The 144,179-nt window shown below is 35.6% G+C and overlaps 1 protein-coding gene across 4 annotated transcripts; it reads left to right on the top strand.

Moving 5' to 3' along the window:
* The first annotated feature begins 43,224 nt into the window (after window positions 1-43,224).
* Window positions 43,225-122,715, top strand: LOC149576603 (uncharacterized). Of its 4 annotated transcripts, none has more exons than XM_089818158.1 (16): window positions 43,226-43,416; window positions 43,570-43,839; window positions 44,573-46,128; window positions 46,287-46,364; window positions 46,792-46,872; window positions 47,125-47,186; window positions 47,356-47,443; window positions 47,575-47,721; window positions 84,875-84,943; window positions 86,629-86,817; window positions 87,036-87,115; window positions 87,249-87,324; window positions 87,404-87,505; window positions 121,836-121,941; window positions 122,197-122,284; window positions 122,367-122,715. In XM_089818158.1, exons 1-16 carry the CDS (start codon window positions 43,272-43,274, stop codon window positions 122,551-122,553), a joined length of 3,324 nt encoding a protein of 1,107 aa, XP_089674284.1. In that variant the 5' UTR covers window positions 43,226-43,271; the 3' UTR covers window positions 122,554-122,715. The 4 variants fall into 4 exon arrangements, with proteins under 4 accessions (XP_089674289.1, XP_089674284.1, XP_089674275.1 ...); XM_089818149.1 differs by having other exon boundaries at window positions 47,542-47,721; window positions 87,051-87,115; XM_089818143.1 differs by having other exon boundaries at window positions 47,542-47,721.
* Window positions 122,716-144,179: the final 21,464 nt, after the last annotated feature.

Here is a 144,179-nt window from a genome sequence, read left to right as displayed (position 1 = left end):
CCACGAGCCACATCTACAAGGAAAAAATCATGCCCTTCCATGGAACTCGTGGCTACAATAGAGATGAACAACAAAGTCACCACTCCCAGCAAGGAAGAAATCGCAGGTCTAAGCTTCATGGCAGCTAGGGTTTCCAAATAACCCTGCCATGTTTTATCTTTGCTCTCTCATGCATCCAAAATGACCAATTTCGCCCTTGACTTCCTTTTTATCAAATCCTAAGTTGCATTTGATGGAATTTTGGGTCCATGCATGTATGGAGTCATTTTCTTTGCAAATTTGGCACCCATTTTTAGGTTTTATGTTTTAAACATAGTTTTTCACCTTTTCTCAATACCTTGGTTATTTTATTTGCAATTATAATTTTTTAATTCTTATCAAAAGGTTTATTAAATACTTTTCTTTGAAAAGATAATAATTTATTATAGTGTAATTTATTCTTTGTTTTAATCAATACTAATTATTCTAATAAAATATTGAGTGATTAAATGATATCACTCAATATTTTATATAAAATGATTAATACTTACTAAAACAAAAGAACAGACTATATCACAATAAATTACTATTCAATAAATATTAAATGCCTTATATTTGGTTATGGAATATAAATAATTTAATAGTTATTATTGTGCAGAGAAATAAGTATTTAATTTTCTTCTAGGGGGTTAAAAGTTGTTATTTTAGCAAATCATTATGACTAAATATTGAGTCATGAGCTGATGGGACTTGGAGGCTGGAGGAGTTATTGCATTCTTGAGACTTTTTAGGGGGTCTACAGGAGTTTTGGGGCTACATTTATGAGGGTCAGTTGGTGATATTATTAGACCATGCCTTTTGGGCTTTTTGGTACACCTTTTTGAAGTCTTGTCAAGGACTCAAGTTGGCCTTTGGGGTTGAATCTGACCCAGCATTTATGACTCTCTAAATGCAGTTGGGTATTTTTGTGCATAAGTATGAGTTGAAGGCTCATTTGTAAGGGTTCTGATTTGTGTGGATGGAAGTTTTGCAGCTATTCTCTGAGTCCTGGACTTCATTCTATAGAGTTTTTAATTCATTTCTGGAGATATAAAATAGGTTGCAACAGTGTGATTATGCTTGGTGAAGTTATCAATGAGCCCTTTTCCTTTCTACAATTTCTGTGTGCATTTTAAATGATTGGATAGGTTAACTTGTGAATGTTTCATTATTCCTTGTTTTTATGTCTCATTTCAGCACCTTTGTGTAGAACAATAAGTTTGTTTGCAAGTTATAACATGTGTTTTTAGGTGAAATTGGTCAAAGGGAGGTATTAGTTTATCTTTCTCTTTGTGGTTTCAGTGGAAAACCTTATTATAAATCATTTGTGCAAGCCTTTACAGGAAATTGTGATTCATCTGTGTTTCATAAAGCTATATTATCCTCTCTGTTACATGTGGGTTACATTTCCATATCCCTCTTTGGTGTATCACTTCCTTAGTTTAGACTTAAGGTTTAGGTTTTGGTTTTCAGTAACTTCTTCCCCTTTTCCCTCAAGTTTTCTTTAAGTTTTAAGAGGTTATCACTGAGAGATTCAATAGGAGCCGGCCTAGAATCCAGAGGTTTCATCTCACTGTCTAGTCCCATATAGTGAAGTGAATCCAATGATAAGTAAGGGTTACTGAATGTTTTCCAGTTTAGTAAAGGGTGCAAATCCTGAAACTTAACAGAAGCTATGCAGGTGGATACTAAGATTTAGTGGGAGTCTGCAATGAAAGATGAAATGGACTCTTTGCTGAAGAATAAGACATTGGATTTGTGCAAGTTGCCTACAGGTAAAAAGGCTTTATAGAATAAGTGGGTTTACAGGTTAAAAGAAGAAGGAGGTAAGAAAAGATTTAAAGCCAGGTTAGTTGTAAAAGAATTTGCATAGAAAAAGGGAATTGATTTTAATGAGATATTTTCTCCTATTGTTAAAATGTCTTCTATCCGTACTGTTTTAAGTCTAGTGGCTACTGAAGATTTGCATTTAGAGTAGTTGGATGTTAAAATAGCCTTCCTTCATGGTGATTTGGATGAAGTGATATATATGGCTCAGCCACAGGTATTTTTGGTCAAGGGTAAGGAGAACTTAGTGTGCAAATTAAAGAAAAATTTATATGGCTTGAAGCAAGCACCTTGGCAATGGTATTTGAAATTTGACAGTTTTATGCATGAGCATGGTTATAGCAGTTGTCATTCAGATCATTGTGTCTACTTTAAGAGGTTGGATGATGATAGTTACATTATTTTATGTTTATATGTTGATGATATGCTTGTAGTTGGGTCTAACATGGATCACATTAAGGGGTTAAAAAGCCAATTAGCACATGCATTTTCTATGAAGGATTTGGGGGCAGAAAAACAAATCCTTGGTATGAAGATTTGCAAAGATAGGAAAAATAGAACATTGATGTTATCTCAGGTTGATTATGTTGAGAAGGTGTTGCAACATTTCTCTATGGAGAATGCTAAAGTTGCCAGCACACCTTTACGTAGTCATTTGAAATTGAATAAGGAGATGTGTCCCAAGACATAAGAAGAGGAGGATAAGATGTCCAAGGTACCCTATACTTCAGCTATAGGAAGCTTGATGTATGATATGGTATGTACTAGGCTAGATATTGCACATGCAGTGGGAATTGTTAGTAGGTATATGAGTCATCCAAGAATTGAGCATTGGATGTAATCAAATGGATTCTTAGATATTTGAGAGGAACATTCAATAAGTGTCTACACTTTGGGGGCTCTACTACTAATTTACAGGGCTATGTTGACTCAGATTTGGCAAGGGATATTGATACTAGACAAAGTATTACAAGTTACATCTTTACTGTTGGTGGGGCAGCCGTGAGCTGGGTTTTTAGGTTACAAAAAGTTAATGCTTTATCCACTACAGAAGCAAAGTATGTAGCTGCTATAGAGGTAGCCAAGGAGATGATATGGCTTCAATTCTTCTTGCAATAATTGGGACATCCTTAGAAGGATAATTATTTGTTCACAAATAGCCAGAGTGTCATTCATCTTGCAAAGAATTTAGCTCTGCATTCAAAGACCAAACACATACAGTTGCAGTACCATTTCATTCGATCAGTTTTGGAGGATGGACAGCTAAAGCTGGAGAAGATATATATAAATGACAATCCCATAAATATGTTAACAAAGATAGTAACAAAGGAGAAGTTGCACTCCTCTTCAGCTTCGATTGGTCTTCTAGACTAAACATGCATACAAGAACAACAAAGCCCAAGGTGGTTTGATCTACTGGGAGCCTCATGGAGTAGCAGCATAGCTATAGGATTAGTCTCCAAGAGGGAGATTATTGTTTAGTGTGGAGTTGGATCAGTCCCCAAGTGGAAGATTGTTAGATTGTGGTGACAGATCAGGAAAGTATTGTACATACTTCATAAATTCTTTGGGCCAAATTTTTTTTTGGACCATATTTTATCAAGATTTTGGGCTAATGTGTAATTATTAATTATAACTTTAAAGTGGTTAAAATAATTGTATAAAAGGGCTTAGGGTTAGGGATTGTTTCATAAGGTGTGATGTGAAATTGGTTCTTGCGGTGGTATTGAGCTGAAAGGGATTACAGATTGTAATCAGGTTGTAAGCATTGGATCATAAAAATATTGGACTTGTTGTTTTCTAGACGTAGCCCAAGGATTGGGTGAACCACGTTAAATCTTGGTGCCTTTTGTTCTTTTCTGTGTGATCTTTTTTTTTTTTTAATTGGTTATATTTGCATGTATTTGTTATTTATGTCTGTGGTTTACTCCTAACATGTGGTTGGTTGATTGTTCATGACATAGCCTGAGCAAGACAAAAAAGGATGTCAAAGGAAAACAAAACCATAGACCCTGAAAATTCATATGAATGAATGAAAGATGAAGAGAAACTTTATATTGTCTTGTTTATTTCATGTGATTTCCCTCAAGTATTGCAATGAAACAAAAAAAAAAAAAACATTATGATGAATGGGATCCTTTTCACTTTCACCTGGAATTGTATATGAGCAATGTTAGTATGCTAATAGAAACCAAATTTAAATAAAGCTTCTACAAACTAAACAAAATTCATAAACTTCAAGATAGACTAAGATGAGCTCTCAATTGAGAATATGAGCCATTAATTGACTCTCTCAATGAGAAGCTCTCTTGTTGAGTGGCTTTGTCTAAATAGATAGGATGTATGCTCAAGCTTATGCTTCAAAAATGGCTTCAAATGGAGTTGGAATTTGGGTGTGAGTGTATGGTTTTGATGTAAAATGGCTTCTTAAAATGGCATTATGACTTTACTTCATGGATTGTGTTGTTTTGCAAAGGGGAAGGATCCAATTTATAGGCAAGAAGCTTGAGGGATTGAGGGCTAAGATGCAAAGATGGAAAAAAGCTCATGGAGGGCTCAGATTGCATGAGAGGAGAGCACATAGATTGTGCTTCCTTACAGCCAATCAAGGAGTGACACATGTCACAGGGTGAGAGGATGGAAGAAAGGGGAAGGATGAGTCAACAAAGGAGGCTCAAGGGATAAAATCTTTATAAAGACCCTCATAATGGCTTGTAAGAGCAATAAAAGGGCTTGGAAGAGTCATTTATGGCCTAGTGGGCTTCATAAAGTTTTATGGTTGAGATATTTTGAGGGAGATGAGAGCAATTTCGACTTGGGCTTGATTAGGAGGGTTTTAAGCTTTCTTAGGGTTGTGCAAATGATTAGAGGATGGATTAGGATGGTTTAGGATTAGCTTAGGGATAGGCAAGTGGATGGCATTTAATGAGGGTGGGTGAAGGAGGAGATATTTGTTAACTTTGGCTTGGGTTAGTAAGTCTTAATCCATGTTTAGAGAATGTGACAAGGTTAGGTGGGGATTAGGATTAGGTTTAAAGACATCTTCTAGAAGAGTCTAGACTTTGGATGAGGATAAAGACTTTCTAGAATAGTCTAGAACTTCCTAGGATGAGGATGAAGACTTTCTAGAAGAGTCTAGAACTTCTTAGGATGAGGATAAATTAGATTTTTAGGAAATAAATAAAGTTTTATTTATTTCAAGGGTTTGGGTTGAGGAGATATTTATTAAAACTTTTTTAATAAACATGAGAATTAATATTTAATCTTAATTAAATATTTTGAGTTGGGATTAGGGGTAGGAAATGATGGGTTTAGCCTTTAATCAAAATTAAAGAAGGATTAGAAGATTTTGGAAGAGGTTACTAGTCTTAAGGAAATTGGCCAAGTTTTGAGCAAAAAATAAATTTTTATTTATTTTGGGTTTTTTGGTCAATTTATTAATTAAATAATTAATAAATAAGGAAATAATGTTTAAATAAGATTTAAACATTTTTGGGAGGGATTCCTTAATTAAATATTTTTAATTAAGATAAAGGGATTTAATGGCATAAAAATTAATTAATTAATAAATGATGATGTCATCAGGACTTTTTCAGAAAATAAAAAATACTTTATTTTCTAAAGGTTTTTAGGTGTCTACAAGAATATGAATGCCAACTCTTCAAATATCGACTATCATTCTATTCTTGTTTATGTGCAAGTCTTACACTCTTGTTTTGAATTGAAGTCTATCCATTTCATTTGTACCAAGTCTATAATTGGACATTAGATGTGAAGAGTAGATGTAGAAAACAAAAAGATGATTACAAAAATCAAGTGATTAAATTATGTGTTAGAGCCTTTTCCCTGCTCTATTTCCTCATCCATTCATGTTGAATGCACATTTGAAAGGGGAAAGGGTCCACATTTTGCCTTAAATGTAAATGGTTCATTCCAAACTTCAAATCTTTCCCAACAAAATATTGAGTGCTCAAGGCAGCTACAAAGGAATAGATATCCTTCCAAATTAAAGTTGTGAGAAGGCTTGGAAGCTCATGTGGGACTCGGAGTGGCACACAGAGTAGGTACTAGTTATGAAGAATTTAGGAGGATCAGGATGTAAAAAAACACTCTGAGGAATGTTTGCAGTTACTACCAGAATGAGAGAGCTCCCTTTTATTTTGTCTTCCCAAACCTATCATGCTTCGAAGGGAGCATTGAGACCAAACAATATTAGATATTTTCTTCAGCATTCATAATTCTGAGAGTTTGATATACTCACATCTAATGAAAGCATCAAGTTGTAATCTCTATATATAGTATTCATAATAGATTAGAAGTGGTCTTGATGCTTGACAAATTAGAACCATGAGAGTCAATTTGAGAGTTAAGACCAAATGGAGAGTATATTGATGTAGTGAAGTTTTCCAAGCTGGATTATGAATTGAGAAGATTGTAGGTGCTCTCCAACAAGTACTCAGCCTTCTATATGTGGGTAAATGTCCCTCCATTTGCATTTTCCTACCTCAGCTAATCAATGGATTTGAATCATTTGATTTGCCTCTTAGCGTGCACTAGAAGGAGTCAACAATGGTCTTGAAATATAGAAAATTAAGTGCACAGGCCGGAAGCTATGGTAGTGGAAGAAAAAATCTACACCCATTTTTAAAATTGAACAAGGTTTCTGGAGGAGTTACAGTTAAATTGTATGCCAAGTGGATCAGAGCTTCAGATTTGTAGGGGAAGTGTAAACCATAGACATGCAAAGGTATGATGCAAATAAATCGATGGAGGAGGGGTGTGTCAAGTGCTGTCAGTTTTGGTTTTGCAAAGGGGGGCATTTGGAATGTTTAGTCTCATATGCACAAGGTAGGGGAGCACTTATATCATTAAATATGTAAACACACAAATTGCTTAGTGTCTAAAAGACATGAGCTTTTTGAAAGTTGTTGCCTCATGTTGAGGACCCCACCCATACTTGAATTTCCAACTAGCATGAAGACCAAAGTTTTGACTGAAACCACAAGTAGAGTAAAGATAGTGATGATATCATCTAGAAAATAGATGACCAAAAATCATGATGTCATTGTGGAAACTGTGTAATCAGAATGAAACCACATAACAGTACAATTAAGGTGGGGACGCATTCGTGGTGGTTAGAGTGCAGTTTGGAGATAATGAGACAATAATGCGAAATGGTTAAGATAGTCGAATTGCAACTTTGCCAGCATTAAATGTTAAAATGAAAAAGTGATGTGATGGTGCAAAAATGCTTATTTTGCAACCTCGCAATTGTTAACCATGGTTAGTTCGGATAGATTCTAAAGTTATAAATTCATGTTGATCTCTAGTTCACAAGGGTTAAGGTCAAGTTGAAGTTAAGAGGTACAATGGTGCAAAATCATGACATGTGGCAGGACGCTCTAGGGCAGTGATGAAGTGGTGATGATTGTGCAGAAGGTCTGACCAATGAGGAGCTAAACATGGTGATCAACCAAGAGGGTTGACTTGGATTCAAAAAAGAGGGCTAAAATATGAAACTGAGAAAAATGGTTTATTATTATTTTTTCTATCAAATTTTCACGTGCAAACCTTTAGACTAAAAAATTTAAATGATTTATAATTATTCTATAGTTTTTACTATATGAAATTTTCAATTTTTCATTTTAATGTTCTAAGATGAAGTAGGACCTAAAACTTCCAACTCATGCCAGAGGGGCATTTTTTATTAGAAATATGCAGTGCAACATGTTGTCAGAACCAAGAGAAGATGAGCTTTTTGATTATGGAATTAGAAAATGCATAGGTGTTCACCAGTGTAGGTTATAAGCAGTTTTGTGGTTTCCAAGGCATTGTCAATAGAATGGGAAAAATTCATGATTGAGCATCATTTTCAATTAGAGATCAGTCACTGAAGTTTGTTGTCACCAAATTCATAGGAAAATGATTCTGAATGTTTTTTTTTTACCTCTAGAAATCATTTAATAGGTGTTTTTGCCCTTGTTGTAAAATCAGATCTGGCATCTTAATCAATTACATCTTCTCAATAATTCTGAAGATATTTTCATGCATTCTTTAATATCAAGGAAAAGGATTTGATTTTTAGTTACAAAAAGAAGGTAGAGAGAGGTTTTTCATTTGCAAGTGGAGGAGTTTCAAGTGGACAAATGACAGCATCTAATCTAATCTAGGAACTCTCCTATCATTATATTCTCTTCTCTTCTCTTTATTTAGGGTTGGTTCTCAATTTCTTTGAGTAGGATCAACAAGGTTTCCACCATTTTGTCAGTAGCTCTCTCATGTAATGAACAAGAAGTAGTGAGAATATGGATATTTCTAATCTATTTAGCAGTTTTATGATTCATTTTCATGCACCTTATTGTATTTGTTTCAAGGAAATGAATAAATGCAACAGCAAGTTAATCTTCAGTCTAAATCTTGTCTCATGTTCATGTTATTTGTGATCTTCTACGATATATTTACAAGATGCATATTTTCCAATTGCAATATATTTTAGATCATATGTGTTGATATGCTTTGCTTTTGATTCAAGGAGTCATGTAAATGCTTGGTTTGTCATCATAGGATTGCAGCTTTCATGAAAGCATAGGTTTATTATGAGATGCACAATTGATGTAGATGTCTTATTCACAAGATGAATTTATAGATTAGGAAGTCTAGATACATTAAGTGTCTCAATAATTTCCAAGGATGTATGTCAGCGATTTCTAGGATTGGCATTGATTAGCTAGAGGATCAAAGTGTTATGTTGTTTATGTTAAGGTTATGTTGAAATCAATATTATAGTCAAATCATTTTCCCTTTTTGTTTAAGAGCTAAAAAGTGTTGCCCTCACTTAACTTGTTAGATTCATATGTCATAATTTTAGCTATTTCATGTCTATGTTATTTGCATATGTGTTAGAAGATTAAGGGTATTATTTGCTTTGTTAGATTCAAGTGTATGCTTTAACACTAGTACCATATAAATGAATCTGAGGTATACTCACCTAGGTTTTGTAGAGCCTAAAGTAGAAGAAGGGTCTCGCCTTAAAGTTGGCCCTGGTGTTTGAATGGGTATGTTGTAGATGGGAAATAGCTGCCCCTAGATGTATTCTTTTCTCATCATTGGGTCTTCATTAAAATGATGTTTTGAAACACCAACAAACTACTCCCTCTACTTATATTGCATTCAACAGTACTACATCCTTCACTTCCACTTTATATGCATCTACTAGTGCTATAGTTTATCCCTCTCAGTAGCATAGCTAGTCAACATCTCATCATACCACAAGAATGCCATATTTATGGTCTAGCAATCCACTTTCATCCCACCCACTATAGATAGTAACTCATTTTCTACCATTCATAACACTACCACCTCGTTTCCATTAGGCCCTTGGAATTTCACACAATCACAAGGTCTAGCTACCAATCTTTTCACTAGTAACCCATTCATGTCTAATTTCCAATTGCTGCCACCATTTTCCATCACACCTACACCTACCATCACGAATTATTTTTCTATGCCACCTCTAGGAAGTAACCAAACCATACCACACTAGTCAGTACTAGTACTAGGTACACTTCCTTACACTAACTATTTGGCTCCATACAACTCCCTATTGCCACCTCAACCAAGCACTCAATCCTAAACTGCAGCACCACTCTATCCACCACCTCCACTCTTCCAAAAAATTCCACTACAATCATTGCATGTTCAAACTTCCATACAACATCCTCTAGCTGGGCAATAATCCCATGCCTATCCTTTGCTACAACAACTGCTCTATCAAAGCTACATCCAACAAACACCACAGTATGTCCAACCACCATTCCAACAACCCATCACTCTCATCCCAGTAGTAGTGCAATCCATATTTAATTTACCACAATATATGAACCAAAGACACCTACCTTCACCTACACAATTAGATATGTACCCTCTACCGGGGGCACTTGTCATAACTCCTATCAACCTTGAATTAGAAGAGATGAAGAGTGCATTAAAAGAAATCAAGGATGGAATAGAGTCCAAGACCTTCAAATTTGAAGATGATTATTTGTACCCATTTGACAAGACTATAACAATGATGTCTTTTCCAAAAAACTTTGAAATCCCAAAATTTGATAAATTTAGGGGGAAAGGCAATATGGTCACCCATGTCAAAGAGTTTTATATGTATTTCCAATAGGTGGCTTACAATGACATCTTCCTCATGCATATTTTCCCAAAAAGTCTAGGAGGCCCCGCTCTTGAATGATTTTGTCACATACCCCAAGGTACAATTAACACCTTTTTTGATATGTTGGAAGCCTTTGTGGCCCAATATGCTCATTTATTCAAGATCGAGTTATATGTAGTGAATCAAGTTCATACCAAAAAAAGGAGGGGAAAGCCTCAGATTACTTACAACAATGGAAAACTCTCATAACTTGGATATCATGCACCATATCTAAACATCATCTTCTCAAGATGTTCATTAACAACTCAAATCCTAGTCTTGCACACCACATGGTTATGAACTGCTTGTAAACATACAAAGACATCAAAGAAAAGGGAATGGGTCTAGAGTAAGGTCTCATTAAGGATGATTTCATCAAAATTTATGAAGAAAACACCTAAGACTGAGGGTAATACAATGACAAACCATGATATTGGAACAAAAATAAAAACATGGTCACCGATGGTACCACCGATACTCAAAAAGTTCATATTGTAGGGGCAACACCTAGTGCATCTAATCCCCCTTATCTATAATTTCCACCAACAATAACCCACTTATCAATAGAGTACATACCAACAAACATATCAATAGCCCCCATCACAACACAATCCACAAGAACAAAGTCTCCTAAATCAGATGAATTTCATTACTATCACGGCTAGCTCTAGGCCTTGCATATAGAGGAAACTGAGAGTATACACCCCTTTGGGGAAACCACTTGATGCCATCTTTGAAAATTTGGCTAAAAATAATCTCATTCGACACCCACAGACTCAACCATTAGAAAACAATTAGTCAAGGGCATCTTGGTATAAGGAAAATGAGTTTTGCAAACTCCATCACGTTAAGGGGCATCCCACCCTCAAATTCATGCAACTCAAAGATTACGTGCAATATGTCATTGATCAAAAGGAAATCATAGTGGGGGCACAAACTTCCCCAAATGCAAGATTATTGATATATCAAAATGTATTTCCTCTACATAACAAAAACACAAGCAAAGCTCATGTGAATGATACTACCACTAACAACACCAACAAATCAAATGATGATCAAACCAAACAAGGTGATAATCACAACAAATCACAGAACTATACCTCAACCAACTTGGACTATAAAAATTTGATCAGTTGCATATCTTAGATAGAGCCTTCTATAAATGTTATTAATATCAAAGGCCCTAATAATCAATGTGCAATTACCACAAGAAGAACTTGGATCAACATAGTTGAACCATCTGTACCTACCCCATCAAGACCACCTCCATCAAGACCATCCCCATCAGGATCACATTATAACATCTTGGAACACCTTGGAAATGTGCCTACTCAAATCTCTATTTTAGATTTCTTGTGCAAAAGCCCACTTTATCATGATATCCTTGATAGTACTCTTCATGAGTCACATGTCCCTATTGATATCAATACCATAGAATTTTGTAACCTAGTAGGCCATCTATCCACATCATGTACATTGTCCTTTAAAACTTTAGACATTCCAACTGTTGAGCCGAATCCTATCCTTCCACTTCACATAGTCGTCATGGTTTCTGACTTTGTAGTCAAATGGGTCATGATACATAATGGATTGACCTTGAATCTATGTACTTTAAAGTTTAGTAAATAGGCAAGAAATATTGAGGTAGACATTCTAAATGAAGTTGTCACTATTATGGCATATGACAATCCAGAGTAGACCACTAAAGGAACTATCCTATTGCCTATCAAAGTTGTCCCTATCACTCAAGAAACAATCTTTCATGTGGTTAATCTTAACCTACCATATAACATCCTCCTTAGTCAACCATGGATTCATGACATGAAGGTTGTTCCCTCTGCATATCATCAGTGTGTTAAACTTTTGAATAATGGTACTAAGATAACCATCCATACTAATCTTGAACCCTTTGCTTATTACAATGTGGTAGACACCTCATATAATAACCATTGCCCCAGAATTGAGATTTGAAACACCATGGCTAGCTCCTCTGGCATTTTCCATGATCTAGATACCATTCTAGCCTTAACTCTTTCCACAGTTAAGATCAACTACCAAGGTTGTAGAGAATATAGTCTTTCATATGCCTTTGTTGTTGGTGCTCTACCACTTGATCCACATACTCGGGCACACCTAACCTATCAAGGGCCAAAGCTAGACACGACTCCTTATCCCAAATAGCTCAGACCTACCACTTTTTTTGTAAATGGGATCCTAAATGGAGATGAAATCAGCCCTAATATCAGTACATGGCTATACAAAGAACCACCTCCCAAAGGTAAAGAGTTCCTTGACTACTTCAGACAAAAATACCCACACTCACATCACCTTACTATTGAATAGTAGGACTATCAAGGAGGTAGCCTAGGTCATGAAGTGTTAGGAATTAGACATCATATAGAGGCATGCAAGAAAGAGAAAAAGAAAGGTCTTGGCTATGGACTCCCTGCAACTGGAGGAACCACAAAAGATGGTCATGCCTTTTCAAACATTTAGAATAATCTCAAGGACATCAATAAGGAAGTAAAAAAGAAAGACTACAATGATATTTTCCTTGAAAAACTTATCTTAAGATCCTCTATGCTCTGTGAACTTTTCATTAACCTCATAGAATTACTACTCACTCATCCCAAACTCATTGATTGGGACCAACCAAATGTTATTTGTGTTGACAAGTTCTCCACGAAGAATGCGCTCCTAAGATTCATGGGAGTTGAAATAGCACACAAGAAACAACCTCCATAATCATCTTATGTCTACAAGTTGGATCCAAAAGGTTACTTCAGGGAGGAGGAGATATCTAGTAACAAAAATTATCAAAAGAAAGACAACAAAAGAAAAAAAGTAAAGCAAAAGTATCCCCTCGTGAAAACTCTTCTGGAGCATCCAACAATGAAAACCTTTTTGAGGCACTTGAGGATGGAGATTTCATCCTTCCCCCACAAGATCATAGGCCTGTAGTGTCATCAATCCTAACAGAGGAAACCAAACTCATCAATATTAGTCTAATAGAGACACCAAAATCACATACATTGCAGTGTCTCTACCACTAGAATAAGTGGACATTCTCGTTGAGGTGCTTTGAGAAAATATTGGTCCCTTAACATGGTCCTATCAAGATATGCCAGGGTTGGACCCTACATTAGTGGTACACCACTTGGTCATAGATCCAAAGGCTAAACTAGTCAAGCAAAAACTCCATAAAATGCATCCCAAAGTTGCCCTACTATTCAAAGTAGAGTTAGAAAAACTACTGGATGTGAAGATCATTCACCCAATTGACTACTCAGATTTGATATCTAACATGGTACCTATCACAAAGCCTTCTAGTGATATCAAGATTTGTACAGACTTCAGAGACCTCAATAAGGCTCGTCCAAAGAATAATTTTCCATTGCCAAACATAGACATGATTATTGATCTCACATTAGGCCATGAGCTCTTATCACTCATGGATAGTTTCTCAAGATACAATTAGATTCAAATAATAAAAGTAGATTAGCATAAGATAGCATTTACTACTCCTTGGGGAACATTTTGTTATAACAGGATGCTAATTGGGTTGAAAAACGTTGGGGCAACCTATCAACAAGCCATGATGGTCATCTTCCATGACCTCATCCACAAAACTCTTAAGGATTATGTGGATGATATTTTAGTCAAATCTCTTAATGCCCTTGATCACTTATCTCACCTTGAGGAAGTGTTCGATTGGCTAGCTAAGTTCAATATGTCTTCAATGTCACATCTAGAAAACTCCTAGGGTTCATTGTATCAAGGTATGGTATAGAGATCAACCCTAAAAAGGTCAAGGCCATCAGGGATATGTCTCCTTCCAAGACACTCAGACAACTTCACTCTCTCCAAGGGAAGTTGCAATTAGTTAGAAGATTCATCTCACAGCTTGCAGACAAGTGTCAACCATTTCCACACTTGCTCAAAGAGGATCATAATTTTAGATGGGATCCTATTTGCCAACACAAATTTGAACTAATCAAGCAATACCTAGCTAATCCACTTATCCTAGTTCTACTAGTTGTTGGATGACCATTGATATTGTACATCACAGTTACCCCAATAGCATTAAGCACACTCCTAGCACAGCTTGATGACAATGGAAAATAGAGGACTATTTACTACATCAACCACACTCTAGTTGGGTATGAGCTTAACTATATACCCATGGAAATAGCTTGCCTAGTTGTGGTTTTCACCACTCAGAAGCTCCATCACTACATGTTGAGTCACACTATGCAACTAATATCCAAGATTGTTCCTCTAAAATATATGGTATCATGCACAATACTCATGGGCCACCTAGCCAAATATGTTATTCTTCTCAAAGAATTTGACATCCAATATGTGGACAAAAAGCCATTAAAGGTCAAGCTATAGTAGTCACTTGGTCAATGTGCCCTTGGTTGTTGATTAACCCCTTATGATGGAGTACTCAAATGAACATCTATGTCTGATATAAGAATAACCCTCTTGGAAACTATACTTTAAAAGATCTTACACATCCCGTGGTTTTGGAGCTGGCATACTGTTGGTCACTCCTTAAGGGGGCTACATTCCTAAGTCTTCCAAACCCTAGTTCTAGTGCACCAACAACATCTTAGAGTATGAAGCTCTTATTACAGGGCTCAAAATGGCAATTGAGTGGAATATCATAGAGCTACAAATCTTCAGAGAATTAAGGCTGATTATCAAGCAATTCCTTAGTGAGTATCAAACCAAGAATGATAAACTTCAGTCTTACAAGGAATTGATAGATAAGTTGAAACAACACTTTACTTAGATCAAATTCACACAAGTGACTAGATTGAAAAACAAGGTTGTAGATGTCATGGCTACTATTGGTTCACTCTTGGAGATCCATCGGGAAGATACACAATATGAATTCTTAGTCGAGCAGCTACATGAGCCCACTTACGAGAATTATGAATCAACATGGGTATGTGTCTTGGTTGGTCCCCAATCTCCATGGTACCATGAAATTCATGCTTACCTACTAAATGACATCATATCTCTCCATCTTACAAGAACCCAATGCTAGAACCTTATTCATAGAGTATCCCACTACACTATCATAGTTAACACCCTATATCATCATGGTTATCATGAAACTCTCTCTCAGTGTTTAGACCAAAACTGATGAGGGCATAATCCAAGACCAAAATGAACAAAATAAGAAAAGGGGAATATTATTATCAAAATTTATATGCTATTAAATTCAGTATAATGAAAACAAACCTGATAACGAGCCCTAGGGGCTCACTATGTTGTTTGATTCTAGAGAAAAACCCTCCTCTAGTACCTTCTCCCAAACTCCACCTAAAACTGCATTTACAATGCCAGAAATGTCCTTAAGTAACCCAAATTAGGTTTAGGATTATGAATACATTTTAGAATTGGCCATTTGGCATCCACTGCCAAAATAGAAGGTTCTAGAAAACTCATTAGAAGTCGGTGTAAAATTAGAAGAATCGACAACTGGGAGGCATAACTTTTGATCTAGGACTCTGATTGACAAACTATTTACATTTATGGAAAGCTCTCCAAGTGCTCTATAGCCCTACAAATAAGATTTTCTTACCCACCATTTTTCAAACCCATAAAAGGCTATTTAGTGCCTCAAATCTAACTTTGAAGTTCTCTTAGGGGGTCCCCAAGCAACTTAAAACTGTAATAACTTTCAAACCGTAAAGCCTTTTGACCTGATTCTTTTTTTGGAGTACTTTAAATTGTAAGTATAATCATACCTCCAACTTAAACCCTCTAAATCATCATAATTATGACTCAATTACAAAATAATCTATTTTCTACATTGGCACATATCCCAAGGTGATCAAAAACTCTAACCCAAAAAGCCAATAGTGGAACTATGAGAGTTGAAATCTCCATTTGACCCAAATGGGTATCCAAAAATGAAAACACATTAAACAAAAGTTAACACTAAGCATATTTTTGGGTAATACAAGATTACCCTTACACCACTAGATGCTCCTGCATCAAACATCGAGGGTAGATTGAAAAGTGACCTTATCACTTTATAGTTGGTAGAGGAAAACACAAATGGAAAACCTCTACTGCAGATATCCAAGTTGAATCTTCTATTGGTCGTCCTTTTCATTTTACTAGGTATTCTTCATACTACCTATTTCTGGTACTCCGGCCCACATGACTTTCTAGAGTTTCTTCAATCTCTTCCTTTTCAAAAGTAGGAATTGGACATGGCTCTAGCATCAACTCCTCATCTGTACCATTATCATGATATTATGTTAAGTCTACAATATTTAAAATAGGAGATATGTGAATCCCATCTCCCAACTCTACCTCATATGCATTTCGTAAGTCATGTTTCTTCAAAATTTTGCAAGGGCCAAATTTCTTCATCTCCAGCTTGTTGTAGATACCCACTGGAAATTGTTCCTTCCTCAAGTATACCATAACCTAATCCCCAACTTGGAACTCCTTATGCCTCCTCTTTTCATCTGCTCTAGCCTTATACTATAGGTTCATCTTGTTAATATGAACATGTACCTCCTCATGTAGGTTCTTGGCATGTTCAACAAACTCTTCTATCTTAGCACTTGTCCTCCCCTTGCTCCATCTTCCTCAGCTTTGGTCCAATCCTTGGATTACTCCCATACACAATTTTGAATGGTGATATACCCGTACTCCTATTCACGGAATTGTTATAAGAAAATTCTACTTGTGGTAGAATCAAATCCCATCCCTTAGGCTTATCTCCTACTAAACACCTTAGGAAATTGCCCAAACTTCTATTTACTACTTCTATTGTCCATCAGTCTATGGATGATGTATAGAATTAAATTCAATTCTATCTTCAACTTCTTCAACAAAGTCCTTCAGAAATACCCAACAAATTTTGTATCTCTATTAGAAATAATAGTTTTTGGGAGACCATCTAGCCTCACCACCTCTTTGAAATACAAATCTACAATATGCACTACATCATGAGTCTTATGGCATGGAATGAAATGCGCCATCTTGGAGAACCTATCAACCAGCACAAATACTAAGTCATTACCCCTTTGTGTCCTTGGCAATTAAAGAACAAAATCCATACTTATGTCCTCCCAAGGCTTCGATGGAATAGGCAATGGCTGATAGAGCCCAATATTCTAACTAAATCCTTTGGCTATTTGATATACTTGATAACTTTGCACAAAATTCTTCACTTCCTGTGACAATTGAGGCCAAAAATAATGTTTTCTAATAATGACAATGGTCTTATTTGGACTAGAGTGTCCTACCATCCCTCCACTGTGCTTCTCCTTGATCAAGTTCTCCCTCATGGAACTCCTTGGAATACACAATCGACTTCCCTTGAACAACATACCATCCTAAATCATTTAATCTATCCACCTAGTCCTGTTTAGAGTAATAGGTTCTTTATAAGCCTTCTAAGCTTTTGCAAAGTCAAGATCCTTACGGTACAGATTCTTGAGTTCATCAAACCCAACCACTTCAACCTACATTACTGTCAGCAACAACTGTCTCCTACTTAATGCATTTGCAACCCTATTAGATATTTTTCTTCTATGTTTCAATACAAATGTATAGCTTTGCATGAACTCTACCCATTTCAAATGTCTTTGATTCAATTTACCTTGGCTATTTAGGTATTGCAATGCCTGGTGATTAGTATACAAAAATTCTTTTGGAAACAAATAATACCTCCATTTCTTTAAGGCCTAGACTATTGCATAGAACTCCTGATCATAAACATAATATTTCTTCTTTGCATCATTCATTTTTTTCACTAAAATAGGCAATGGGCCTACCTTCTTGGCTCAATATAGCCCCAATAGTACTGCAACTAGCATCGTAATCCACTTGGAACACTTTTTTAAAATCTAGAAGTGCCAACACAAGTTGCTCTATTACCTTTTTCTTCAGCAATTCAAAACTCCTTGCAGCTCTTGTAGTCCACTTGAACTCTTTTCTATCCCCTCCCCCCCACATTGTTTTAGTTAGGGGTGCATATATACTACAAAAATTCCTAATGAATTTCCTATAAAAATTACCCAAACCATGGAATGACCTCACGTCAGTGGTAGACCTTGGAGTAGGCCATTCTAAGATGACTTTCACCTTCTCTACATTAATTTTGAGACCCTTAGCTGATACAACAAACCCCAAATAAACTAACTCCCTTTTGACAAAGCTACACTTCTTCAAATTAATCAACAATGTCTCTTCCCTCAACCTTTCAAGGACACTACGAATGTGAAATAAATGTTCATCCAAAAACTTACTGAAAATAAAAGCATCTAGATAAACAATAACAAATTTTCTCATAAATTTCTTTAGTACCTGATTCATAAGTCGTGTGAAGGTGCTTGACGCATTGGTCAATCCAAAGGGCACGACTAACCACTCATATAGACCCTCCTTGGTCTTGAATGTAGTCTTCCACTCATCTCCCTCTTGCATCTGTATCTGGTAATAGCCACTCTTGATATCTATCTTTGTGAAGTATTGAGCCCCACTCAAGCAGTCCATAATATCATCCATCCTTAGCAAAGGAAATTGATACTTGATGGTTATTTTATTTATAGCCTAAGAGTCTGTACACATTCTTCACTCTCCATCCTTCTTTAGTGCCAGCACTGCAGGTACTGCACATGGACTCAAGCTCTCTTGAATTAAACCTTTCCTCAACAGCTCTTGAACTTGTCTATTTAGCTCCTTAGTCTTAGTAGGAGTCATCTTGTGAGCAACCTTGTTAGGCAAGCTAGCTCTAGGGACTAAATCTATTTGATGACTAATTTTCCTTATTGGTAGTAACCCTTTTGGCACATTATCACAGATGATATCTCCATACTCACTTAATAGACATGAATCTTCAAGTAGAACTTCACTACTAGCTTCCTTATCCTTTCTAGGAATTAAAGCATAACACATATGTTGATGCTTCATGCCATCCAAAAATTTTATTCCATCAACAAGACATACTCTAGCACTATTGCATACCTTTCACCCTCCTTTATCAAGTGCTTCAATTTGTGTTGAACTCTATCCTTTGTTAGAGAGTATGTATTTGCATGACCATCATGTATAACATGCCTATCAAATTTTCATAGCCTTCCCAACAATAAATGGCAGACATCTATTGGGATGATGTTACAGATAGCCTCATCATGGTAACTCCCAATCTTGAACTTTACCAAACATTACTCACTAACCAGGACCTTATGATCATCTGCACCTAAGCAATCTGATAAGATTGGGGGTGTTTCTCCCTCTTGAGCTTTAACTTTGAGACCATCTCTTCTGACACCAAGTTTTTAGTGCTTCCACCATCAACAATCACATCATAACATTTACCCTTGCACTTGCACCTGGTATGAAACAAATTCCTCCTTTGTCTAAATTTAGTCTCACCACTCAATAAGACTCTTTCATTAACTATAACCTCTCCTCTTTCTACATCCTCTAAATGTGATGACTGTGCATCATCATCCACATGAGCAACCCTTGCTTGACCATCAAATCTCCTACATGTCCTTCTTTGGCATTGAAGGCATTCATAGGCAGGATGACCTTCTTCATTATAATGAAAACATGTACCACAAAAGCCTCCTCTTCCTATACCTTGTCCGCATCCTCTACCTCTTCCTCTCTGATCTCCAAAGTTTTGATCGCAGGAGTGGTTGAAATGCTTGTACCTCTGGTTTTAGCTCGTACCCACATCTTCATTTTTCTTTTGGTTCTCATTTCGGCCTCCAAATGACCTACCACCACCCCTTCCTCCCTGGTTGTACCCTCTTTGCCTTCCATCAAACTTTTTTTTACCTTCTCCTCAACTCGTAAGGTAAATTGGTATGCCTCTTCAATGCTAGTCATTCTAACCAGACTTAACTCCTCCTGAATGCTAGGTCTTAACCCATTAAGGTAACATGGAACCTTTTCCTTGTTTGCTTCCACATGCTCCACTGTAATAAGGACTTGGTAAAATTCCTCTATGTATTCCTAGATAGATTTTCCCCCCTGCTTTAACCCTTGCATCTTCTTGAACAAATCAAGCTCGTAATCATTAGGAATGAACTACTTCTTTAGTTTATCCACCGTACGGTCCCATCTTGTGATTTTCTCCTTTCCTCTTCTATCTCTTTCCAACTAAACCTCTTGCCACCAAATGTTTGCATGGCCTTTCATTTTGGCCTTCGCAAACTTAACCCTATCAGGGTCCCTAATATCCTTATACTCAAAATATTCCTCTAGCTCATTGATCCAATCAATCAATTCACCTAGGTTTAGATTTCTTAAAAACATGTCGACATCAATTTTAGGTCTTTTTCCCAGCTTGGAAATGGCCCTAAAAAGCTTCTTCTCTATCTGGTTTAGGACTTCTCCATCTTCTTCCCCTTCCTATGTAATATTTTCTTCTTCTTCATTTTCCTCCTCACTTTTGTCACCTACAACAATATTCATCCCTCTATAGATCTCCTCTTGCAATGCCTGAACTTGTCTTTGGAGGGCTCTAACCTCAAGAGAAAAAACTCTGGCCCTTCCACCATGCTCTCTTCATTGAGGCGTCTTCTTACTATATCAAATCCCACAACCACAAAGGTGTAGTGCAAACTGCCTCATAGTCGGCACTCTGTCTACACACTTAGAAAAATCTGCTCTGATACCACTTGATTAGGGCACAATCCAAGACCAAAATGAACACAAAAGGAAAAGGGGAATATTATTATCAAAACTTATATGCTATTACATTTACTACAATGAAAAAAAACCCAATAATGAGCCCTAGGGCTTACTATTTTGTTTGAGTCTGGAGAAAAACCCTCCTCCAGTACCTTCTCCCAAACTCCACCAAAAATTGCATTGCAATGCCAAAAATGTCCTTAAGTAACTTGAATTAGGTTTAGGGTTAGGAATACATTTTAGAATATGCCATTTGGCATCCATCACCAAAATAGAAGGTTCCAAAAAACTCATTAGAAGTCAATGTAAAATTAGAAGAATCCAAAAATTAAAACACATTAAATAGATTTTTGGATGATATAGGATTGCCCTTACACCACTGGATGCTCTTGCATCACATACACACATACATACATACATCTACATATGTAATTTAATCATCTTGGAAAATTGTACATGATCTTTACTCAATCACTTAGAGATAGTATAATCTATAAGTACATATTTCTACTTACTTATATTGGTATGAATAGTTTTGATTGAATTTGTCTAAGGAGAATGAGTCTACTCATGATGACAATGGCTCTATGTATTGGGTCTTTAAAGCAGAGAGACTTACAGAAGATTAGATGTTGTTTCTAGCTCAAATTTTCCAATTTTATGTTCACAACTCAAATGGTCTCCCATGGCCTGAGCTAAAACCCTCATTTCTGCATCTAAAATTAAGGAATAAAATACAATTATGTCCCCAATAAAGAATTGAAATGCAATTTTTTTTGGATTCCATTTAGCACTATGTTGATAAATTCAAGAAATTCTACTACCATGCAAATTAATTTACACTGATTCCAAGGCTTGGGCCCTAACAATAGTCGAAAGGTAAATTGTTGTCAAAGAATGTGTTAAAAACAAACAAGAATACATATTTAGAATGACCATAGATATTGGCAACAATGAAGAAACATATAATCCTCTTATACATAATCAAAATTATGTCAGAGATGAACTGAAGAAATTGAGAAAGTGAGTAATCGAAATCTGACCTTTCAATTACCACACTCTATCCATCATTATAATTTTATCAAACTGTATAGTAGTTCCAAAGATTTATCCAAATAATAAATTATACTCATACTGTGAGAGATAGTCAAACTTATGGACTATTTGGAATTAATACTACTTTACCAGTAAGATGATACTATAATGGAGCCATAGAGGTGTACTTCTGGCTTGTGTATCATTCTTGAAGACCAACTAATATCTCCACTATCAAAATTATAATATCTCTACTCACTCAGAATCCCTACTCACTTAGAAGATAAAAGCCTGAGATGAGATTTGAATAAAATTATTGTGATGTTGTTTTGCAGATAAATTATATGGATTCATATTTAATGATCATAGGCCAAATGTATTCATGTGTATCAAACACTTTTTCATGAAAAAAACCCTAGTTACAAAAGTTACTTCTGCCACTGGAGCAAGTATTCACCCTTGATTGAGAAACTATATGCCACCTGTAAAATCCCTTCACTTATTTGGGACATAGAGCACATTCTATGTTAGTAAAATTTAGGTCTGCAGTTATTTGCATTTTTTTCAAACATATGAACAATGATTGATTAGAATTTCCTAGATTTGTTTCTAGATATTATCCTCTATCATTTCCTTCCTCTGGACATTATTGTCATCTTTAATTTCTCAAATCTATCCATACACACCTTCTTTCTGCCCCACCATAGGCAGGGATTAGAGCTACATGCAACCCTTGTTCTCTAACATGCATATGGTCAAATATAGACATGAATTACACTGGCATTATTTGTTGACCTACATACAATTTTTTATTTTATACAATCCTCCATAGGGCCTATTACAAATATACAGTCTAATTTTAAGAAAAATAATAGTCTTAAATGTATATGATTAAATAAAATAAACAAGAATACTAGTTGTAGCTGTATAATTCTAGTATTATTGATTATTTAAAACAAAATGTTCAATAAAACAAGTATGAAGTAACATAAATGGATCATCTGCTTGATCCTATTATGACTTAATGTGAATGCATATGATCATTACCTAGATGATATTATGCATGATATATTTACTCAATCACCAAGAGATAATATAATCTATAAGTACATATTTATGCATACTTAGTTTGGTATGAATAGTTTCAATTGAATGCAAGGATAATTGCTTGTGTGAATTCAAGACATGAATGATTAATTTAATTTAGCACAAGTACCATGCAAGTGTGTATGTATGCATTAAAGGCAGTTAACATAGTGAACTGATTTAAATACATATATGCACATATGCTTACAATCATCATAATCAGTTATCCTTGAATCTAACCAAAGCTATTATATATGAACAAGAGATACATGTTTAGAAGGAAAAAAGGGAACATTTACATAGGTACCTCTTCTCCCCTTGATGAAATTGCAAAGCAAGGGCACGAAGATCACAAGGGCACGACACAACAATGAAATGCAGCGATCATAAAGCAACAACAAAAAAATCCTAGATCTCCACTGATCTCCACCAACATTCAGAGCTCTCCACCCTCTTTCATGTGCAACTCTTCGCAATCAATCATAACAAAAGGTGAATGCTTAATGTCATGTTTTCTTTTCTTTCTTTTTTATAGTCCATAATCCACAATCCATAAAATCTCTCTATATATGTGTATATATACATACAAACACATACATACATATATACTTATATACATACATACATATACATACATACATACATACATACATATACATACATACATATATACATACATACATGAAAAAAACAATGCACTTTCCAAGAGTTTACAATTGTTAATGAAATTAATATTTTACAACAAAATGCACCTAAAGAACTGTTAGCTTAGAAGCAAGAACATGGTGTTGAAATAGTACAAAAACTGCTTGACATGAGAGGTCTACAAGTGAGGGTGTTGACCAATCTTGAAAACTTGAATGTTGAAATGAAAGCTATCGATAATCAAACACCTATGCTAGAGTTACAACACAATGTGAAGTTGATTTTAGATCTAGTAAAGGCAGATATTCATAAGTTTGGTTATAAAGATTTAAGGCACAAGAGCGAAGGAGAAGGAGCAGCTTTAGAGAGAGAAGGAGAAAGAGTGGCTTTAGAAAAGACTGCACAATAGAAATAACAACTAAACAACATAGAGAATATCATGGGAGCTATTAGATAGAATCCAGGAAAGTGTTGTTGTAGGTACTATGACATTGAAATCACTTGCAAGTGCCTTTGATAATTTACAATCCAAATATCTGGAGGACTAAAAATTGTGCAATTTTTCATGTATTGCATCTGCATTTTCTTATAAGAGTGTTTCAAGTATTGGTATAGTCTCCCTATGATGATCCCAAGTATCAAATAATTATAAAAGTGTTTCAAGGTTGGGAACCACTTCAACATCCTTTGCACGGTTTAGAGGTAATTTCATTGTGATAGAGGCTTCTACAAGGGAATGAGCCTCATGATTATGGCATTTATATAGAAGCAGAACTTGCTTCTTCAACTCCTTACACTCAACTCTTCATTCAATTTATTCTTCTAGCAGCAAGAATAGCTGCTAAAAATTCTTAGGAGCCAAGGAACCCTTAACCTATGCTACATTTTTTGGAGACATGGGATAAGTTACAACTGGCTTCAATACTTCATAACATTCTAGATCATATAGTGATGCCCAAATTAATAGCAGCAATAGATACTTTGGATCCTTATAGGGAGAGTGTGCCAATACATGCATGGTTACATCTTTGGTTTCATTATTGGGCTAGCATATGGAGCCTTTATATCCAACCATTCATTATAAATTAGGGAATGTGCTTCATGCCTAGCATGCAAATGATGCATCTTCATATGCAATTTTATCACCTTGGAAAATTATATTTGATCCTACTAGCTGGGAACATCTTATTTTTCATTTTATTGTACCTAATTTGATGACAATTCTGCATGAATTTGTAATCAACCCAACTAATCAACAACTAGACCCATTTAACTGGGTTATGGCTAGTTTCTTTCTAAAAATATCTACTATGATATGTTTTTGTAAAATTTCTTGCAAACTCTGCCCATTTTTCTTGGTCAACATTATTTTTGTGTAGCATCTTGAGGTAAGTCACTTAGCATGGGTTGAGTTAGTTTTATTGTTTTATTATTTGCATTCAGGAACATGTATGTAGCTAGATCAATTTTTTTGTTGTGCTAAGATGTAATAAGTACCTTAAAAAAGATTTCTAAGATATACATGTTTAGAAGGAAATATAAAGACATACTTGTTTGGAAGGAAAAGAAATGAACATTTACATAGCCCTTGAAGAAAATTGTAGAGTAAGGGCATGACAATGAAATTGTCGAGCAAGGACATGACACGACATCAAAATTGCAAAGCAAGGGCATGAAGAACACAAGTGCACAACATGGCAACAAAATCCTAGAACAAGGGCACAACAAAATCACAGAGCAAGGGCACGACAATGAAATGCAGAAATCACAACAACAAAATCGTAGAGCAAGGGCATGACAATGAAATGTAGAGATCACGGTAACAAAATTTAGTGATCATAAGGGCATGACAACATTCAGAGCTTTCCATCCTCTTTCGCACATAGCTCTCCACAATCAAAACAAATAGGGAATGATTTATGTTGTGTTTTCTTTCTTTTTTTGTTTATAATCAGGTGAACATTGTAATTCCAATGCTAATGTCAGTATTGTGATGACATCAAGGACAATTGCAAAAAAAAAAAATGAAACTCACCATAAATTACACTATCGTAGCAAATTATCGTCTTAATTTAACCCCAAATGTTGTTGTGTCAATTGGCAAACATGAATTAACCATGGTGAGCTTAGAAGGTGATAAAAGATTTGTTTGAGTAAAGTGTTAATTTTATTTCATCTATTAAGCTACCTTTACTCCCTACTTAAGATTTCCCTAAATACACATGCATTGCCATTTAATAATTAAATATTAATTATTAAATGTCATTTACCTCTTAGGGTTTCCCTTTTAGGTTTTACAATCTTCTTCTATAATAATTGATTAATTGTATATTTCATTCATTCTTTTTGGCTGATAATATAGTCTTGCATATTTTCATAACCAAACCCTTGCCTTCTCTTGTCTTTGCTTCTTTGAGACAAGTTCTTACTTGTAGGTGTTCTATTGGATCTATGGATTTGTATTGCTCAAATCCTTCATCGTATAAAAGCAAGATTTGCTGCAACTTGTTTAGAATTTTTTGAAGCTATAAGAAGAATGAAGGTTTGAGTGAATCAAATCTGTGATTTTAAGGTTTTTTATTCAAATAGGGGGATCACTAATTTTTTGTGCACTTTGAGAAAAAAATAGACCTCACAGTTGAGCTCGCAGTGCCCCAAAAACCCTATTTTCATATGAGACACGCCCAATTTAGACACAATTAGAATGTATCGCAAAAAAAAAAGCTCCCAAATTGGGTACATTTCCTGAGGCAATGATTTTAAATTTTATTTAAAATAATAATAATTAGAAAGGATTTTTAAAAAATTGTGCTTCCTTTTTTTAATAAAGGCATTACCTTTTTTTAAAAGTCATGTAAAGGTATGCTAACATCAATAGAGATCTGACATCATCGATACAACAGACATAGTGCTGATATCATCAATTTTTGGGATAAAATTTGGCAGCCTTGAAACTATCATCAATTTAATTTGTTTTATTATAAAGAGTAGTCTACTATTTTTTTACAACATCTTGAGCATACTGTATCAAAATTGGGCAAACGAGGTACTGTCTAAATGCTGATTTCAAGCCTGTCATATCCATGGAGTTTATTATAGAAATTTTTTCCATTATGGTACCTATTTTTGCAGTCAAAGCTAGATGATTGTTCTTGCATTCAGGGGGCATAACTTGCTCAATTTTGCTCCATTGTTTGATTCGAAAGAAGCACCGTAAAGGTCTCTATGATCTCTTTCCAAATTCTTTATTATTTTCATCAAAAAATATTAAAGGTACACATGATTATCATTTTAAGCTTTTCTTCTCTTCTCATTGTATAAACTTTCCTTCTATCATCCAGAGTTCAGATTTTTGCATTGTGGGGGGGGTATTTTTTATTCTTGTTTATGTAATCTACATCAGTAAACTAGAATTATATCAAAACAAAACCCCTTCTAAAAATATGGTCAAGACCTCTTCTTGTCTAGAGCTTTTAACCCCTCATAATTATCACACATGAAAATCCTTGATGATATGACTTCTACAGTCAAAAGGGCTTTGGTCTTGTTTAGACATAGTGTAGTTAGCTTTATAGAGGCCTTTTGAGGTCACACAACATAGGAACAAGATGGATGAGGCAATGGAGTTGATTTCTTTACAAGTATTAAATAGTCTACAATTTCATCTTGATGGATGCAATACCCCTCTAGCTATGTGGACCAAGCTTAACGACTTGTTTGGTATAGTGAATAAGTTCATGGAACTCCAGATTGAGGCAAAGCTTACCTCTCTTGCACCTGATTCTTTTCCTCCCATTGAGGACTTCTTGATGAAGTTAAAACAACAAAGAGCTTTATTTTAGAGTTGTGGGAAGATCAAGACGGACACTGAGTGCATTTACTTGATTCTTTCTAAACTTCATGAGAACTTTCATATTTTTGCTTCTACCTTCCATTTCACCATGGATGCTTTGGGTACTAGATTTACCATGCCATCCTTTGAGGTTTTTTGTGATTGTTTGACTCAAGAGAAAGCTAATCTCTCTTAGTTGGATTCTCTCATAGGTTCACAAATTCATGCATTAGTAGCTTAGATATCCTTTGGAAAGAAGGAGAAAAAACATAAGTCACACTCTATAGAGTTTCAGATTGATTCTAGCCCTCACCTCTCATTAGGACCACCTCCTCATAAGGGAGATAAACCAAAGTTAGATAGACCAAAGTGTGCTTATTGTAATAAGCCTAATCATGATGAGTCACATTGCTATGAGAAGAAGTTAGATGGCTATGCCAAACAAGTTTTAGATTTGATAGCTCTCCTTTAGAAGAGCAACATTGATATTCCTTCTACTTCTCATAGATCTTCTTCATCATCATCATTTCAATCAGATGGTAGAGGAATAGGACAGGGTCATGCATTATGAGCAACTACTACTCCACATTCTTCTATATAGTTCTTGTATTTAGGTGCTTCACACCATATGTCATCTTCTCAAGATTTATTCTCTTCCTTTAAGGCTTATCCTACTCCACACATTTTGATGGGAAACAACAATGTTATGACTGTATGTGGGAAAGGTTCTATTTGCATTGATGATGGTACATTTCATGATGTACTATGTTCCATCTTTGTCCTCTAAACTTCTCTCTATTTATTAGATTACACATAATAAATAGGGAAGATATTTGAGTTTGCATGAGATTCAATGTACATCATGGATAGTGAGACATGCAAAATTGTTGCTATAGGGACTTCTGATCATTCTTCCCACTTATACTCTCTCTTATTTTAGCCCACCATCTCCACTATTGGAGACTCACTCTCCTTCTTCACAAGGGACTACTAAGGTGAAGTCAGGTCACTTGAACTTATGTGTTATTCCTGAGACTAGTGTTGTGACTTCTACACCTCCACCTCATTTTCAGATTCCATTTCTTGCACAAGATTATTCTTCAACATTGACAAACATTGCAGCTCTATTCATTGAGCCACCTAGTATAGTTATTGACGATATATTAGAGGACATCCATCTCCTCTCAGATGACAAATTCAACACACCTATTATCTCACATCCATTGGAGATTCTATTTCAAGATTCTTATGCATTCTCCTTTGAGCATCAGCCAAGACTTCCAACATCACCTTACATTCAAGGAATTCATCCTCCTTGTCCATGTCCATTATTTCTTCCAAATTAGAACCACATTGGTCTATTCATCAACAATACTTTTATCATTCTAGGGGGTTGTGGAGTCTCGAGCCTCTATCATCGGGGGTTTCATTGTACTTATGGTTTTGAGTCTCTTGAGACATATAATTTATACTTTCTTTTCATCACTTTTTGAAGTAGAGTTTTTCCCATGTGGTTTGCTCTATTTCTTCGCTTTATAGAGATTTCATTGTGATTGGGTGCCTCATCAGGCCATGTTATTAGGACCCAAGTTTGCATTCAACATTGTAGTTTCCTTTTCTTGCATTGTTTGTGGCTACATTGTTTCTCATCATAAGGAGGGGTGTTAGAGTAAAGGATTAATTTAATTTAATTTATTAAATTACCTTTACTCCCTACTTAAGGTTTCCCTTTATACACATGCATTCTCATTTAACAAATTAAATATTTAATATTAAATGTCATTTACTAATTAAATTTTAATTATTAAGTGTCATTTACCTCCCAGGGTTTCCCTTTTAGGTTTTATGATCTCATTCTATAAGGATTAATCAATTGTATATTTCATTCTTTCTTTTTGTTTGATAATATAATCTTGCATATTTTTAAAGTCAAACCCTTGCCTTCTCTTGTCTTTAATTCCCTGTGATAGGTTCTTGCTTGCAGGTGTTCTATTGGATCCGTGGATTTGTATTGCTCAAATCCTTAAAGACTTTTTCATGTGCATGTATTCATGATTAGAAAGCATTTGAATTATTCTAGAAATTTTGTGAGTGCAAAGCGTATGGTATATCTTACTGGCAACAAATTGTGTCGAACGAAATTATAATTAATTATTTGAAAATGTAATATATTTGTTATAATGTGTGGGAACCATAATGTAGTGATTGTAATAATGCTTATGAAGGTGTATATGCATTAGCATGGTTCTATGTATTTAATTATTCATTGGGGAAGCTTTAACATGATGACCTAATCAATTATTTGTAAGGGTATAACCGAAATGTTGTTTCCTTAGTTGGGTAATAGTTAGTATGTGAGAGTTTTATATCTTGATACATATGATATGATATTTCATTATAGCAGAGTAAAGTTGATGTTGGTTGATTGAAGTGGACTTCAAAGAAACTATTTTGGGAAGTAAGTTGGAAGTTAGTTAGTTCATGTAATTGGATATGTTGTCCTCAAATTTTTATCTTTCACACTCATTGGAGCTTTTAGGTAGTGTGTCAATTTGTCTTCTCTTAGCCTTTAACAAGGTCAGAACCTTCTAACAAGGGTTCAAGGTCTCCTAATAAGTACTTGTCCTCTAACAAGGACAAATGTAGTAAACGAGTTGTATTTAACTCCTCATAAGGTCACATCTTTTCACAAGGAATTTATATATTAGTACATTATCTTGTGAGTGTCATCCCCATCGAGGTTTTTCCTCTGATCAAGGGTTTCCCTACTTAACAAATCATTGTGTTATGGTGTATGGTTTCTTGTTGTTGTGCATCACTATTTTAATTATCAGAGATTAGATTTAATTATATTTGTTCACAAATTATTCACATTCCCCCCTCCTTTCTCAGTTGTGTGTAGACTTTACTTCCTAACAATCATATTAGAGCATTAGGTCCTTTTTGAGAAGGAAGAGTAATAACTTGAGGATATCTACTATGGCTTACAAGAAGGGGAGACCTAAATTTAATTGCAACAGAAGAAATTATCAACATCTTATTTGAATCAAAACTTATCGAGGTAAAGGAACTTGACCTTGCATGTGATATTTGGGCTAAATTAGACAATTTATGTGAAGGTTATGATTATACAAAGATAGAAAAGTTGTAGAATTGGAAAACTAAATTAGAGAATGCTAGAATGCATGAAAATGAGACTATTAGAGCATATGTATAGAGGATTACTGAAATTGTAATAGGGATAAAGAGGACACAAGGAACTATAATAGAAGATGGAGTTGTTCAGAATATTCTCATATCATATTTAGCATACTCATCTTTCCCTAGACTATTAAGAGATTCTATGTATTATGTCAATATCATTTATTCCATTTCCCCAAGATCTTAATGAATATCACAACATTTGCAATTAGAACCTCATATGTTCTTTTTCAACCATATTTTGAATGGTGATTTATATAAAATTAATTGTTCTTGCACAACATGCAACTTGAACATAACAAAACATGAATGCATTGCTAAAAAACTCAAAGTTATTCATATATATTAGTAACTTAATTTAGGAACAATCTTACTAAATTAAGCCTTCAATTATAAATATAAATATCGTTATCAATTAATTAATGGAGGTTTTTGTTTGGCCTTCACCCTTGAATTGTGAGGGATTGTTCAAAGGACTTACATGTCTTATATATAAAAAAACTTAATTGCCACACACCAATTTATCAAAGTCTCTACCACCATGGTATACAACTTTAATGTAATCTTCTACTCCTCAACAAAGACATCATTCTTTTTGAATACCTTCTTAGTCTTCTCATATCTCCTCTTATTGTGTATCTTACATATCACACAACTATCCTTCCATGTCACTTGTTGGCCTATAGTTGCATACTCTTAGTGTTATGCCTCGTATTTCCTCTTGTTGAGGATCCTTTTCCTTAGAGCTCCTTTATATTGCTCTCCAACGTTACATGTGAACCTATTTTATATACTATCAACTAAAGTAGGACTATCACATTTAACATGTCATTTTGCAAGCTATGATGTCCTTGAGGATATTTGAACTTAACATCCAAAACTTGAACCAAGTAGGGTTGTACTTTGACCACTTTATTCTTGGCAACATAAATAAAAGTTATTACTATTTACTTTTAAAATTTGAACTCCATTAAAAAGTACTATTTTAGAATTTAATCAAGGACCTCAAGGCATTAATCTGATGCTTGACTATACATCTAAATTGAATTTCTAAATGCTAGTTATCAGTTTAATTTTTCTTGATGAATATGAATATTAATCTTCCCCTATCTAAGTCCAATACTAGAGACTCAATTATAGAATTCTAGGAAAGCAAAATGAAGAAAACTAAAGTTCAAAAACATAAAGTAAAAGCTCAAGAGTTGCTAAATGATGGAACATAGTAGACCATAAAGCTTTGCTCACTAGAAGCAAGAGGAAGTTTCTAACAAAACATTCTTTAAGCTTTGAGAGTGGATATGATCATCAAGGGTTCATCTACCCTTGTTTGAGAGGTTATGTTTTTTTTTTCACTTCTATTTGACTTATCTAAGAGTCTCTTATTTCTTGGCTAGCTTACTTTTCTTTGCTTTATGTTATTTTTTAAAAAGATATTAACTAATTGACCTTATGGCGGAGAAACTTGTACTTTTCAAAGATAGGTGTCAAGGTCATATTCTATAGGGAATATGGTATGTACACCCCATTTGTAGCAATGTAAGGCACCACTTGCAAGGAGTATGTAATAATCCCATACATTATAAGCTATCTATAAAATAGATCACCTAAAATAATAGACTATAAAAAAATGTGAATCATTATTTCTTTTTCAACATGCTCTCTCTCTCTCTCTCACACACACACACACACACGCGCGCGCGCGCACACACACACACACACACACAATTCCACACATGAGAAGAGCACTAGGTACCACCATGTATGTTTCAATTGCCATTCATGCCTTTCTTTCTAGACCCCACAATTACTAACTCTAAAGAAACACAAAAATGGTATTTAAAGCCCATCAATAAATTTCACATGTACCAATAACCACTCATCTATACCTTAGTACTTAATGTTTTTGAATGTCAAAGGAGTTGTGCAACTTTATTGAAACCCATAATACATAATTTAAAATAAAAATAAAAATGGCGAAAGTGACATAGCCACATATATATTAAAATGATATCCCAGTTCAATGACTCATGAAGGGAAGAAACCAGTAAGAAAACCTTCAATCCTAGTCCAACTACAAATATACTATGAATTACAATAAAGTTCTAATAAAAATTCATAAAACATCCCACTAATCAAGTTTAACACCAAAATTAGACAAAGCATATAACCCATAACACAAAAAATACCCCCATAATTTATCAGTTTATTATTTACAGATTCATTACATTGCTGACTTTATATATACTTTATACATAAATCATATATCATTCAAACCGACTCCATTTCATACATCATTCAAACCAACTTTATTTGCCTTGTCATACAATGCAATCTACTTTCAAGCCCTTCATGGGTACTTCCAAAATTTGCTCTGAACAAGCTACAAACAAGAGAGCTTGATTGTTGCCCACCTTCCCATTACAACACCAATAACAAGAAAAACATTAATTTAAACTTCAAAAAGGTCTATACGTTGACCATCATTGCTTCCTTAATCATGCAAAAAATTCAATGCCAATATATTATCACTGTTGGTGTTTTGAAATGCTATGGCTTCAAATTACCCCAATGAGACAAGATACATCTAGGGGCAACTAATTCCCATCTTCAACATACCCTTTCAGACATTGAGCCACCTATAAGACCAAACCCTTCTTCTACTTTAGGCTCTGCAAAACCTAGGCAGGTGTACCTCAGATTCACTTATATGTTACCAATGCTAAACATATTCTTGAATCTATTAACAACAGATGCAACCCTTATTTCTCCTGCTAACTCATGCAATAACATAGATCTGCAATAGCTAAATGTAAGAAAATGCAATTCATAAGCTGAGTGAGGGCATTCTGTTTTAGCTCTTCAAACATAAAATATAAAGATGATTTGAATTTAATTTGATTTTATGTGGATGGGGGAAAGCGGATGAAAACCAAGTATGGACAACAAACTAATGATTTTATAGTTGATCAATGCCTCATCCATTGGGCAATTCACAAATCTCTCTCATGCATTTTGGATATCTAAGACACATATCCTATGCCAAGACTCTAGATCTATCCATTTACCTTGTAAGTTGGATATCAATGTTCAATCTAAATCTCATTCTTACTTGATATCCTCCTCAATAAACCTACAACCCTGTTGATTTCTCTAAAGCATTTACATAACTCCTTGAATTATAAGCACCAATGAAACAATATATAGCCTTAAGGGACTGCAACTATGATCTAGGCTCTTTGTTCAAAGATCATAAAACATTACACATCACTGAGAAAGGAGACAAGATTTAAAAAGAAACTCAACACCTGCTATTCTGTGTATTGATTTCCTTGAAATAATACATGAAAATGCAAGAAATTGACTCACAAAATACCTAAGAAATCATACTGTACAATATACATATGCTATCATACAAGAGAGAAAATGGTAGGAATGAGAAACTGATGGGATGGGAAGGGGGTATCATAGCCATAGCATAGCTTCATGGTTTGGAACCAGCACATCCTAGATACTTTCTAATAAGAATTCATCAATTACACAAACCATTTCTGCTAAATGTTTTCATTTTAGAATTTCCAATTTTTCCAACCTCCAAAATGAAAAAGCAAAATTACATATATAGGATGAAAGAATTCAATCATCACCAATAGATATTTTCCATTTTTTATTTTCCTTCCAAAAGATCTGATTCTTTAATCATGACTCCAACTTTAATCTTGAAATTCACCATAGCTAGAAAACATAATATTCTCAAAATTGAAAATTGGAGCCAAATTATACCAGAATGGCATAATATTCTCAAAACTAACCCAATAGACATTTTACCACGTTCTTTTACTAGGCCTGTAACTGTGTTTTCAATTTTCACCAATTTCACTGAGAAGGCCCAAATTTTACATGTTTGCCTATAACTTAAACCAATGACCTCCTGTGCAAAAAAAAAAACCCCTAGAATTAGAAATTTCATCTTCTCCCAATTTCAGCGATATATAATATGCCTATATTCACTTATCAAGAACTCCCAAAATCTCAGTTTGAAAAATCAACTCTTGTTAAGGCCTCAAAACTACATTTGGACAAATATTGAAAAATTTCCTGAAGTTTGTGATGTCATATCTCAAAATTTGTGATAGGTGAGATCAAATGGATTGTACCACTTGTTGTACTCTGAAAATACTTTAAGTGTACCAATTTTCAAGGCTTGACGAATCCATCTGCACACTTTTCCAGGTCAATTCCATTTGCAAAAAAATGTTTTTATGTCATTGTTTCTAGTTTGCAAATTTGAGTAGCTCACTTTGACCATTCGCCAAATGCATCTATTTATTCATCATTAGCCCTAATCCCATATTGTTGTCCTCATGATAGTAAACAAGCACCCCAATTTTCATTTTCCCAAGTATCAGTTTGCCTTGTTTTCAGAGCCAAATCTGAACGTGTTTTATTGTTTTCTGATATGTTTTCTTGCAGGCAATTTTGAGAGGGCAACTTTGATAGCCAATATCTTTTGACTGAGAATTCATCATGAGATGAGATTCAATAGGGTAAGAGTATGCAGAACAAAGAATCAATGTGTTTGATTTCAAAATGCGATCAGGTGTTTAGATCAGTTTTTAAAGTTGATCAAAGAACCTCTTGGCACAAAGTTGACAACTTGCAGAAAGAAATGAAATGAGTTTTAAATGGTGTTTTAGTGTTCAAGTTTGATCTTAATTACTCTCAAATGTTCAATAGGCCACTCTAAGGACTCAAGTGCTTGAAAACAAATTTTTTTTAGCCGAGCCTGCTTTGAGGCCCAACTAATTGCATAAGATTGATAAAATGTGCGGATTTTAAATACTATAGCATCCACATAGTGAAAATGGTCTCATACTGGTTATTGAAATGTGACGAGGATTTTTATGCTACATGCTGCTAATTTTTAAGGCAAAGTAATATGACCAGGCATAATGGATTCAAACCTAATTGTAAAATCACTATTAGAGCCCCAATTGTACTTTTTGTACTTCCAAAGGCCTCCAAATTGAAAGATTTACATCACCTTTTGTTTTTCTATTGGTGAGAATCCAATTGAGCCTCAGATTAACTAAAAATATGATTCTCTCTACATTTTTCTTCCCATTACTTGAAACTGAAAACAAAGTGCCATCAAAATTACAAGGAAAATCTATTACCAATGGGGACATGGTGGATGATCTGCAGTTTATGTTATTATCAACACCTTGAATTTTCAATACAACTTTGGAATAAGCTAATTTACTATGTAATGGATATCTACAATAGAGGCAAAATTCGACAAAGTGATTGAAGAGCAAAAAAGAAGGCCATATGAAATAACTCTTATGGATAAAAATGCTCCAAATGAAGAAGTATGAGCAGATAAGGAGGCATGGATTTTTAAAGGAGGCACCGGCAAGAGGAAGGTGACCAGTCAAAGAAAAAAGGTGTATACTTCTATTTTGCCTAGACAACAAATACAAATGGCAGAAACTTTGACACGTGTTATTTGGAGACTCTGACTACCGTCCTCCTGTCACAGTTGGTTTGCTCCACATGGGTTTCATAGAACTTTATCGCCCAAACTGTGGACAAAATGTATGCCTCATTATAAACATCTCCCAGCCAACTTTAGGAAACATCATCAACTAGTTTAGAGTTTGAAGGCATAGTTATTATGGGAGGTGGAATTGTAAGGCTTGCCACAGTAGTAGCTCTGCACAGGTTTGGGTTGAAGAGCTTGGTTTTGGTGAAGATGTAAGGGAAGCTCCATTAAAAATCTTAGTTCATAAACTACAAAATGCCTTATCTTCTTTAGAACACTTTCCTGTTATATTAAGCCACTCTTAGATTTTACGTGGGGGGAGTACAAGTGTATTAGGACTGAGTGCATTATGACAACCTATTAAACTATGCCTATGTAGAGGAGAAGGAGAAACATCCCTTCAAGATTACTCATCAAATGTTGTACTCATTGATTCTTCAACTAATCTTGTTGCTGTTGAGGAATTCCTTTGGCGTAGAGTTCATAGAGCCGAGAGTAGACTTGTAAAGGCAGAGGAAGCCATTAAAAGGCAAGTAAATCAGATGAAAAGAAAGGCTGCGATTTCAATGGGAATTTCCATGGAATTAGGAGTTCTCCATCAGCATTTAAAGAGAGAGGAAATTGTAATTGGCAGGGAGGCATCCCACACACTGCAATAATCAAAAAATTGTGTTTTGCGTTTGGTAATATGCATGAACAGAGGCTCACACAAGTGAATAAAGAAGCCGTAGCAAGAAAAACGCCTAGCTAGAAGCTTCATGGTTGGTACAAACAATGGATTATTCGATATAGTGTTTGATATTGCTCCAATTGGTCGTACATTACGATTGCTACAATTTCCTTCCACTTTAGAGAAAGGGTTACGCAAAATGATGGCGCTTAAGAACAAATTTGGAGGTTTAATAAGCCAGGTATCTGGACTTTTTGACAAGGAGAATGTCCATGCATTTGGAAACAACAACCATGGCAAATACAGATCCTCACAATGTTGAGGAGAGACCATGCAAACAGAGAAGACGCCCACATGCAAAGAAGAACATACCAACAAGCAATAACCCAACACAAATTTTGAATAGAGTGAAGGGAATAGTTATATTGTTTTATCCCACATTCGTTGGAATATGGCTCTTTTCAATCTTTAAATCCAAAAGCGATCAAATGCATCGTGTCTATATGATCGTGGGCTTTATTGCACACACCTGGTGGGGCTCATGGTTGGCCGACTGAAGGACCTAGAATTTTGAGCCAAGGTGAAGTTTTAAACAAACCAATGCATGTGTTGACATGGCGGGCCAAAAGGCAGAGGCATAGGATTGCACCACGTGGCACATCTTGTGGTGGGTGCTTTCCCACTTGGAAAAGTTGCTTGATGGCTAAACAATGTAGGAGTGCACCCGGGTGCCACGTGGCAGTGGGCCCGAGGCACATGGTGATGTGGCAACCCCTGTCAGTAGGTGAAGGAGTAGTTGGGCAGCCAATGATAGCATGCCATGTGGCACATGTTAGGGCCCAGGTGGATTAAGAAAAATAAAATATTTTTAATTGTCATTTTAAAAATGTTTTTCAAATATATGGACGTGCAAATTTTTTTTAAAGTTCAAAAGGGCACATTTCTAAAGTTTAAAAGTTGCAGTTATAGACCCCTGGCAGAGGAATGTTTTTCAAATCGACTTTCAAGGGGTTTTCGACAAGTGAAATATGCACTCCAATATACCGTTGGAATTGGGAAGAGATGAGCTACCCATTTTTGGATTTGGTTTTTACACAAGTGGTCTCTGGTGCATACTACAAGGGGTTTTGTGTTTTCAATAAGATGCTCAATTACAGGCAATAATTTCATCATTGCAATTACAGAATTCAGTTGGGATGCATTTGATATGTTTTGTTTGCTCAATTTATTCGAAGTTTGGTGCATAATGATGTGTTTTACTTCAAGTAGTTCACAATTTGCTTTATTTTGATGGAATTCCTTAGAATTCTTTGTATTTTGCAATCAGTTATGATTTCCATCAAATATATGAGATACTTTATGCTTTTGGAAGGCAAAATGATTAAGGATTTGATTCACCAGTTGCAGAGAGAGATTAGAGAGATGTGTTTAACTTCTTGAGAAGGTTTTCCAAGTGGACAGATGTCAGACATAGAACATATCCAAGAATTCTTTCTCTCTTATATCATTCTTTCTCTCTTTCAGTGTAGGGGTTCCAGTTTTGGAGAAGCTTCTCACTACTGTGATACTAGGTTGTTGTTGGTTTTACTTCCTGTCTAATTGAGCAAAGCTCTAGCAATGAAGGCCACACATCCACTCTTGTGCATATTTCATTTTATTTCATGTATTGGTTCTGAGATAATGGTAATTGATGCTAGATCATGTGAGGTATCTTGAGTTGCATTCAATATTACCAATTTAATGTATTTGGTCTTTCCAAGGATAAATACAAAAGAGGATTTACAATGAATTATCTTGGTTTCTTATTCTGTCTCTTGATTTCTTCATATGCTATTGATTTTGTAATTGAATGAATAAGGTTCATTTGATTTAAGGCAGCTTGGATGAGTTGTATGCTAGATCTATTGTTTCTTTTGATTCAAAGAGTCAAGTAAATGCTTCAATGTTCTAATAGGGTTTCTGGGTGCATGGAGGGGATATTTTGTAAGAATATAATTTAGGGATTTCAATTGACAAATTTAATTGTAAGGCAATTAAGTTAGGTCATCATGCTTGTAATGACTCTATGTTGCAATGGATAAGGCATTGATCACTAAATTAGATGCAAGCTGATATGAAGTTCATTTGCACAGATCATTTTAATCAAATAAATTCAGTTCTTCATGTTTTGTAGTGGGCTGGAAAGAATTAACCCTCACTTAGCTTATGGGTTCATAGGTTATGATCTGTAGCTATTTCATTCCTATGTCATTGCATAAGTATTATAAGATAAAAGGGTTTCATCTGCTGTTATTAGGTTCAAATTATATGTTTGATTGCATTGGTACCATATATCAGAACCTCAAGGTTAACCCTCCTAGGTCTTGCAGAGCTTGAAGTGAAGAAGGAGTTATGCCTTATAGTTGGCCCAAGACTGCAGTTGAGTGTATACATCATAGGAATTTGCTAGCCTTAGATGCATTGGTCTGGTTTCTTGGTTATTTTCAAAACTGTTGAATCAGGAGCCAACAGAACACATAGAAGCACTGAATACAAGGTGTTAGAAACATTAAACACCTCTTAGGCCTTGCAAATATAGTCGGACACACCTGCATCAAAAAGCATTTATAGGGCTTGATTTTTTCAATGGTACTCAAAATCAGGGCTACAATTTTGAGTCCCAACAATCACAATCCTCCAAAAAACCTTCACTCATTCCTTCAACTATATGTCAAATTTTACATCTCCCAATCCATTGAAATTGGTCCCACATCATCGTCTAATTCAAGACGTTCCAGAGGCTTCACAATCTGCATAATATTCACATCTCAATCACTAGAAACAACCTGCATCTCAACGTCTCCATTAAACCCACCCACCATTACTTCTCTTTGGTCAAAGTGAGGATGATTCATCATATCTATTATGGCCAACACTTTATCTCTGATGTTTCCTGTCACATTAGGAGGAATTCCACCTTGTAGTCTCTAGATTACTTGCTCTTAGGGCTTAATGCATTCCAATTTCAGTGAAGCCCTAATCCCATTCATGACCTGTGAAAACTCCTCTACCATCCACTTCAAATTATTGCATAGAACACTCCTAATTGGAGCATTCCATGAGCTTATATCATATTGTTGAATGGATTTCTCAATTCCTACATCCAAAACCAAACTTCTACGAATTGTCATTCTCACCACTACTTCTATCTGTTGCATATTCTAAAGAAGATCTACAACATTGGATAAAAGGATGGAAACCAACCAGGATGGGAAGATAACCCTACCTTCACTTGGAAATAAAATTTGAGACCCCAAAATGCGACTAATACTCCATTTGCAAATTTTGTATTCCGCCATGAACACCTCCTTCAAAACTTGATCTAAAATCCAACCCTCCAATGGTATTTCCCATATTATTACTAGGATGTAAATCTTGAAGTTTCGTGGCATGTAATCCATTGCCCTATATAAGCTTGCTTAGCCTAACACAAACTATTCTGCTAAACAAAGCCACAATGCCTTAAATAAACTATTTACTCCATTATCAAATGATAATAAATGCAACACGAATGTAACTTCCAGGTTCACACATGTGCTGCTATAGATTTTTTCCTCTACACACTCTGCAAGAATCCACGGTATATCTACTATTGTACTTTCTGATATCTTTTTCTTTTTCCGTGGTTATCATCATTTATAGTTCATACAAATATCTAATAATCCCATCATATATTAGTAAAAAGAAATCTCAATCCTTTAATGTCGCATGTGAACTCGAATCCTTTGTCTACAAATGATTATAATCATGTACTCCCCAAACTAAAAGTGCATAACCCAAATGCTAGTAAATTCTACTTTAGTAACATTTAATAATATCATATTCTCTGTTTGTCTTGTTTGATTGCACTGAAGAGTTGAGGATATATCTCAAGTTGAAACATTCATAAATCTTCCTCTTCTTCCTTTTGATCACATCCCAGGTTTGACAAAATATCTACAACATTATTTCCTTCCCTTAGAGTATGGGAATATAATTTCACTTTAGATGAGTCTATAATTCTCCATGCTTGTTGTAAAATATATTCAAATTTCCAACTTCCCGAAGTTCTATTTATACATGCATTGATTACTACCATTGAATCTCCCTTAATATGGATGCGATTGATGTTACTTTTTTCACCATTTCTAATCCATACAATAATGCTAGAGCCTCGACTACATTATTTGTACCTGATAGATTTTTTTTAGCCAACATTGCCAATACATTCCCTTGATGGTCTCTAATACAATCTCAAATCCTTGAGGCCCTTGGGTTTCCTCTTGAACACCCATCAAAATTTAGCTTTAACATCCCAACATTAAGAGGAATCCACCTAACGTTAGACCTATTTTCTCCCACTTTAGGTCTGAAAGCTATAAATCTATAACTTGGAGAAGGCAAGTTATGCCAATTATTTGCCATCAAAATATCCCACCCTGTAACAACTAATTGCTCTGAAGCATTCCTGATATAAGCCAAGGCCACCTCTACCATTGATGATTCCATTAAAGACAACGCTACTTCTATAATTGATTTTTGGTTTCTAAAAGTCATCTTATTCCCCTCTCACCATATTGCCCAGATCACTATGGCTGGAATACATTTCCATAAACATGAATAAAAAGAATGACCACCTGAGCAAGGTCAATCTTGAAACAGATACCACAAAGTATTTGGTAATGGCATTACAATCTTAAGTCTTTGGAGAATGAATAACCAACATTGTTGTGCAACTTTACATTGAAGCAATATAGATGGTCTACTATTTCTAATTGTTCCATAAACATGACACATTGCAAATTGTATGCAATATTTAACTTTTGTAATTTATCTCTAGTCAAAATCCTTCTTTTCAGGGAAAGCCATGCAAAACAATTAGCCTTCAACATTACAACTAGATTCCAACCAAATTTGTATGCCCTTGAAATTGGTTTTTCCTCAATTAAACATCTAGCAACCTTATAACCCAAAATTTTATGGTATACCTACCATCCTGTTGGGGCACCCATATCACCTCATCCTTTTGATTTGATAAAATAACTACTCTTGAACTACACAAACTGATAAAATCTCTCTTAATTTCATCTAGGATAGATAGCTGATCTATCCTCTTCCATATGACTTGTCCTAAAACCCTATCCACAACCTCTACATAGTCAACTACACACTTACCACAATGGTCACAAAAATTCTGACTCCATTCCCTTAAGGAACTAGATAATTTTGTAGGTGGATAACCATTCAAAGAATCCTCCCAGAATAGGGACCTCTCTCCATTATTGATTTTCCCTGAGATGTATCTACTAACTAGTTTTCTTGATGCAATCATAAAGTTCCGAATTGTAGATCCTTTTGGAGGGTCCTCCACAATGAAAATTCTTGAAGATTCTAAAGTATCAAGATACTTCCTTGGCATAATTTTACACCATTTTGTCTCTGCTTTTTCATACATGAACTAGATCAACTCTTCACCAAATGCCTTATTCTTTAATGACAGATTTGGAAGATAAATACCCCCTTCTAATCTCTCAAAAGATAGGTCTTTCAAAGAGATTAACAAAATTTTACTCTCTCCCGACATTTTTCCAGTCTAGAGGAAACCTCTAATTATTTTTTCAATATGTTTAATGAAGCATCATGGTGCTAATAGGACTAAGAAGAAATAATTAGGAATTGCAGCTAGCACTGACTTAATTAAAAGAATACGTCTAGATAATGACAACCATCTAACCTTCCATGAAGCCATCCTAATTTTAATTCTATCAATAATAGTTTTCAAATATGACACTTTATTAGTTCCCATAAAGAATGGAATACCCAGATAGGTTGATGGGAGAAAATCCTGTTCAAATTCCAAGATCTTACAAATCTTATTAGCTATTACAGTATTGGTGTTGAACATAAAAATCTTGGACTTGGCTGCATTAACTTTCTGGCCTGATAGACTTGTATATTGATCCAAAACAAACTTGATGTGCTTAGCTTCCCTCACATTGGCATGTCCAAACAACATGTCATCTGCAAACAAGGAATGGGTTATTGCCAAGTCCTTCATCCCATAATTTATTCCTTTCCATAACTCTAACTTCTGAGAATGAGAAATAGCCCTACTAAAAGCTTCTCCCATAAAAAATAAAATGACATAATTACTAAAATATTTGTACATAATTATTTACAATTTTTGAAGTAGATCTTTAACTAAATATTAGATAACTTGTTAGTCCTTGATACATAACAAAGTTAGTTAGGTACAATGACTATGATATTCTCTTCGCTCATATATTTTATGTGAAGTCTCCTTTTACCTTAATTCAATCATTCAACGGTCAAATTTAGGATTCAATAAGGAAAAATCCAATTTTAAAGGAATAGAACCGTTACGCGTATGAAACGAGCTTTCTCTGCACTTTTTACCATATTCGAATAAACTTTCCCGCTCTTCAATTGTGCACTTATACTATACAAACCGTGCGAGTCCAACCAAAGGCATAGTTCGGAACAACTAGAAATGGAGGATGAAGACATCAGCAGAGAAGATAAGAGTAAACCGAGGAGCGTCAGCTTCTCGGATATCACTTCTGTCCATTTCTTCGACAGAGATGATGATTACCAAACCCCTCCAGAAAAACAATCTCCAACACCACACGAACAACGTATTACGATTGCTCATCTCAATTCTTAAGAGAGATTTTTAGTTAGATTTTTTTGTGGCTTTAATTAAATCATTGTAAATTTGGGGCTTTTTAGTTTTAAATTTTCGTCTATTGTTTTTAAAAATCCTCTTTGTGCTTCGATTTCAATGGCAGTGAAAGAATTCTTCGGGCCTGCGTCTTTGTGGCATATAGGATCCGAAAGCGCTGCGCGGTCTCCCCCAGAACATGACATAACGTTGGATTCTGCTGAATTTTCCCAGCATTTCTCGAAGCTGGCGTCGTTGGAAACGGAAAATTTCAGACAAGTGAGCAGTACACCCACGAATGAGAGCTCCCAGGAGGATTTCATGATCTTGACCAATAATTCGAAGCCGAACGCACGGCCAGGTTCCGTTCAAGGAGCCATGGATGACGATATTGCAGGTTAGGAATTTGGGATTCAGCGGAATGTATGCTTAAATTTTGTGCATTGAGGGTTTGCACTAAGTTTTTTTTCTTTTTCTCTGGAGAATTTTCTCTTTTGTCAAGTTTACCTTGGATCTGCACCGAACTTTGTTCGATGACGTGTTATATACCTTGCTGTAGTATTTTGCCATCCTGTTACTTAAATGCTGCATTTTTCTTACTTTGCTTTGTTCTTTAAAATAAGCAATGCTCCGTGAGTTGTCGAGTTTAACGAGGTATGATACCCAATTCTGCTTTACTCTTTACAATGTACACATTATCCAGACGTCGAATTGCTGTTATTCACCCACATTTGCAATTTGTTTTTGATACACCAGTTCAATGAAATGGAGAATTGGATGTCTATGTTTTACCCAATTTTGCTTCATCAAGTATGGCACACCACAGCTAGAGAGCGAGTCGAATGGTGTGTTATACAGGATTTCAACATTTGAGCATATCTCTCGGGGTTTTGGACATTGGGGTCTGTTATGAAAGCCTTGATGATTGCACCACTTGATCTCATGCCATTTCCTTCTAGTATCTTATATTTTAATCCCAGCTCCCTTCTTTCGAACTCGCACTTTGTATCTATGCTGCTGTTGTTACGATGCAAACATGGGCTTTGTTAAACTTATCTGCACTCTTGTGAAGTCTGTTTTTCCATATAAAATTTGTTACTAACGAGTGCGAACACTGTATGCATTGGCAGAGGACATGGATATTACTGGTCGAAGTTCTTCCGAGTATAATTGTGCCACAATTTCTCCCAATTTAAACTCTCTGATAGCAGAAACAATGTGTCGAGTCCAGTCCAACAAGAAGCCTGGGTATACTAAATTGGGCTTAAGGAAAATCAGTGGGGTTATGGGACAGGCCAATCTGTTTACTTCAGGTTTCATGGTCAACAAGTCAGAGAAGACGAATCACCGATACAGTATTGACTTGAGGAATGAACAATTTACAAGTCAAGGAACAAATGGTGATCACGACATGTTGAGTTCTAGTTCTTCTTCTCAGGCATTGAAGGATGTTGATACGCGCGTCTCACGAGTCTGTAATGAAATGGTGGCAAGTGGACCAGTAAAGTGTGCAATGTCTGTTTCACCGAAAATCCACGATCTTATTCTTTTACCTTCTGATCATCTCTCTCTTCAAGAGTGTCGTAATTCTGTGATTTCTAGTCGGGTGATGTGCCCTGAGAAGGGTGAAAATCAACAATTTTCAGGTGAACGGCAAGACAGAGGCACAGTAAAAAATTTGATACCACTTCCTTCTTCTTCATCTGGTTGTATGGCGATAGAGAATGGGTATTGTGACAACCCAATAGGAGACACATTGAAGGTGAAGAAGAAACATACTGAAGAATTTTTGACATCTGTTGAGCCAAGTACTGCAATCGACAAAGCTAGCTTAAATGGTGCTGATGAATTTGAAGTCAGTTGTAATTATCATTTAACCTTTTGTGATGAACTGCCCAAGTGTTTGAAGAATGAAAACACAGATCCTTTGTTTAATGTTGAGTTGAAAGATAAAGCCAAAAACACTGCACTGCACACAGAGACCTGTCCCGATTCAAATCTGAGTGTTGCTTGCAAGTCAACTGGCCGTACAAGATATGCTAGGAATTATGGCGATCTCACAGTTGCTCTATGTGCTTCGTTAGGTAATGGAAATATTTCCTTAAAACGTTCTATACTTGCTCCCATCTCATTAAATGTAGCAGAGACAAGACCTTTATGTACAACGACTGAAGCCAAGACTCCAAGGAAAGGACATGAATTGAAAGATAGAGTTCAGAAAAGGATGACAATGACTACAGATTTAATGAATAAAATGTTGGCTTTATCTCCATTAAAAGCAAACTTCAGTTGCGAGCAACAGAAACTCTCAGGGCAATTAACCCCTTGTTTGTCTAAGGAACTGATGATAATGCAACAGGGTGGACAAAACATATATCATCAAAGAGATGATGGTAAGTACATTTTAGAAACAGATTTCTCTAGACTACGACCTGATAGCAAGGGAAATTATGGTAAGCACAACTGGATTCAGACATTAGAGCTGCATGAGGGAAATCCTTCAATAAATATTTCTAAGGACGACGGCTTATCTTGTGAGAGTAACTTAAAAGAAAATAATATCATGGAGATATCCTTGGAGTGTATGAGTAAGTGCTCTGTTCATTCAGCTGAAAAGGAAACTGCGGCTGGAACAAGTATGGATGTACAGAACCATACAGAAATAGCTTCGGCAAAGTTGATTGAGGTTAATTACCATTACCAACTACGAAATGTCATGTACTATGTTTTTTGGTATTGATTTTTTCCCCTAAGTTTAAGATAAATTTTGTCATGAACATTCAAAGCAAAATCTCTTTAATTAATCTTCTGAATGAACCAAGGGGAAATTCTATATTTGTACAGGGGCTTTGCCTGCCGGTGATCACTAAACCCAAAACCCTGCAACAATGTTTGAGTTTTATATATGCAAAAAGGCCACAAGTAAGTATTATTGTTTAACCTTCAAAAATGACATAGAAGTGCTTTTCATTTGATATGAATCACTAATATCTGAAGCTGAATTTTGGCTTTTATTTAGATATTCTCTTTTGTTAGAAATCAGTGTCTTAAAGATCTGGTTTATGCCAATTATTCAATTAAAAAACAGTTTTTATCATTTTTTTTAATATGCAATTAGTAGGCAATCAAGGATGCTTTTAGTTTCCTGATTGGTTGACATTTTTCAAATCCTAAATGAAGTTGGCATATTTTAATGAATACTTAATGTTTTCCCTTCTGATGGATTGCTTATACAGATTTCTAGTAATAGAATAAATACAATTTATAGCAAAAGAACAGCTAAGGATGTTGTCGTGTTCTATAATGTCTTTTAAGCTTCAAAAGACTTGAACTGAATTTGTATGGACAGATATGCCTTTTAGAAGATACCGTGGAACAGCTTCAGAAAGATATTGCAAACATAAGGTCTCTATCCAATATGAAAAATCAGGTTTGCAATTTTCAGGTTCAAATTTAGAAATATTGATTTTTTAAGTTTAGACTAAGTTCAACCAATATATTAGCAATTTGTTGAAGAGAATGGTTAATGTATTTGACACACTCAAAACTATGGAGAAGTGGTGAAGGTTTGATTGATTGGATTACTATTTGCAAGATTGAAATATAAACTCATGCTTATGTTGGAAACAGAAACAGTTCTATACATTTGTAATTAATTTTATCTGTTGACTTATTTTGATAGCTAATCGATGAGAAGAATCCGCTTGCAGTGAAAAATAAATCCCATCTTCTGGAAAGCTTCAGGTTCATTATGCTCTAAACATTTCCTTCCTTTTTTCAATCTTATTATGAGTTAAAAACACGATCATCGTAAAACTTACTCTTTGGCCATGTTGCTTCTTAAGAAACAGGATCCTTTTTCTTGACACACGACAAGCATTAATTTTGATATACCATTTTTTGTACCTTATAGAATGGGACATATAAAATGGTTGCAGCAAGTAATTGTTTACGAGAAGTTGAAGTCCCAGTTGCTGCTGGCCAAAGAAGAAGAACTCAAGGCAAGAGTTCTATTTTAAAGTTTCTTTTTGTTTGCATTCAATCTGTGTAATTGGTTGACTTACTTTCTTCTCTACTGACAAATATTCACCATATGCAGAAAATAGTTGAAAATTTACAATTTGGGTTACAGGCAGTGGATAATTTGAAAGTGAGAGCACTTTGTTTGGATAAGAAGGCTTTGTTAGAAAAACGGACTTGTTGGTCTGTAAAGACACATGCAATTGATGATGAAAGAAATGATCTCATTCAATCAATTAAAGTAGAAATCGAGAAGCAGGTATGGTGGTGTAACACACAATCTTGATATTCGCTCTCTATCATTCTTATACATAAAACAATCAATTCTTCTCTTAAGATAGCATTTATGAAATTCTTGCTTGCATTTAGAAAGGTCGTGTCATTTGGCAGGATGATTTTTCTTAATTTTTAATGAATAAATGTTTATAAAGTGCTTATAAAATACTATTATATATATTCACAAGAAAGATGGGTTGAAGAAATTCACATTCCTAAAGTGAAGACAAGGGCTTGTTGGGATAAGATTTTGTACACCTTGCATGATGTTTATAATGTTATTTTATTATTATGCGTGTGGTGCACCTAGGGAAACCTAGATGGATGAACATTCTTCTTGAGGTTGCTAGAAGTACATGGGCTGGAAGTGTAACTGATTGGAAAAGCACATCAGGTTGTTGCTTCAGGTTGGGATCAGCTATGACCTCATGGATTAGTAGGAAACAGTCATCAGTTGCTCAAAGCTCTACAGAAGCCAAATACATTGCAGCTTCTATGGGAGCAAGAGAAGTAGTATGACTTAGGAAATTGCTTGTGGGATTAGTTGGTGAGACCTTGAATCCTACCATTATCCATTGTGACAATCAAAGTTGCATCAAGCTTTCAATGAACCTAGTGCTCCATGATAGATCAAAGCACATCAAAATTCCTTATCACTATGTTAGAGACATGGTGGAAAGGAATGTGATTTAGTTAGAATATATTGGTACAAGTGATTAGACAACAACATTCTCACCAAACCTTTGTCCAAGGTAAAAGTTGAACGCTTTCGGAAAAAAACTTGGTATGGTTGAAAATGTAAGTCAAACTTGAGATTGATTATCAAATTATTATTTATTTGTACTAATATATAAAAAGATTTTTAATGTGTAAACTCTTTTGTTGTCATGCGTGTGACTCCGTGGGCCCCTGTGGACATTAATGAAAGGTGATGACTCTTCAAATAATGAACACTTGTAATTGACATTGTAAGGTGGCGACTTTACAATGTTTTGCTTCACTATCATGATGGATATCATGTGACTTGATATCTGTGGATAGGTCATAATAATTAATATCTTTTGGACATTTTGATAGATATCATGAGACTTGATATCATTTGAAGATCATAATGATCCTTAATAGATAATCATGGTGGATATTCTATCCATGGATATACCATAGTTTATTATGGTAGACATCATGTGCACATACCATAATATGGATATTTGGGTTATGAAGAATGCCATGTGACTTGATATTCTTTAACATATTATATCTTTTGATATCACGAGTAATTTGACATTGTTGTGATCTATACTTGCTTAGATTTTATCTTCCCTAGCTAAGAGGGAGTGTTGAACATGATAGCTTTGGTGAGGTAATTATGGATGATAATCATCAACAAAATGATATAATGTATGTATATTTATCAATGTACATTATATATATAAATTCTTAACCAATATCATTGTCTTGATTATTTGTGAAACTAATTATTTGCCATTATATAGATCAAATCATCATCTATTTTGTTTCAAGTATAATACGATTTGCATATTTGTTTTTGGTAATTAACATTGTAGATTATGTTCCAAATTTAATATCGATCTACATTTGATTGATAGTGTTGAGATACACATTAGATCGAGTTTGATATCATTGCTTGTACAAATCGTCAATTGTGTTATCAACTAAATAATGAATTGCCATTGTTACTTCTTGTGTAAACCATTGATATTTATCAGTCTTGTTTAAACTAATGAACACACACCAGTACAGAGACATGTTAATGAACAAACATGTCTCCACTTTTGTGGAGATATGTCTATTCATTAGCATGTCCCCTAGAGGATGTACAAAAATCAATTAGTGCATAGCCTCTTGAAGTTCCATCACTCTCTGATAATCATATTCAGATTGGCAAAATATCTCTTCAACATTTGATGGATACCACGAACCTTGCAGAGCACTCTCTGAGAGACTGGCATAGTACTCTCCGAATTGCAAAAATTGGCCGAGTTTTCTTTCTTGACTAGTTTTTATGACTTTTACTAGTGCCAAAAACTTGAAGAATCTTTAGGAAGAACTTTTCGAGTACTTACTAATTTTTTTTTAAAAACTTGGTCGTAGTTTTATAACAACAATTAAAGGCAAGAAACGGTCCAAATTAGTTTCATTTTTCATTTCTTCTCTTGTATTATGCTGAGAGGGGATAAGTCTTCCAAACATTTGCAAATTGATTTCGATCGATTCAAAGTGGACTTGAGGCGGGTTTGAAGCACATTTGCAGTGGGTTTGGAGCAGAGTTTTTGAAGAGGATGACATCAATGGTTTGAAGAGGCAAGCTATGGAGGAAGGCGTAGATTTGCTTTCATTTTGGATGACATTGAGTTGAATGAGTAGTCACTGCAAGTGGCAGGAGAAGCTAGAGGTAGAGCTATATCTAGGGTTGGGGACAAGCCACAAAATGAGTTAGACATACCATGCAAGAAGGCAATCATGGCTAGTGCAAACTTCTAAGATTAGATCCTCTAGTTTTGCCTCTCCCTTAGATTTTATTAGAACTCAAAAGAGGAATGTAACAAATGAATTTTCTTAACTAAAAGATTAGGGCTGAAATCTGATTTCAAATAAATATGAAAGTAATATTTCAACTATACAATCGAAATAAAACATCTTTAATTCCATTTCATGGGATAATAATTGAAGTAACATTCAATTGAATAACTATTAACAGAAATAATTGCCAATTGAAATAATTGTTTCCTATCATCTTTACTAAAGCAAATTAAAACATTACCATTCATACTGTGATATTTGATATTCACAAAACAAGGTAAATGCATAGCTAAGGATAAAGGAAAGAACATACAAAGCTAATTGGAGAGTCTTGAATTGGTTGTGCAAGCCTAGACTTTCAGATAAGAGGAGAAGCATTTGCTTAGGCTTAACCTCCCAACTGCAGACCATATCCATCCTTGCACAATATTTGATATTCACAAAACAAAGTAAATGCATAGGTAAGGATAAAGGAAATAACATACAAAGCTAATTGGAGAGTCTTGAATTGGTTGTGCAAGTCTAGACTTTCAGATAAGAGGAGAAGCATTAGCTTAGGCTTAACCTCCCAATTGCAGACCATTTCCATCTCCACACAATATTTTGAAAAGAAAGGCCTTCCCCACCTCGGGGCTAGGCTTGGGGCACTGCTAGTCTAGCCATTCGAGCAATATCGGTGTTTGGAATGTCCGTACAGTTATGGAGAGACATGTCTGAATAATTGATGCTACTGACATAATGTGATCTTTAGAAGGCAAACATGCCTTTAACGACCTTGGCCAAAGTTTTTGGATGGTTTTCTAATACCTGATCACCACCCCTCGACTTGACAACAAGATTAATTAAGTGGACATGCGTGAGCTATTTAATGATTCTTTTAAAAGTAATAAATTTATTGTATCACTTCTGAATTTGTTTTCATGTTCTTGTAGATTTTTCTCTCACCTCTTCACCCTCTTTCTTGGCCATTCAATCGGGCGAGTCCTAGGTGTCAAATCTTAGAGTAATTCAACTCTTTTGCTGAACCTCAGTTGGTATAAAGAATAATATAAATTCATTATTGTCATAATACAATTCTTATGGCCTAAGAACTTCTCTTAATAATTTACAAAGAAATAGCTTGAATTTGGAATCCGACTGAATACAAGAGGCATCTTGGCATAACAAATACATTTGATTTAGACTTAACATGGAAAGATGGACTCATCGAATGTATTATTTGATATCACAGTCAAACAATGATAGATCGAAATTATTGACACAATTATTACATCTGTATTTTTGAATGCATATATAAAGCAAATATGAATTGAGAAAGCTGACCACTTGATCAAGAGAAGTACAAAGCTTGGGCTTGACTTTGTACAGTCGACTCTTTTGAAATACGTATTCCAAAATGCAAAGCTCAAATCAGATAAAAACAATGTCTTGGATTTCTCCTCAATCCAAATGCAACAAATAAGGGTGAGAAGAAATGAGGGAGTAGAGGTAAAATGCAGAACTTGAGTTTTTGGTTCTTTCGACTTGTATTTGCAAGAAGACACACAAAAGAGATATAAAGGCTCGGAAGAAGCTGCGACTCTTGCAGCATTTATAAAAAAAGAAATTGGTTTCTTGGTCCACTGATAAAAAGAGTTGCCAAGTATTCATTCTTGTCTCTTATCAAGACAAATAAATATGAGGAAGAATTTGAAGGTTACTGAATCAAAAAAGATAATTTATAAAGTTATACATGTATATATATTTGGACATGTATATATTATTTTGAATGGTGACATTATATTATTATCATTTTGTCCAAGGTTATACCTACTAAGGTATGCATATCCAAATATGTGTATTACTTGGAAGATTATTTTATCTTCATGTCTTCTCAAGGTAAACATATATTTAGGTATATGTATTTTAATAGATATGAGCTTGTATAAGACACCATATTTTTATACCTATGTGCACATACATATATACGTATTATTTGAAGTGATTAGAATGTCAATATAAACCATTAAAGGTATATACTTTGATTAAGTTAAAATGTTTAATGTTTTAATGATTGTCCAATAGCTCATGTGTGTCCAATGACTATACCTTGTTATGCAAGTCATTAGGTCTTTACCAAGATAGTTAGAGGTCATACCTGTCGATCAGAAAAATGGACTAAGGTAGTACCCCATTTTTGTAGATCCCGTTAAGCAATGATTCTCCCCTTCGTCTACTCCTGCAATCACTTGTGCAACATTTTCCATAATAATAACAAGTTCCTATGATAAATTCATATCAACAATTAACATAGGTAATAGTAAAGAAACTAGTTAATAACCATAATTTCGAAACCAAGCAATTGCTAACTACTATCATCAACATTTGACAAGTAACGGTTAATGACCATCATAATTAAACGGTTATTCATAATAATTGATAACAACCAATTTCATAGGAAACAACAATTACATATAACTACCTTTTTCACATAAACAAGAAAGAAAAATCCATTCAACTCAACGACTATAATAATTTTAACTAGGTCAAAATTTTGGGATGTAACATACCATTCCCCTTATGTTTTCATCGTCCTCGATGAATATCACAACAAAACTTAAAAGTAATATCTGTCCAAAACATTACAACTATAAAAGAAATGAAATAAAAAGATCAGGCTCTAGCCTTGGAGAAAAGATGGGCGTATATTTGAAAAATCTCATTGTAGTCTTCCCAAGTAGCATTGTCTTTTGCATACTGATCCCATTGGACCTTGCATTGAGTCACATCTTGATTTTGTAGGCGTAGCTTACGTACCTCGAGTATTCTGAGTGGTTCTATTTCCACCACCCCTGGATCTCATACCTGTAGTAGGTTCTAATCAATTATATGATCATGAGTGATGTATTTCTTAAGATATGACACACGAAAGATGTCATGCATCTTGGCAAGAGTTGGAGGTAGGGCAATTCTGTAGGCTATCAGGTTCATGATTTCGGACATTTCAAAGGGTCCCACATACCTTGGGGCTAACTTGGCATTCTTACCAAACTTGATGGTACTCTTTTGGAGTTTTACTTTTAGTGGCACCTTTTCTCCTACTGAGAACTCTCTAGGTTTCCTTTTAGCATTTGCATGACTTTTCTGTCTATCATTGGCTTCTTTCAATCTTTGACGAATTTGTATTACTTGTTCTTCCATTTCCTTGAGCATTTCGGGTCCAACAATTATTCTATCGTCTACTCGATTCCAGCTTACAGGAGTTCTACATTTGCGACCATATAATGCCTTAAAGGGGGCCATTTTAATGGTGGATTGATAGGAATTATTATAAGCAAATTCCACCAAGGGTAGATACATTTCCAACTGGTACTGCTGATCCATACAGTAAACTCTTAAAAGATCCTCCAAAACTTGGTTTACTCTTTTTGTTTGACCATCAGTCTTGGGATGATAAGCATCTGGAGGTTTGCCAAAATCTAGATGTTATCCTAGCATCCCTATCTGAGATAATTTTCTCTCGAATTCCATGAAGTCTAAAAATCTCTTTCATGAACTTGTGAGCAATTTTTGGTGCTCCATCGGTTAGGTTTCCTGGTATGAAGTGAGCAACTTTAGTTAATCTAACCACCACCATTAGGATGGTGTTGTGTTTGTTCCATGTCATAGGTAGTCCTTGTACAAAATCCATGGAAATTATCTGCCATTTCCACTCTGGTACATCGTTTGGGTATAAGAGGCCAGTTGGGTAACAATATTTTGCTTTTAATCTTTGGCATTCCAGGTATCCTACCACAAAATCTATTATCTCTCTTTTCATTCCTTTCCAAAATTATAGTGGTTTTATGTTTGACAACATTTTAGTCACTCCAAGATGTCCTGAATAAGGTGTTGAGTGGAATTCCTCTAGAATCACTCTTCAAAGTTTGGATTTGTTGGGTTTTGTTGATGTCAGTTTTGTATCACTACATAACTAGCGATTGAATACTTGACATAGAATATCAAACACTCAATCCCTCTCTTGAAAAGTAAATACTCATGAAGACATGAGAAAAACTCCAATGTTCCTTACACCTGTTGATACCAACTCAGTTATATTAATGTGATTTGCTAGTTATTCACGTAGACGGCCTTACATTGTTCATTCAAGGATTATCAAACTCTCCTTGTGATGGTGATGATGCCTGGCTTTGCAAAGTATATGAACACCAAATAATGTTCACAGTGATGATGATGGAGGGTATGTGTACTATACTACTATACTACTTGCTGACTTGCTCCTACTCCTATGAATGGAAAGATTAGCAAATGGACAGGGATCAAATTTGATGAAAGCTTACCAGTGGCTCTACCTCCATAGATGCAATGATTCAAGGAAAAAAGACTAGATTACCACGCAAGGCTTCTTAATAAGTCGCTAGGATGCTAGTGGCCTAGTTTATAGATCCCTATTAAACATCCACTAATATCACCATGTAACTATCCATCTACTCTTACTCTTACTTAACAACTTTTTTGAAATTGAATTTACTTTAACAACCATGCAATAACACCAAGTATTCTTAATCACCATGCAAGTCACAACAATGATAAAGAGAGGCAATTTTGGTATTATCTTAAGCAATAATTTTCTTCAACCTTTTACAAATGAGAGCAAATGGCCTTATATAGGGGCCAAAATTACAACCAACGGTAGAGATTAAGAGGCAAAATCAACGATCCAGATTGAATCCCAGAAACTCTAATTAGGGTTGCCACCCTATCGGCCAATGAGAAGATGCCACCTCATCAATGGACCAATGAAAAAAAGGAAAAGTAGCAACCAACCAGAAGGCACCAAAATGGTAGCCAATCAAAGTTAGACACCTATCCTACCCAAGAAGAAGGAGAAATTGCCACTTGGTCTTACATCAAATGATCTTCTAATATAATTCTACTGTTTTCTTTCATCTTTTTAGCCAAGGCAATGAACTTGGCTAGCGTGTCATTGACTTCCTTCATGGGAGGGTAAAGCGTGTGCTTAATCTTGAGCTCAGCTGAATTCATCATTTTGGTCACTGCTTGCAGTGTCTTCTCATGATCCTTCTCACATTCTTTCGCACATCTGATAAAGGCATTGAGCGAGGCAAGGGTGCCCAAATGCTTCTTCTTGATGACAACCTTCCCCAACTCATCCAATCTTGATCCAAACTCTGTCTCATTGACATTCTCCTCTTTGATATCTTCAAAATCAAGTACAGCCCCAACATGCTCATCATGGTTAAAATGGAAGTGTCAACACCTGGGCTTTGCTGTGCAACTTCATTCCGTATTTCTTCAAGTATCCTCAATCTAATGGTCAAGGCAACGAACCAAAACTCCAATGTACTCATTCCTCCTTCATCTACCAACTTGGTTTTCTCCAAATATCTCTCTGGTAGCTCAATAAATGCCTGTAGCCTGGGGAATGGCTAAGTCCTTGATTGGAAATAAATCCTTCCACTCCCCTTCAAACGTTCTGAATTTGTCTCTAATAGCCACCAATGACCTGTACATCGAGATAAAGGAAGGCAAGAAATTTTGCCCATCTTGAATTATATCACTGGTCCAATCCTTGACTTAGTGCAGCTAAGTCGATATCTCTTCTATATTGCTTCTGTTGTCTTGCGGAAGAGTTGCTTGGTGCAATTGTTGGATAGGTTGGCAATCTCTCCAATACTTGTTCTCGATCTCCAACTTTACAATCCTCTCGTTTGCCTTCCTTAACCTTTCTCTAATTGAAACCATGCCTTTCTGGATCTCCTCACATTCCATGTAATCTGTGACTCTTCCCAAGTTATGCTCTACTATCTCATACTCTTGAGCTACAATCTCGTCCATTGCCTTGCTAACCTTTGGTATAACAATCTCAACTTTTTGGTGACCATTATCATCGCTCTTAATTACCTTTGCCACCGTTTTTGCTATTTGTTTCTGTTTCTTGCTATCATCCCTTTCCACTAACCCTTGAATATCTTCAACTATTCAGACAGTCACCACCTCGCCTCTTGGCAGTAGCATTTGCCTTAACCATAGCGGTGCAGTGCATCTTCCCAAATCTGAATTTGGTTAGACTAGCAAAGCATCACCGATAGCTTCAGGCACATAGCTTACTTCCTCAATATCAATTGGCCTATCCTCTTCTTCACTAGTGACTGTCATATCATCTCCATGTTGGTTCTTCGAGAGAGGAGGGTACTCGGTACTGTCACTGTAACCACTTGATTCCGAATTAGAGCTCACCTCTACCGCGACCCCTTGTCCACTTGTATTATCCTCTTGGCCTCTAGCCTCAATTATGCTCTCCCTTGACGATGCTGCATTCCATCTCTTTGCTGGTGGTTCCTGATGTTCTTTACTTTTCTCAACCTCCAAATTTCTCTTCTTTCCCTTAACTGTTCTTTGTTGTTGGCTACTACCCCCACCTTTCTGTTCCACTAACATCGTTGGACCTTCTTCCTTCGGTTTCATCTTCTCATAAGTAAGGCGTACCTTTTGACTTTGTAATTGCCTTAACTTCTCATTGTACCATGACTCAGTGTGTAAATTAATTCTCCTTGTAATTGCCTGAAAGGAAGGATCCTGATGATCATCGTAGTCCACTGGACCCAATTCTGTTCCATCCACTATATCATAATCCTCTCTTAGCACATTTTCATCATCTTCAAGTTGATCAGGAATATTAAGGCCTCTCCATCTCATTGCCCTCATCATGCCCACTAACAATCTTGAGAAAGCTAGCTTTCTCACATGAAAGTCATCTTGTGCATTGGCCCAAAAATCTTCTATAGTATGAATTTGTTTGAATGTGTTTTTGTGAGATGCCTTGATAAGACCATTAGGATCGAATCCTCATCTTGTTTTATACCATCCTAAATGATACCATTCTAATTCTTTCTCCGCAACTGCAAAACCGATGGGATTGGGGCAAGTATCATTGCCTATTCCAAATGAGAAGGTAATCCCTGTCTCACCTTTAAGTTTCATCATCTTGTCATAATGCTCAAGTTGCCTAGCCAACTCCATCAAAACTATCTTATCGGGTGGGTACCTTGGAAGCCTCTTGGGACAAACTATACTTCCTGCCACTCTAATATATGTGAATTGCGGAAATTGGATGAACCAACTCCCATACTTCTTAACTTTTACTTATGCTTTGGTTAAGAGCCTTCTAGCAGGTGTCCCTTGTAATATCCTTATCGTCTTCAGGGCAAAGGTCTCATAAAACATCTTATAATCTTTGGTGTTGTGCAAATGAAGCTGTGGATAGCACTCATGCACAAAACATTGCCCCGACCCCTTGTCGATCACTCCTAAGGCCTTTAGTCCAGGATTTTCATATAGTCTCGCAATCAGATAGAAAAGATAAGATCCCACATAGAATTGCTTTTGATTTTGCATTGTCCTAAGTTGCAACTCTAGATTTTCACTTATGATTCTAGCCCAATCAAATTTTCTCTTTCCATTTTCAATTTCATTCAATAAAATAGTACATCTAGTTCTCGAATTGCATATCTTGAGCCACGCCCATGATTCGACTGAGAAGCACAATAAGATCATCGTACTCTGATTTGAAATCTGACTTGGTGAGCTTTGATGACTTAGTGACTCGCTTCTTGCCTTTGTGTAACCAATTTTGCTTTAGATGAATGAAGTAGGCGTCTTGGTTATTCTGAAATAACTTAGCCGCCTTATCCATCATTACCATTGTCATGCCTTTATGCTGGGGAATATTGAATACTTCTTCGACCACTTGTCCATTGATGTTAGCCAACACTCTCTTCCCTTCACCAAAAATGATGGACTTGGTCACACTATCAATCTGGGATGCACATTCCATTACCAATTCCATACAAGGCAAGGTAGGAGGGAAAGTTGCTGTGTGTACAATTTCGCTCTTGTAGATCTTCTTTGCAATGGGGGATTGTCCTTTAATTGTACCATGTTCACTGTATTGAAATTGGTATCACTTATTCGCCTCACTTTTGAGAAGAAGGTGGTCTTAGGTATCATGTCTTCCTTGTCTTTTTTGGTATTTATTCCCTTTGAGTTCTTGCTTACACTAACATCTACCATCCTAAACACGTAGGGCCCGTTTGATGAGCGAAATAGGAATATGTATTCTGGAATAGAACGTATTCCTGTTCTCCGTTTGGTTCAGCCAATATTTGATGGGAATTCGCGGACCCGAAAATTTATGTTTTCTAGAATTAAAAAAAATGGAATAGGAATACGTATTCCAATGACACCTATTTGGGTGGAATTGCAAAACCCCATTTTTGGGCCAAAATTGGAATACGTATTCCTATTTTACTTCGTATTCCAATCCCGTTTTGGTGCATCCAAACAAGGAATTCAAAATTTTTGGAATACGTATTCCTATTCCGCTCACCAAACGGGCTCTTATTTCTGCCCCTTCGTTTTAAATGATATGGACTACACTTATCAATCTCCAACCTTCTTTCTATTGATGGAATCTAGCTTATTTCCGCCTCTCCAAGTCCTATCTCTACACTTATCAATCTCCAACCTTCTTTCTTAGGGATGGGACTACCACTTATTTCTGCCTCTCCAAATGTCCTATGATGAAATCTACACTTATATCTCCCAACTTCAGCCTATCAATGGAAATGATGAAGTGGTGGATGATGAGTGCAAGAAGAAAATAAGGGAAACAAATTAAGCAAGAACAAGGAATAGAATCCGCCTTTAAAACCAATCTCCACCTCTAAAAATGAATAGAATTTTACCTGAAATCTGCCTTTACCAATAATCGGGCCCTCTTCAAGTTTGTATCAGATCTTAGAAATTTCAATCCTCCTTGCAAACAATGATGCCCTAGCAAAAAATCAGAATTTTGACTTTCTTGAAATCGCCCACACTTGCCAAAATCAGACCTTAAATCACATAGTCCTTTAACCAGATAAAATCTCCCAATTCTGGAAGAGAAATTGCAGCCAAAGATGGAGAGATTGGACTTCAAAAAAAGTCGCCCAAGCTGGAAAAAATTAGATCTACTCCAAAATTGCCCTAGGGCAAAAATTCACCCAAGCAAGAAGGAGAAAAATGCCGCTAAGAAATGGAGAAAATCTGTCCCAAAAATTGCCCAAGTCTGAAATTCGCCTCTAGAGGAAAATCGCACATCCAAGGAGGAGGAGGAAAAATGAATGAGGAAATAAGAGGGGGGAAGCCCTTCTTATACCACACTTTTTGCCTCTCCAAGTGGGCCGAATTGCCTGGAGGGAAAGCAAAATTAAATTAGTCCCTTAATTAATGGCTCAGATTTAAATGTAACATTAAAATTACTTAGCCCTATAGTGAAATTGACCCATTTAATTGCTAGTTTTGATTAAAAATTGTAAAATAGAAACAAGGTAAGCCTAAGAGATGCCAAAATTTCCATTTAATAATATTTTGACAATTAAAATATCATTAAAATCAAACCTAGCAAGCCAAAATCAATTTTCGATTCCAAATTACCAACTTCCTTTAACATTTCTAAAATCCTCTAGGCAAAATTTCAACCAAAATGAGATTCTGCAATTTAATCCAATTTCAAATTTTGCAATACACTTTCAATTTTTTTTTAGCAAAATAAATCCTTTTGCTAGCAGTCAAAATTCAAATTCCAATTTCAATTTCACTATCAAAAATTTCCTTTTTCACCAAAAAATTCAAGATTTTTTCGAAATGACTAAACCTAACAAATTCATTTTGAAAATGCTCAAGCTTATACAATTATTTCAAATTTTCAAAAATCCATCGAAGTCCAAAAATTTGCAATTTTATCCTACCAAGTATTCATTTTAACCATTGAAAAAATGTTGTTTTTTGAATTCTGTTTGGCCTATGGATAAAATTACATGTTCTGTAAAATCAAGTTTTGCACCGGGTGAAAAATAAACCAAATCAAATCCCTCCTGGCCCGAAGGCATCTAAGGTGTAAAACTTTCAAAATTTGAAACCTTTGAACGACTCCGAAAGATTTGCTAAGGCAATCGAAAAATTCCAAAAATCCACGAAAATTGCCAAGGCTTGCCCAAAAAAGGGGGTCCCTAAAGTTTTGGGGTGGTGGTGTGAAAACCTCATAATAGGTTTGTTGGATATGTAAATCCTGTCATGATATCTTAACAATCCATCTTCTTACTTTTTAATTCTGAGTACTTGGGATCTTGTGGGTCTCTGATGAGGGCTTGGCTGATCTCTGCATAAAATTCATCATGCTCTAGATGTTGTAGTACTTGGTCCTTGAATTTGAAATTTATGACGGCCATCACAGAAATATGTCTCCTTTTGCTTAAGGCATTTGCTACCTTGTTTTCCTTACGCTTAATATAGTTAATATCAAATTTGTAATCCACTAGAAATTCCAACCATCCACTCTATCTAGGATTAAGGTTGGGTTGAGTAAAGATATATTTTACACCATGGTGATCGGATCGAAGATCGAAAGGTTGTCCAATCAAATAGTGTCTCCTCATTTGGAGGGCATGCACTATAGCTGCTAGTTCTAGATCACGAGGAGTGTAATTCTGCTCATAATTCTATAACTTCCTTTACTCATATGCAATCGCCTGCTCATCTTGCATTAGCACACCTCCTATTCCTTCCCTTGATGCATCAATTATAAGTACAAATTTCTTTTGTGGGTCGGGTACTCTTAGTATAGGTGCAGTAGTTAAATTTTCTTTCAAATAATCAAAAGCTGATTGACATTTTTCAGTTCATACAAATTTCTTTCCCTTCCTCTAAAGTGAAGTGATCGAGTAAGCTATCTTGGAGAAAATTTTGACAAACTTCCTATAGAATCCTGCCAATCCCATGGAACTTCTAACTTCTGTCATATTCTTAGGTACATGCCATTCCCTAATTACTTTGATTTTTGAAGGTTCTACGGTTATTCCTTGGGCTGATATAATATGTCCACTGGATTTCCTTTTGATAAAAAGCGCATTTAGACAACTTTCTGTATACTTTTTGTTCTTTTAGCCTTTCTAGGACTTTTTCTAAATGCTCCTAATGTTCTTTTTCATTTTTTGAATAGATTAGGATATCATCTATGAAGATTAGTACAAACTTATCCAAATAATCTTGAAATATGCTGTTCATCAAATTCATAAAAGCTGTCGGAGTGTTGGTTAACCTGAAGGGTAATACTGTGAACTCATAATGCCCATATCTAGTTCTGAATGCAGTTTTGTGAATGTCTTTAGCCTTGATGCGGAGCTGATGATATCTCGACCTTAAATCAATCTTCGAAAATACTATAGCGCCTTTCATTTGATTAAAGATGTCGTCTATTCTAGGAAGTGGGTATCGGTTCTTGATGGTGACCTTATTGAATTGAAGACCAAAATGGAGACCAAATTATTTTTATCCTTGGTACAAATAATACTCGAATGAGTTGAAGAGATATGCCTAATTTCAAATTTATGGTGTAGGTTCCAATCCCTTTTACTGAGTAGTTAGAATCATCCCCAATAGTTACTCCCTCGTCATAATTTTCCACTTGAGGGTCTAGATGTTCTCTGAATCCTGTACTATGGTGTGAGGATCCACTATCAATCACCTAAGTGTTGAGTTTATTTGAAACTTGACTTGATAAGGCTGAATAGAAGATAAGTTTCTCTGAATCATTTTCTATGCTAGCCGTTCCAACTTTAGCGAAGGGGGCTTGTGGTTTTGTTCTATCAAGATAATTTATGGCATAATGTCCATATTGATCACATCTAAAACATTGTTTTTGAGATATGTCCTTCCTCTCCTTTTCAGGTATTTTTCTTCCTTTTCAAATTCTTCTTCTTTACTTTCTTATGACTTATGAGAGTTAGTGTTTAATACATGAATATCTTTATTTAAATCATTTTTGTTGTTCGCTCTAATGATCAGTCTAGATTCTTCTTGTAAGCAATCTATTTTTAACCTGTCAAACTTAGGGAGTTTTGACCATGCACTTATTCCTTGAATAAATGATTCCCATAATGCTGGGAATCCACCTAGAGCCATCAATGTTAACTCTTTATTGTCAATCTGATGACCAATTGTGAAAGTTGATTTCTTAATTCAGTCATCCTCATGAAATATGTTGACAACTTCTCCCTTATTCATCTTCACATGATGGAGTTGTCTTTTCAATGTGAGAGCTCTGCTGGTGTTGTTTATTTCAAATGTATTTTCAAGTGATTTGAACATGTGGTACGTAGTATCACATTTTGATATAATTGAAACTATATGGTCCCTAACTGCATCCACAATTAGTTTCATAGCCTTTTCATTCTTCTTGATCCATTGAGTTTTCTTAGGATCATTCTCTAGTTTATATGAGTTTCCTTTCACAAATGAATCTCTAAGTTCATTTTCTTTCAATATTAGCATAATTCTAAACTTCCAATATACAAAGTTAGATGCGCCTTCAAGACAATCCTCAAATCTGATTACACTTGTCATTATGAATAATGGAATGTGATTACTCTTTTAAGATGAAAATTATATTCTAGGTAATCTGCACTCTCAAATCTAATTGGATCTTCTTTACCAAGGCTTTGATAGCACGTTAATGTAGATTAGACCAATTACAGATTAGAATATAGATTTCGTTTAATTTTTCTTTTCTCTTGAACAATATCCTCATTGACTAATAATATTTTGAAGGTTATAATCAGAATGAAGCTGTAATTATCTTTCACAAGTATTGTAATGATTCTGAAACACTAATACTAAATTTTGATTATGCAGATCTGATTATGTAGATTGAATGCTTATGAGTTGTACTTATGGATTTAGGTACCTTTCATGATCAGATCTGCATTGGAATATTTATATTTGACAAGACATATCGGTGGATAGACATGTCTCTCCACCGATAGTTATATCCCTTCATGATTGGTGATTAGTATATGCACTGTTTCAAACAAATAACATATTCTCTCATCCCCAATAGTTATTGACAAAATTACAAGGCTTAATCAGATTCGAATCTGATTCTTAATCAATTTCATTTTTCTCTTTATCGATTAGGTATCGATACTTATAAATGGCAATGACAATGCTTAATAAAAATCGATCAAAATGCAGATTGAAAATCCAGATTATACTTGGAAATATAATGATAATTAGATCATTATGGATGATAACTAGTTTTGCAAATATGATCAATATAATGATATATGATTAAACATTTTAATATATATGTGTGCATACACACACACACACACAATGTATATTGATAAATATACATGCATATAATTATATGTCATTCTATTGATAATTATCATCCATGGTTATTTGATTGAAGCTATCATTTCAATACATATGATGATCATAGCACTTGCTAAATTAAATACAACCATAGCATAGAGATGCATGAAAAACAAACTGCAACAGCACAAAGAAGTCTGAATATGAAACACCCGATACACAGTAACAAAAAAATTGAGAATTCACGAAACAAAACATGCTCGGATAAAATAAATGAACTGGACTGAAAACAGTTTCATACATATTGTTGTAACCTACTGCTTTCTTACAATATCATTTGCATGTCATACACTGAATGGTAATAATGTTCATTCAATATTAGTAAGTAAAACTATTGCCAGAAGAGAACCCAAAGGTGAATACTTGAAGGAGACCGACACTACGCCAAGAATCTTGACATGAATTGAAACAACAGTTACAACTAATGTTGTTCAAGAATGAGAATAAACACCAACAAATAAATATAATTATGGATCAACAAAATATTCGATGGTGACAAGGGGAGGTGAAAACAATAAAAAGACAATATCAAAAGCCACGAAATCCATTCTTTGAAAACACACAAGCCATCCACCAACAAACAAGAAAACCCAATCCACATCAATATAAACATGAAGAAATATGCATTGATGGTAAAAACCAATTGCTGCCACATTACAAAATGTTTTCAGTATCAAACAAATACAATAGAAACACGACAGAGACAAAACATAATATGCAATTCACCGGATACCAATATAATCTTTTCTTATGTCTAAAATAAAACTAATAAATAAAGACTCCTGACAATAAATGCTGAACATACAATCCAAGACTAGGCAATAACAAGACTAGTTGCACAAAGAAATATAAGAACTAAACTTCTTCAATAAATGTGCTATATGCTGAACATAATATCTCATCTTTGTGTAAGACGATTGCACACTATGCTTTGAACTAAGCCTTAAAAAACTCATCAAAAACCAAAATGATAAGCGATTCATTTACATATGGCAAACAATGTAAAATTGAAGAGGCATGATTGACGAGAACAACATTTGTTCATGAAAACAAACCAAGACTAATGAACTGTCAATAATAATAAAAAATAATCACCGTTAGCAAATGAAATACCATGTAAAAGATGATAGTGTGAAGAAGACAATAAATGCCACAAAGGAATAAAACGAGAATAAAACAAAAGGAGCTTGGTAGAAAAAATGGTTGTCGAAAAAAGAATCGATGCAGAATCCTTTGACATAGGAGATATTTGTCATGAAAGAGCTTGAGAACATATATGAGCAGAAAAATCTGAATAATATACACAACATAATCACTTCAAAAGAACTATCAAATGAAATTATCCATAGATGAGTAATTGGAGCCAAAAGAGAATTAGGTGAAATTGCAACATCAGAGATAAAGATTTTTAGTGGCTACAAATTCAACACATACAAATTGCCTACAAAATACTTATTCAATTTGCAACAGATACATGAACTAGGGAACAAGAGAAACTCCCTTGCTATTATCTAACTTGGATTAGGTGCCATGTTAATGTTTTACCGAAAAATAAAGATAAAGAACAATAACCAAGATGAAGAAATAGACACACCAACTTATCCTAGGAAAATCCTCCAACTTGAGAGTAGAAGCCCAACCATAGAAAAAAAAATTCTCTTTTATTAAATAAAAGAAGTTCAAGTACAAAGCTTTCAATTAAACACAATGCTTATCACACAAAGCAATTATGCATATATTGAATTGAGAGTCTCTTCATATCATAACAGAGAGTCATTTCATTTTTCCAAATGCAAGACTCTTCATATTTCCAAATGCATGTCTCTTTTTATGTCACATATATTCATATATTAAATTGTTAGATATTTAGGATGAGACGCCTAGTACACCTTGAATGCCGCATTGTGCTCACTTGGTTATACAAAAATATTGTTATAAATCTCTTTTCTTGCAATAAAAGATCTCTATTGTAGCTATAATCTTCAACAATTTGACTATAAGAATGAGTAGGTCTACATGCATCTACATAACTTGCACATGAACATACTCAAACTTCCATTAGATACTTCGGTTTATAACAACATTTAAGTTAATAAGCTATGAGACTAAGGATTGTCCGCTTCGTAAGATATTACGCTCTAAAACTACATCATTTGTCTCAAACTATGGCAATTGGAAGATACTTCCAAGATAAATAAAAAGATCCTTAACTATAGCTTAAGAAATTTATTCTTTTAGACTAAAGAAACATACAGGGAGATGATTTTGAAAAGGGCTTCATGTAATAATTCTTTCAAGAATAGATTTGAAAAAGACTTCTAACATGAACTCGAGAACTTAGGTGCACTCTGAACTATGAAGCATACTTTTCTATTTGTGCGTGAACTCAAGAAGGAGCTTTCTTAGGCATATTACAAACACGAAGAGAAAGATTGGCTTGCTTGTAAAAAGTGGTAGAACTCAATGAAGAGGATTACATAGACTTTCTCTAGCTGCTAATGCTGCCTAGACAATCTCTCAACTTCTAGTGAGCTACAAATGAATATCAACTTATTATGGCTTCCTTTACCTCTTAGTTTGGAGCTTACACCTTTCCATCATACGTCTTTCTACAAGATTGTCATGCATGAATAAAATGAGAGTATTTCTTTCCTTGTTAACCTTGTGTGAGCCACCTTATGTCCTGATTGTATAAGAATGGAAAATTGTTTCTCAACTTTAATATATTTCCCAAAAACTCAACGTCAAGATCATTGTTCCATTTCCAATCTGTGTCGTTCGTATAGGATGACTTGGCTGTAAATTTTTGCCATCCTTCATCCTGGGTGATGAGATGGCTTTTTTGCCAGCTTTGCTTCTTGATTTATATTTATTTACACAACTTCCATGCCAAATAGTTGACATATTTTTAAAGAATTTACAAATGTTTTGTTGATAGTTAACTAGTCAATGTACTCAACAATGAAGCCATATCATAACTTTTGCAAAGTTCCTTGCCTTATAAAATTAAACTCAATCTGTCAACTTCCGGTGAGCTACAAATGAATAGCAACTTTTAATGGTTTCCTTTACTTAGTGCTGAGATTGCACCTTTCCATCATAAGTCTTTCTCCAAGACTGTCGTGCATGAATAAAATGAGAGTATTTCTTTCCTTGTTAACTTTGTGTGAGCCACCTTTAATCCTGATTGCATAAGAATGGAAAACCATTTCTCATTCCTAATATATTTCCCAAAAGCTCAACTTCAAGATCATTGTTCCATTTCCAATCTGTGTTGTTTTTATAGGATGATTTGGCTCTAAATTCTTGTCATCCTTCATCGTGGGTGTGTTTTTGCAAGTTTTGCTTCTTGATTTATATTTATTTACACAACTTGTTTGCCAACAATTTGACGGTTTTAAAAAAAATTTACAAATGTGTTCAAGGTGTTGAGAGTCAACTAGATAGTGTACTCAACAATGAAGCCATATCATAACTTTTCTAAAGTTCCCTACCTTATAATATTAACTCGATAATGATCTAAGATGGCTGGTTGAGTAAAGTTTTCATTAGATAAAATTATCAAATATTTCTAATTACAACAATGAATGATTATTACTTCAAAAAGGAGATACGAAAGTCTCATTATCCTTAACAGTATATATATAAATGTGTTCAAGGTGTTGAGAGTTAACCAATCAATGTACTCAACAATGAAGCCATATCATAATTTTTCCAAAGTTTCTTGCCTTATAAAATTAAACTTGATCATGATCTAAGATAGATGGTTAAGTCAAGTTTTCATTTGATAATGCTATCAAATGTTTCTAATTACAATAATGAATGATTATTACTTTTAAATAAAAAAGACAAAAGTATCATATATACACACACACACACACATATAGATATATATGTATATATGTGTGTATATATACATGTATATACATTTATAGATATGTGTATCTATATATAATGTTTAAACACGAAAAGGCACACTATATACATGTAATTAAATACGAGACAGTGATTTATATCTTGTGTAAAAGTTTGGCTTATCATTGTTTAGTGTAAATTCAAAGACAAGCATGATATGTCTTAACGCAACAATTTACATAATCAATTATTTGGCTATATAAAGGTAGGAATTTTTCCTTCTAAGAATTTTTCCAAGCCCTCAGAGCTAGACATACCTCATTTGGGATCAAGAGGATCAAGGAAGGTCGAGTTCTCCTTTCTGAGCTTCATGACATTCTCCTAGCTTTTGTTCTATATTATGAGTAGGTATTCACCATGTAGGGAAATTCATTTACTAGAGATCAAGCTTTGAGAGATTGCCTTGTTGTTGTCCCTTATTGGCTTGCTCTTGAACACAGGGCTTTATTTGATTAAAAGCTCACTCTGCAGGACCTTAAAGAGTTTGTTTTTTCCATGGTAGATGACAAGGTTCCAAGATGCAATGGCTTCCCTTGCAAATTTTACAAAGCTTTATGAGAATTTGTTGGTCTTGACCTCCACAAGGTTTACCTTGAAGCCTTTCATTCCCAATCCCTGTGAGAAATTGTCAACAGAGGAGTATTAAATTTATCCCTAAGGCAGGAGAGCCTGAGAATATTTACAATTGGAAATCCATAACCTTGCTAAATGTCTCTTACAAGATCATAGGCAAGGCTCTTGCTCTTAAAATTCATCATATCTTGCCTTTATTGGTTATCCTCAAGTCGATCGGTTTTATCGAATCTCACTGGATTCTGTATAATATAATTGCTGTTTAGGAAAACATGGAATGGCATAGGAAATCAAAACAATCTGCTCTCTTTCTTAAGATAGATTTTGCTAAAGCCTATGACCGCATTGAGTGGCCTTTCATCTTAGCCATGCTTTAAGCTCTTGACTTTGGCCCTACTTTCATATAGTCTGTTCAAATGCTCTCTGGAGATGCCTTTGCTTGTATTACATTCAATTGTTGGTAGTCTCGAGCTTTTTGCTGTTTTAGGTCCATCCGCTAGGGGTGTCCCTTAGCTCTTTTATTATATGTTCTTGTTGCCAAAAGGTTTGGATACTTACTTGAAAATGCCATCTTTCTTGGCAATGCTAGAGGAATTTCACTTGCTCAACTTGTCAATGGGCATTTTGCTGATGACTCATTCCTTAGACTCATTGATGATGAAGAAAATGTTAAAGTGACACTTTAGTGCCTAGACACTTTTTGCGTTGCTTTTGTGTCGAATATTCAATGACACAAGACCCTTTTCTAGTGGTTGTCCTTCCTCTCAACTCCTTAGCTTCTATAGTTCGGATAGAAATGGATCCAACATGGGGAAATCTGTCTCTTTTTTGGCATCCACTTTGTCTTTCAAGCTAATCTTGTGGACCTTTGGAATGTTGTTCTTGTAAGAATTGAAAAAAAAAAACTCGAGTACTAGATTAGCAAACCTCTTTCTCTTGCTGGTAAATTCCAAATTTATTCCAGAGTTCTTGTTGCATTGCTTCTGGGTCGACTATTTAAGGGCACAAGACCTCCCAGCTCCTTGGCTTCTACAGTTCGGATAGAAATGGATCCAACATGGGAAATATTTCTCTTTTTTGGCATTCCCTTTGCCTTCGAAGCTAATCTAGTGGAGCTTTGGAATGTTATTCCTTTTTAGAATTGAAAAAAAAAGTTGACTACTTGATTACCAAATCGCTTTCTCTTGCTGGTAAATTCTAGATTTATTCCAAAGTTCTTATTGCTATTCATGTGTATTATTCTTCTTGTTGGGCTCCTTCTAAAGCCTCTTATATGAAGTTGGAACATCTCCTTAGAGATTTCCTCTGGGCTTCTAGCGATCATCATGGGTTCCACAAAGTTGCTTGGGAGTTTTGCTACCTTCCCAAGGACTCTGGAGGTCTTGGCCTCTTGTCTGCCCAAAAGCAAGGGCTAGCTTTATGCACCAAATGGGTCATATGAGCTTTAACTAGTAATAAGGCTTGGAGAATTCTTCTTCGCCATTGTATTTCTTCAAGCTTTCTAGTCAACAGACCAGCCTAGAAGGGGATTAATTTTCAAACCTTTCTTGTTATGAAAGAGAGTTCAAATCCAAGGTACTTTTGTTGTCATAACCATTGGGTGAGCCTAGGAGGCAGCCAAGCCTTGGATTCAGTGGGTTGGTGATGGCTTTTGGGATGGGCTTTCCATGAATCAATAGAACATATGGTGGTCTCCTCTTTTTTAGGTTAAAGGCTTTCCCCTTGTCGAGCTTCAAGGCCTCAGTGCTCTTAGTTTTCACAAAAGAGGTATTTTGTCTCCTAAAGATATATTTTCTAGACCTACTATGTGTGTGCTAAAATGTTGACACACTTCTATGAGTCATTATATCTAAGATTTCTCAAGAATGAGATCTCAAATGATGACTCATAGTCTCTATTCATGGAGTGCACGGGTTTGTAATGGAGGCCCTCAATTTAGACCTAGTTTGTGCCCATGCAAAAGCATCATAAAACTAGAGATTCAAAGATCAAAATATGCATGCAAATGAAGATGCAAGCTAATCTAAATGCTAACAATGCAAAGCAATGCAAGAAAGGAAATCTAGTCTATGAAAGAAAATAACAATGCAAGATTAATCTATGAAAGCAAATATGACTCCAAGCTAATATAAAAATACAAGGATGAAGCATGATGATGGAAGCCATGGATGCATGAGAGAAGAAGACAAGAAAAGAGAAGTTGCAATGAAGCTCCAATGTCCAATCTCTAAAGCTCAAAACTCCTCCAAAATCGCTCCCCAAACCTGCAGCATAACAATAATATAGCAACTAACATCTATCCAAATGAGAAGGAGAGGGCTTCATATAAAAGAAACTGTGGAGGTGGGAGGCTTCTCACAAGAGCAATGTGGGATAAATCCCTAAAAAGATAAGTAAGAGGAAAAAGCTCACCACTTAGAGATTTTTGCAAAAGAAAGGAACCTTTATTCGATTTATTTCCTTTTTTCATCAAAGAGTGAGCTTTGAGTGGGGATTATTTATTTAATTAAAAGAGGAATTTTCTTTTAATTAAATAAGATAAGATTATTTAATTAAAAGGGAGATGTTAATTAAATAAGATAAAACTATCCAATTAAAAGAGAGATTTTCTTTTAATTAAATAAGATAAATCTATTTAATTAAAAGAGAGATTTTTTTTAATTAAATAAGATTATTTTATTTATTTAAAATGATGTTTTCTTTTAATTAAATAAGATAAGATTATTTAATAAAAAGAAAGATTTTAATTAAATAAGATAAAACTATTTAATTAAAAGAAAGATTATCTATTAATTAAATAAGATTATTTTACTTATTTAAAAGGATGTTTTCTTTTAATTAAATAAGATTATTGATGAAATGATCAAACCTTAGGAAATATTGAAATAATTAAATTAATTGCAATTTTATTAAGGAAAATGATTTGAATTGATTCAATAAAATATTGCGATGCATTGATTCAAGAAATTGATAAATTGAAGAATTGGAGCCCATAGTCTAGGTGACCATTTTAGGGTGCATACACTATGGCCCTTCGTTCCTGGGAGGATATGCAAGTCTAGTATCGTCTATCTCATCTAGATTGACAAACTTTTGACTTACTGGTCTTTGCCTTGCCACTACAGTTAATTCGCAAACTAGGTATTGCTTCCGTTAAACCTTGGTAGTGTTAATGTTTTGACTCAAAATTATAGGTAGGCAACAATCAAGGAGCATAAACAATATACAAAAGATTTATCCTGGGAAACCCTTTCCACTTGAAGGGAAAAACCCAACCGCACTAGCAAAATATGTCTTTAAATGATCAAGAAATGTTCAGAGTACAAGGCTTTCATTTGATTGCCTTACAATACACTAAGCAATCATATACATAGATTGAATTTATTCTTTTCATCGTTCTTACAAAGGTCTCTTTGAATCCCAAAAATAAGACCTTTTATATTTCCAAATATTCAATGCTTCATATACCATATGCATGCCTCTTTGCATGACGCATGACATATGTCCTTTTATATAATATTAACTTAAATATTTTCACAAATGTTTCTTTCAGTTGAAGGTGACCATAAGGATCATAACAAACATATTTCCACTTTAAAAGAGTAGATATAAAAATCTCTATTGCAGCTACAAACTTCAACACTCCCTCTTAGCAAGACAAAAATCTTTAATGAGGCAGAAATACATAGCTGCAACCAAAGATGTCAAAGATATATTCTCATCACATAGCATATGTTATCTCAGCATAACATAATTTACCATAGTTACTTCATAAGCACATAAAATAAGAGTCATGGAGTCACATGCATGACTTTCACCATGCCTATTCGCAGAGGGTGTTCCACCACACCTACTCGCAAAGGGTGGAAGGAGGGCTTTCACCTCAGTTTTCTCGGAGAGGAATGCATTTCCACCATGCCTACTTGTTTAGGATGGTCTATCGTACCTAGTCGCAGAGGGTGGAAGGAGGGCTTTCACCTTAGACTTCTTCCATGAAGAATGCATTTCCATCATGCCTGCTTGCAGAGGGTTGTCCACCGTATCTACTTGTAGATGGTATAATGAGGGCTTTCACCTCAAACTTCTCTTAGAGAAGAATGCATTAATAACTGAGATTTTCTCTTAACAGAGACTCCCTATCAGTAGGGACAACTTTAATAATTGTTTTCTTTAACAAAGACTCCGTCTTAGTAGACACAATTTTAGTCACATAAACTCCCTCTCAATAGGGACAACTTTAGTCACCACAATAGGATAGCTGGCAATATCTGCCACTATCATGTAATCTCCCTTTGAAGTTGAACAGTCTCTCTCTCTAAATATGATCTTACCCTTTTTAATAAAGTCCCACTAGTTTAGTATCAAGACTTCAAACAATATTGCATAGTCTTTCACCATCTCATTGCATTTTGCAACCAATAGATATTCATAAGAAACTTTTATCATAGAGATCAATGCAAAGATGTACACCCTATTTACAACTATATAGAAACGCCATAAAATACTTGTCTCTTTGGAAGTCTGATCTCAATACACACACACACATAAGAGATTCTGTCTTGTCCCTCTGTGAATAGCTTTCTAAAGGAACACCACATGCCTCAATATTGTGGTTTATGAAGTCATGATTAAAGATACATAAACCATATATACAGACAATCCCCAAAACAAACAAGCAACTCTTGGTATACACACATGTAGACAACTCGCAGTAGTACACCAACTTGTAAACAAAACCAAGAACACCTAATTGACATAAAATTTCTTTAGAGCAGAATAACAGATATAAATTCCTGAACATAACCCTATGATTTTGATACAGAATGACATACTTTCTTATTAAGAAAGATATTCCACAGATCACAGTCTCAATTGAATATGCATATGATAAAAGAAAAAGCCATAAAGCAAGAAGACGACTCTAAAGCGATTGTCTGACACAACAAAAAAACTCACTCTTTTTGAGGCTTATGTTTGCTCATCAATACAACAACTAGTAGTCAGTCAAGGTACTGCTATACCTTCAAAGTTTTGAAATCACACATTAATCATAATTTTAATTTCAAACTCAGAAATAATCAACCTATAAATAAGAAATGAGATTAACTTTAGCACTTGGTATAGCATTTGATGAAAGACGAGTTCACCTTAGAGAGTGGTTACCTAAGATGACAGTGCTTCCATAGCAACAACCACGGTTTCCAACTTTGGTTTTCGAGAACAAACTTTGTTTTATGAACCCATCACTTCAACAGAGAGAGCTCTTTGTCGCTGCTATACTCATGATGACAAATGACTCCGTATAGAGGAGAATGTACCTTAAGTAATTATTTAGATAACTCATGAACTCTTTGCAAATATGAATATGATGCACAAACTTTTGCAACTTGTGACAAACTCGATGCCCCACAATCACAAGATACATACACTTGGAAATCAACCTTCGACAATGTGTTTGATTTCGAGAAGGCTACTGTGAAAATCAAAGAAAAAAATTTCTGATTTCTTATTGCCATGTATATCATCGGTAAAACGAGCAGTTCTTCGAAAGACAAAAAGTCACGGTGTTACTAACTACGGGAATGTGAGGAATAAAAAATAAAAATTGAATGCCAACCAAGAACGCACAAATGACAATAGAGAAGATAATCACAAGTTGAATAGAGCGGTGACAAGAACATGAGACTATTCATGGATGAAATATATCAAGGCAAAGCAATAATATATCTCGAAGCCCGAACATACCGAATATACCATTAGAATAATCAAATCTTGAGGTGAACAAAGGATATGTTGCAAATGATATAAATCCTTCATTATCGATGACGAACGTTGAGAATTTTGGCTTACAAAACTTCTACTCCAAAGATCTGATAGACTCCCAACGCAGGTACACAACACATAATTGGGGCATTTGTGCCATCGACCTTCTCGATGAGCTCTCTTGAAATGAATTTTGATGGAGGAGAGCTCACATGAATGTTGACAAAACAAGAGTAAATGCTATCTCATACCTCTCACAATCATCTTAGCCCGATGATACTGAGCGCCCCGAATTTGCATTTTACGAATGGTATCTTAAACGAAAACTAATGTGCTTGAATGATAACTTCAAAAGACTCCCTCACTTTGCCATAGGCCCACAATATTGCATGCTTGCGCTTGGCCAAATTCATCCTATCAAAATTGATGGCGTTGACAGCAACAATCTATGCACTAACATACCGCATTTCTGATAAACCGAGAATACTCAAAGATAAATGCTTCTCGTTTAAGAGATTCATAGATTTTGTTTGAGAATTTTCTATCCAGGGATTCAATAAAGTGTTTAATCGGAGTTTCTCACTCATTCATCCTGTTTCTTTGACCACAATAAAGAATAGAAGACAATAACTGCTATCTTTAACTCAAATAGTCCTAGAGAACTAGACAAGTTTATCTCTCTCGCAATTATGTTGGTGTAAATAAGTATTTACTATTTACACTTACTTAAGTTTACTTAGTTTAATGCATTATTTTAATATTTATTTATTAGTCACCTAGGAGTATGTGCACTCTTCTGAGTTCTCATGTTGACAACATAGGAGTTCGCACCTCATTTATGCACATGGTGTCTACAACACAGGAGTAAGCACATGGTGTCTACAACATTTCCACACCTGGGACACCTTGTCATGCTTATCCTCTCATTGTTGCACATACATTCATGCACAATAGAGGATGTGTGCTTAGTTATCAAGCTTATCTCCTAGCACCTTCTAGAGACATTCTAGATGCATCTTAGAGGCCTTTATATACAAGCACTTCTAGTGTGTACAATCATCTGAACATAGTGATGTATCAGAACATGTTATGATATATTGATCATACTTTTTTTTGGTCTACAATTGTGCTTGTGTTAGAGTTCTTTGATCTTGGGTGAATTTTCCCTAAGACAAATTCTTACAAGTTATATAAATTTAACTTCCTAATTGCTGATATCTAGCTCGGCTTTGATACCATGTTAGTATTTTGACCCAGAATTATAGATAAGAAACAATCAAGAATTATAAGCAATACACACAAGATTTATCCTCGGAAAACCCTTCCACTTAAAGGGAAAAATCCAACCACACCAAGAAAATATCTCTTTTATTGATCAACAAATGTTCATAGTACAAGGCTTTCACTTGATTGCCTTACAATACACTAAGCAATCATATAAATAGATTGAATTCAGCCTCTTCATCTTTTACACAAAGGTCTCTTTGAATCCCAAAAATAAGACTCTTTATATTTCCAAATATTCAACGCTTCATATTAATAGATGCATGCCTCTTTGCATGATGTATGACATATGTCCTTTTATATAATATTAACTTAAATATTCTCACAAATGTCTCTTTCAGTTGAAGGTGACCATAACGGTCATAACAAGCATATTTCCACTTTATAAGAGCAGAGATAAAGATCTCTATTACAACTACAAACTTCAACAAGTACAAGGATTGGAAATGGTATCCGTGTACTCCTCTATCCAGTTATAGGCCCAAGTTGGGATACCATTGGTTGGTTCCTCACTTTCCTATGGTTATTATTGTCAACCAGTGTTGGCATTTGCAGTCTTATTTGAAGGCATTGCATCATAGGTTCCTTGTTGTGTGGTCTGTTACCATGAAACCTAAAATTGCTCATTTTGCCTGGTGCGTGCTCTACCAGGTTTTGTCGTTGGGATCACAACTCACACATATGGGATTTCCTGATTCTCGATGTCCTTTGTGTCGTCGATTCAAGACTTGCATGCATCTTGTTGGGTTTTGCTACTAAGCTCAACATTTCTAGAGTTGGATACATGATTTTTTAGGCCTTTAAAACCAGAATTGTTTTCTTGGCACATGGTTTTACTAGGGGATCATCTAAAGCTTCTTGACAAGTTTTACTTCGAAATGAATGTCAATATGTATAGGAAAGCATGTATTTGTAATAATTTTATGATGCAGATTCAAGTGCAAGCAAATAAAGTGGCTTTGGAGGTGGCCCACCTTTAGATGCTTTTACAACTTTGGGAAAATGCCTTGTGTATGGTGGCTTAAGCATTGCAACCTCCTTGTCTCCTGATTGCACTCCGCCCTGTGGATGCAGTTGCGGCCTAGCTTCTCTGCCCATCGTTTGCAAACCTTGAGGTCCCAGGCCCCTCGCCACTCCTTTTATAGAGGACAAGATGGGTGGCAATGTCGCTTTGCCTCTCCTCCTCGATGTGGCTCTGGTTGGTCCCCTACTGCTTCTACTGCTCCTGCTACTGGGTGGCCCTTTGCCACTCATGACATTTCCTCGCCTAGAGTTGGCCATTTCACCTTCCAGGAGGGAGCAAGATAAAAAAGATAAAAGTGATGATGGTTGGTCTCTTCTTGACCCACCACCCAACCAGTTGATGTATGGGTTCAGATGACTTCCACAATCCACCTCCCTCAACTGACATTGCCCTTGCATTTCGAGAGTTTATAGTATTTTTTAATATGTATAGTTAGTTGTTGTTTCTGGTGAAGGGAAATGGTAGCATCCCAAAAAGTCATCTGAGATCAGTATGTACATCTTGTATCCAAAGATTTCTTGAATAGCTACTAATAAGAAAATACAAGCACTTACTACTATGCCATAAAAACGGAAACAAACATAGTTGATTTCGCATAAATAAAACCTTAAAGGAAAGTGATTGCAATTTACCAATCTAACAAATTTCAGAAGCATTATGACATAGAGATTTAATATTTTACAATTGTGAAACTAGAAGAATAAAACATGATAGAAAACACAAATATATGTGGGGAAAACCTTTCCAGGTAAAAATCCCCCCTCCAAAACAAGAAGCTCATGTATTATTGAGCAACAAATTACAATTCATTTTCAGCCTTTACATGGAGGTTTGCATCTTGCTCCGTCCTAGAGAAAATTCAAAAGCATAACCCTGTATAAATAATTTGTCATCACTCACTTACATCTCTTTAGCAACTCATTTTAGTTTTAGAGTTTTCACATAAAAGGAAAGACATTCTCTAAAGAGTCTACATTCAATGTATTTACAACTTATTTAGAAACTTCCTTTGTGCACAACTCTCTCATATAAAAAATGCTAAGAGAAAAAGCCCCAAAAAAAGACTTCCTATTTTTGGTCCAAGTCTATCCTTGTGCAAGATGTGGTCTTATTTAGCATCTTCCAAAAATGCATAAATAAAAAACCAAGAAAGCATCCTAAGGTCGAGTCACCTTATCCCAAAATTTGGCCTCGGTGTCATGTGGATTCTCGCATGGTGATCCAATATCCCCCAATCTTTTTCTTTTGTGAATATGTAACTTCATATTTAAAGTAGTAGAAAAGCAACTATTCACCCAAAAAACTAATACTAAGTAGTTTACAACAACTACACAAAGATAGACAGGTTTGTTTGTGTGATTTCGCCATGGCATTGAATTGTTTGCAATTTCATTTAAGAAAAGTGTGATTTAGTTTGCAGAAGATACGATTTGTTAAGAACAATATATCATTAACAAAGTGGTGCGATTACTCAGTAGATGCTATTTGCTTTTGGAGAAAAATAAATCAAAAGGTGTAATTATGATTAAGAAGAGTTGACTGAAAGAGCAGTAATAAAATAAAAGGTAGCCACAATGGAAAGGTTATGTGTCTGTAATGTTCCCGTTATAAAATAAATAAATTATCAAACTATTGTTAATGGGCCGATTGATTTAATATATCTTGGACCCATTTAACTTTTGTTTCGGTAGTTTGTGTCATTGTCGGCTATCTTCATACACCGTTGGAAAGTTTCCTGATGAGTATTTAGGCATGGTCGGTAGGTAGTCTTTAGGTATGCATTTTATTTGAATTATTTTTGTAAATTGCAAATTTCAGTTGGGATTCTCTGTTGTTCGCCATTTTGACCATTCTGTACAACACTTCTAATAGCCTGTCTTAGTCACGGTACGGCCTCACCGTACAACCCATTCCTCTCCACTGTACGGACCATCTCTCTTCACCGTATGGTCCACTCCTCCCTGTACGGACCATCTCTTCCCAATGTACGGTAACTTCCATCTGCCTTACCTTCTGTACTCCCTTGACACATCGTACGACCACTTAGACTCCAGCGTACACCTAGCAAATACCCACCGTATGGCTTTGTATTTTGCCCTCCATTTTAGTCCATACAACCTCCCAGTCTGTGCATACTTGTCCACTTCCGTACGACCATTCTGTTTTTTGTAACTTGTTCAATTTGGAGGTAGTCGAAACATTATAGTGGTATAAGAGCACTTCGATCTTGCCAGTCTGTGAATAGTGAATGAGAGTTTATAGTTGGAAGAGACAAAGAACCCATTCCGTTGATAGAATGGCTGCTGAACCGGAACCAATAGTTGTTGAACTCGTGACATTGCTGAGAGAACTTGCAAAGAATTAGGCACAGATCATTGATACTTAGCAACTCATGGAAGAGACTCTCAAGAAGTTGGTAGACAATAAAATATTCGGAGAACAAAATGGTCACAGCGCAAACTCAGTGTCGGAAAAAACAAACCCTCATCCAGCACGTTGTCAACCTTCCATGCCGTCTTTTCAGGCACCACACAGAGGGAAACAACCAACCTTTGAAGAGATGCAAGAACAACTGAAAGAAGACTAGAAGAATGCAAATTTTGAAGATATATCCTACAAAGATTACGCGGATCTGAGAATGAGATATTTGAGAGGTGAAAACTTAGGATACTTTAATGATGATCTTAGAAGAAAGTTGAGTAAAGTAAATCTGTCTCCATTTGACGAATCCGGATCCGGATCCATATCTCCTTAAGCATGGGTAATGAAGGTAGATACTTACTTCCAACTGAATCCTATGCCAAAAGAAGAAGCAATCAAATTTGCAGCGCTACACTTGGAGGGAGTTGCGCATGAATGGTGGCATCACGACACCATTACACTGGGGCATGATCAAATAACTACTTACGCGGAATTCACTGAGAGATTGATAGAGCAATTTGATGGTAAAGATCTGAAACTCAATTTCAAAGATTTGGCACAGTTAAGACAAATTGGATCAGTTGACCACTACATTGCGGAATTTCAGAAACTCTCTATTTTGGTCACAGACATTTTTGAAAGAAGACAGATAATGCTCTTCATGGATGGATTGACATAACCACTAAAAGGTTGGGTCAAAGAGTTCAATCTTGCCACTCTGTTGGAGGCTATTAAGAAGGCATAGAGCATGGCATCATCATCGGCATCATCCTCTCAAAGTTACTCACACCCCAAATTGTCGGCGTTTCCGAGGGACAAAGATAATAAAATTTTGCCCAGGAAGCCGTCATTGGATGAAGCTACTAGATAGGAACTCCGAAGTAGGGAATTATGTTTCAAGTGCAAGGGACCGTGGGAACTTGGCCATAGATGCCTTGGGAAAGGAAAAATACACTACATTGAGGTCGTGTCTAATGATGAGGATGAAAAGGAAGAAACACTCAGCGAAGGCAACCAACATCATGGCGACACCGACATGGTTAGTCTAAACCATACATAAAGGATTGCAACTTTGATACGATGCAGAGGGTCTATTGTCCTAGCTAGTAGCCCGAGATGCACAGTTTTTCGTGTATGGGGAGCCCTTCAAAGACAAAGGGTTATGGTGATGCTTTACAACGAAGCTACTCTAAACTTCATTAACTCATCCTTGGTGAAGCGAAGAGGTCTACCAACGGAGATGCACCCAGGCTTTCAGGTTAAGGTTGCTGGAGGGATTCTTTAGCCCTGCACGCACCTTGTTCCTCAACTAAGTATCACAATGGCGAATCACACGGTGACTAAGAATTTCTTCATAGTGGATCTTGATGACATGGAGGTTATTCCAGGCATACAGTGGATAGAGACACTTGATGAATACACTCAGAGTTTCAAACGAATGGACTTCACTTTTGTTGTTGATGGAAAGAAGGTTGTTCTTTGCGGAATGGTAAATGAAGGTCCGAAAGAAGTTTTTGCACATCGGATGGAGGAAATTTTTCGGCATGATGACATTGCGTGGGTTGCACATTGTTTTATCTCGGCAGAACCTATAAAGGGGCAATGAACACCTCACCACAATGATGAACTCCAGGATATTTTGAGTAAACACGATAAAGTTTTCATTGACATTCCTTCGGGTATACCACCTCATCGAGGGTTTGAACATACTATCGAGTTGGAAGCTGGAGCCAAGTCGGTCATAACTACACCCTACCGTCATCCCAAGAAATTCAAAGATGAGATCGAAAAGACTATTCAGGAACTGTTGGAGAAAGGATGGATACGTCCCAGGTTCTAGCCCCTTCGCATCCTCAGTAGTCTTGGTCAAGAAGGACAAAATGATGCGCATGTGTGTGGACTACCATGTGTTGAACAAAAAAGAAAGAAAGAATAGATATCCCATTCCAAGGATAGATGAGTTGTTGGATGAATTGCATGGCGCAATCTATTTTTCGAAAATAGATCTTCGTTCCGGATACCATTAGATCCACATGAGGGAGGAAGATGTAGAAACGACAGCCTTTCATTGTCACTACGAGCATTATGAGTTTCTGGTCATGTCGTTCGGATTAACAAATGCACTTGCTACATTCCAATCATGCATGAATTGCATCTTCAACAAACAATTACGTAAGTACTTATTGGTATTTTTTGATGATCTTATTTATAGCAGGACATGGGAGGAGCACCTGAAGCATCTGAATGAAGTTCTGAGGATCATGGAGGAGTAGTCTTTGTTTGCCAAGCAATCCAAATGTGAATTCAGTATGACAAAAATATTGTACTTGGGGTTTGTTGTCAGTAAATACAAAGTTCAAGTTCATCAGGAGAAGATTTAGGTTATCCTTGATTGGCCTCCCCCAAAATCACTCTCAGAATTGCGAGGATTTTTCAGACTATGCAGTTACTATTGGAGGTTCATTAAAGGATTCTCTCAGCTCAGTGCACCCTTAACGGATCTGACAAGGAAGGGGTCTTTCCAGTGGAATGAAAAGGCACAACTAACTTTTGATAAGCTGAAAGAGGCAATGAGCACTTGTTTCGTACTTGCATTACCTAATTTCACTCGATTGTTCATTTTGGAGTGTGACGCCTCTGGAGAAGGCATTGGCGCGGTATTGATGAAAGATAGACACCCCATAGCTTATGAGAGTAGGAAGCTTACGTAGATAGAATGCCTATATTCCATCTATGACAAAGAGATGTTGGCCAGCGTACATGCACTAACCAAGTTCCGACAGTATCTGGTAGGTGCCAAGTTTGTCGTCCGAACGGATCACAACAATTTGAGATATTTTCTAGAGCAACGAGACTTGAATGAAAGACAACAAAAATGGGTAAGCAAGGTTTAGGCTTTTGATTTTGACATTAAATATGTGAAAGGGAGGAACAATGTAGTTGCAGATGCCTTGTTCATGAAACCCATCATCTGCTCACTAAACTAGATTTCAGTTGACTGGAAGACACATCTGTTGGTAGAATACTCTAGAAACATATTTGGCTGTGAGCTAATGGATGACAACACTCAGGATGATTGGTACAGGGTAGTGAATGACATCATCTACTATAAGAATAAGATATTTTTAGTGCCGGAATCCAAATTGAAGCAGAAAATCTTGAAAGAAATACATGACTCACCCTTGGCAGGACAACCGGGTTTTCTCAAAACTTACAGAAGTCTCCGGGAGAGTTTTTCTTGGAAAGGGCTCAAAGGGGATGTGTTGTAGTATGTAAGAGAGTGTGCGGTCTACCAGCAGAACAAATCCAAACATACTCTACCTGCCGGGTTACTACAACCTCTACAGATTCTAAAACATAAGTGGGAAAGTATCTCAATGGATTTAATAACAGGGCTTCCCAAGGTGAACAGTAAGGATTGCATTTTTGTGGTGGTTGATAGATTGACAAAGTACGCTCACTTCTTCACCATCCCTCAGATTTTCAGGCCGCACAAGTTGTCGATCTATTCTTTAGAGAAGTCTTCCGCCTATACGGGTTACCCTGAAACATTGTTAGTGATCAGGATGGGCGATTCATCAGTATCTTTTGGACAACTGTTTCGGATGGCATGGACAAAATTGTCATCAAGTACTAGTTACTACCTACAGACAGACGAACAAACAAAGATTGTGAACAAGTGGCTTGAAGGTTACCTTCGGAACTATGTTTTGGTACAACAACGGGTGTGGGTCAAAATGGATACATTTAGGAAATATTGCTACAATGCCACGTACCACATGTCCATCGAAATGACACCATTCAAAGCTTTGTACAGGTACAAACCCTTTTCCTTCATCGACATAGTTCTAGGTGACCATCGCGCACCAAGGGCGAGGGACTGGTTTCAGGAGGGATATCATACTAAGATGCTTGAAGGAAAACTTACAGCGGGCATAAAATCAATAGAAAATGTACGCTGACGGATACAGAATGAAAATGAGTTTTGAAGTAGGGGATTTGGTTTATCTCCGGCTCCAGCCATATTGAGAATCCTCATTGAAGGAAAAGGGAAAGAAAAATTGAAGCCACAATTTTATGGCCCCTATCATGTAGTTCGTCATGTTGGTGAAGTCATGTAGGAGCTAGAACTTCCGGAAGGAAGTTGTATACATAACGTTTTTCATGTTTCATGTCCGAAGAAGACTGTAGGCAGAACGTCTTGGTAGCCACAGACGTCCCACTACTCAATGAAGATGGAAAGCTCATATTGGAACCAGCCGAGATCATCAAAGTAAATGAGAAGATTCTGTGGAACTGCATGATGAAGGAATACTTAGTGTGTCGGAAACACTTACCATTGGACAACATGACGTGGGAGGGCGAGCACATTCTTCATCACTTGACATTGCATTTGCTTGAAAACAAGCAAAATTTGGGACGGGAGTACTGTAATGATCCCGTTATAAAATAAATAAATTATCAAACTATTGTTAATGGGCCGATTGATTTAATATATCTTAGACCCATTTTATTTTTGTCTCCGTAGTTTGTGTGGCCGTCGGCTATCTTTGTACACCCTTGGAAAGTTTCCCAACGGGTATTTAAGCACAGTTGGTATGTAGTCTTTAGGTATGCATTTTATTTGGATTATTTTTGTAAACTGTGAATTCCAGTTGGGATTCTTTGTTGTTCGCCATTTCAAAACTTAAAGATCTTCCCTACTTGGCTTTTCAGTTTCATTGGGATTTAACCCTTACCCTATTCCGTCTGTGTTCTACTTGGCTCGAATTTGGCAAATTGAAGAATTACTTGTATGTGGAAATATCATTACTATTTGGTGTGCATCTTTTCAGACTTTGCTTCTGCAAATTGCTTGTGTTGCATTTTGCATTCTAAAGTAGTATCACTGAATTACTTCGTACCCTCCATACACTCACCGTACGGACACCTTGGGTTTCATATAGCATCCTCCCACATTTGGTAGTACGACATCATCATACCCGTACGACCATTCTGTACAGCCCTTCCAATCGCCTGTCTTAGTCATTGTACGACCTCACCGTACAACCCATTCCTCTCCACCATATGGAACATCTCTCTTCACTTCACAACAGATTTGAGGAGGAAAATATACGAGGAAGAGATAGTAAGAGTTCAAAAGAATTGTGATCATCTTGTAGTAGACTTATGATCAATATTAGCAAAAGTATATAATAGCAGAATTTAGTGATATAATAGTGGAATTTAGTGAAGAAATTAATACTGAGGTTGTTGCCTCATTTTGGTGAAGTCAGGGCTTCATCTTTGTGGAGTTTGTGCTTCATATTCAGGGTTTGGTGCCTCTAGTTAGTGCCTACAAACATTGTAAAAGAAGATATATAAAATGATTTACTTGTCTTTGTTTTTTGTTGAGGGTTTCCCCCGTGAATTTCGTATTCTTTGGTGTTTTCATTTGCTAAATCTTGCATATATGTTGATTAAGCTTTATAACACATTGTTACTTATATCTAATCAAATTAAGAAGCTAAAGTTTTTAACCTTTTTTTTTCATATACTGATTCACCCCACTCTCTCAGTATATTTGTGTGCTCTTCAATTTAAGTTTTTCTTTGGTAACAAAATGACGGAGTTCAAGTTCTAATAGCCTGCAAGTTAAATTCAAAATATACTCTGTTCTGCCATGCTAAGGAATACAAGCAATTTCAACAGAAGAGGATCAGTAAGTCACAAATACAACCACTCTGTTACCAAAGTAATTACTCATTCGATTATTCATGTAATACACGAGTAATTAGAAAATGCCAGAATAGCAATAGGGATGGACAAGTTGTAGAATTCAGTCATATAACATTCAGCCCCTGCTTTTCTGAGTCTTCCCTGAGATTTTTAAACTCCTGTAAAACTGACTTTAGTAAACTTGAACTTCCTTAACTCTTCGACCAACTAGAGTTTTGAAGTTAATCAAAATATTATTTATTTATAGAAAAGCACTATTCATAAAAAATAAATAGAAAACATCTGAAATCTGTCAGTTAAAGACTGTTAAAAAAGAGAACTGCTGAACAGAATAATAATAATTAAATAATAGAAAAATAAATGTCATATAATGCCTGAACAGCATCTCAGCTAACTCAACGAGGGAATATAATGTTAAATTAGATGCTCCGCATCGGTTTGCATCTTCATTTAACCTGTGTTGTGTTTAAAATTTGATGTGGGTAATATTGCTTAGTTTGTTTTTTGCGAGACTATCTAGTATGTTCATTATTAAAATGTTGATAGGCCTAGAAAAATGCCACTGGATTTAATCTCAAAATTCTAATAGATATTTTTGGCTTCTCGGATTGAAATTATATCATTCTTTTGACATGTTTAACAGATAAAATCGTTTGCAAGTAAGAAGGCGGATTATGAGGAGCAACTTAAAGAAGTTCAAAAGGAGAATCTGGTATTCTTATTTTTCTCATTCACGACATTTTCAAACCCAGCATTCTTTGTAATAAGAAGAGACTGGCTCCGTATGTTTATGCTATTGCATAGTTTTTTATCGTTTAACATGACTATTAATGCGGATAATGAGTCGAAACTTAAAGGTCAAAGGGAGAAGCCGTTATGATTATTATTTTTCATTCATAACGTCTTCAAACCCAGCGTTGGCTCTCTTTATTTGTGCCATCGCATAATATTTTATCCCTCTAACATGAAGCAATAGCTCAAAACTCACAACATAAAACATACGATACAGAAACACACTGCATTCCGTACACATTTCGTAAATTCATTTCAAATGCAACTTAAAATCAGACACGAGCTTCTTAATATTAATCACAAAACGAAATCACTCATTTACGTAATTGGATTTCAACTAACAGTTGATTACAAACAAAATGTGTAAAAAAGATATTTATTCACGACCTTCATGGCCTCCAAACTTTCTATGGTTCAGTATTCCCTCTATTGTTCTTCAACTCTTCACTCATTCGTGTACTCTCTTCTTCCCGCAACCTCTCACCATCTTTCCCCCTTAACGCTCCATCCCTTTTTTCCTTTTATCCCACCTTTTCAACTTTCCGCCTACCAGCCCCACTCCCCTAATTTTGCCGTTCCATTATATGGTTCTCTCCATCATGCAAGGCAATGTACCTATACCCTGGCTCCAATAGCCTTCCGGTTAATTTGCCCATTTTGCCCATCACCTTCACTTCTCTACGTAGACTCCAGACTGGCTCCAAACATCAATGCCACTGTTCTTTTCTCTCTTTACCCAATATTGTGCCCACTGTTTTATTTCTCTCTGTTATGTGTCATTATTCACTTCTATTTTTTGGCGTGGGCAGGTAGGATGCTCCTGCATCAAATGACCGTTTTGAAACTAATACGTTTGGCTTCAGAAATTCCCATAAAATCACTAACATTGTTAGTACCAAGATAGATCGCTCTGGTCTAGCATTATACCTAATAGATTCCTCTTGTCCAGCATTATACCCAAAAGTTCTTGTGTTTTGTGTATTGAAATATGCAATAGATAAAATACAAAGCTGTAAATAGGGGTTCAATTCATAGTTCCAGTGCTGTAGACATGGAAAGATAGTCACAGAATATATGTATGCAACGCTTGTTCATCCAATGATCTAGCTAATAAAGACTCAATTTGGTGCTATGCTTTCTGATTGATGGTGGGTTTAAGACGTGGTTTTAATATTCTTGCTACACAAAAAGCTCTGATATGGATGTATTACTGAAGTACTTGCATGGCGGATAGTTTATTTTAACATGATTATGAGTTCTTGGCAAGTACAAACTGCTACAGTGTATACCTCTTATCGAATATATTATATCCCCAAAAGTTTGCATGGGAAGCTGTTGCTTACGTCAAACAATTTAAACGGGTGTCTTCATGTTTCTCCATTTGAAGAGTAGAGCACAAAGTTAATTGTAAAACAATGTATCGTCTGGAATGCTATGTGGTTGAATCTCTGTCTGTTGAGTTTGTGTATTTATTTTCCTCACAAAATTAATACATTTCATTGTGTAAATTTTCTTCCCTCTAATGGCTACCTTTATATTATTGATGTGCAATTCCCTATTTCTGTATTCTTCAAAACTAAAATAACATGCGTACTGCCTTTGCAGGTCTTGTGTGAAAAAATAATAATAATGAAGCAAGAACTTAATGTCCTTGATAGCAAGATAAGAGATCTTTGTGAATTCTATTCTACTGTTAGCTCAAAGAATCACATTCCTAAGGAAGAAATCATACGTGCCCTTGAATATGATGTCAAAAGCAAAACTAAGAATCTCCTTTTTCTGCAGGATATGCTGGTAAGCATCTTACAAAACTCCTAGAATTCAATATCCTTTTGTACATACTTTGTTCTGTATTAGATATCTTGTTAGTTTTAATGTGCCCACTGTAGCTAACTATGCTAAAATCATAAGGTTTTATGACATATTAATGTACAACTTGTTAAGGAAAATTGTGTGATGCAATGTTGTACAAACTATCTAAATTTTTGCATTTTGTGTTCATTCATCACCAGCTGTGGAAATTGAAGGATTTCAAAAGCAAATCCAAGGAGCATTTTATTGAGCTTAATTACCTCAACATTATTAGTCAAAGGTATATTGTCTTTATATATGAGGTAATACTGCACTATCCCTTGCAACAGTACATCGAGATAGTGTCCAAGACACTTGGTTTGTTGAGTTTTTTTTATGTGTGCCAGTAATTGTAAACTTGAATTCTAAAACAGGTTTTGGATCGATGGGAACGGAAACTTTTCAAAAGCATCTATTAGTTATAGCATTAGCTATGAAACTGTCGAAAGGGTATGTAACCTCTGTACATTCTGCTGTTTAGTCTTTCTAATTTGTTATCTGGATTGTTTAATCTTTTATATCTTTTCAGGGTTTTCCCTTTATGAGTGCATCTGTAGCATTTGATGCTGTTTTTGCATCAAAGCAGAGCTTGAAGTCTATAGATGTTGACGCTTTATGGCACACAGTTCAGGTGCGTGAAACTTTGGTCAAATTGCTGCAACAAAAAATTGATATGAATATCAAGTAACGTCAAGATGCAGAGAACAACTTTTGAAAGTTTCTTTTCCGAGAACACAAAAAAATTCATTGTTTTAGATTGTGTAATGTTCAAACCAACTTAGCTTTGTGGCATGATACATATAAAACATAAGAGCATAACTTCGGTAATAGTTGATAGTTTTAGTTCATTTGCCTACAATGTAGAGAGCTCATTTAATTTAGATGGAACAACACTCCTCTAGTGACAAATATTTGAACAACTTTTCCTAGGTATTATTGTTAACATTATAGTGCATGCGCAATTAAGAATTCACATTGTTGAGTGAGAGTTAACTTGTGTACTATTTCTAGCTTGGGAATAAAACTTTGTCAAGGGTTGAATAAAATAGGGTCAACAACTCTATATTTTGATGTGCAGGTCATGTATTTTGATCTACTACTTATCATGTTAACATCATCTCATTTCTAGATCAAATGAAAGAGCCCATCTTCATGCCAAGAAAGGATGACCAAAGACTCCTGGTGGCTTATCACATTAGTCTAGCCCACATCCTTTCATAGCATTGCTAACATCTTTTTGGGTAGAGAATGCCTCCTTTCTTTTGTCCAAATAGGGTTAACATAAAGGAACAAAAAGAGGGAGATTGTAGATGAGAGAAATCACTCTTTTGACTTATGACAACGGATTTCCTTTCAACCTTGTTTGATCAACATATGGTAATAACTATTTTCATTGCACTTTCTAATAATGTTAGACCCAAGTATGGAAATGTGTGAAATATCTTATTATCCAAGGAGAAAGCTTTAGCATAGGAATTGTTGAGAGCGATCAAGGACACATGGCTCAGAATTGGCGTGCCTATCTTTTTGATGGATGGGAACATTGCAAAAATAGATGACTAATTAGTGTCACTGGAATGTTTGCTAGGGGGACAAATTTGAAGGCAATATATTATGAAGGGTAAGGGAATGATCTAACTTCTATTACTAATATCGTCATTGAATACTTTGAAATGGTGGATCTTGAAAGTGTTGTTGAAGTGAGAATTGGATGCTAAAAATTGTAGGGTAGCTAGTTCTATAGTGGAGGGTATACCATCTTAAAATGGAAGCACCAATTATATAAGACCTTTTAGCTCTCGCCCTTTAGTGACTTTATGGACCATGGATGGATTTGTGCTCAATCAACTCTTTCTTCTGCTCAGTCGCGTTTCTTCCATTTTCATCTGTCTAATTTTTGAGACCTCGGGCTTACTCCATCTTGGGATAACCCTAGAATAGGTTGACCTTTTCGCGGGGACTCTGGGTCTTGGGTTTTAATATTGCCTCGGGGATTCAAACTTAAAAATCAGATGACCTTGTTTGCTTGTTTTGTTTTCACACCCGAAAACTAGTACAAAAGGGAGCCTAGGCACCTCATTTTCATATCCTCATAAACATCCACACACATGAATACAAGCACTCAAGCAAACATATTTTCTAAGGGATTTCAAGCATATGCGATTTAAGGATCGTTTGTGAGCATTTCCTCTTCAACATCTAGCATTTTATTGGCCATCAATGGAGGAGACCTACATTGTGGCTTTCATCTTCTTCTTCTTCTTTGGTGCACATTTACAGCAATGGCTCCATGATGTGGTTTTGGTAGATCCATTGCATTTGTGGATTTTCCTACACCCTTCAGAGCAAATTCAACATCTACAACATACAAGCATTGCAAAAATCCTTATTGACAAGGGTGTAAAAAATGTACATGGAGGTTATAAGGACTCAAATGTTTTGTGAGTAATCATCATATGTCACAAGGCAATCTGCAGATGTAAATAATGTTGTGCCAAAAATATACAAACCATGATGCAAATAAGAAATGAGAAGTTTCCATGCATAGACCTATGTATTCTTGATTCAAAGTTATGATTAGACAATACACTTATTTGACGATGCTAGATAATCATTCCATTTGGATTATGTTTTCAACCTTGAGCATTTAACATGAAAATTATCCTTCACATTCAATAGAAAATCAAATGAGTAACACATGCATGCTTGAATGAATGATCAATGAGAGATTGAGTCACAAGTAACCTCACAACACAGAGCCATAGCAATAATAAGACAAAGTCAAGTAAGCGATGATGCTCAACCCTCAAACAAAACTTCCTCCAAAATAACAACCAAGAATGAACTCTCTTCATCAATCACCAAGATCTTAACTTGGTGGTGGTAAAAGTAACTCCACTCTTGCCAGGGTGGCAAGAGGGAGTTGGCAAAAGGGGAGTTAATCTTGGCACTCTTGGGAAGAATTCCCCCAAAGATTTGATTACCATGATTGGCCACCCTTAGGAAGAGTTCCCCCAAGGATTTGGTTACCATTGTCGGAATCTGATCTTTGGGGGAGCTCTTCCCAAGGACGATAAGAGTAGCTCCCCTCTTGCCAACTCCCTCTTGCCACAATGGTAAGAAGGGAGTTACTTTTGCCACCACCAAGCTAAGAGTTTGGTGATCGATGAAGGGAGCTCATTCTTGCTTTCTTTTTTGGAAGAGGTTTTGTGTTGTGAGATTACTTGTGACTTAGTCTCTGATTGATCATTCATTCAAGTAGGCATGTGTGTTATTCATTTGATTTTCTCTTGAATTTAAGGATGATTTTCATGTTAAATGCTCAAGGTTGAAAACATAATCCATAAGGGATAATTATCTAACATCGTCGAATGGTTGTATTGTCCAATCATAACTTTGAATCAAGAATACATATGTTTGTGCACGAAAACTTATCATTTCTTATTTGCATCATGGTTTGTATATTTTTGCAGTGCAACATTATTTACATTTGCAGATTTCCTTGTGACATATGATGATTACTCACAAAACATTTGAGTCCTTGCAACCTCTTTGTACATTTTTTACACCCACACTATAGTTGTGTCAATCTTTTGTAGTATCAAATTTAGTTAGTTAACATAAAATGGTGTAATGCTCATATGTGCCCTCTGTTTAGGTGAAAAATGGAGGCCAAAAGATTTAATAATATAAACTAGATGAGATAAATTCATTAACTAACCATTTACATACTAAGCCATTCAATACAAGAGAAAGAGGGGATGTTACATCCCAAGTTTTGCCAAATTTAAAATTGCTCATCTAGTTGTTGAGTTTTCATGCAAAGTCAATTGATAGATAAAATTAGTTATGATCATGTGAAATGGTAAGATGGTGAATTATTATGATTTCACGTGAGGGTGACATGTTAGTTAATCATTACGATGTTACTATATTGTTATCATGAATCTTGGAAAGTTGGTTATTCATTCATAGGAAGTAAAATCGTAGTTAGTTGTTATAATGCTTTATGAACAATAACAATCACTTGTTATGGAAATAATGATTTGAGGAATATGATATTATAATGGAGAATTTCTTTCTTGCAATAACATGGCAAGGGGGGAAGCATTGCCAGAGAAGGAATTGGGCACAGGAGCACCAACTACCATTGAGCCAATAGGTATGAGTCTTGGCCACGATGGCTACGGGAAAACGACTAGGCAAGCTAGGGTATTTCGAGGGACTACCATGACCTACTGGTCAATCATTATACATTATAATAAAAAAGAGAAGATCACTAAGCAATAAATTAGAATGTGTTAGCTTGCAAAGTGAATGATCTCAGAGCTTCCTGTGATATTGTCATGCCTTAATACAATTGAACTATACTATCTGCATGTGCTCACATATATATGTACACATATATATATGTATGTATGCGTGAAATAGAATAAGACGTATGTATACACCACTTGATATAAGACGTATATGCTAGATACTTTGATAAATATATCATGCATATGTACATATGTGTGTACACACATACACAAGTATAGGTAGGAAGGATATGATATTATTATATTAAGGTATTTTCATGTGTTAATCTTATTCCTTGGCAATAGTTTTATTATTTCAACTTGAGCGGCCACCTTGCTAATGATTTTATCGACCTTATGACAATTCGGTGACCTCTTTAATTTTGATTGTGCTACATGTATTCCCCATCACCCTTCTCTTGTTCTTTCTTAAATGTGCAAAGAAACTTGTATGAGAGAATATAGGCACTTGATACTACGAAGAGTTACCAAGCATTTAATGCTCTTTGAATCGCTATCTTTCTCAACCACGATAGCCCTATTTTTTCCATCATTTCTCAATACAATACCTCTATATTTTGTAACCATTTTGATCCATGACAACTTTGTGGATTTTATTGATCACCATTGTATCATTGTGCAAGACAACTGCTATAAAGCGTATTTATTGACTGCAAGGGTTGTGAACCTCCATTGTTGAGAAAGCGTTCAAGTCTGCAAGTGCAAAGAAATTGATTGCTAGTGAAGAGGCGAAATCTATTGCCAGGTTATGCTATCCTTTTCAAATGATCTTCCATCTGAATAAGAGAGTTTTCATTTTGAATTTGGAAGAAGGAAAGGAAAATCATAAATCTGAAAGACATGTCTTTATTTTTCATAATGGTTGTGCATTAGTAGAAGTCTTGACGATCAAGTTACAACCCAAATGAGTAAGTTAAACTTTGATTCCATAACGAATATTCATATTATATCAGACTGCTAATTCATAGCAGAATACTGATTGTATATCAGAATGTTGAAGCAATAATAGAACATGGAAATCATAATGAAATACTGTTTTCATAACAGAACGCTAATCTCATATCTGAAGAATTAAAATTATATCATATTATAGACTTTATAACAGAACTGTATTTTAAAAGAATTCCATTCCAGTGCCAGCTTACGCAGGGATATCCCTTTATATGTCTTTAAGATAAGGGCAACACCCTCAAGAAGGATCAGTAATTAAGATGCAAGTAGCATAAATTTATATGTTAAGTCTTAAGCAAGATTTGGCAGATGTAAATGGCTATGGTAAAACAATGTTTAGAGCTTCACCCTAGAGATTCATCTAGGATGACTAGGAAGATCGAGATGAAGGGAGTGAATTGGTAATCATTAAAAGTGGGCTAACCCTACATGATAAAGAGAATGAAATCAGTAAACAAAAAATAAATTTAATCAATCTAGATTAATTGAGTTAGCTCATGGTAGTCCATTGTATAGATCTTGTTGCCAAGTCAAACAATGGTTTGACATTCTAACACCAGGATGCTTAGTAGTGTCCCAGGCCTAATCCTAGAGTAGGGAGGGCCTTCCACAGTACAGATTGTGTGGGGATACTTAAGGGTCCATGGTTGGAAAGTTAAACCCTTGGCAATGCTTCTCCTCTCCATTAGGTGCCAGGACTTGCATAAGACAAAGATACGATCTACATTCAAATATCTTCTAGTAATGGGTACTTTATTTTTATGAAATTGCAAATTTCAAGTTGAGGATATGTTGGATGGTTAATGTCGTTTATTCAATTACTTTCTTTCCAGTTATTCGGTTATAGCTGTTGGTTCTAAAACTGCCTTCATGTGATTATGAAAGGTACGTATCTTTATTAGCAAAAAAGGTCTCTCTTACCATTAAGTAACGGTTGGTTACGATGGCAATAATATTCATCATAGTTGTTGATTGAATACTCCTTTGGTTGTTACTTAAGAAAATTAAGTTAAACTAATTTTAACTGTTAATCTCTTTCATATGAACATGTAAAATAGTTGTTATACTGCCTTCTCATGATTATGAATATGGAAAGTAACTATGTCAATGTTATGATAGTTAGCTAAGACCTGGTAAAAGGGATATTTACAAGGGATTCTTAAAAATAACTCTTAATACAACCCAAGTTAGATTAGCATAACCCAAATAGGATGAAGGGATGCTAATACTAAACCCAGAATATGTCAAGGAGGTACACAAGCAACTCGTCTTCCAGGCAATGTTAATTAACTTTAAGATGTGCAATGTGAATGTAAAATTAAACTAACTGAGAGTAAAATAGATCTAAGCAGTAAATTTATGTAATCAACTCAATTAAGATTTGGAAATAGGTCTATGTTAAGAGAAAATAAATGATGAAGAACATACCTTGAAATGTAAAAGAGAAGATGTCTTTTTGTTTTGAAAATCACAAATATGAAATTGTGATTGTGTTTCTGACTACAAATGTGATTAGGACAAAAAACCCCAATAAACCTTGATTTTCCTAGATCTCCAAGAACAGGTCGACCTAAAAAAAAGTGTCAAGACATTTTACGGGAAGTTGGACATGTTCTAGGGCATTGTAGCAAAATCAACCTGGGTTCTCTCGAAAGCTATCAACAAATACTTTTTAGATCTGAAGTCACAATTCTAATATCCTGGTCCTGCACACAAGAAGAATTGGTTTTGTTTGTTGAGGGAGGCTTGCCTTGGTCAAGCCCTAGATTGAGGAATCAACCTTGGAATGAAATGAAATGTAAAGCATAAAAGGAAGCAAGACAAATGTAAATATTCAACTTTCTTGATAAAACCCTTGTTAATAAGGATTTTGTAATGCTTGTATGTTGTAGATGTTGAATTTGCAATGAAAGGAGTAGAAAAACTCCACAAGTGCAATGGATCTACCAAAACCACATCATGGAGCCATGGGTGTAAATGTGCACCAAAGAACAAGAAGAAGATGAATGCCATAATGTAGATTTCCTTCAATGATAGCCAACAAAATGCTAGATCTTGAAGAGGAAATGGTCACAAAGGATCCATAAATCTTGAATGCTTGAAATGCCTTAGAAAGTCTATTTTTTTTGAGTGCTTGTATTCGTGTGTGGATGTTTATGATGATATAACAATGAGGTGCCTAGGCTTCCCTTTATTCTAGTTGTTACATCCCATTTTTTGGCTCAATTTAAAAATTATCATATAGTCGTTGAGATTTTATGTGAAGTCAGTTGATAGGTAAAATTAGTTATGATTATGTGAAATGGTAGGATGGTTCATCCTTATAACTTCATATGAAGATGACATGTTAGTTAATTGTTATGATGCTATTATATTATTATCTTGAAATCTTAGAAAGTTGAAGTGATATGGTGGTTAGCCGTTGTGATGGTTATGAATACTAACTTGTTATAGTAATTGTGATTATATTGAGGAATATAATATTATTGTGGAAAATTTCTTTCCTTGCAGAAGCACATTGAAGGGGGGGAAGCAGTACTAGAAAGGAATTGGGCACGGGGCACTACCTACCATTGAGCATATAGGCAGGAGTCCTAAACCACCACAACCAAGAAAAACAATTAGGCAAGCAAGGGTATACTAGGGGACAACCATGAGCTAACCAGTCAGTTCATAACACTTAGTAATTAAAGAAAAACGTTAAGCATTTAATTAATAAGATAAGTTGTTACCATTTTATCTGAGATCATTGTGGAGCCTCCTATTATACTTCATATATTGACACTCTGATATCATGATATCTATACTTGCACATACACGTACATATGTGTGTGTGTGTGTGTATGATTAAAAGAAATAAATGATTAAATTTACATACATGTATGTATATGCATATGTACAAATAAAGGTGACATAGATACCATGTTGCCAATGTATTTTAAAATCATTTGGAGGAAGAACCTTTATAATTCAGAAATGTATTGTTCCACCATTCCCATTTGTCTAAGTTGAGTTAAATCCTTATGATGAAGTTCAGAATCCTTAGAGTCAAACTTGTCTATGAGTCTCTCAGTGAAGGTAGCATATGTTCTGATCTGATCATGACCCAATGTTGTCTGCCCATGGTGCCATCACTCATGTGCCACCCCTTCCAAATGTAAAACTGCATATTTGATTGCTTCGTCTTCCATTATAGGATTCGATTAGAAATATGTGTCAAGTTTTTGCACCCAAGCTTTAGCTATTATTTTCCTTGACCCATCAAAATAAGGAATGGACATCTTACCAATCTTTCTCTAATAATTCATTATTACAACCCTGCTGTCCTTTAGGCCTATGTTTCATCTTGATATCCAAGTGTTCTCTAAAAGTCATTGATGATCTAAATTCACCCCTTGACTATAACCAATCTTGGTATATTTCTTGTTGTAATTCTATAATAGAAGGCTCTCTTTCAGGCTATGGTTTTCTAGGTGTGCAGGTGCGCATGGAAGGCCTTGAGGTTGTATAACCCTCAGGCTGGTTATTTAATGAATGATCCTTTCGACCACCATTTCTCCTTGCATTATTCTGATTTTGATTAAGATTGTGGCCCATAAACTAGGTCATCAAATTAGTCATATGATTAACATTGTTTTCCATATCCTGTTGGCTCCTAAGCAATGTTGCTATATGATCTCTAGTATCATCTATTTCCCCCATGTTATTGTTTTGTTCAAAGATTATTTCTTTGTTTGTCTTTGTATGACTATCTTCAATATCAACCTATATGGATGAACAGGATGACTCTACTGAAGTGTTAGGCTCCCTGTTTTGTCTAACTTGGGTATCATGGAAATTATAATGTCGTTTTTGCATTTGTTTGGACCATGTTATTTTCCCACAAGCTCACAGGAAAGAAGCTCTGATACCAATGTAAAATCCCTAATTTTAAAACCTATTTTTGAAAGGAATCTCCATAATTATTCCAACATGTTTATTATTTATGAGCACATATTTAATCTAACTCCACTATAATTTTAATGTAAACACAAGAATTGACAACTTGGGATTATGTTCAATAGTTGAATCTGCATGTAGTTACAATGTTGATTTTTTCTTGACCAAAAATAATTGCATAAAATACTGAGGGTTATTAATTAAACATGCACCTATATTTCTTCAGTAATAGTATACACCAATGTTCGTTGGAATGTGTTTTGTGTAATGAACTGACGATTTAGGACTGAGGATATTTTAATGCTTTAGGCAACCAATGGTACATTTCTACGCCAACAATTGATGCCTGATAATCACTGCTTATTGGTTGATATGTGAATATGTAGCATCGTCTCAATCTAACCGACTCTGACATCTATCAAGCCTAAGGAAGATGTTAAAAAGCATGAACAAATACAAAAGAAAGTGGTCAATTTACTTAAACAGTTTCCTAGAATTGTTGCAGGAGAGATCTGAAAGCTTGCCACCAATTAGAAGCATAAGTCACCAAATAGACTTGATTCCTGGTGCTACATTGCTGAATAAGGCTGCCTACAAGTTGACACCCAAACAAAATGTAGAATTCAGTAAGCAAGTGCTAGAGCTACTTGACAAAGGACTGATAAGGAAAGGCCTCAGTCCTTGTGCAGTGCCATCAGTTTCGGCCCCTAAGAAAGATGGAAAGTGTAGGTTGTGTACAGACTCTAGGGCCATTAACAAAATCAAAATAAGATATAGGTTCTCCATGTAAGGATAGAGGACCTATCGAATTAACTAGGTGAGATTTGTTACTTCTCAAAGATTATTTACAAATTAAGTTAGCATCAGATAAGAATCAAACATCTAGATGAATGGAAGATAATATTCAAAACCAATGAAGGGTTATATGAATGGCTTGTCATTTCATTTGGGTTAAGCAATACCCCTAGCACCTTTATGAGATTGATGAAAGAAGTTTTGGTCTAGTTTATTAGGAAATTTGTCAATGTGTATCTTGATGATATTTTAGTGTTTAGCAGGTCAAAGGAGGACCACCTTGATTGATGACATCGGGGCTTGAAGAGGAGAAGCTGAAGATAAAGAGAAATGTGAGTTCTTTAAGATTGAACTTGTGTACTTGGGTTTTGTGATTTCTTAAGGTAGCTTGAAAATGGATACATCTATAGTGGATGCCATGGTAAATTGGCCAACTTTGACTTCAATAGGTGCAGTTAGGAGTTTCCATGGCCTTGCGACCTTCTATAAGTAGTTTATTAGGGAATTTATCACGATATGTGTTCCTAATCTAAATACAATCAAAGGTGGGTTAAAATGTAAGTTTCAATGGACCTAGGAAGTTGATGATAGTTTCCAGTATCTCTAGAAGAGGGTAACAAAACTACCTACTCTTGTTTTACCAATCTTTGATAAGGTGTTTGAGGTTGAGTGTGATGATAATAAGCAAGGTATTGGAGCAGTCTTGAGCCAAGAAGGGCACCCTATAGCCTTTTTCTTAGAAAATTTGAACGATGTCAACCAAAGGTATAGTACATATGACCTTGAATTGAATGCAATTGCGCAAGCATTGAGAAAGTGGAATCATTGCCTTATGCCTAAGGAATTTGTAGTGTTCACTGGTAACCGTGCTTTCAGTTTCCTTAATAGGTAGGAAAAATTGAATCATAGGCATGTCAAATGGATGTGTAACAAACGGTTTTTCATATCGAAAACAAGACAATTTAAATAAAGATTTCCCAACATTCATTGATAAATAGCTGAAAATCCTATTCATATGACATTAACTATTTTAACAGTCAACTGAAATAACGATAACCATATCAATGATCATCTGAAAATAACTAGTTTAACGACTAATTGAAGATAACTGTATTTATGATCAACTAAAATAACCAGATTAACGATCAACTGAAAATAATTGTATTTATGATCAATTGAAAATAACTGTATTTATGATCAATTGAAAATAACTAGATTAATGATCAATTATCCTTTCTACATATAAGTAGGTAAATGCTTAACAAGAAAAGAAGAAATGAACATACAAGAATCATTTGGAGGGTCTTTAGCTGGGTGTGCAAGCCTCGACTTTGGTGAGGGGAGAAGCATTGACATAGGCATAACCTCTCAACCTCAGACCATACTTATCCCCACACAATTTATTAAATTAAAAAGACCCTCCCTACCTCGGGATCGGGTTTGGGATGTTCTTAGTTCAGCCACTTGAGCATCCTGGTGTTTAGAATGTCCACACAGTTATGAAATAGACATGCTTGCATAACAGATGCCACTGACATCAAGTGATCATTAGATGGAAAACATGCCTTTAAACTACCTTGGACAAGGATTTTTGATGGGTTCAATAGCCCGATCAACACTGCTAGACTTGACAACAGGTTACGTTATTAGGGACGAGCATGAGCTATTAAGTAAGATTTATTTATTTTGTTTTAAAGTATCAAGTCTGATTTTACTTTCTTTATCCTTGCAAGATTTCATCTCACCTCTTCACCTTTCCATGGCTAAACAACCGGTGAGTCCTAGGTGTTCGGAATATCAGAGATTCGACTCTTATTGATTCATGAATATTACAATACTTTAGCATTTCACAATTTTCTTTCAAGGAGAAACTTGCATAAATATTTATCAGCCAACTTTAAAATCTATTGGCAAAATAGTTTATGAATCCATGCTTTAACACTTCAATATGCTTATTGCTAAGCAACTCTCTAGAGTTATTTAGTTATAAGTGATGATACACTATAGCTACAACTATGGAAATCGCTTGTAAAAAAAAAAATCCTTCAGTTGTTGTGGACGTATCCAAAATGTAGAGATACTTAAACCTCAATGTGATCAAAACACATATGACAGAGTTTTTATGACGCTGCTTATGAATGGACAGTACAGATTGGTGATAACAGAGAATCGACACAAGAAAATATATGAAAATGGGGTGTTATGGGGAGGCGAAAGGTATACTTGAAAATGTTGCAAAACATGATAGTCGGGTGTATGAAATATGATATCTGCCTTCTTCTCATGGCTTCCATTAAAAGGAACAAGTCGTGACTTCTTGGCTTTTGTAACATAAAAATTTATTTGCCAAATGTTTAATCGGTTGCAATCAAGAAGGAAAAAATAAATAGGATGAAAGAAAAGTTGGAAAGTTATAATTTGATTATTGTTATAATTTATATTTACATATGTTCATGTAAATATATTAATGAGCTGACATCATTTTATTAAATTATTATAATATAATGGTGCCATTTCATTTTTATATCTATATGCACGTATATACATATATATTATAATAATATGGTTATAGATCATTTAAAATCTTTTGAGGTATGTTTTATATTTTAATTAGATTATTCAATGTTTTTTAGATTATTTATTTAATAGGTCATGCGGGTCCCACAAATGTATCCTGTGTTCAAGCCGTTAGGTCCTTACCAAAGAAATTTAAAGTCATACCTGTCAATCCTGATGACTTAATTAAGCAAGCATCCCATTCCGATGATTCCGTTTAGCAACGCTTCCCCCCCTTCATCCTCTCTTACAATCACCCATGAAAACACTTCCACCATAATAACAATTCTATAGTAATTTTTGTATAAACGTTTTAAAAGACTTCAAATTATTAATCATAATTCCAAAATCAAGCAACTGCTAACATCATATAATAGTTAATGGTTAATGACCATCTTCATTAATAGTCAATACAACTGATATAAATAACTACCTACTTCACATGATCATGAAAGAAAAATCCATTAATTCCAATGGTTATGAGCAAGTTTAAAATTAGGTCAAAAATTTGGGATGTAACAGGATGAAGCAACTACAGTCCTTTGCATTTACAATTAAGCATAAGAAAGGAGCAACTAATAGGCTAGCTGATGCTTTGAGTAGGGGAGTTGGCAATTCATGAAATTCAGTTGTAGAGTGTTGGATTGGAGTAGATGAAAGGATTGTACCTAGAGGATGAGGATTTGAAGGAGGCCTATAGAGTGTTTTATGATTTTTATAACACTTTTCTTGGTGATTTCTTTGATTTATTGTTGCAGCAGGTGCTTCTTTTCAATGGAAGCATATTGTGCATTACTAAATCTTCCATGAGTGAAAACATTGTTAAAGAAAAGAATAATGGGGCTCTAGGAGGACATTTTGGAGTAGATAAAATGTTGGAGTACGTTGCAAGGTTCTATTCTTGGCCTAGTTTGCACAAAGAAGTAAGGAGGTATGTTGAATGTTACGAAATTTGTCAAAGAGACAAGGGATTATATCAACCTCTTAAAATTCCTAGTAAGCTGTGGGATAACACAATATGGATTTGTTTTTTGGACTACCTAAGACTATTGGTGGTATTGGATATGGTGATTGTGGCAGTAGATAGATTAAATAAAATTGCTCACTTTATGCTATATAGGAGCAACCATGACACTTCTCAAATTGCAAACTCATTCTTTAAGAAAGTGGTTAGGATCCATGGTTTGGCACTATCCATTGTGATTGACAGAGATATTAGTTTGTGGTCTACTTTTGGAGGACCCTATGGAAGAAATTACGTACTCAATTGACATTTTCTTCAGCCTACCATCCACAAACAGATGGCGAAACAAAAGTTGTGAATATGACACTTGAAAACTTATTGGGATGTTTAACAAAACAACATGGAGTGCCTTGAGATATGATTTTAAGTCAGGCAGAGTATGCGTATAATGATTTAGTCAATAGGTCAACTAGTAAGACTATTTGAAGTTTTATGTGGTATCCATCCTAGTAGATCTAGAGAGTTGAGGGATATTCATAATATGCAGGATAGGGTTGCAATGGGAGAAACCATTGCAGAGGCTATCAAATTTGCTCATGAAGAAATAAAGACTCAGTAAGAAAAATTAGTTTTGAAGTACAAAGAAAGGGCATATCAAACAAGAAGGAAGAAACATTTGAAGGTTGGTGACTTAGTATGGGCATATTAAAGGAAGGAGAGACTTCCTAAGGGTCATTATAGTAAGCTTCTCATGAAGAAGATAGGTCTATGCAAAATTCTTTACAAGTATGGTGATAATGCATATGAAATAGAGCTTCCACTCGATATTAGGATATCACCCAATTTCAACATAGCATATCCAACTTTGTTCAAAGGGGATAATGAGGTTAGTGATAAGAACAAGCCAGGGGACACCTCAAAAGATGTGGAATGGGTTAACCACCTAACAAACCCATGAAATTGGAGTGTATCCTTGACACTAAGGAGATTAAAAATATACGGAAAGACACCTACAATGAATATTTGGTCAAATTGTCGAGTCTTCTTGAAGTTGAGGTAGTGTGGATGTCAGAGCATGATATTATCAAACATGGAGTCACCTTGCAAGAGCTAGAACCTCGTGGGACTTGAGTTTTGCTGTCATGGGGAGTATGATGCAGGTGCATCATGTTGGATTATGTCATTTTACCCTTTAAGATTGACATTTTGGTCATTGGGTATTTGCATTTAGGTGGGATATGCATTTGCAATCATTTCTTGTTCAGTTATCTTTTGACAAGGTTTTGCTTCATTTGTGCATAGTTTGCTCTTTGGTCAATTGAAGTCAACATTGGTTAAAAAGTAGTCACGTTTTAGGGTGTTTATAGTATAATGGTGTTATTGGCATGTTTGTAAGCCATTTGGATGTATTTGAGTGGTCTTGCATATGTTTGCACATAAGTTGTCAAAAAATTGCAAAATTGCAAAAATGTTGCAAAATGTCAACTATTGCAAAATGATAGAATGTGAAGAGTCATCTTGGAATGTGGGAAGATGAGAAGTCATACCCCCCTACAATGTTTTAAGAATGTTTGTAGACATTTTGAGAGGTTAATGGATGTTTGGCAAATTTTTTGGTAGGATAATGCATGATTATGATAACTGGCGAGAGCAATTTGAATTGTAGCTTGTTATTTCCTTAAACACTATGTAGAATGGTTACAATACAGGAGAGATCAAACATGAATTGGATATTACCAATACTAATCTAAGCAATTATTACCAATGGCAACTGTACCTGATATTCACAAGAGAAATAGTATTCTTTATTTATTGCCAAGAACCAAGAATACATCATTCATGTTGCAATGTTCTTAAATAGTGCTCGGTTGGTTAGGGAGACTAACAGATGCACCCCCTCGCTTCCTAACTAGCCCAACCCAAATACTAACTATTTTTAATTACATAAATGCTTTATTATGCCCTACGTTATCCCCCCCATAAGATGTCATCTTCCAAATGACTCAACCTTTACAGCTACTCCTGGCTCAACCAATCCAATTTCCTCTAAGGTACGATGCATGGTCCTTTGTAGTCCATACGCCATACAATGGAGTCACTCCATCCTCCGATACATCATTTTCTTCATATCATATGGTCAATTCTCTTCCATCTTGTCCTGTTTTATACGGGAATTCTAATCTTGCTCTGGCCTTCTTCCGTAGTTTGAGTTTGTTCTTCACATGTGTGTATGGAACCTCTTCCATTTTGCAACATTGTGCAACTATTTCGGTAGTTTTGGTTCTATTTTTGATCCAACCTTTTGTTTTTATGTGTCCTTGTGAGATTTCTCCAATTTCTCTTTGACATGTTCTCCCCTTGAAGTACGTACTATAACACTTCTTCCACCACTTTTTGTCGTACACGAATGGACGTACACATGGCCTCTGTGCTTCCTTTTGGTACGGTTTGTACGACTTCTGCTCCTTTCTGTACAACTTGTACAACCTTTATTACTCCCTTCTGTATGGCTTGTATGGCCTCCGTGTCTCCTTCCCATACAACTTGTACGAGCATTCTGTCTGGCCTCTGTGTTTCCTTGGTGCTCGTATGGACAATCCGTACCTTCGTACGCACGTATGGACTATTCCTTTCCTCCTCATAGTTGTACATGCCCATAAGGCTCTGGTTCTTAGTGCCTTGGCTTGTGTGATTGATGGTTCCCTGTTTAATGTGTTGTTGCCTTTTATAAGTCTTAGACTTCGTTTAGTCTCGCTCTTATTCGTTTTATCTGTTTTTTCTGTTGTCATGTCCTTGTACAAAAATTCCCTACCCTTATGTGATTCACATACCTCGTTATGGCTTGTTGTCTTTTTTGCTGTTTCCTTTTGATTTCCCAAGTTAAGTCCTACCACCCTTGGCTCTTCGTACTTTATCTTGTCGCCTTCCCTAAATTGGTGTGTTGGTGTATCATCTATTTGTACCATTCCTTCTTTGTATTCCTTGTACTCCTTAGGGTAGGTGGCTTCCTCTCCCTCCACCTCAACAATTTCTAACATATTACAATTTGGTTCAAACACCTTGTACTCCATTTTCCAATCGAACAATCTATTAAGAGGACTTGTTCCATCCTCTGATCACTCTTCCAACTATAGCACAATGTTATTATCCTTCCTTTATTTTTCTTCCTCCTTCAGTGGTTCTTCCTTAGTATTGGTTCCATGTGCTATTGCCACCTTCAAATGTGGTAGGGTTACCAATAGATCTCCAATCTTTAGTGGTACAGTGGCCTCAAGGACTTGCTTCATGATATTATTTTCCCAAATTGATTTAGTGAAAGAAGATTCAAAAGTACTTAGTTTTTCCTCCTCCATGATGTCTTCGATCACCTTCCTAGCCTTGTTCGACCTCTTCTTTTACATACTCATAGTTTTTTCTGCTCTGCATTTGCATGATAGCTAATACTTCTGCTTTTGGCTCTACCACCTCAAGCATGTTCACACTTTTCTGTTTGGGGTAGTTGGCATCCTCATTGTTGCTCGGTCCGCACCACTTACAAAGCATCCCTCCAGTCTATTCACCACTCTGACAATCGTGTGCGAAGTGTCCTCATTCATGACACCTCCTACATTGTATCATAGGCCGCCCCTTGGAGTCATGCTGTATTCTGCTCTTTGGAGTGTTATTATTATTGTTGCTGTGTTTGCCTGTTTTGTTGTTTCGACATCCTCCTGGTGATGCTTTCGCGCTTGTGTTATGTAGAGGAGTGGAAGGAGGTGTGGATGGTTCTCCTTGAGTAAACAATATTTGAGCACTGCAGGCTTTCAAATTATAGGGACTGTTGTGCTGCATTTTGTCACCACAAAATGTAGGTAACAGTACGAAACTTTTTCAAATTAGTTTCGCATTTTTTTGAGTTTATTTCATTATTCAATTGGTTAGTATTGATTAATCAATCGGTACCGATTGATACAATGAATCTTTTTACTGAAGGCCTTCATCAAGTCTTTTTCGTTTTGCTTTCTGTCGAGTCTTTGCTTGATTTTTGAAGTCTTCAAAGTTCTTTATTTTTGCTTTTGAGTTTGCGTTTGTTTGTTTTTAGTCCTTTGGTTTTGCTCATGCCATGCCTTTCATTTTTCCCTTCGATTCGGTTTAACCTAGAGGTCAATCGGAGTTGTCAGTCAAGAGATATGGTCATTTTAGTGCCTCAAAAGTGGACATTTTAGGTGCAACAGCACGAATTAAAAAAATGATGTTATATTTTCATTTTGACATTCACTTTTTTGAAAATATAACATTTTATTCACTTTTTGTTATGTTTTGAAGTTACTTTTCATTTAAATTTATAACTTAAAGTGACTATAGTGCACTTTATGTTATAATTTTAAGTTGAGTTACTTTTTAATTTTTCACTTAAAGTGACTATAGAACTATATAGTTACTTTTTAAATTTTTGGTTTTTAAATCAAATACTTATATAAATGTCACTTTAACTTAATGTTTATGACTTATATTGATTAATATAATGCATAAATATAATTTTTGACCCATATTGTTGACAGTTTTTATAAAAATAAGTGAAATGCATAACTTAAAAGCCTAAAAGTGGACATTTTATGTACATATGCATGTAAAAAACTATGAAAAGTGGAAGCTTTTCATGTTAATGCATATGAAAACTCATTTTGAAGACCTTTTTCATGCCATTACATCAAATGCTTGTAAAAGTGGACCTTTTTGATGCAATGACATGAAAAGTTGAGTTTTCATGCTTGTACATTAAAAAGGTGAGATATGTTTATAAAATATGTAAGTGACTCCAAAAAGTGAGATTTTGGAGACTTGCACATTTTAAAATATGTAATGGGCTTCAAAAAGTGAGATTATATCTCATGACATATTTTAAAACATGTAATGTACTCTAAAAGGTCCTCTTTTGCCTTCCTACATGTTTTAAAATATGTAATGAACATAAAAATGTCCTATTATGTGAAGAAAATATGTTCTTGCTCCAAAAACCTCCAATTTTGCTCAAAACTTTTGATTTTCTCCATAGATTTGAATGAACTCAGTTGCATTCATCATGTTTTGGAGAGGTGATCATTTTGCCCTCATCAAAAATCAAATTATTGCACCCAAAAACGTGTTTGAAACTCTTAATCCAGGGCATGTTTTTTGCATAAAACTCCATAAATTTGCCAAGTTTGATCACATTTTTGCATGAGATAAAGTCGTTTTTACCTCATTAGGTGATTACATTGGTTGAGGATCATTATTTTGGTGTTAAATCATCAAATCGTTTTGTTTGGAAGATCACGTTTTTTGCTTGGAGAAACACGTTTTTGCTTAAATTGCTCGAAAATTTGGGGTTTTAATCCACTTTTTTGCATTTTGATCCATGTATATCCATTTGGGGAAGTCGTTTTTGCATTCACAAGTCAAAAATGACTTTGAAACATGCATTTTTTAGTCACGTTTTTGCAAAAACGGCCCAGATTTTTGAATAAAAAAGTCATATTTTTGTTCAAAAAACTCAAAAAATTGCATTTTCAGCCCATACATTTGATCAAAAGGGATTGTTTTTGAGTTTTAAATGCATGATATTGTTTTTGGAGACCATTTATTTGGCACTTTCATGTCAAATTCGACCATGGAATGTCCATTACATGCAAGTGCGGAAAAAGTCAAAAGATTGTTTGAAAATTTGGATTTAAGGGAGAATTTGTCTTAAGTCTATAAAATTTGCTATTTTAGCTCTTTCTCCTTCATTTTTGGCACATATTCATCATGTAAGTGGACCTCTTCATTCCTACATTTTAATTCATGCTTATCCTTGCTGATTTTATGCATGAAATCGTTGAATGGATGCCATTTGTAAGAATCTTTGCCTTTTAAAGTGCATTTTTCCTTTATTTTGATGTTTTTAGTTCTTCCCCAAGTTCCAAATTCAAATTTCATCTTTGGAGTGCATTGCATCTTGGCATGTTTTGAGTTGTTTTCAAAGGTATGTTTTTCTTTTGTTTTGGTTTTGTGTGCTTGCATTTCGGTTTTTTCTCCATTTGGAAGAAATTGCAAGTTCTTTCCCAAGAACTTGAGCACATTTCACTTCACTTCACTTTCCATTTCCATGTCACAACATTTCATCTCTCACTCAATGAAATGTGATTACATGTTTTTCATCCCATTCGCCATCCACACATGCATGTAATCCCATTTTCCATTTCCATTTTCATCCATCTCATTTTTCGCTTCCATTTGCACGACACGATTATACGAAATATCTTACGTGTAATTGCATCTAAAAGGTCCAATTTTGACTAAAAGTCACTTTTTGTAAAGTCAAAAAGATGTCATTTTCTCCTCTTCATATGCATTCACACCTCCATGAGCAAATACATGTTTCCGTATCTTTCCATGCTTTCCATCTTAGCCTTCATCCACATATGCATTTAAAGCGTATCTTTCACTCACATTTGCATCTCATTTCACCCTCCACCTTCTTACATGTTGCATTTACATGTAATCCATTTTCCGTGCAGTGACATCTTGAAAGCCCAAGTCACTTTTTGAAAATTGGCAATCTCCATTTACACGCATTCCCATGCGCCAAGCACTTTACTTCAAAAAAAAAGAAAAAAAAAGAGAGAGTTAAAAGTGTTGATGGAAAGTTGTTTCGAGTGTACATCTGAACATCGTCAAGAAGGTTTTCAAAGTGTCAAAAAACTCCAGTTTGTGCTGATCTACAAAGGAGAATTCACGACAACTTGAGCGAGAAAAGATGGATCACATCAAGTTTTAACATGATAATGGACAATTCATCAAAGAGAGCTAGAGGTTATCAAAAGATGCAACACTATGGTTATCAACGTGAATGCAGCAGTACAAGGTACAGGAAATCCCAATCCTGTTATCATCTAGGATTGCATCGTCAAATACAAGGCCTTTCATAATTGTTCTTTTCTCTTCCGTCTTCTTTCTTCTTCTTTCATATTTGTAGTTGGAAAAGATGCATTACATGAGAAAGTGTAATTATGTATGTAATGCGAGTTACATGTATGTAAAACGATATAATGCGAGTTACACGTGCAGTTGCATGTAACCCTTTAGTTTCTGTAGGTAGACTTGGTCAAAGTTGGTTGAGTTGCTCCCACTTTTTCCTCCCCCTTTTTCTCAACTTCTTTGCCTATATAAAGGAGTGCCCTTTCATTGTAAAAATTATCTTTTGTTGTATGCAAGAAAGCTCTGTCACATTTGTGCAAGCATAACTTTGATTGTGTAGTACGAATTTGGGAGAAAAGTGAATAAAATAAGCAATTGGATTCAAAGCTTTGACTGGAAGCAATTGTGATAGAACAAATTAGAAGCTTTGACTATAATTTGTGCCTATTGTCTTGATTCATGTTATTATTGTGTGTTCAATAAAAGAGCATAGAGAGTTAAGAAACAATTGAATCCCGAGCTTTGACCAGGAACAATTGTGAAAATCCATAGCTAGAAGCTTTGTCTGTGGCTTGTATTTTCATCTTAATTCGCAAAATAGTTAGATTGTTCTTACTTTTAGGAGTCTTTGTGCCCTAATTGTAAAACTTTTACCATATAGAAGTACAACAGGACTTAGAGCCAAACTGGTACGTTTTGGCTAGCCTTTGAGTTAGTTAAAATTTATCGGTATCACTGTTTCCAGCTCTTGATAGAAGTGTAGTTAGAGATTTACCTTGCCCATTATTCGTTCTACGAGTAAGTGGATCCTTTCTTGAAAGTTAAGAAGAAAGGATATTAGTAAACCCTGTTTAAGATCTCTCAACTTCTTGCTTACCTTGAGTTGATCCAAGGAACGGTGAGAAGGGGGAGCCTTCCCTTTAAGGTAGGAGAGACTCTATCTCACACGCTGTAGCTGGTCATCCTATTTTGCGACTGAATTTTTATCCAAAATTGTCGGTTGCAAAATATCCAACCAACAGGGACAATCTTTAATATTGTGCCCCAATACTTGACATATGTCACAGAATGCCTTTCAGGGACAATTATTCTTTATGTGTCCTTCCTTCTCACATTGTGGGCACCATTGTTCTTTTCCTTCTCTTTTCTCCTCCTTGCTTGCAATTAGTTCTTGCATCATCTTCATCATGTCCTTTCGCAAAGCTTGGATAGTTTTAAACTCATCCCCACTTCCTTCTAAACTCTTGCTTCCGCTTTCATGTCTTCTTCCTTTAGCAGTCTTTCTTTCACTCTTTCTATCCATTGCACGAGTACATGCCTTGGCAAGTGATGATGGTGGAACAATTTTCATTTTCCTCCTTAGAGAGGGAGTTAGCCCTTCAATAAACCACCTTTTCTTTAGCTCATTTGCAAGTTTGTAATCCAGTTTGCTTGCCAACTCCTTTAGCCTCTTGCTATAAGCTCTCAACGATTCATTTTTCCCTTGTCTTGTCTTGTATATCTTTGTTACAATCTCATCATCATCCCTTAGGAGTTTGAATCCTTCCTCAAAGGTTGTACGGAGATTTTTTCCGTGTGGCCTTTTTCTTGTCCTCCAAGAATGCATACCAATCAATAGTCATACCCCTTAGGGTGGCAAGAAATGACTTTAACCATTTATCGGTGTTATTCTGCCCATTTGCTTGCCATATTGTAATACAAATTTTACAATGTTGTGTTGGATCTTTGGTTCCTTCCTCGTAAATTTTGGAAGTTTTTGCTTTCCTGTAGCCATTCTATCTCTTCCACTATTTGTCTTCTGGGTTACTAGTGTTCATTAAATGCCTGCTAGTGTGCTGGCGTACTTGTAGTTAAGATTTTTTGTATGATAGGATTCTCCTATGGCAAAATTCTCTTATGACAATTTTCGTACGATAGAATTCTCGTGCGACAGAAGTCTCATACATGAGGATTCTCATACGGGACATATTCTTGTACGAAATGGATTTCTCCTTCAGGACATTCTTGTAGAGGACATATTTTCTCGTACTAGACAAATTTCTCGTATAGGACAGATGTCTTGCACACCAAGTCTCCAAGTCTCTAGCCTCTAGGTTGTTTTTCCACACAATCGTATGAGGTCAACAATACTTGAAAGCTCGTTTCGTGTCATGCTTTGAGGAATTGCTCCTTGTTAGCTTCCTCTTGCATGTATTGGCAACTGAGACTTCCCTCATTTCCACCAACCCTTATCACCTAGTTCGTCTTTTCCTTCCCTGTGGTTGTTTATGACCTGTACTTGTGATAGTGCCAATTATTCCATCCATCTATAGTAGGACCTCTAGGTTCGAACTCAGACAACGATACCAAAATATAGAATGGAAATACTACTTACATTCACAGGATAACAAGATATAGGCCTACAAAGTAATAACATAGTATGTACTTGATTACCACAATATCAGGATGGCGAGAGAATGATTTACTTTATTCATACCAAAATATCATGAGTACATTATCAATATTCCAAAGTGTTTATAAAAGGGTCGGTTGGTTGGGAAAGCCAATCGACACATTCCCTAACCACATAACTACCCAACCCACTCAAGCTTAAGAAGTGCTAAATACAATAAAACTTTATTACGGGTTGCACACTGGTATTGGTTAATGGTTGGAATGCATGGTGCATGTTGTTATACTCATTTTGCATTCATTGATTAGATAAGATTGTTTGATTGGTGTGTTTAGTGAAATTATTTGTATTTGTTGGCCTTGTTTAAGCTTGTGAGTAGGGTTTTGACCAATGTTACGAGACTCTGCGAGTTTGAGCAGGACTTTGCGAGTCCAAGGCAGAGGCGGCCTTTTTAAGGCAAATAGCCCCTGGACTTGGACTCGATCGAGTCCTGGCAGGGTTGACGTGGACTCGCCATGTCTCGAGCCTAGGGCTCTCCCAATTTTTTTCTTTTATAATTTTAATTTTTAAAAATTTTAAATTTTTTTTCTATAAAGAGATTTCTGGAAGTTGTTTTTTTCCAGTGTATATTTATGCTGAAAATGATGTTGTGGGGCTCACTGCCAATATTGGTTACCATATGGGTTCAGTAATGTTGTGTAGATATTTTCAGATTTACATATATTTGTGTTAGAATTCTATAATGATGTGTATGAGTTTTTCTTTTTTTTAAAGACTTACGTGTTCATGAATGTTAGAACTCTCTAGTGTTGTACATAAAATTATAAACTTTCAAACTTGCATGTATACGTGTTGTTGGCTATGTCCTTGATCATTTTTTTTGCAAAAATTTGTAAGCCAAGTATAATTGTTATTAAAAGACTTTTACCGTTAAAGGTTGTGTTTCATTGAGCAAATTGATAGACATACTTGAGAGCCTTGTTGTCTACAATGTGCACATAAGCTGTAACAAACATATTTCTCAATATCTGAGTCCTCCATGATTTATCTTACGCGTATTTGTAGGAGGGCATAGACTGCTATGAACTTTAGTCTTGTACACTTTAGCTAATATTTTGATATATGTTTTCAACTTTTGATTTCATGGATTTCATATATTGTAGACATTTGACAGTGACACTATGTTTAACTTTATATTATGTTATTCAGTTTTTTTCCTTTAGAAATTCGTTGTTATACTTATGTGATCTATGCAAAATTGTGTACGAGTGTTAAGTAGCTTCTATTTATCTCAATTATTAAGTATTTGATGTTAATTGACTAAATGATGCATTAAATTTTTTTAAATCTTTAAAAATCTTTGAATTTCATGGGCTTTTCGATTTTTCGAGCTCTTGCCGAGTCTTGGCCGAGTCCAAGTCAAAGTCAGATTTTGACTTTCTGAGTCATAGGCGAGCCCAAGTCACGTAACTATGGTTTTGACAATAATGACCTATTCCTCCCGATTGCGCTAGTGAAAAAATTCTAATTCTTTTCCATTCGAGCAATAGGCATGTATGTTAACATATTCTTTCATCAAATTTCTTTCCACTTGCTTTACCTTTGCAAAATCGAGGGATTTGTGGCTAAGCCTATGGATGTGACTAGTTGGGTGAATAGAACAAGCTGTAGCAACAGAGACTTATGGAGGTGTAGGAAGACTTTGGAAGGTGGAAGTGTTGGTTTGGTGAATTTGCTTCGACAGTGTTGGGTGGATATGTCGCAACTGACAATTTGTGCAAATTTAGTCGCAAAATAGGATGACTAGCCACTACATGTGAGACAAAGTCTTTGCTACCTTGAAGGAAAAGCTCCCCTTTTCACTGTTCCTATAATGTTCTTGTTATAAAATAAATTTTAATTAAGCTATTGTAATTGGGCCGATTGATTTAATATATCTCGGACACATTTTTTATTTTGTTTCCGTACTTTGTGTTGCTGTTGGTTATCTTTGTACACCTTCAGAAAGTTTTCCTCGATGGGTGTTTAAGCACAGCTTGTAGGTAGTCATTAGGTATGCATTTTGGATTACTTTTTTGTACTGTGAATTCCAGTTGGGATTCTCTGTAGTTCGCCATTTTGGAAGTGAAAGATCTTCCCTACTTGGCTATTTCTAGATTCGGTGGGATTCAACCCTCACCCTATTTCGTCACCTGTAACACTTAGCTTGGATCTGGCAAGTCAGAGCTTCATTCTTGTTGCAAGAAATTTATTATCTGATAAAATTTTTCTATTTTTTGGTTACTTCAAGTTGGCAATATTTGTGCATTGGTTTTGTCTCACTCTAGCATCACAACATCTCCGTACCTGTCTCCATCGTACGTACAACCTCCTGTCTCAATCCATGCTTCCACCCCTTCACATCTCCGGCATCTTACTTCACCAACTTCAACCTCCTAATCATCTTTCGTATGACTTGCATTGTTGAGTATACGGTCTGCATTATCCCCACCGTACAACCTCAGGGATATTCCTTACGGCTGTCAACTTGGCTGCCATTCCACACCATACGACCTCAGTTGTCCGTACCACCTTCCTTCCCCCCTCATCGTACGATGCCCTGCGTTCACTGTACCCCTCACCTCCATATCTTCTATTGTACAACATTGTGTCTGAAATATCGTATGGTGCACATATTCCCCACCATATGGAGTACACACTCCCTACCATACAACCCTATTCACTTGCTCTCCATACAAGCTTTCAGACCTCATAGAAACCCATATCATCCCTCTATACGACCATCCTATAGATCTTTCTAGCGGTCACTCATTGGTTGGGACAGGTCATTAGGCAACCCCGACGAAAGGAACATTACAGTGGTATCAAAGCTTTGATCTTGCCAACTTGTGAATAGTGAATGAGAGTTTATAGCCGAAAGAGAAGGAGAACCCATTTAGTTGATAGAATGGCGGCAGAACCGAAACCCATAGCAGAACTCGTGGCACTGCTAAGAGAACTTGCGAAGAATCAGGCACAAATCAATGGTACTCAACGACTCATGGAAGAAACTCTCAAGAAATTGGTAGACAATAAAGTATTCGGTGAACAAAATAGTAATAGTGCGGACTTTGCGTCAGGTAAAGCAAATTCTCATCCTTTATGTTCATGACCTTCCATGTCGTCTTTTCCCCCACTTACGGAGGCACCACAGGGATGGAAGCAACCAACTTTTGAGGAGGTTCTAGAACAACGGAGAGAGGATTGGAAGAATGTGAATTTTGAAGAAGATATATCTTACAAAGACTACGCAGATCTGAGAATGAGATATTATAGAGACAAAACCGACGATATTTGAACGATGATCTTAGGAGGAAGTTGAGTAAAGTAAATTTGTCTACATTTAATGGATCGAGATCCCTATCTGTGCAAGTGTGGGTAATGAAGGCCGATACTTACATCCAACTGAATCCTATGCTAGAAGAAGCAATTAAATTTGTGGCATTACACTTGGAGGGAGTTGCGCATGAATGGCGGCATCATGATACCATTACACTAGGGCATGATTGAATAAATACCTATGCAAAATTCACTGAGAGATTGATAGATCGATTTGATGGTAAAGATGCAGAACTCAATTTCAAAGATTTGTCACAGCTAAGGCAAACTTGGTTGGAGGCCATTAAGAAAGCAACGCAGTATGGCATCATCATTGGCATCATCCTCTCGGGGTTACTCACATTCCAAGCCGTTGATGTTTCCAAGGGACAAAGATAATAAACCTTCACCGAGCAAGCCATCATTGGACGAAGCTACCAGACAAGAGCTCCGAAAGAAGAAACTATGTTTCAGTTGCAAAGGACCATGGGAACCAGGGCATAGATGCCTCGGGAAAGGAAAGATCCACTATATTGAGGTCATGTCCGATGATGAGGATGATCAGGAAGATATATCCACTGAAGACAGCCAACCCCACGAGGACACGAAAATGGTTAGTTTGAACCGTACGAAAATAATTACAGCATTGGTATGGTGCGGAGGAACTATTACCTTGGCCGGTAGCTCGAGGTGCACAGTGTTTCGTGTGTGGGGAACCCTTCAAGGACAAAGGGTTATGGTGATGCTTGATAGCGGAGCTCCTATAAACTTCATAAACATAAAAATGCAATTTTAGGTCTATAATGCACTTTTCAGACTTTGTCAACACCTTGCAAACAATCTTCTATATGATTATGAGTGTGTATCATGGCTGTAACAATATTCTTAATTTTACAATTCTTAATGTAATGTTGTCAAATAGTAATCAGAGGACTCTAAATAATAAGAATTAATTACCAAACAATAATAAGCATGTTAGATTGAGCTTCGATGGAGGGGCCCACTTCATATTTATAATTGAAAGAGCTTTATAAAAGAAAAATGTGTTTTTCAAGTGTGATGTTGCCTATCTAATTGGGGACGCCCATCCGTCTTGTGGGCTTCCAAGGCATTCCCAAGGTGATCCCAACCGTTCTCGAGACATATTGGTGACCCTAATTTTTTTCCAAAGTCCCCAAGTTAACATGATGTTTTTATTGAATTTTTCAAGAAAGGGGATAGGGTGGGTATGTCCTCTGGCTGTCCCTAAATCCTTGAAACATTTCTAGCATGGGGCGAGTCTTTTAAGGTTGAGGATGTGTTCCTTGGTAATACTGGATATTTCACTTTTACATATGAATTAACTATGAGTAGTTTGCAACTAATTGTGAAATAAATGTAGATTTTGATGCTCATAATAAAGAGTAATATGAAAATTACAGTGAGTATAAGTCCTTTGGTATTGGTTCATGCTTCTTAACATCTTCCTTGGGCTTGACCACTATTGCATACCCTTGAATATTTTTGTCCTTAGTCATTCTTAAGAACTCTTTACTCCCAACCAACATCAAAGAAGATTCACCCTTCTCCATGCAATATTGTTCAAATGGTGGACCCATTTTAAATTTCTCACCATTCTTGATAATCAAAAAGGTTTTTTTCTCTCCATCATGTTGTGCCTTCACATCAAATTGTCAGGGCCTACTTATGTTTAGATGACAAGTATCCATGAGAATTATCTCACAAGGTATCCTATCCTTACAGTGAGTATAAGTCCTTTGGTATTGGTTCATGCTTCTTAACATCTTCCTTGGGCTTGACCACTATTGCATACCCTTGAATATTTTTGTCCTTAGTCATTCTTAAGAACTCTTTACTCCCAACCAACATCAAAGGAGATTCACCCTTCTCCTTGCAATATTGTTCAAATAGTGGACCCATTTTAAATTTCTCACCATTCTTGATAATCAAAAAGGTTTTTTTCTCTCCATCATGTTGTGCCTTCACATCAAATTGTCAGGGCCTACTTAAGATTAGATGACAAGTATCCATGAGAATTATCTCACAAGGTATCCTATCCTTATATTCTCCTATTTCAAACTCCATGAAAGCCTTCTCTTCAATGGTATAACTCTGATTTTTACTAAGACAAGAAGTTTTATGGGGTGAAGTATGAGGTAATCTCCTAAGCTTACACTTCTCCACCATCTCAGTAGAAACAACATTTTCATATGCCTTCCCTTGCACAATCTACAATAATTTTACACAACTTTCCATATACCTTCCCTTGTGTTCTAAACAGAGACTTCCTATGTGGTGGCTCTTGCTTCAATGAGACCTTCAAAAGTGTCCTCTTGATCATAATATTTTCACCATCAGTGATTGGTGCTACACTTTGAATTGGAGCATTCACACTACTACTATTGCCTTCATCCTCCATTAACAACTAGTTTCTCCCATCTCTACCTACAAATGATGTGGTTGGCTTGATAGGGAATTGATTCCTAGTGTTTCCATACTTAAAGCAATTATAACACTTATGATAGAAGTTTGTACTTCCTCTACCTGATCCTCCAAAGTGACCCCTACCTTTGTTGTAGGGACTTCTTTGTCCTCTAAAATTTTGTCCACCTTGCTTCCATGCTCACCTTTGAATTTGTTGATTTGGTTGCCATCAGTCCTGTTACCTTGTCCTCTACCAAAATTGCCTGTACCCCTACTGGTATTCCTAACTCCTTTGCCTCTATTGCCATGATCACTCTTCCTCTTGAGCTTCTCCTCTGCCTCCACTACCATGATCACTATTCCTCTTAAGCTTCTCCTCAGCTTGAAATTATATCTTAAACCATTCACATACCTAGCTATCGAATCTTTTTGGTCTTCATTGTGGTGTGCCTTCATGCTCAACCTAAGGAATTCCTCTGTATAGTTGACAACGTCTTGTTCCCATTATCTATGATTATGAAATTCTTGATCATTTGCACCTCAGAATCTGCAGGCATAAATTTAGCCTTCATCATGGCAATCACATGTTCCATTTGGGGATGGCCTTCTTACCATTCCTCTCTTTCATTTTGAGTGTACTTCCACCATATAAGGGAAGAACCTTTAAGTTTGGTACTTCCATACTTAACATTTTCTCTTCTTCCACATCATTTAGATCAAAGTATTTGTCCATAACTATCTAATCAGTCAAGTCTTAACCATCCATCTTGCTACTAAAAGAAGGTACCTGCACCTTGAAAACCTCTTTCTTTGACTCCTTTATTGCATCAAGAGAGGCGTGTTTGGCCTCGTTTTCAGCAACAACCCTTGGATCAAAAGGTACTTGCACCTGCTCTTCTGCCGCTCCTTGCTCATCTTCACTATTTGATTCACTATCCTTCTTGCCTTCATCTTGGCCAACATGCTTTTCCATCTCTCTTTCTACTTGTCCTTGATTCTCTTCTCCATCTGTTGAACTCGAGCTGTAGAGTTTTAGATGTTCATGATAGAGTTATCCCAAAGAACACCCATGGTTCCATCTGTGTAAATTGAAGCATCACTATGACAACGAAAATACAATTAGGATCAATGTTTATCATAGCCACTATTCCAATCTCAGTGGATGAAAGTTTTAGCTTGCCTGCATGGTTAGGAAACATTACCATGTAAGGAGAAAGATCAAGCCCCCCCAAACAATCTCCCTGGAAAGAAAAACACGTCTAAGCTTCCAAAGGCAAAGGTTGTGTCAAGAATCTTAGTTGATTGTGAGAAGATCAACTATGTTGAGATTGTAGAGCCTCTGATGGATAAACCAGCTGAAGAGCTTAATTGCCATGATTACAAGTTTAGCAAAATTAAAGTTGGGAAACAAGCATGGTTGGGGTGTCAACAAGATGCCCAATATGTGCTCTAAACTTTGTTAAAGAGGCATACCAAGCTCTGGGAGAAGAAAACTCAATTGAAGTTGGAGAATGCTTGTCTTCACGAGATCATTCACAAACAATCGTCATAGCGTGTAGCCATCACATCACAAACAACTTAGATGAATCAGATGGTTGAGGCAGCTAAGGCTTGGTTCGAGGACATTATGACAGAACAAGTGCAGTTAATTAAGGATGCACTCAAAGTTTTGAGGTGTTGAAGAAAGGCTTCCTGATATGATTGCCTCTTTCAATCAAGAGACCAAAGCCCTGAAAGAAGATTTAGGCACTTGGGATCAAATGACAAGGGGTTATTTGGATGTCTTGATCACATACAACATCATTCCATCCTTGGATATGTTCTATGAATATCAGGGGCCCATGAGTCATAAGGCGTGGTGGTGGCCTTATAAAGCTACGAGGTTGTGGAAATAAAGGTCATGGGCTATCTAAGACAGATGGGATCATATCTGTTAATGGGGCGCTAACCTGAGAGAATCCTTTTATAAACCTCTGGTAATAACTGCACAATTCAAAAAATCCTCACAACTCCATGAGTGATTTCGAGGGAGACCAATCAAGGATAGCCTGAATATTCTCCTGATGAACTTGAACTCCATATTTACTGACAACATGCTCCAGGTACAATATTTCCGTCATACCAAATTCACACTTGGATCGCTTGGCGAGCAAGGACTGATCCTTCATGATCCATAGGACTTTGTCCAGATGCTTCAGGTGCTCTTCCCATGTCCTGCTCTAAATAAGAATATCATCAAAAAATACTAGGAAGTACTTAGACAATTGTTTGTTGAAGATGTGATTCATGCATGATTGGAATGTAGCAGGTGCATTTGTTAATCTAAATGGCATGACCAGAAACTCATAATGCCCGTATGAAAACAAATTTCTTTTTTTCCCTGTCTTCCTCCTTCATGCAGATTTGAGGGTATCTGGAATGGAGATCTAATTTTGAAAAATAAACTGTGCCATGTAATTCATCTAGCAACTCATCTATCCTTGGAATGGGATATCTATTCTTTATTATTTTTTTGTTCAATGCACGGTAGTTCACACACATGTGCCTTGTCCTGTCCTTTTTTTTGACCAATACTACTAATGATGTGAAGGGGCTAGAACTAGGACGGATCCATCCTTTCTCCAACATTTCTTGAATAGTCTTTATAATTTCATCTTTGAATTTCTTGGGATGGTGGTAGGGTGTGGTTATGATTGACTTTGGCTCCAGCTTCCAACTCAATAGTATGTTTAAACCCTCGATGAGGCGGTATAACAGTAGGAATGTTAATATAAACTTTATCATGTTCACTCAAAATATTTTTGAGATCATCATCCTAGGGAGGTGACCATTATAGGTTCAGTCGAGACAAAACAATGTGTAGCCCAAGCAATGTCATCACACCGAAAATTTGCCTCCATCCATTGTGCAGAAACTTCCTTCGGACCTTCATTTGCCATTTTACGGAGAACAACCTCTTTTCCATCAACAACAAAAGTGAAGTCCATCCAATTGAAGCTCTGAGTGTATTCATCAAGTGTCTCCATCCACTGTATGCCTATGAAAATCTCTGTTTAGAACACAAGGGAAGGCTTATGGAAAGTTGTGTAAAATTATTGTAGATTGTGCAAGGGAAGGCAAATGAAAATGTTGTTTCTACTGAGATGGTGGAGAAGTGTAAGCTTGGGAGATTACCTCATACTTCACCCCACAAAACTTCTTGGCTTACTAAAATCAAAGTTATACTATTGAAGAGAAGGCTTTGGTGGAGTTTGAAATAGGAGAATATAAGGATAGGATACCTTGTGAGATAATTCTCATGGATACTTGTCATCTAATCTTAAGTAGGCCCTAACAATTCGATGTGAAGGCACAACATAATGGAGAGCAAAAAACCTTTTTGATTATCAAGAATAGGGAGAAATTTAAAATGGGTCCACTATTTGAACAATATTTCAAGGAGGAGGGTGAATCTTCTTTGATGTTGGTTGGGGGTAAAGAGTTCTTAAGAACGACTAAGGACAAAAATCTTCAAGGGTGTGCAGTAGTGGTCAAGCCCAAGGAAGATGTTAAGAAGCAAGAACCAATACCAAAGGAGGTGGACAATTCAGTCAAACAGTTTCCTAATATTGTTGCACGAGATAAGTCTGAAAACTTGCCACCTATTAGAAGCATAAGTCACCAAATAGACTTGAATCTTGATGCTACATTGCCCAATAAGGCTGCTTGCAAGTTGACACCCCAACAAAATGCACAAATCAGTAAGAAAGTGCTATAGTTACTTGACAAAGGACTGATAAGGAAAAGCCTTAGTCCTTGTGCAGTGCCATTAGTTTTGGCCCTTTAAAAAGATGGAAAGTGGAGGTTGTGTGTAGACTCTAAAGCTGTTAACAAAATCTCAACAAGATATAGGTTTGCCGTGCCAAGTATAGAGAACCTATTGGATTACTGAGGTGGATCTTGTTACTACTTGAAGATTGATCTCAAATCAGCCCCGACTGTGTAGATTAAAGAGAGCCTTGTATGGACTCAAAGGAAGCTCTCGGGGCGTGGTATGAGCACATTGATAGTTGCTTGCAAAGAATGAGCTTGCTAACCTCTACTATTGGGTAGTTGGGGTGAGATTCTCATTCTTGTTGTATATGTGGATGATTTGTTTCTAATAGGTTCGTTGATGTTCGTATAGGAGTGCTAGAGGGATCTTGAACTCTATTGCAAGATAGATTTTTCTTGAGCGCTCTCAATATTTTGATGTAATATTTCCATTTGTTTCTAATAGGTTCGTTGATGCTCATAAAGGAGTAGCAGTTAATTGTTTTTAAATATTAGTTTCAATGGAATATACTTTGTAAGAACTATTTAGTTTTACATACCAGACAAATAGCAACTACTTTGTAATAGTTATATGTGTTATGTAATAGCTGTATACTTCCATTACCAGGCTTAATAACATTAGGTTCTTTAGCATTGTTCTTGGAAAACTTTGGTATCTTTTCTTGCCTTGTTGGCCTGCAATGTCGTATGTCCATTATTTAATGTAATGAAGCAAAAGTCACCTAAACATGATGGCCTTTCAACATCACTTTGGTTTAAAAATTACAAAACTTACATGCAAATTGATGGACGAAATGATTGTGAAGTGAATTGTTATCTTAAGAGGTTAGGCTATTTCAATTGTTACCCCAAGTTTCCAGGATGGGGACAATAGGAGATGGGGGAATGAGTTTACAGGATGACAATTTTTTTTTGCTAAGTTTTGGGAAGGCAAAGGGGATGGCTATATAAATATAGGGAAAATATAAAATTTATAGAAATATTTGCAAAGATACATTATATTCATATAAGCATGGATAAACCATGCCATTTAAACATCATAGAATCTTAACATACAACATTTCAATTGTCAAACTCAATGCTCAATATGAATGTGCATGTAACTTTAAAATAATAATATAGCAAATTGAAATAAACCCAAGAACATAATTCATAATGCATTGTCAATAGAAACAAGAATAATATCACAACTTCCAAATTGAAACATACTACTATGATTTAATTCTGAAACTACATCTAAAACTGCACATCCATCTCATTGTGAGTGGACTAATATTAATACAAAAAGGTTTGCTATATAGTTCTGATCATGATATAGGTCTGTTATAGTAAGATGAAACCTTGATGCAACCTCTAATATTCACCATATCTTCCACAAAGGACCCAAACCAACTCAAGAGCGACCCAACATTGATGTATTGATAGAAACGACATAAAAATGTTTAGGTCTATAATGCACTTTTCAGACTTTGCCAACACCTTGCAAACAGTCTTCTATATGATTATGAGTGTGTATCATGGCTGTAACAATATTCTTAATTTCACAATTCTTAATGTAATGTTGTCAAATAGTAATCAGAGGACTAAATAATAAAAATTAATTACCAAACAATAATAAGCATGTTAGATTGAGCTTGGATGGAGGGGCCCACTTCAAAATTATAATTGAAAGAGCTTTATAAAAGAAAAATGTGTTTTTCAAATGTGACATTGCCTGTCTAATTGGGGATGCCCATCCGCCTTGTGGGCTTCCAAGGCATCCCCAAGGTGATCCCAACTGTCCTCGAGACATATGGGTGACCCTAATTTTTTTTCCAAAGTCCCCAAGTTAACATGATGTTTTTATTGATTTTTTCAAAAAGGGGATAGGGTGGGTACGTCCTCTGGCTGTCCCCAAATCCTTGAAACATTTCTAGTTTGGGACGAGTCTTTTAAGGTTGAGGACGTGTTCCCGGGTAATACTGGATATTTCACTTTTACATATGAATTAACTACGAGTAGTTTGCAACTGATTGTGAAATAAATGTAGACTTTGATGCTCATAATAAAGAGTAATATGAAAATTACCATCCTAGAAACATGTGCCCCCGTCCCCTGTTCTCTGTCGCAGAAACTTAAGCTGATACCTGTTCATTGTATACTGATTCTCCCAGCAATGGGGTTATTTATTGGTCGCTTCAAGTCATATATTTCTAGCCAATTTTTTATATGTAGGTATATGAATCTTACAAAATTATTGTTGCTAAGTGGTGTATCATAACACGATCAATACCTAGTTTTACACCTTTTTAGTTTCGTGGTACTGCTGTTCATTTATTGCAAATGTTATATATATATTTGAATGTTTCCCTCATTCTACTTCGTTTGGGATCCAATTCTTCAGCTGTAATTGTTTGGCTTTAATCATTTCAAGCTTTGTATAACTTGGTCAAATTTTCAAAGCTATTGGTTGTTTGTGTAGCTCTCCTCACATAAATACAACTTGTAATATTTTCATGCACATTCTCTAAATTTTGTTAATTTCCGTATACAGGAGACCAGCTTTCTCTTTGGTTCACTGATAGTTGTGCTTCAAGAAGTACAGTTATGTCGGACCAAGTTCGCAAATCTGTCTTTTGTTCGTTTTCATTGTTTAGATGGTAAGCTTTATATGCATCATTTAGATGGTTTGCTTTATATGCGTCGCTGGCTTGTGATGTTTTTGATATATTCCATAATCTTGCATTCTATTCTTGTATTCTCTTATTCAGATGATGGATGAATCACATGTGATCGGAATTGATGCTAAAAATATATAAACAATTGAATTCAGAAACACATAATCTATTTTAAATAGATTGTAAAAATCTGATAAAGTTATTCCTATAATCTGATTTTTAGCTTCTATATTACAGATTCTGAGTTGCATTTGCTGTTGACATTTGTCAAATATACGTCTGGACTGAAAGTTGTAGCTACACTTGACATGAAAGATCTCAAATGGTAAGAATATTTTTCATTTGATGCTGAGATGATTGCCGTTTATCATCTTGTGTGGATCGACTAATATGTTGTTGCTCAATAGTGGCGTATATCCGTGTGATGTTCTTCCTTTTCAATTGGAGCTAGACCAAAATGGACCACCCAGATTTACGTTAGCCGCTGAAGAAATAGAGGAATCAATCAAAAGTTCATCATCAGGGTTTTCAAGGCTAACGACAATTTGTGAATGTATATCTAACCTTATAGAATCTAAAGAATGCTCGCCATGAAAAATCTTTTAAAGTTTTATTCGGCTTTATTTGTGGGACTGTCGTATTTAAAAGATTTATTTGCACTCCCAATTTTTCAGGCTCCATTGAAAAGCTTGGTTTAAATTTGTACAATTGAAGTCTAAATTTTGCATTAATCAAATTCTCATTGATTTGATTTAATGATTAAGTCAAACACCTGAACATAAGTTAACACCTAAATATGCCCATTGTAAAAAGCATGAGAAAATATTATAGCCAAAGATATATAATATTGGTTAGAAACATAATAAGTGAATATTCAATACTAGCTTATATATACCTCTATATATATTACGCCGAGAGTAATCGTTCTCGAGGCGCCTATTTTTATTTAATTTCAAAGTTATTTTAATCGAAGTTGGGATTTATGAAAATAAAAATAGGCGCCTCGAGAACGATTACTCTCGGCGTAATATATATAGAGGTATATATAACCTAGTGGCAGTCGCGACGCAATAGGAAAAATATTTACTTTTTATTTTTTATTTTGATAAGGTTACTATAAAATTGTTAATTAATTTTTTATTAGAGTTGTATGGAGTTACTATAAAATTATGCTTCAAAATATTTTTTTTAATTTAATATAAGGAGTTTAATTTAGATTAAAAATATATTTTTTATTTTTTGGATATTGTAATGTAAAATGTTATAGTCATATGTAGATATATGGTTAGGGACAAAGTTACCATTATAGTTAATGTTAACCTTAGGGATAGAATTAGGGTTAGGGTTAGCATTAGGGTTAGGGTTGGAGTTAAAGTTAGGGTTTGAGCTATGGTTAAGGTTAGGGATTGATGCAGGAGCATCTTGCATTGGAAAATTATTGGAAAAAAAAAAAAAAAAATGGAGGAGAGAGAAAGTGACGAAAATTAAAGAAAAAATAATAAAAAAATAAAAAAGGGGAAAAAGGAGAAAAGAAAGAAAAAGAGGATTTCTATTTTCGAGGTGCATAGGTGGCATAATAGGAAAAAATAAAAAAATAAATAGTTGTCATTCCATTTATCGAAGTGTGTGGGAAGAATTCTAGAAAGTTATGAATATTGTAGAAAGTTTTGAAAGTTGTAGAAGGTTGTGGAGGAATTCTAGAAGGTTGTGGATAAGTCATGCAAGGGGTGGTAAGTGCCTATTTAAGCAAGGCATATGAGCATTTCTAATCAAGCTTGGAGAAGCTCAAGGAGTGGAAGTTCAAAGAGAAGCTTGAAGAGTGGAAGCTCAAGAGGAAGCTCGAGGAGTAGAAACTTGAGAAGTAGAAGTTGTGGAAGGAGAAGCTCAAGGAGAAGCTTGATATCATCTTGTGGGTGTTGTAAGGATCTTCAAGTATAATAAAATTTCTTGTGAAGCATTTTTTTTGGTCTCCATATTGTTGCTTTCTTGATTGTGAGTGAGTAAGGGTGGTGTGGCCCTCTATCAGGGATAGAGTTATGGTTATGGTTATTGTTAGAGTTATGGTTAAGGTTCAGATTAGAGTTATGTTTATGGTTAAGGTTAGGGTTAGAGTTATGGTCATGATTAAGGTTAGGGTTAGAGTTATGGTTATGGTTATGATTAGGGTTAGTGTTAGTGTTATAGTAAGGCTAAGGTTAGGGTTAGGGTTAAGGTTTGAGTCAAGGTTAAGGTTAGAGTTAGGGTTACAATTTGAGTCAGCATTAAAATTAAGGTTAGGGTTAGGGTTAGAGTCCAATTATGGTAGAGTCAGATCTAGGATTAGAGTTATGCTCATGGTTAAGGTTAGGGTTAGAGTTATGCTTATAGTTAGGGTTAGGGTTAGAGTCCAATTATGGTAGAGTTAGAATTAGGGTTAGAGTTAGGGGTAGAGTTATGTTTATGGTTAAGGTTAGGGTTAGAGTAATGCTCATGGTTAAGGTTAGGTTTAGAGTTATCATTATGGTTATGGTTAGGGTTATAGTCGGGATAGGGTTAGGGTTTGAGTCAAATACTTTTTAAAATTTAATATAAGGAGTTTAATTTAGATTTTTTTTTTTTTTTTTTTGAGATATTGTAATGTAAAATGTTATAGTCATACGTAGATATATGGTTAGGGACAAAGTTACCATTACAGTTAATGTTAACCTTAGGGATAGAATTAGGGTAAGGGTTAGCATTAGGGTTAGGGTTGGAGTTAGGGTTAGGGTTTGAGCTATGGTTAAGGTCAGGGAAAGAGTTATGGTTATGGTTATTGTTAAAGTTATGGTTAAGGTTCGGATTAGAGTTATGTTTATGGTTAAGGTTAGGGTTAGAGTTATGGTCATGGTTAAGGTTAGGGTTAGAGTTATGGTTATGGTTATGATTAGGGTTAGGGTTATAGTAAGGCTAGGGTTAGGGTTAGGGTTAAGGTTTGAATCAAGGTTAAGGTTAGAGTTAGGGTTAGGGTTTGAGTTAGGATCAAAATTAAGGTTAGGGTTAGGGTTAGAGTCCAATTATGGTAGAGTCAGATCTAGAGTTAGAGTTATGCTCATGGTTAAGGCTAGGGTTAGAGTTATGCTTATAGTTAGGGTTAGGGATAGGGCTAGAGTCCAATTATGGTAGAGTTAGAATTAGGGTTAGAGTTACGGGTAGAGTTACGTTTATGGTTAAGGTTAGGGTTAGAGTAATGCTCATGGTTAAGGTTAGCGTTAGAGTTGTCATTATGGTTATGGTTAGGGTTATAGTGGGGATAGGGTTAGGTTAGGGTTTGAGTCAAATATTTTTTAAAATTTAATATAAGGAGTTTAATTTAGATTTAAAAATACATTTTATTTTTGGGATATTGTAATGTAAAATGTTATAGTCATAGGTAATATATGGTTAGGGGCAAAGTTACCATTACATTTAATGTTAACCTTAGGGATAGAATTAGGCTTAGGGTTAGCATTAGGGTTAGGGTTGAAGTTAGGGTTAGGGTTTGAGCTATGGTTAAGGTTAGGGATAGAGTTATCGTTATGGTTATTGTTAGAGTTATGGTTAAGGTTCAGATTAGAGTTATGTTTATGGTTAAGGTTAGGGTTAGAGTTATGGTCATGGTTAACATTAGGGTTAAAGTTATGGTTATGGTTATGATTAGGGTTAAGGTTATAGTAAGGCTAGGGTTAGAATTTGAGTCATGATTAAAATTAAGGTTAGGGTTAGGGTTGGATTCCAATTATGGTAGAGTCAGATCTAGAGTTAGAGTTATGCTCATGGTTAAGGTTATGGTTAGAGTTATGCTTATAGTTAGGGTTAGGGTTAGGGTTAGAGTCCAATTATGGTAGAGTTAGAATTAGGGTTAGAGTTAGGAGTAGAGTTATGTTTATGGTCAAGGTTAGGGTTAGAGTAATGCTCATGGTTAAGGTTAGGGTTAGAGTTATGGTTATGGTTATGGTTAGGGTTATAGTGGGGATAGGGTTAGGATTAGGGTTTGAGTCAAGGTTAAGGTTAGAGTTATGGTTAGGGTTAAGGTTTGAGATAGGATTAAAGTTAGAGTTAGGGTTATGTTTAGAGTCCACTTATGGTAGAGTTAGATTTAGGGTTAGAGTTAGGGGTAGAGTTATGTTTATGTTTAAGGTTAGTGTTAGGGTTAGGGTTAAGGTTAGAGTTAGAGTTAAGGTCAGGGTTAAGGTTAGAATTAGGGTTAGGGATAGTGTAAAGGTTAGGGTTAGGGTTTGAGTTAGAGTTAGGATTAAAATTAGGGTGAGAGATAGGGTTTGACTTAGAGTTAGGATTAGATTTAGGGTTATTGTTAGGGTTAAGGTTACAATTAGAGCTAGAGTCAAGGTGAGGGCTAGACTTGGGGTCAGGGTTAGAGTTAGGGTTAGGTTGAGAATTAGAGTTAGAATTAGGATTAGGGTTAGGGTTAGAATTAGGGTTACAGATATAGTTAGGATTAGATTTAGAATTAGGGTTAGGGTAAGAATTAGGGCGAGGGTTAGAATTAGGGTTACAAATACAGTTAGGGTTAGGGTTATAAAAACACTTAGGGTTAGAGTTATGGTTAGGATTATATTTAGGGTTTAAAAATAAGGTTAAGGTTAGAATTAGGGTTCGAGTTAGGGTTAGTGTTAGTGTTAGGGTTATGGTTAGCATTAGGGTTAGGGTTCCAATTAGAGTTAGAGTTAAAATTAGAGGTAGTGATAGTGTTAGTGTTAGTATAAGAGTTAGAGTTAGATTTAGGGTTAGAATTGGGGACAAGATTAGGGTTAGGGTTAGAATTAGAGTTAGAGTTCCAGTTCAAGTTAGAGTTAAAGTTAGAGATAGAGTTGGAGTTAGAGTTAGGGTTCGAGTTACCTAGTTAGATTTAGGGTTAGGGTTATACTTAGGGTTGAGATTAGGATTTAATTAGGGTTAGGGTTGGAGTTAGAGTTATATATATTGTTAAGGTTAGGATTAGGGGTAGGTTTAGAGTTAGAGTTAGGGTTAGGGTTAATGTTAGGGTTAGGGGTACAATTAGAGTTAGAGTTAGAGGTATAGTTAGGGTTAGAATTATGAATAGGGTTAGAATTAGAGATAAAGTTAGAGTTAGAGTTAGGGTAAGAGATAGAGATAGATTTAGGGTTAGAATTAGGGTTAGGATTAGAATGAGCATTAGAGTTAAAGTTAGAGTTAGGGTTAGAATTAGCATTAGGGTTAGGGTTAGGGTGAGAATTAGAGTTAGTGTTAGAGTTAGAGTTAGGATTAGAGTTATAGTTAGGGTTAAAATTAGGTTAGGGTTAGGGCTAGAATTGGGATTAGGGTTAGAATTAGGATTAGAGTTAGGGATATATAGGTTAGGTTTAGGGGTAGAATTAGAGCTACAGTTAGAGTTAGGGTTAGGATTAGGGTTAGGGTTACAAATATAATTAGCGTTAGAGATTGAGTTAGAGTTAGGATTAGGGTAAGGGTAAGAATTAGTGTTAGGGCTAGAATTAAAGTTGCAAATAAAGCTAGGGTTAGAATTAGGGTTAGGGTTAGGGTTAATTTTAGAGTTAGGGTTTGAGCTAGAGTTAGAGTTAGAATTAGAGTTAGAAGAAGGGTTAGAGATAGAGTTAGGGTCAGAATTAGGGTTAGAGTTACAGTTAGAGTTAGGGTTGGCATTAGGGTTAGAGTTATGATTAATGTTAGTGTTAGCATTAGTGTTAGTGTTAGAATTAGGGCTAGAATTGAGGCTAGGGTTAGGGTTAGGGTTAGGGTTAGAATTAGAGTTAGAGTTAGGGACCAAGTTAGAGTTACAATTAAAATTGAAGATAGAGTTGGAGTTAGGGTTAGATTTAGGGTTAGAGTTAGGGTTAGATTTAGGGTTACAATTTGGGTTGGGGTTAGGATTAGAATTAGTGTTAGGGTTAGAGTTAGAGTTACATATAGTTTTAGGGTTAGGATTAGCATTATATATAGTCTTAGGGTTAGGATTAGGGGTAGGGTTGGGGTTAGGGTTAGGGTTGGGGTTAGGGTTAGTGTTAGTGTTAGGGTTACAATTAGAGTAAGAGTTATAGTTATAGTTAGGGTTAGAGTTAGAGTTAGTGTTAAGGTTAGAATTAGGGGTAGGGTTAGGGTTAGAGATAGAGTTGGAGTTAGAGTTTGAATATGGGTTAAAATTAGGGTTAGGTTTAGGGTTAGAATTAGTATTAGAGTTAGAATAACAGTTAGGATTAGGGTTATAGTAAGGCTTAGGGTTAGGGTTAGAATTAGGTATAGAGTTAGGGTTATAAAGAGTTAAGGTTAGGGTCAAGGGTAGAATTAGAGTTAGAGTTAGGGTTAATGTTAGGGTTAGGGTTAGGGTTAGGGTTAGGGTTAGAGTTAGATTCAGAGTTAGAGTTAGAGTTAGAGTTAGATTCAGAGTTAGAGTTAGAGTTAGAGTTAGAGTTAGAATTAGAGTTAGAGTTAGGATTTGTATTATTATTGTGGTTAAGGTTATTTCTAGGTTACTAATCATATTATAGTTGATGTTAGTGCTATTATTACAGTTTATCTTAGTGTTAGGGTAATTGTCAGGTTAAATTTTTATGTGGGTTAGTTCTATTATAGTGCCCATGATTAGTGCTATTGCGATACAAGTTATTAATCTTTTTAATAATGTAATCCCTCCCTCTCCCATCCTCTCTCTCTCTCTCTCTCTCTAACTACACCTGTTATTACCTCCCCCTATCTAAATACACCCTCTAACCTCTCTTTGTCTCTAATCTCTAGATACGCCCCCTAATCCCTCTCTGTAATATCTGGATACACCCCTTATCTCTCTCATCTTGCTCTCTAGATATACCTCCTAATCTCTCTCTCCCTCTATGCTCTCCAGATACACCTCCTAATCTCTCTCTCTCTCTCTCTCTCTCTCTCTCTCTCTCTCTCTCTCTAGATACACCTCCTAATCTCTTTCTCCCTCTCTCTCTCCCTGCTCTCTAGATACACCTCCTAATCTCTCTCTCTCTCTAGATAAACCCCCTAATTTCTCTATCTAGATACGCCATCATATGACTCTCTCTCTCTCTCTCTCTCTCTCTCTCTCTCTCTCTCTCTCTCTCTCTAGATACACCCCCTAAGCTCTCTCTCTCTCTCTCTCTCTCTTTATATATATATATATATATATATATATATATATATATATATATATATATATATATATATATATATATATATATATATTTTCCACTTATAAAAAATATAATATTATTTCTAGTTTCTAGTTTCCACTTATAAAAAATATAATATTATTTCTAGTTTCTAGTACATATAGCACAATCACAACACAAATACCCAGCACGAGAATATGCCAAAAAAGATTCTCCGTCAATAAAAAAGAATTGGGAGCGGTTACAAACTTTCAAATTAAATATTAAAAAGGAATTCCCGAAATAATGGCTGGCCGAAATAATAGAAAGCTAAATGGAGGCCAAAATAATAGGCCCGAAATAATAGGGCCCAAAAAAGTAGGACCTGAAAAAATAGGGACCAAAAAATAGGGCCCAAAAAAAAGGGGGCTCGAAATAATAGGGGCGAAATAATTTCAATATGATTTTTTTTTTTAAAATATAATTTTGCATGCACATTCATGCTTTTTTTTTGTGGGGAGTGGGATAATTTGAAACAAATTCGTGGAATGTGAAGAGACGTCTGTTGGGGGATATGAGGAGGCTCTTAGAAGTTATAAAACTAAGGCTCCTCATTTCATTTTCATTTTATGTTTTTGCAGGAAGGAAGAGGTGGAGGTTATTGGAGGATTAGATTGGAGTTTTTGAATAGGAGTATATTGAATTTTTTGAGTAACATTTTTGCAGGTGAGATTTCTAGTTTTTATTTACATTTTCATTTAGATTTAGATGTAGATGTAAATTGAAATTCAAAATTAGTTATAATATTCTACTTTGATTTAGATTTCAATTTTAATTAATTTCATTTAGATTTAGAATTATGTTCATAACTTTTTAGGCTTGCATTTAATAGTTTAGTCTCTTGCATGCTTGATTTAGATTTAGATTTGTATTCAAAATCTATTTGATTTATATATTTTATAATACTTTTCATTTACATATTTTAAAAGTGCATGTTTCAAATTAGTTTTATATTTGCATGTTTCATATTAGTTTTAGATTTGCATATTTCAAAATAGTTTTGGTTTGCGTGTTTTAGATTTGAATGTTTCACATAGTTTTACATTTGCATGTTTCTAAGTATTTATATTTTCATGTTTCAAAGCATAATTTTATCATTAATCTAGATGAGAATGCCACCATATCAATACAATTTATATTTTAAATATTACTAAAAAATTAAATATATTGTGAAAAATATTTAAATAAAACACATAATTAATCTAATTAAATAATGATAAAATATAGACTAAATATATGATTTGTTTTTTTTAAATTAATCATTAAATTTAATAAAATACAAATTTTATTGATAAGGTGACCTTGCCATCCACATTAATGATAAAATTTAATTTTGAAACATGAACAATATAAATATTTTGAAACATACAAATCTAAAACATAAAAACCAAAAGCATTTTGAAATATGAAAATTTAAAACTAATATGAAACATGCAACTATTATTCTAAATTGAAACATGCACATTAAAAATGTACAAATGAAATGTATTATCAAATATCTAAATCAAATAGATTTTGATTCAATTTGAATTCTAAATCTAAATCAACCATGCAAAGCTAAACTATAACTAATTTTGAAATTAAATCTACATTTAAATCTAAATATATAACTAAATCTAAATCTAAATGCAAAATTAAATTAAAAATAGAGATCTCACATGCAAAAAATTACTCCAAAACTTTAATCTACTCCTCTTCAAAAACTCTAATCCACTCCAATAATCTCCACCTCTTCCTCTTTGTAAAAGCACAAAATGAAAATGAAATGTGGAGCATTTGTTTTATAACCTATGAGAGACTCCTCATATCCCCCAATAGATGTCTTTTGACATTCCACGGATTTGTTTCAAATTCCCCCACTTCCCACAAAAAAAAAGCATGAATGTGCATGCAAAAATAAATTTAACAAAAAGAAATATATTATATTTAAAAATTTAATGAAATTATTTCAGCCCTATTTTTTTGGGTTCTATTTTTTTGGCCTTATTTTTTCGGGTCCTATTTTAGGCCCCTTTTGTTAGGCCTTATTATATCAGCATCCATTTGGCTTCATATGATTTTGGCCAGCTATTATTTGGAGATTTTTTCTATATTTTACAGTCTAATAATGATAAAATATATACTAAATATATGATTCATGTACTTTAAATAAATCATTAACTTTAATAAAATATTTAAATTGTATTGATATGGTGACATTGTCATCCACATAAATGATAAAATTGTATTTTGAAACATGAAAATATAAATACTTTGAAACATGCAAATGTAAAACTATTATGAAACATTCAAATCTAAAACATGCAAACTAAAACTATTTTGAAATATGCAAATCTAAAACTAATATGAAACATGCAAATCTAAAACTAATTTGAAACATGCATTTTTAAAATATCCAAATGAAAAGTATTATAAAATATATAACTCAAAAGATTTTGAATGCAAATCTAAATCTAAATTAAACATGCAAGACTAAACTATTAAAAGTAAGCGCAAACAATTTCGAATATAATTCTAGAAATCTAAATGGAACTAATTGAAATTGAAATCTAAATCAAAATAGAATATTATAACTAATTTTTAATTTGAATCTACGTCTACATCTAAATCTAAATAGAAAATAGAAATCTCACCAGCGAAAAAATTACTCCAAAACTTCAATCTATTCCTGTTCAAAAACTCCAATCTAATCCTCCAATAATCTCCACCTCTTCCTTCCTGCAAAAACATAAAATGAGGAGCCTTTGTTTTATAGCTTGTGAGAAACTCCTCATCTCCCCCAATAGACGTCTCTTCACATTCCACAAATGTATTTCAAATTCCCCCACTCCCCACAAAAAATAAGCATGAATCTGCATGCAATATTATATTTAACAAAAAAAAAATCATATTGAAATTGTTTTGCCCCTATTTTTTGGGGTCCTACTTTTTTGGACCCTATTTTTTCGGGCCTATTATTTCGGCCTCCATTTGACATCCTATTATTTTGGCCAGCTATCATTTCGGGAGTATTTTTTATTTTATTTTATGATTTAATAATTTAATATTTAAATTAGAAGTTTGTAACTCTTGCCTTTTCTTTTTTATTGACAAGGAATCTTGGCATATTCCTGTGCTGGGCATTTGTGCTGCCATAGTATAGAACGCCTCTCGGCGTAATTAATATTTTAATATTAATTTTAGATATTTTATATATTTATTTCATAATTTTTTAGGAAAGATTAATATTTATGTGTTATGAAGTATATTTGATTTTAGTTTTGTAAAAAATTGAATTTTAATTTTTATAAATTTATGAATATATTGAAATTAAGTTTATTACAATATTGGCAATCATATGATTCAATATTAAATTTGACTCGTACTATATACTATGTGTATGTATATAATTTGAAAAGATATAGGTCTATTTCTTAATTGAATTTCCACAAAAATTGAATTGGTGCTTCAAGAAGAATATCCAATGTGTATTACTATCTATTTTGACAATTGTGTATCTACTTCTCTTCTTTAGATTTCATAACATGACCTACTATTATTATTTCTTTATTTTTTAATTTTGGTGTTTGAAATCTTCTTTGGAGATCTTGTTTGAGTACGAAATATTATGATCATATGAATCCTACAAATATGTTGAACATCGCATCTCAATACACTACTTACTTTTTCTTTGAAAAATTCAATTTTGACTTGATAGAAGTTGCACTACAAAAAAAAAAAAAAAAACATTTCAAATCTATTTTTAATTTTTTTAAAAAATTAATGAGAAATGAGTTTTTATAGTTTAAAATATGAGCCATCTATCTCTTTTGAAGTTACATATTACAATGGAAATATGACACAGTGCAAGACATGAGAATCCCCAAATGAGATGTCATAGCCCCCAACAAATAACCACATAACAAAAACACAACAACAAAGCAACAACAATGCAAGATTTGATACCAAATCACAACTCTTTATTCATAAAATAATTGATTACATGCAACGTAGCACAGTAGCAATTACAAAATAGTTTTGCAAGATCCCACAAGATTCAACTCAAACACTACTCCTAGCTAGTTTAGATTTGCACTTTGGAAGAAAAACTCCAAGGAAATCTAAAATTGCGAACCCACGAAGCAATTTCCTAGTTTTCAAGCCGTAGCTACTAGCCCTTCAAAGTTCGCGTCTTCTCCCAGACAGATCCATTATCATGTCTAAAGACTCCACAAAATCCCCTACTTATACTGAACTAAGCCACAAGTCGACTTAGTTCATTACAAATTAAATTAAATCCCTTACATTAAACATCTGTTGAGCCACAAGTTAGCTACAACACAAATTAATTACCAAAAGTTAGCTCATAGACAACTTGACACCTAAAGGAACCAATACTAGATTGAGCATTAGAGAAACCAAGCTGAGCATTAGCCAAACCACAAGCATCGTCGAGCTCCCAGTGCATGTCGAGCAACCAACCCATGTCGAGCATATAAAGAGTGTTGAGCAACCATCACATGTCGAGCACTGTAGTGAATGTCGAGAAAATCGTATCTCGACAACCATCATATGCGGAGCATTGAAGTGAATGTCGAGCAAATCATATTTGCTGATCTCCTTCGGCGATCGAGCACCACTATCTGGTGATCGAGTCCACAACTAGCCAAAATACCTCTAACATGCAGGATTGCTGAAAACCCTAGGATGATTCTACATCAAAATATAACCTCAAGATTCCTACTTATAGAATTAAAGTACAAAATCATCTTTAAACTACTTTAGATGAAAAATCAATAACAAGTTACATTAACAAGTCCTTTTAATATTTGAAAAAACTTAAATAAAGTTGCCTATTTCAATGCCCTCTTTTGCAAAAGAATGGTGAGTGGACGATTTTAATAACTTTATTACCATTATTGCGAACAATTGAAATACAATAGTTGTAAGACATTCAAAATTGTGTCTTTTAATGGAAATTAAATATGTTTATTTAATTCTGCTTAAAAGAGCGTGAAATTGAAATGACAGAAACTTTGTATAAGGATGGAGGTTTAAAGATATGCCCACATAATGACATGTCTTGACATGCAATATTCGATGATTGGAGCAAAAATAGGTGGAAATAGACATGTCGTAATTCTTTTGCCAATGTCAATGCTCCAATTCAAATCATACAAATGTTATTTTGCAGATAAAGCCTCTTGGATTTTTGGTGCTTCACCTTTGTAGCATCACCTATATCCAATGTGTGCTAAGTGTTCCATTTATTTTGATGAGAGATGGATTCATGTATGAATCACTACTCATGAAACATGGTTCAATGAATTTGACTCAAACCATTTACATAGATGTGATCTATCCAAAATCATATTATTTTGCATATCATTTGGATGTATACAACATTGGTTTGTTTCTACAATTTTGAACACTCAATGAATAAACTATTATGCTATATTTGAAGGGAAATATGGATGTGTAAGAAAGTAAGGTGAAAATAAAATGCACATCTAGTATTAATGATTTCTTTAGTTCCAACAAACTAATATTAGTACATATCACTATGCAATAAAAGTGGAAACATGTTTATTTTTAACAATTAAAACCTAATAGGAAAGTGATTAGAATTTATATATCTAAGAAATTTTAACAAGATTGCAACATAGATATTTAGTACTTTGGAACCATGAAACTAAAAGAATGAGACAAAAAAAAAAAAATACATATATAAGTGGGGAAAATCCTACACCAAAATATTGAGCCAATGTATTAGTTTTAGTAAGTTACAATACATTTTTAGGCTCTAAGCATTTACATGAAGACTAGTCACCCTGCCCAGATCTGCCTCCATACCCATTTTTGTTTTGAGGATAGTGATCAAGACCTCTTCATTTTTCATTTGAGAAGATTCCTTTGCCCTGCTAGCTTCACAGATCACAGTCAGGTGTCCACCATGTTTCACTCACTAGCTATCGCAATTTGGGAGTCAGGTGTCCTCTTTATCCCTAACTGCTCCATTCCCAACACTCTTAGATCTGTTCGACATAATACTTGTCCCATGAACTAGTGGTTTGATAATGCCTGCAAAACTTTCCACCGCTCCTTGTGCTTGGCTTTTGGTACTCATTCCCCAGCTTTCACGAATTTACGACTCTTTTACAAATGCTTTCTTCACCATAAGAAATGATTATTTATTGCTTCACAAGGCAGATCCCTCCGTGACACACTTATTTAGTATCCCAAGTTGTTTTGGCGCATCATGTTCCCCCGATGTAGCCAACCCTAGTCCACCCCGACCTTCAACTCCTTGCATCCCATGTCTCCACATTATATGACAGCTCAGGTGAGCTCGCTCCCCTTCCCTACCCACTCACACATTGTCACTTATTCTCCACCTCCAACATTTACAAGGCCGTCAAACTTATGAGATGCAACAAGGCGGCTAATGAGGAGGGTTTTTAGGCTGAGCTCTTCAAGCTCGGTATCACAATCTTGGGCCCTTATCTCTCTACACTCTTTAATAGAGTGGTTTGTTTTGGCTTTTCAGACTCATGGTCGGGACACGTTATTCACGTGATCAATAAGTCTGGGTTGGCCTCCAATCCTGGAATCTATAGGACCATCATGATTGGGCATACATTTGCCAAACTTTATGCCACAACATTGAATATTATCTTATCTAGTGAGCTTGACATGAGGAGTTGCATGGCTAAGGGTCAAGTAGGATTTAGGGTAGACTACCAAACCATGGATCATATCTCTACAATACAGGCTATTATTGAAGTGGCTTGACACCACTCAAAAAAAGTCTACTGGTGTTTTGTGGATTTTCGTAAGGCTTTTGATTCCATCCCTAGAGCGGCTCTTTTTTAGAGACTGAGAGATATTGGTATTTTTGAGATCTTACTGACGACTATCATGAGGTTATATGAGACAATGATTGGTAGACTTAGGACCATAGATGGCCTCCTCGACCCTACCCAGAGCACCATTGGGGTGAAGTAGGGTTGCCCCCTCTTGCCCACCTTGTTCGAGATCTACATTGATGAGCTTGAGGCTTTTCTCAGTGACTCCTTACTTCCGGTTGATGGTTGTCATCTACACCAGGTATTGATCTCCATCCTTCTCTTTGCTGATGATGTGGTTCTTCTTGCCTCTTCTCTTCAGAGGCTTTTGGGTAGACTTGCATCATTTTACGACATGAGACAGTTGGTTGTGAACCTTGAGAAGACTCGTGTTATGGTCTTCAACGGTTTGAAGACCTCACATCTGCATTTTCACTTCCAGGGTCGGGAAGTTGAGATTGCATCATCTTATACATACCTTGGGGTTAAGTTTTTCGAATCTCGTTTCAGCTTGAGACCAACCATTCAGCCTCGAATCAGTAAAGGGTTGGGTTCCCTTGCCTTGCTCGAGAGATAGTGCTTCAAACACCACTTTCAGGATACATCGTCTAAGCTATCCCTCATGGATTCCTTAGTAAGACCCATGGTGCTTTATGGTTCGGTGGTTTGGGGTCCTTCCCTTTTAGACTCGAATTGGGCTGTCACCTAGCGTACCCAGACTCTGCTCCTTCATCAGATTATCAGATGTCATAGATCTACCCCCTACAGTATTATTTTATCTGAGTTTGGAGCTCACCTATTCAAGCTTTTAGCCATTTTTGACTTGATTTGGTTTCTCCATCGTTTTCGTGGCTTTGTAGACTCGGCTGAAGGCCAACACAAATACCCTTACCTAGCCTACTGCTCCTTAGTTTCTATTGTAGACTTCAATCCAATCACTAGAGCTCATTGGTATGGTCAGGCTACTATCCTGCTGAGTTTAGTTGGGATCGACATTGACCGTCTCCCTCCCTACTAGTTCTCATTGGATGCTCCTGCTCATCTACTCCCCGCTCAGCAGGAGTTGAACGGGCATGTCAGACTTGACATTTGCAAGTAGTATATCATACAGACTTGAGTGGATCCTCCAAGGGGACTACGTCCAAGGATGGCTTTCTACGTCGAGCACTTCTTAGATATTCGGGATGGGATTATTGTATGCCTTGAGTACTTACATAGATACTAGGCACACGTGCTGTGTATCTCCCTTGGCTCTTTAAGGGTGGGCTCACACAAACTCCAGATACAGGTCAATCACTATATTGCTAGAGAGGATCGGGTGTGTAGACTTTGTACCTTAGCAGACGTAGAATCTGTGATCCATTTCCTTTTCAGATGCCCCATATACTACGAGATTAGAGGGGGATTTTATTGTTTATTTAGAGATTGTAGATCCATCTAAGATTTTTTTAGGTACACAGATCAACGTTGCATTGCGCTCTATCTCTGAGTCCTTACAACTTTGTGACCATAATTTACAGCTATCATTTCCCAGGAGTCAGACCTAGGCACGACTTATTACGACCTTCTTCTCACCCTTAGCTCCAGCTTGGGGTGTGAAACGAACGTACAATTTCTCTAACACAAGCCATTCTAGATCTGTGAGACTCCACAGGGGATCTCTTCACCATCGACACTCCTCTCGTAGCACTGAGCTTCATCACAGGGCCTCTGGTAGCCGCATAGATCAGTCGCTGTTGGACTTTTTGCCTGTGAGGATAGATACCTAATATTTTTCATGATGTCTCTTGCTTTCTTCTTCTTTTGTTGTACTTGTTCTTTTTTGGACACCGTTTGGTGCTCTGTTTGTTTTCTTTCTTCTTGGTGTAAGCTTCCAGTCCCAAAGACCCACATTGTGGTCTTTTGTTGGACATTAATAAAATTATCTTATCTTATCTTATCTATCATGGAGAATATTTGATAACATAACCTTGTGAAATTAACCCCTGTCTTCTCCCTTCTAAATCAACTAGGACATTGAAATATGTAGAGCTCAACACAAAGAGGTAGGTGCTTATGGCTTCCAAGACCATCTTCTATACCTAATAGGTAAGTTGTGTCGTAATGTAATTAATTTACTAATTCTATGATGGGTTTCCTATATCAATGTCTAAGACAATATCACCTATCTCATTTATAATGGTCATCTTGCCATATGCAATGCAAGTAAAACATGTAAATTAGTTGGTCTAAAAATATGCACCTTTAGTAGCTCACACCACTCGTCAAAAGTGTACTCCATAAATGTTAGTTGCTAAAATAAAACTACAATATACAATAGAAATTGCAAACCAAGACTCTTTAGTCAACATAGGAAATTATCAAAATAGTTTCTACTTCGAATTTGGAAATTGATGAGAATATCTTCCAAGTGGGTGCCAAATTTTTAGAAAATAAAAATGTCATCTCATCATCTACTACATAGGATGCCACCTCACCAAGAGGTCCCACAAAGTGAATGACAACTTAAGAAGTTAGTAACTTGGAATAAATTATGAATTAAATATTTGGGAAGTTGAGACACTTTTATCCCAACATTCTCCCACTTGTCAAGATTCTACAAGATCAATTTTTAAGGAGTCAAAATGACGAGTTCATATCATCACATCCATTCATGAAACCACCCAAATCTCAAACATGCTCTTGAGCTCCATTGAGGCATCGATCCAAACAAAATAAGCATAAGATTCTTGTGACATCAAAGACATTGTGCTTGCAAGCTACACAAAAGTAACAACAACATCAACTCTAGAGATCAAAACAAGTGCAAAGTAATATTTCAAGATAAGAATAAAATACTAGCCAAAACACCAATCAAAATGACTAGCCCCATCCAACTGTTAATCCCACGTGACTAGCAATAATATCCATGGAAAATGATAACTCATCCAATCACCCTATCAAAGCTTCATACCTCAAGCTTGAACACCTCCTCAGGGATTTCCTCTAGGCCTTTGGTGCTGTGCATGATGACTTTCAGAAAGTTTCTTGGGACTTTTTTTGTTTTCCCAAAGAATTTGGTGGTCTTGGACTGCTTTCCACTCATAAACAGGGGATTGCTCTCTGTGCTAAATGAGTCATTCAAGCTCTCACTAGCGATGAGGCCTGGAAAATCTTATTGTGGCATTGTATTTCTTCAGGCTCTCTGGTTAATCAGCTTGCCTGGAACGGGATTGGCTTTCAAACCCTTCTTGTGACCATTGAACTAGTGCATATTCAGGGCACCTTTGTGGCTAAAAACATTTGGAAAGCTCGAAAAGTCATCAAGTTGTGGCTTCACTGGGCAGGAAATGGGTTCTCTATGAACCAACAAAATTTTTGGTGGTCTCCCTGATTTTCTAGTCAAGGTGTTCCACTAACTAAAATTGAAGGAGCTAGCACGCTGCACTTATTTTGAAGGGGAATCAAGACACCTAAAGATATTTTTTCTAGAGTTATTATGAGCCTTTGCTCATGAGAGGACCTGCAAACATAACTCAAGCTTATTCATCCAGATCAATAGACAATTGATCTTCTAGTTTCTATGGTGCCTTCCCATCTGTTGCACAAGCTTGGTATTCATTCATCTCACCCACGGTGGAAGGATTGGAAGTGGTATCCTGCCACTCCTATGAGTAGTTACAAACCTAAGTTGGACTATCAGTAGCTTGTTCCCTACCTTGCGATGGTTGGTATTCTCAACCAACATTGGCATTTGCAGTCCTTTAACAACACTTGGAGTCTTAAATTTGCATGGTTTGGAAAACCATCATGGAGCCTAAAATTGGTCACTTTTCCTAGTGTTCCTTTTCTAGGGGTTTCCTTTAGGCCCTCAGCTCTGACATCTGGGTGTCCCAAACCCTAGATGTCCTTCTTGTGGCCAACCAAAAAGTTTTCAGCATATTTTTTGGTTTTTTAGGCTAGCCCATAATTATTGGCTCTAGATCCATGATTTTTTCAAGCATTTCTACCGAGAGGGCTTTACCTGGCATATGGTTGTGCTGGGAGATTCACCCAAACTTCTTTTTACGTACTTCCAAATATGGCATGCTTTTAGAATGAAGATTTTATTTACTATCTTGAAAGATTGCAATAATATTTTATTCTCTCATAACTTTCTTGATATACATGTTACTATATACTCTAAAGCATGTAATTGTAATAATGTCATGATGCATATTCAAGTACAAACATATAAGGTCATGCTGGAGGTAGCTCACTTATAAGAGCTTTTAGTTCATTGGTAGAATACCCCATGTATGGTCGCTCAGGTGCTACCGGATACTTTATCTGGTGATTGTACCCCTCCTCGTGGTCGCTGGAGAGGTTAGAGCAGCTCTACACGTTGTTCACATACTCCTAGGTCATAGCCTTTTCTGTGCTCTCCCAGTGGTAGTTTTGGTGGTCATCGCCGCTTGGCCTCGCCTCCACAGAGATTTGATTTGTGTTGGTCCCTAGTGGCTCCTCCTGCTGCCCCTAATATCGGATGACCTTTTGCACATAGAGACCCTAAATGGGCTTTCCCTCGGCTGGATTTAGCTATCTCTCTATCTAGGCCGAGGGAGAAAAAGAAATTGATGATGCTACTATTGCCCCTACTGAGAATTGGGCTCCCCCTGAGCCAACTGCCAACCCCAAGGACATTTGGGGTTATGATGATAAAAACCCTCCCTCAGTTGGCATTTCTCTTGTAGCTTGAGGGATTTCTTTATTATGTTAATATTTTTTTTGATGAATAGTTATCTTATCCGATTGTGTGTCGAGTGAACTTGTGGGGTGATTCTCTATCTCTCGATCCCTTTTTTTGTGGATATGTATCTTTAATATTTAATTAATAGAAAAGGTCTATTCATAAAAAAAAATGGTAATTAGTGGTAGATTACCACTTTCATGTTATGCACTTGGAAAAGAGAGAGCAATGAGATCCCAAGATGTAGACTCATTTTTGATGAAAACTATATCAACACTACCCAAATAGATGTAAGGGTGCTAATGGAAAATTCATACCTAAGAGGAAATGGAAATTCTAAGATCTCTTTGTTCTCTTTTTTTGTTTAATGTAATAAGATGTGACATGTTTGCAAAGAAATAGAATAAACACTTACAAAATGTTAAAACAATAAGATATTTGATCTAATGTATCAAAAAAGTTCTATGGAGGATAGAGGGAATATAAATTCACCTTGAGGGTTGCTAGAGGTTGTACTTTCAGATAAGATTATCTTTGTTAGACTATATCTAAAAATGCAAAAAACTAAGATTTGGAAGCTATAGACATGTAGCTCCTAAAGGTAGAAAATTTAGAACTCCAAGAATAGGTTGCTTTTGCGTGATCTATACCTAAAATGTTTCACTTTTAGGAAACCTATAACCAGGAGACCTAGAAACAAAGGTCTCAAATATGTGATGGAAATTATACTTTTAGATTTATAGCTTCACTGAACTGAACTTGCATACAAAAAAAGAAGAAATTATTGGGGGAAGGAGCTTTCCTTGGTCAATATCCTATTTAGGAATTAACCTTGGAGTGAATAAAGTAAAGAACACAAAGCAATATATATGTCAATATTCACATAGAGCTTTTCAAACCTTCATGGATGGATTTTAATTTGCTATCCACAAAGATGCCCACTTGCTTGCATGTATATTGAAATGTAGTCTCCACTTATGCAATAGATCAACTTTTCTCATGAATCATAATGTTAGTAACTTGGTGGGTGGGTGGGGTGGGGTGGGGCGGGGGGGGGTGGGTGGGAGGGGTGAATTAGTTATATCAAGTTATCCTATAGGTCTTTCAAATACTTTAGTACCAATTCAAACTCCATAAACTTTCACAACAATAATTCAATAATCACATTCAGCTTCTCAAATTAAACTTGTAATCATTCTGCATCAAATTAAATTGGAACTGGGATCCAAGTTCAGATCTTGACCACACTTTAGTAGATCTTCATCATTTATTTCCATCTTCGCTCTTATTTCTTTTATAAATCTAGGGACATTATAGTGACAAAACACTTAGTCATTATTTAGCAAAGAATAGTGGAAGCCAAGTGCATAGTGCATGCTGAGTGATCAAAGTGAGCCAAGAAATTAGTGCAATCCACGTGATCAAAGCATGTCGAGTAAGAGTCTCCAGACAAAGTATGTTGCGCAATCTGATTAGTTAGTGTTGAGCGCTAGTATGTGCCAAGTAGTCTATACATGGCGATTGATTCAGATGCCAAATAATAGAAAGTGTCGAGTTCTATAGAAGCTGAATAACAATATTTAGAGCATAGTGAAGACTGAGCATCGAAGACTATTGATGCCGAGTGAACAATGAATGACATAGTTGTTTGTTGTGGCACAAACTTCTTTGTAAACCATTTTTGGGCTAACATAATCATGAATTTACAATTATAAGAGATAAGTATGGAGTCATGTTACGAATCCCTATGCAATGCATGCAACCAATTAGATGAAGGGAAACATTAGTCGACAATAAGGATCAACTATAACCATTGATTTTGACCTAATCCATCTCCACCAATGTTTATTTAAGAAAGGAAAATCCTAAGTAGTCTATCAATTCACAATGAGACAAATGCTAAGAGTTGAGAAGGCATTCATGGTGGCTATGATGGCTATGATAGAGTTATGCAAAGTAGAATCCATCTAAGAGGAAAAAAGACAAGCAATGAGAAGTCTAGAAAGGATAGATCTAATCAAAAGGATGAAGAAACAACTAGCAAAGAGGAGATCTAACATCAAGCAGAAAGGTGCTAACTGAAGATCAGGTGCTAAATATTCTAATAGGTCATACATAGTAAATATTTTAACCAAGTAGTCCTAACAGGCTGTTGTAAATCTCTTAACCGAGGGCTTACTTAATTGTGAGTTAAAATCCTCTAGCAAGGTGAGACCTAACCGTCTTTGTAATCCTTTAACGGGGCAGACCCCTCACAAGGTAGATCATAGTTTATGGTCAAGGCTTTGTAGCCATAAGCGACCATACTTTACAACTGCAGTAATGAATATTTGAGGGTGTCATCCCCACCCTAGTTTTACCTTCTCCTTGGTGGGTTTTTGGGTACCCAAAATCTTATGTGTTATGTGTTAATTTATTTTATGCTATGGATGTGATGGATGATTAGTTATTTCAGTTTACATGCGAAGTTATGAGATGGATGTATGGTGAATATTTTTTAAGGTTAAAGTTTTAAAGTGCTGGTTCACCACCCCCCTCCCCTCCTCTCAAAACTAACTTTCCCATTGGTATTTCCAACAATTCGTATCACAACTTTGTTCTCTAGAAATAAAAGTTTGATAGCTTTGGAGGTAAGATCTTGAAGATGGAAGTCTAAAAGTTGGGAAAGACTATTGATAACCAAAAGATTGAAATACAACTTGTCCTACACCAACTCAAGGAGGAAAGAGATGAACTAGAAAATTTATTAAAGAGAAGAAATTGAGATAGCTATTCAACAAGATGACACTTAATATCAAGAAGTAGACAATACTGGATTAATTAAAGATGTAAACTCAGAAGAGTTTGATGCAACAATTATAGATCCGATGGAAAAGAACAATGCCCTAAGTGAAGAAGTTAGAAACCTGAAAATAGAACAAGAAGCTCAATCAATACTATTGTGTGAGACAACTGAATTGAGAAAGAAAGCTGAAGAAGATAGAGCCATGATTGAAGAAGACAAAAGAATTCTAGCTAATAGACTTGAGGAGAAGACATCTGATGTACAAAAGCTTGCGGACATGCAATTGGATACAATGAATCAACTGATGATTGCAAATCAAGAATCAAATAGGAAAGACATCGAGATTACAACTTTGGAAACACATAATACCCTACTGTAGAATGAATTGAAGGCTGAGAAGGAAAAGCTTAAGAAGACTAGTGAAGCCATCAAGTACTTTGAAAAATTGATGGAAGCACCAAGGCCAAAGAATGACACTACTAGTTTAGGATATTCTACTATTGAGCAAGGAGAATCGTCTAGGAGGGGTGAACAAAGGAACAATAAAGGAAAGTATAACAAATCCACTTGTCATCACTGTGGAAAATTAGGTCACCCAAAAAATGTTTGTAGGAGCAACACTGAAAATTAAAACCCTAATCATAAATTCAAGGAACACTATCATAAATGCAAGAAGCAAGGACATCAGGTAGATGAATGCAGGACCGAGACCACCAACACTTAGAGATTTGAAGGATATTGTTACAACTGTCAGA

Source organism: Cupressus sempervirens, chromosome 1 (genome assembly GCF_028749045.1).
Source record: "Cupressus sempervirens isolate cs-2001-9-10 chromosome 1, ASM2874904v1, whole genome shotgun sequence".
In the NCBI taxonomy this organism is placed as follows: domain Eukaryota; kingdom Viridiplantae; phylum Streptophyta; class Pinopsida; order Cupressales; family Cupressaceae; genus Cupressus; species Cupressus sempervirens.
The sequence above is the reverse complement of the archived record's forward strand: the minus strand, read 5'-3'. Positions and strand labels throughout refer to the sequence as shown.

Coding starts and splice junctions, on each gene's coding strand:
- LOC149576603 (XM_089818143.1), top strand. CDS start 43,272: ATGGAGGATGAAGACATCAGCAGAGAAGATAAGAGTAAACCGAGGAGC. Junction 43,840..44,572: donor CATGGATGACGATATTGCAG/GTTAGGAATTTG, acceptor ATGCATTGGCAG/AGGACATGGATATTACTGGT. Junction 46,873..47,124: donor TATCCAATATGAAAAATCAG/GTTTGCAATTTT, acceptor TTATTTTGATAG/CTAATCGATGAGAAGAATCC.